We start from the raw sequence: 122,457 nt of genomic DNA on the forward strand, positions 1-122,457 counted from the left end.
CACGTTTGTAGTTTTGTCTGTGTTGGTGTTTTTCTTGTCTTTGGGTTTTATTGTGTAAAGTGTTCACCCCCGTTTCCTGCCTGTCTGCTTTCTGTCTGTTTCCCTCCCTGATTACCTGATTGTGTTCACCTGTTGTCCTTGTGTTTCTCCTCCCCTGCCCAGCTGTGTCTTGTTCTGTGATTACCCTTCTGTGTATTTAGTCTAGTCTTCCCCTGTGTTCCATGTCGGTTCATTGTTTCCCCTCCATGTCATTCCACGGTCGGTATTCCTTGTGCTGCTCGTTGGTGTTGGATATTTTGAATTCTGCCTTGTTTTGCCACAGCTTTAATTTATTTAATAAAGCTCGCTTTTCGTTACTCTGCATTTGAGTCCTACCTGCTTCACCCATTCCTAACAAGCTCATTGTTTTGTCATAATACATTCCCTCGAAGAGACCAATGCCAGGACTTATTTTATCATACCAAAGCCTCTGTCACGTAGATCCCCCCCACGTTTTCCCCGCTTTTCAACTGCCTAGAGAATTGACTACACTTGTCGTGTTTGTCGCTTTATCAAAATGAGCAAAGCCATAAAAACATGTCATATCAATGAAAACAAAGAACACTCCCAAAGTCAGTTCAAGTGACCTTTTTCAAAAATGAGGGTGATTTACAGACAAGCTGTACAGACACACTCGGTTAAAATCAGCTGTTTATGGCCCTTATGTGGTTTGTGATTACATGAAAGCATCTGATCTGCTACTCTTCAGAGGCCTTGTGAGACAACAAGTTTTATAATCTTATTTTTGATGAATTACACTCATGGCCACTTACAACTGCATTCTGCACTCACAGCCCAGCGGATATCTCCTCGTACCAGCTTTCAGCCTTTTGTTCAAGTGTGTGTGAGAATATGTGTGTGTCAGCTCAGTCAGCAATACCCTTGTCAGCCCTCACATCAATCTTAATTAACCCCCCGTTGCCTAAGTGTACCAGTGGGATAGGTGACACTGACATCTCTGTGGGCGGTGAAGAACACGGGGACATCGACATCTGGGGTAACAAACAAAATATCTGAGTGTCATAGTCTGTGCAGTTTTTTTTAAATCTCTGGCCCCAGGTAGCCTTTTAAGCTTAAGACCAGAAAAATGTTCACATTTTCTCATTCCCTTCAAAGTCCACACAGCATGTCTAAGCCCATTGATGATGTTGCAGTCAGTGTCCAACTGTGACATTCTCTGCCTGAAGTTTATTCAGTCTCTTCACCGACACTGTAAGTATTACTGTGTCAGAAAAATATGAAAATCTCTATTTTCCCATGTGTTATTTCTGTTATTCTCATTTCAGGTTCTCACTTTATAAGCATAATAGACACTATCAATGTTTAGCACTGTAGAGTGTTTTCATACTGTAGTATTCCACACTTAGGAGTCACAATATCGAGACCTGCAGACTACCATTAACTCTCCATAGATTCATTAATCTCGTCACCAATCTACATTATAAACCAAGCACTCTAACAGAATATGATTTGCCTGAAACCACATAATAATGAACCAAATTACAGTATATATTTGAGTGTGTGTCTTTTGACACATATACATATAATCTGTAAGAAAATGTCTGTCCTGCCCATACCATTTGAATGTTCTTTGTCATGTGTCTTGTGATGAACATGAAGGCTTCAATCTGAAATGCATTGGCCTCACAATAAATGTTTCCTTTGTGCTGCAAGTGTTGCTGTTTTGGGTTTTCACCTTTGCGTTATGCAAGAGACCTGTGTGTGGGATTCTGAAAAGAGAAGAAACACACTTCGTATTTCATGACCCTTCAAGTGCTCTCCTCAAGCAGACACCCAGGTGTAATACAGGGATGCTCTTTGTTGAAGGCTGACTTCTGATTTTTATTTAGCTACAAATCAATTTACACTGACATTGATTTAACAAAGAAGGACTATTGGATCTATATCCTGTCCGTCTGTCGGCAAATTAAGTCAAAGAGAAGAGAAGCATATAGCAAATCATTGGATCCTTACTAAATAGAGTAATGTGTGTACAGTATGAGAGGGGATAAAGCATCCCTTAATCACTTAAACTCGATTAAATTGTCGATCATGTGCAAAGTTGCCTTCCACTGCCTGATGAATACCTGAGCAGCAAACACTTCTGTGTCACCTCCCCTGCGTTTTAGGCTTGTATAATTCAAAGCACTGCAGGCACCTGAGTTTCTATTCTCTGAATGTATTGAATGGTAATGCATGTGTGTGCGTTTGCTTGTTTTATGTCTAAACACACATCGCACAAGTTCCTTTCGCTCACGTGTTTACTATGATTGATTTCCACAGGGCTCGGTCGAATAAGCAGGAGATGAAAGACGTGTCCGCTGTGAAAGCAAAATTATTCTTTTTTAGCTCTAAAGAGCCAGTGAGTGGATGCAATGCAGTGTTAATGCAACGCTTCTGACCAGCCTCAATTACAGAGACTGTTTCCACATGAGTGCTAACTATATAACTATATTATCTGTTCAAACCCTGTGGGTTATTTTGTCTCTTTAGAAACTTTTAAAAACCTTTTCCCCGGAGATTAACTTTACCTTTCATGTCTTGCCTCACAAAGAGGAGAGTGTATACATGTGTAGAGACTGTCATATCCAGTGTGTCAATTTGATTATGTAGACACTACATCTAAAAGCAATCTTATTATATCCAGTAAATGCTTCCTGCTGCTGTAAATACTGCTGATAATCCTCTGCAGGATGAGAAAACTACAACCTCAGAGGAAATGGTTCAGGTGTAATCAGCAGGATTTTGAGAAGCAATTTGTTTGTGATACCTTGAAGTCTTTACACTGCAAGATGGCAGGCAAAAGTATAAAATATGAATGTCGTATCGACGTTAAACTCTTTCCACTCTCAGCATTACTGTCTGCTGATGTTGCCGATCATCTGTGTTTGGAGCTTCTTCTCTTCTACAGTTATTGTTGTCAGATTTGAACTATGGAGCACCTTGGTATTCTGTATGGCTCTGCATTAATAAAGGAACAAACTGATTTCCAACCATCTGTTCATGAGATACAATTATGTTTTGCCTTGTTGTATGTTCTAACTTTGAAAACAAAATAACAAGCACGGCATTCTATATACTGCAAGACATTTGAATTGGAGAGTCTTTGGAAATAATGTATTCTTAAATTGTTAAATCTTCAAAGCTTAGAATTTAAATTCTAATTAAAATAAAGTGTTTGTAAGAAAGCACTTTGTGAGCACCTTTTGGTCCCATGGGAACTGTAAAATGGTTCACTACAACAGTGTGTGCATTTTTCTGTGACATTAGGATAGATTGCTATGGTAATAGAGTACATTAGCACAACAATGTCACCGATAATAAGATTACTGTCATGTTACAAAAGCCATGTGTTCCTGCGGCAGGTGACGTCCTGTTCGAGAGACACAGTCGAGGCGTGAGTCTATACCTCATGAGGAGACTAATAACGAGATGAAAAAATACACAAATGGGTTCGTTAAACCAGAAACACTACATTAAACTCTACCTGAGCATGTAACTGCTTCACATAAAGTTGAGGACACATCCAAATGGATACAAATAAAAGTTTAGTCTGACTCAGGCTCATTACTTCAGAGTCACATTGAGCCATTTATTCTTGCACATCTACCTTTTATAGATAAGATGCTTTCAAAGTCAATGGAAACTCAGGTAATTTAACTTATAACTGTATTCAAATGCTTCATTGTGTGTGGATTCACTGCACAGTTTGATAACAGATATCAAACAAACATGAGCGAGCAGGCAATTTAGAGATACGCCTCACGTCTCATTATATGAGGCGTGGATGGCTTGGCTGTAATGGCTTCTTTAATACAAGTAGAGGCTTTTAGATTGATTTTGTTCCTCTTTTGACCTGATAAGAAACATAATCATGCTGTCAGACTGCAAATTACACCAACGCTAGGAAATAATTAAAAGCAAGAAGAAACATAAAAGGCTGAGACGGAATGGTTATGAATTTCCAGCATCTTTATCATGAGGTCAAGATAGTGTCACTTAATATTCAGAGGCTAAGAGTGGGAAAATCAGATATGAGTGTTTCAAAGAAGCAGACAAAAGACAGCCCTAAAGCAAAGCAGCTAGATGTTTACAGCTAGAAGTGTTGTTGTTCTGCTGGTAAAACATGTCAGCATTATCATTGAAAGACATTGTTAGGTATGTTTCAGCCGCAGAGAACGTTTTAAATGAAATGCATGTTTCCACTTTGCCTGAGTGCTCATAAATCTTCTCTGGCTGACCTGACCTCTGAGCTCTCCTGAAGACATACATCAAAAAGAGAATCTAACCAATCACGGCGATTAATAGTAGCATATATGCAGTGGTGAAAAGTACATTTACACAAGTATCGTACTCAATTATAAAGATTTACCTACTTGTACTGTGCCTGAATGTTTCCATTTTATGATAATGTGTACTTCTGCTACATCTCTGAGGCAAATACAGTTGCAAGAAAATGTGAACCCTTTGGAATTACCTGGATTTCTGCATAAGTTGGTCATAAAATGTGTTCTGCTCTTCATCTAAGTCACAACAACAGACACACACAGTCTGCTTAAACTAATACCACACAAACAATTATATGTGTTCATGTTTTTATTGAACACACCATGTAAACATTCACAGTGCAGGGTGGAAAAAGTATGTGAACCCCTAGGCTAAAGACTTCTTCAAGAGCTAACTGGAGTCAGGAGTCAGCCAACCTGGAGTCCAATCAATGAGACGAGATTGGAGGTGTTGGTTAAAGCTGCCCTGCCCTATAAAAAATACACACCAGTTTTGAATTTGCTATTCTTAAGAAGCATTGCCAGATGTGAACCATGCCTCGCACAGAAGAGCTCTCAGAAGACCTACGATTAAGAATTGCTGACTTGCATAAAGCTGGAAAGGGTTACAGAAGTATCTCTGAAAGCCTTGATGTTCATCAGTCCACGGTAAGACAAACTGTCTATACATGGAGAAAGTTCAGCACTGTTGCTACTCTCCCTAGGAGTGGCCGTCCTGTAAAGATGACTGCAAGAGCACAGCGCAGAATGCTCAATGAGGTGAAGAAGAATCCTAGAGTGTCAGCTAGAGACTTAAAGAAATCTCTGGCACATGCTAACATCTCTGTTGACGAATCTACGATACGTGAAACACTGAACAAGAATGGAGTTCACGGGAGGACACCACGGAGGAAGCCACTGCTGTCCAGAAAAAACATTGCTGCACGTTTGAAATTTGCAAAAGAGCACCTGGATGTTCCACAGCACTACTGGCAACATATTCTGTGGACAGATGAAACCAAAGTTGAGTTGTTTGGAAGGAACACACAACGCTATGTGTGGAGAATCCAAAGGGTTCACATACTTTTTCTTGCAACTGTATTAAACACTTTTCTCAACATTTATTAAAAAACGTTGTAGATTCAAATCAAAGATGCATCAAATAAATACGAAAACCAGACTTCTGATTACTGTTGGCAGAGAGAGAAAGGAAAACAAGGGGAGACTGAGGGATTTGCAAATGGTAAACAGAGAGAAAAGGATACGAAGAAAATAGACCCATTTAATGCACAAGCGAGTGAGTACATACAGATATTCTACAGAGAGCGCAGTGAGGATAATCTATAATATTATTTATGGGGGGAGGGGTTATAAACCACCCTTTAGATAAAGTATAAAGGCTGTTAAGACTAACCCCACGTTTACAAGATGCATTTACAATACATCATTTTACATATCTGTTCTGTCAAATTTGTGTTCGTACCTTAAGTGTTGCTACCAGTGATGGATCCACTCTTCTCTCACTCTCAGTCTGTAGTGAGAGAAGAGGCACCATAACTGCACACATAACAAACTGCCCTGTAAAGGTGATACACAGCTGCTCATTAATGCACAGTATCAGGGTGGGTTTACTGCAGTGTGGTTCCCTTTGTTATATCCTGCCTATTAAATGCTGCTGTTACAATTACAGAAGGAACGTAACCATAGCAACATAAGCAAAACCGGCAGATCTTCAAAAGTCTTCGGTTACTCGGAGGACAGTTAATATTGGACAAATTATCACTTGACTTCCCGAGTACACAGTGACATGACTGGGTGTCACAGAGGAGATTCAACAGCGTTATATTTCATAATTTCACTTTGTATTAATAATGTGGCTCTATAAAAAGAATATGAGAACAAGAAGTACTAATTTAACATTGTTTTATAAATACTGCATCAAAAATCCCCAGACGTTATTATATTTTAAGGAGCAGTATAATCGCTAGAATAATGGAGGGAACATTCATTTAATAGGCGGCAGCATCTAAGACGTGAAAGGATACATTGTATCTGCTATGTTTTATAGGGCAGATTGGATGCTTGACACTGAATCATTTGAAGTCAGAAAGAGACGAGCAGAAAAGGAAAGGAATGAAAGAAATAGAACAAAGTAGAAAACCATTTTGATTTATAATGGGACAAGCAGTTTGTTGAAATGCGGACACAATCTCCTGAAAGCCCTTCAGAAGGTGAAGCACAAGCACGTTGAATTGTTTTATGCTTTTATTGCTGCACACTGCACCTATACAATTTATTACTTCTATCTATTGCAGAAGAGGCATTCTTTCCTCAGCAAACTCAGCTACTGGAAAACTGAAATGTCAGCAGAATTGGGGATTTTTCTATCAATTATCTTGTGTGTGTGCGCGGGTGCGTGCGCGCGCGCGCGTGTGTGTGTGTGTGTGCACGCGCGTGTGTGTGTGTGTGTCAGAGCATCAAACAGCACAGTTGGGCATGTCTCTCAATTCAATTAGCAGCAGTAGCTCATGCAAATCAATATTGGTGGACACATCTGCGCAAACAAAGCTACTCTTGCACACTTCCTCGTCAGAAGAGAAAAACAAGCTGCAACTGACAATTCAATTACTCAAAAACATGTGCCCGCCTTGGTTTAGTGTCTCCGAGGATTGGTCTAACCTTCGTGCCATAAAGAAATATAAACCAAATCAGTGACATAAAACTCACTTCGCTCACTAACATTTGCCAATCAAAGCCAAGGGCAACTGGAGGTCTCCTTACAGTAGCTGCATGGCTGTTGTCTAAGTTTGCTGGGATGTCACGAGTTTAACTCACAGTCAAAGCAAGGAAAATGCTTCTTATTTCTCTCTTAAACTGGAGGAAAATGGCCTTGGAAAAGAGAGTGCATCATAAATGGATGCTTAGGTAACCTGCAGGTAATCATCTCCAAGGAAGTGATGACATGCAAATAGCAAATTGAACAATTTGGCTTTGTTATGCATAATGCAAGGGGAAAACACTCTCTTTTTGTTTGCAGCATCTGCCAGTGTGCTCTTGAGCCAGGCACTCTAAACCTAAATGGCTGCTCAGAGGCCACCAGGGGATAACAGTGGGCGGGCAGCTTCCATGATGGAACAAGAGTGGTCTTCCATGCACAATATATGTGAGACCAATCTATGCTGAGCTACAGCCCGGTCTTACACAATCTCAACTGTGAGCATCTTCAGTTTGTGCTCATGCATTGTTGGCTGAGATTCTGCAGCATGGGAAGCCTGTGAAGTGTTGGCCAGCACGCAGCTTCTCTCTCTGTTTTACAGTAGGAGCTGTCACACCGAGTGGGAGTGCAGCGTTTCCAATGTGTCACTCGGGTGAATAGCTTCCTAACCGGTACAATCCAAACCTCTGCGTCCTCACAGGGCAGCAATATCTCCCGATAACACCCGCATGGATTTCATGGAAGCGATTTGTTCCCCTTGCTCCTTTTACGCACCGTCCTAAACGCGTCTTTTGGTGAAAACGAAATGTCCTGGATGTATTTTCTCCGGAGATTGTAAAGTGAAGGGAAGCGCAGATCGCTGGAGAAGCCATGTGGAGATCGGCCACGTCCCTCGGTGGGAGCACCGGAGGCAAAAATCCCCACTAACAGGAGATCATTATTTACCCTCTCTTTGGGAAAAAAAAGATCCGTCGATGAGGAAACAAAGAGGGTAGAGATGGTAGAGAAGTAAGTGCGTAAAAACTAGTTGAAATTCAGCATTTTAAATATGAAAATGTTATAAATATGTTTTCATTACTGCCCCTTCATAGATTGAGGATAAAGAATGTGTCTGCGTTGTTTTATAGTGAGTTGCTTGCGGAATTTAGTGATTGTGGCAATTTTTAGCTTCACAATTTAATATGTGATGTTGTCTCTGCATGTGACACTTGCATTGTAGCTTTTATAATAATAATAACCTACTATATTTCTGCATCTTAAGACCCATTTCAACGATATAAATTAATAAGATAATGCATAGTAAAAACAAACACAAAAACAATGAATATCGTTATGGGTTTATTTTAACATTATATATTTCAGCTGTTGAAGAAGTAATCCTCCATAAATTGCGTACAGTGAAATACTGGCTATTAGGAACTCATGGGGTGGTTATGTAATTGCATCTACTTCTGCAAGCTGTTGGGGGAAATGGGATTGTGACAAAGCGAGCTACATTTTTAATGAGCTTTGTACTCATTTGTATTGTGGGACACAAAAGTAAAAAAAAAAGTTTACTATGACAGAAGTGAGTATATTTCACTATCCATTAATTATAACTGTCATCCCTTCCTAAAGTTTGCTAATCAATTAATTGATAAATAAAAGACATGTCAGCAGAAATTATTTAAACACTGTTGTTCCAGCTTCTTCTATGTAATGCAAAGCTGCTTTCTACACTCAAAACTTCACTCTATGCTCTTGAAAATGGCAATGGTTAATTTTCACTGTTTTATGACATTTATTGTGGTAAATGTTGAATTGATTTATCAAGAAATTAACCGCCAAAATGAAATGAAAATATTTGATGCACCCCTGCTCTAACATTGTATAAAACACATGAGAGAACTCCATGTTTTAGCATAGATAGATAGATAGAGTAGGTGGAGGATGGCGGGATGGATAGATGGATAGACGGGTAGATAGACTTAATCCCTTAGGGAAGATGTTCTGCTGTTAAGGCAGTGCAGTTGGTACTAAGATGAGTATGCAACAGACATAAATGGATCCACATTAATACATTCCTTCCTCACAGTGGCCACACCTGACCTTCTTGACCCTAAGTCTGCCGCCCATAACTGCAAGCCTCGCCTGTCCTTCTCCATCCAACCGGTAGTGCTCTACACCCCAGAGGATGAGTGTGAAACCCGGACTACAGTCATGAGGTGGAAAACGGTGTCAGCCATCTTCTTCATGGTGGTGCTTTACCTCATCATTGGAGCAACGGTGTTCAGAGCCCTGGAGCAGCCTCACGAGAGCTCCCAGAAGCTGGCCATTCTCGTGGAAAAACTCAACTTCCTGGCCATGCACGCATGCGTAAACTCTTCCGAGCTGGAGGATTTAGTCAAGGTAAGCGAAAACATCAACATCATATTCATAATGTTAACCTTTTCTCTCCTGCAGGACCTGGTGATGATGAGTGTTACCACACTCCACACTGTGACTACAGATTTTTCTCTTTCATTTAATTTTGAACACATTCTGAGGTTACTAGGTTTCAGCTCGACAGTATGTTGTTTGTTTGAGGATTATAGTGAGTGGCAGACACAAAGATTACGAGTAAACACAACGAGAGCTCTTAACCTCAGGATACTTCAGTGACAGTTGACTGACAGAAGTACTGTTTGTGTATTTATTCTGTGGCCACTGCAGGCTGTATTATCTCAACATATTTCAATGAGACATTTCTCTTCACATTTAAAGTAATAATATAGCAAGATTCTTATTTAGAAAAATCTCTTTTTGTCGATTTCTAAGTGAGGTAATACAATGTTTGAGTGTATTGCCTACTGATTTCACTTGCAGTATTACAAACCAAGTGTCTGTAGAATAACGAATCTCTTAATGCTACGAACCACTAAAGCCTTTGTTGCATGAACTTGGTATAAACAATCAAAGAGTAGTTTTAAACACTGCATAGAACAACCAAATGGCCCATCGTATTGGGGCGGTTACATGCAAACGGCTGATGCAGATGCACACAGATGGTTCACTCACTGATGATAATGTTCATAATGGGAACTATTTCAGAGCTTTCATCTTGCCACTAACAGGTTCAGTCGTTCTTTTCATCCTGCTGCTGAGCCGACCAAAAACAGCATGTTATCCTGTTAAATCCATGTTAAATGGTTGAGATTGGCCTTTCCAAATCCAGGAGATGTAAAGACCTTAGGGTTTGTAAGATACATTGTATTTAGAAATCCCGAAACACAGTCTGTCTACAACTGTGAGACTAAGATGTCTTTGACAACATTCCTGCAAAAAAATCCCAAATTCGCTGAGTTGGTAACTGAGATCCAAAAGCAAAGAGAAGAAACAAAGATGTTTCATCATCATACATTGGATTTAACAGACTAATTATGCCGGTGTGCTGATAGAGGCATCAGATCACAAAACTCTCCTGTGTTGTACTTAAGGGCACAAACAACTTATATATATATATATATCATATTTTTCCTCAGCAGACCTTCACTTATCTCTCTTACATATTTCCCTCCACAAATATTATATAAAATACTATAGGGTACTAGATGAAATAAACAATCAAAAGAAACCTGTAGCGCTACTTGGATGTTGTTGAATTGTTATACTGACTGTATGTATGTATGTATGTATGTAGTATGTATGTATGTATGTATGTATGTATGTATGTATGTATGTATGTATGTATGTATGTATGTATGTATGTATGTATGTATGTATGTATGTATGTATGTAGCAAAAGAAGAGAGTTGTATTAAAGAAAGAAAGTAAAAGATGACTAAATAGCAGATTACTATTTGTAGGCAACTAATAGCATTGAAAGACAATAAAGTAATTCATTCATTAATTTTTCAATTAGAGAAAAGGTCATATACAAATGCATTATAAATATCACTATTGCGTAAGCACTCTTCTTATAAAGGCATGCATTAACCGACAGTATGACCCATGCTTTATGGATTGGTGGATCTAGCCATCAACCAAATTGGTCAGGGTGATGATAAGACTTCCCTCTTGGGGAATCTCGCTGGTATATTTATTGTACTTGTAGAACCAATTTTCTCCTCTGATGTACCAGAGCTGAAAGGTCTTTATGTCCCGGGGGAAACCGATTTGTCCATCGCTTATAATTTTGACCTCTTCTATAGCTGAATACTTCCCACCAAAAATGCCTCCTAATATCAAAACGTCCTCTAATCTCATAAGGGATATATATGAAACACAAAAAAGGTTATTTTTCAGTATGTTAACACTTATTATATACAATATATTGAATTCCCTGTAATGTATATGGTTTAAAGGAGCAGTCAAACATAATTGAAAATGTATATTTTTTATAAAACTCTTTCTAATAGTATACAGATAGAAATAGTGTGTATCTGTATCATAAGAATGCCTCGTACTTCTCATAATAACGAGAAAACCTTTATATGAACTGTTATGAGTTTATGAGTATGAGCATTGCAATTTAACAGAGCAAACATGTCCCTGAAACATTTCCTATAGGACTAAAAACACAATTAAAAGAATGTATAAGTGAGTGAGTCTATACGTCGGATTTTTCTCAAAATTGATTCATGATGAAAAAGCCCTCACTGTAACGAGTAGACAATTCTGTTTAAACAAGGACATGTGCCTTTTGTTAAGTATAAGAAAAGTTTCCAGGTATACAAAGATACTGCAAGAATACATTTGTTATATGAATTACATACTTGAGAGCAGTTCAAATATAGTTCATGCAAATTTACCGTATCCAGAATAAAATGTTCTGTTACTAAATTATGTATTTTTTTTTACATTTTCTGGCTTGCCATGATAAATATGTTGATTAAATAATAATAATTGGCTATAAATTAAGTAGATTCATTGTGATCTCTAATGTCAAGAAGAAGTGTTGGCATTCAGTGACATTTACAGTTTAGGTGTAGACCATATCAAAACTTACCCAAGCTGACAGGATTTATTATTGAATGATGTTCACCACCTACTGTATGTAAATTAGATGTTTTAGATTAAGAGTTGCTAGTACCAGATTGCAGTTATGTGGCTCTAATATGCTGAGTCGTTTTACGAAGGCGATGTTGATGATTTCTGTCCTGAGATCATAATTTGTCAGAATGACCATTAGGCTGATTTTGTGTCAGGATTGAGCTTAATGACTGTTGCCCTGGAAGAGGATGGTCCCGATAATTGTTACTATTTGGAAAACATTTGTCTTGGCAGAGATCATTTAGGTTGGAGACAGTAGCAATAATTAAAGCAGCAAACAGTAGCAGCAGTTGATAGTTTAATTAAGGAAGTAAAGTGTTCTTTGTTTACTACACAACCTTTTGGCCATAGTATTGTAACTTCGGCCCTATTGAAATAACGTAATAATTATTGGATAGATTGGCATGGGAAAAGTCTCTATTTTATCTCTTTTATAGTCCTTAATTCACTTGTACAGGCAGCATCTAGGGAAAAATAGCAACCTCTACTTCTTGTTTAATGCTAATGAGCAAATGCTAATATGCTAATATGTTAAACAAAGACGCTGACCATGTTGAGCACAAGCTTATTAGCATGCTAGCATTTAGCTCAAAAGCACTGCTGTGCTAAGGTACACAGGTAGCTATGGCTAGCTAGAGATGGGAAAAAGATATGAACAACAAACTCTAACCTATAGTGTGGTATGTACTTTTACTATTAAGGATGTTGCTTGCCAACATTTGAGGGCAATTAATGGTTTTCTGGCAAAGTATTACTCCTTCTGTCACTGACCTTCCCACTGAAACAATCTGTGCTTGTGCTGTTTACAAAAACAAACTATTCAGTCCTGGACCTCAAGAGCAAACTACAAAATGAATAGAATTAATTATTAATGTTAAGAAAACTTGGCAATTTGCCTGTATGAGGAATTCAAGAGCATATGTATGTATAGCCTTTAAGGTTGTTTTAAAAACAGTCCAAGACAGAAGCCAAATGAGAACAGCCTTGCAAGCAACTCTTTCTCTTCTGATTATTTATTGATAAACGGCTTCAATACAGGTGCCTCAAAGTAATTTTACTTGATTATGTAGACTACACAAACACATACAAACCCATCACCCTTTGTGTTCTAGGTTCCCATTGATCAAAAGCCAGTCAGCAGAGGATTGAGGAGAGATGAGCTCTCAAAGGGAGTAATTAAAATAGTGAGTGATGTCAAAAAGCTCAGTCGATTCAATCTCTTCTGGCTGTTTGGCTCAGCTAGTGGGGTCTTCACATTATCCTGCTGGGATTATCTCCCCGCCTTCTTACAGTGCAGACACGTTTCTGCTTGCTCTTGCCTCTGCTTACTTTTTTATGCTGTTTTTCTATTTTAATTTTTCTGAAAATTTCGAACAGCTGCTCCTGGACATTAACTTATCACTGGGACAGTTATTCTTCGTAAATAGACAGAGGGTTTCAGCCATATTTCAATATTTTTACGACGACCTCAGTCTTACAGTGGCGTGGCCTAGCAACAGCTAAAGCCTGGTACAGCATGCTATTTAGCTTAAGCTAGTTAGCAGCAAAATGCCTCCGTTCTCCACAGATGACTTCCACAAACTTCTACAGAAGATGGCCGTGTTGGAAATGAAAATGTAACGGTTGGAAGTTAACGTGGAAGTGAATGGACTTGGTTGGAATGACACCACTTTACCAGTGTTGCAAAATAATGGACAAAGGCATGCTAACTCAAAGCTAGTTAGCAGCTACAAGGATTCCAATGAACAGGGAGGCTGTGTACCGGGTAATAAATCTACAGGTTATAAATCTACAAGTGGTAGTCCTCCATGGAACTCTCTGGGTGAAAGGCCGAAGAGTAAATCATTTCCATGGGATTTGGGAGGACGAACAACAGGCTATCTCCTATGCCGAGATAATCCATCCCTCCTCACAGGTGTGGTATATCAAGATGCTGATTAGACAGCATGATTATTGCACAGGTGTGCCTTAGGCTGGCCACAATAAAAGGCCACTCTAAAATGTTCAGTTTTATCACACAGCACGATGCCACAGATGTCGCAAGTTTTGAGGGAGCATGCAATTGGCATGCTGACAGCAGGAATGTCCACCAGAGCTGTTGCCCGTGAATTGAATGTTCATTTCTCTACCATAAGCCATCTCCAAAGGCGTTTCAGAGAATTTGGCAGTACATCCAACCGGCCTCACAACCGCAGACCACGTGTAACCACACCAGCCCAGGACCTCCACATCCAGCATGTTCACCTCCAAGATCGTCTGAGACCAGCCACTCGGACAGCTGCTGCAACAATCGGTTTGTATAACCAAATAATTTCTGCACAAACTGTCAGAAACCGTCTCAGGGAAGCTCATCTGCATGCTCGTCATCCTCATCGGGGTCTCGACCTGACTCCGGTTCGTCGTCGTAACCGACTTGAGTGGGCAAATGCTCACATTCGTGGCGTCTGGCACGTTGGAGAGGTGTTCTCTTCACGGATGAATCCCGGTTTTCACTGTTCAGGGCAGATGGCAGACAGTCTGTGTGGCGTCGTGTGGGTGAGCGGTTTTCTGATGTCAATGTTGTGAATCGAGTGGCCCATGGTGGTGGTGGGGTTATGGTATGGGCAGGCGTATGTTATGGACGACGAACACAGGTGCATTTTATTGATGGCATTGTGAATGCACAGAGATACCGTGACGAGATCCTGAGGCCCATTGTTGTGCCATTCATCCACGACCATCACCTCATGTTGCAGCATGATAATGCACAGCCCCATATTGCAAGGATCTGTACACAATTCCTGGAGGCTGAAAACATCCCAGTTCTTGCATGGCCAGCATACTCACCGGACATGTCACCCATTGAGCATGTTTGGGAAGCTCTGGATCGGCGTATACGACAGCGTGTTCCAGTTCCTGCCAATATCCAGCAACTTGGCACAGCCATTGAAGAGGAGTGGACCAACATTCCACAGGCCACAATCAACAACCTGATCAACTCTATGCGAAGGAGATGTGTTGCACTGCGTGAGGCAAATGGTGGTCACACCAGATACTGACTGGTTTTCGGACCCCCCCAGACCCCCCCAATAAAGCAAAACTGCACGTTTCAGAGTGGCCTTTTATTGTGGCCAGCCTAAGGCACACCTGTGCAATAATCATGCTGTCTCATCAGCATCTTGATATGCCACATATGTGAGGTGGGATGGATTATCCCGGCAAAGGACTATCACAGATTTTTTCAGATTTGTGAACAATATTTGAGAGAAATGGTTATTTTGTGTATATAGAAAATGTTTTAGATCTTTGAGTTCATCTCATGAAAAATGGGAGCAAAAACAAAAGTGTTGCATTTATATTTTTGTTCAGTGTATGTAAAAATCTCTCATACACACATGTGAAACGCTCTCTCACACACACACACACACACACACACACCACACACACACACACACACACACACACACACACACACACACACACACACACACACACACACACACACACACACACACACACACACACACACACACACACACACACACACACACACACACACACACACACACACACACACACACACACACACACACACACACACACACACACACACACACACACACACACACACACACACACACACACAACGTTGCAGTTGGGAAGAAAAGCAATGTGGAGCGGCATCTCACCACTAAGGAGTTTAACCGTGACACTTTTCGAAATCCCGTTTGTGTCCCCCCACTTTAAAAATAGGCCTATGTTTATTCTTGTTTTTTAACGCAAGCCTTCATCGCCACGGAGGAGCACACAGCCTCTGAGAGAGAGAGAGACAGAGAGAGAGAGAGAGAGAGAGACCTTTATCTATTTAATATAGATGTAAAAAATAAAGTAAGAAATCATTCCAATGTATAGGACAGTACAAAAAAGTTTAAAAGGGGAGTGATTAGTAAGAGATGCATAAGCAAAAAGAAAGAAAGCTAACTAGGTAAGATAAGAATAAACAAGTTTAAATGATTTGTTATTGGTTGTGATCATATTCTAAAGATGTTTGGATTATTTAAAAGTATACAGCTCCCTTTCATATGAGTGTTGAGTGCTGTACCCATACACCCATTTTCAACATTTAAAAACACTGTACTGGCAACTGTCAAATGTCTGCCACAAGTGTGAAGTACATCCGTTGTTTGTTTGTTTTATAGTTTTGTTTGGGTTTTTCTTAACCTCCCTATTTTTTTCTTCAGAGACAAGCTTTAAGACACTGTTGATGTATTATTGTGACCTAGCACCTTTTTTAATTGATATTGTGAACCAACTTCTGGAAATAGCATGCTTGTTAGAGGCTAAATGCTATACATGTTCATCAGCTAGTCGTAGGTTTTGACTGTGTGGTGCTGGGCAGGTTGTGTAGTGAATCAAAACTGTAATGTTTTACAGTGGAAAAAAAATCTACCTCTATATATTTGGTAAAGGTTAGGGAAAGATCATGGATATACGTAGTCAGGAATCAAAATTGGCACTTAAAATAGTAAGGTGAAAAATCTTTCCATATGAAAATGCTCCTTTGCAATATGAATTGCGTTGTTCCTTTGTGTATGTCAGCTTGTGTGGATAAGCAACACTAGTGGTAGTTCCTTATAAGACAAAACTAATTCACAGTACCTTTTCCTGCAATCATCTAAAAATCTTTCTTCTTTGACCCATAATGTCATGTTAACTCTCTTCTTATTACATCCATTATTCATTCATTTCAGCTCTTTCGCACTCCATCTTTAATGCCTTATCAAAATCAACATTCGAGGTTAAAGCTCTCTCAGTTTCACCAAGGATGATGGATCGCAACACACTGACATTGCGGTGACCCTACAGTTTGTGTGTGTGTGTGTGTGTGTGTGTGTGTGTGTGTGTGTGTGTGTGTGTGTGTGTGTGTGTGTGTGTGTGTGTGTGTGTGTGTGTGTGTGTGTGTGTGTGTGTGTGTGTGTGTGTGTGTGTGTGTGGAAAAAGCTGACAGTGCAAGCTCAGGTGGTCGGTGTGCTGCATGCGGCAAATTATATTGGAGCACTGGTTATTTGTTCTTGAAGGTTTATTGATCTTTAATACTTATTCTAGATAATCAAAAGCTTAGCCTTAACTGGCCTTACATTTATTGTGCACTACTCATTCCTAAATCAATTTAATAGCTCTTTAGTGGCAAACATCCCACATATATGTAGTGGAATAAACGCTGTAGTCCAGTAAAGTATTCTGCTATGATTGATTGGCATCAGTTCTGTAGCTGTGTCTGCGATTCCCCAAAGGACTTTCAGCTTTTCTCTTTCATTTATCTCAGTAATGATTCTTTATCTTGAGAACTGAGAAGCCACTTGGGTCGAGACATCTATCTGTTTCACTGCAGTGAACAGATAGAGTATGTTTGAAAAAAACTGCTGCGATCAGATTAATCTAACATTCAAAATTTAAAAATCGGTACAAGTCGAGGGCCAGACTGGTTCAATGTTTATTGCACAACTTATTGAAATTAACTTATTGCACATATTAAACCTGGAACTAACAAAGCTTAAATTATTGCCTATAAAAACAACATTAAACATTAAATAATCAGTTGCATTCATTTCTTATGGCCCTATCTGCAGCTTTTCCGGAGTCATTTCTTATGATTACATTTTCCCACAGGCCAACAACAGCTTCACAAAAACTATTCCCTTCAAAGAAAAAACCAAACATGCCCTGTTGTCGCAAAAAAAAAGTGCAAGAGGAAACATCCATTGAAACTCAGTGTGCTGCTCTGTGATGCTAGTTCAAGCCAGATACTTGGCATCTCATCTTGAGTGCAAGTTCATCAATGTTTGGGGTCAGGCTCTGAGCTGAGGAAATCCTCAGGGTTGAGTGAAGGTGTGCGTGCAATATACCAGCGGGACAGATCTAATAGTAATCGAAAATTATCCTGCGGGCTGAGTTTGACATGTGTGCCTTACTGCTTGTCCCTGACAGACCCCTTGGCTCAAGAAGTCATTCTCAGTTACTACTATAGGTAATGTAGTTAGCCAGACTATTTATATTATCGCAACAGACTGTTATAAAGTCTCTGTTAACACTCCAGTGTATCTGTATGGCAGCATATCTTTTTAGTGTGTGGCTCTTCTTCGCTGCTCCTCACTTCTATCTTTAGGTGATGGTGGGTGTGAAAAGTGGTGCAGTGGTGTGTTTCCCTTCCAGCTTTTGGCTTCACTTCCCTCTTGTCTCCTGTCATGTGAGTGCAGCACTGAGTGGGGAAACACTGACCTGCTTCCTGTACAGCTGGCTGGCTGGTGTCTATGGCTCGTCACACTCTGCTGTGACACTTTTAAAACCTTGTGTCTTCCACATACACACACTTAGTCAACCGATTACCTGGACAAGACTGATAAACCCAACACTGACCCAGATATCCCATCATAGCAACGGTCATAAAGCTTCTCAAAATCACACCATCAGTCATCTCATGGTTTTAAAATGCTCAATCTAGACCCTGCAGCCTGAGTGCTGGATTTCCATTTTCTGAACATTACATTGCATTTGACCAAGAAGATACAAACTTGAAGAATACAGAATCATAAAAGTACATCAGGTTTCATAGAGCCAAAAACATTTGCAACAAGTGCTACTCAACTGGCTTTAAATAAGCCAGTCCTGTATTAGTATATACAGTAAGTGCTTTGTTAGCAATTCTTTGTTAGTAATTCTATCGCTCGAAGTGGAGTCGAAAGAGATGAGTTTTCAGTCTGCGCCTGAAGATGTGCAGGCTATCTGCTGTCCTGATTTCAATGGGGAGCTCATTCCAACATTTTGGAGCCAGGATAGCAAACCGACGTGTTTTTGCTGATGGGAACTTGGGTCCCCCTCGCAGCGAGGGTGCAGCGAGTCGTTTGGCTGATGAGGAGCGGAGTGCATGCGCTGGGGTGTACGGTTTAACCATGTCCTGGATGTAGGAAGGGCCAGATCCATTCACAGCATGGTACGCAAGTACCAGTGTCTTGAACTGGATTCTAGCAGTTACTGAAAGCCAGTGAAGGGAGCGGAGGAGCGGAGTGGTGTGGGAACATTTTGGAAGGTTGAAGACCAGACGAGCCGCTGCACATGCAGGTACACCAGCCAGGAGGGCATGTTCCATGCAACCACGCTGGGTTAGATTATGAATTTAAATGAGGTTAAAATGTTAACATAGGTTCAGGAGCATGGCCACGCCTAAAACTCCGCCTCGAACCACGGCCACCACTATTTATATCCGGCAAAACTTCCGGCCACTGCTTGTCTCCATCCTTTCAACCCACCCTACCTCTCCCTTTCTACCCATACAGTTCCCCTTCCGACTCACACCGAGCGATACATCCACCCATCCCTTCTTCCCTCCCTCAACATCCCTACATCCCTCCATCCCTCATCCCTTCATCCCTCATCCCTTCATCCCAACATCCCAACATCCCTCATCCCAACATCCCTCATCCCAACATCCCTCATCCCTCATCCCTACATCCCTTCAACCCAACATCCCTCATCCCAACATCCCTCATCCCTACATCCCTTCAACCCAACATCCCTCAACCCAACATCCCTCATCCCAACATCCCTCATCCCTACATCCCTTCAACCCAACATCCCTCATCCCAACATCCCTCATCCCTCCCTCCCTCATCCCTTCATCCCAACATCCTCTGCCCGTCACCATCTATATTTAAACGGTGCACGTTCATATACTGCGTATACTAACACCTTAATCCCAGGTATCGTCTGGGGGGCCCGTAATCAGCCCACGCAGATCATGCCGGAGACGGAACCCCCACTCTGAGTCTCCCACTGCACGGACCACAGCTCGTCCTCCCAGATCATCTCTTCACCCCCCTCATATCATTCACATGTTACTTCAATAAACTTACAAACATCACCTTGTTGTGGCGTGGTTCCTGCTAGTGAAATGACAGAATGATGGTGACAAGATTTGTGAACTGATTAAATTACATTCAGTATTTTTTGTGAATGTGTTAAAAGGATAATTAAATGACTTTGTAGACAATAGACTGACTATGCACATGTGTGCTGCAGTAATTGTACATTTTTGGAAATCATTTTAAAGTAATGGTTGGAATAAAACATATGTTCAAAGCACCAAATCTTAAAGACCCTCATTGTAATCCATCCATAGCAATATAACTGTTGCTTGCTTCAAATGTGCAGCTATTTTGATCTTTATTATGCTTTTTTTTTTATTTGACAGATGATCTTATTGTTTCTCACAACTCTTAATTGGTTTTGGTTGGATGTTTATCTTGCCTGTCATCTCCATTCCCCGAGAAAATTGATGCACACCAGTTATTTTCTAATCAGCCTACTGTACCTCGCAGCACACTCCCACTGGGAGAAAGTGCATTACGTACTAACTTTTGTTTCCTTTTATCTTTCCACTCAGCAAGTGGTTTCAGCAGTCCGGGCAGGTGTGAACCCCACAGGAAATGCCTTTAATCAGACGAGCCTCTGGGACATCAGTTCTTCCTTTTTCTTTGCTGGGACTGTTATCACCACTATCGGTAAGATAAGTCGTTTTTTACTCTTTGACAACTAATTTCCTTTTTTTAAGGCTTTTGAAAATACATTACACTTTTTGCATACAATGCTTTGCCAATGCATATAAATGTTAATGTTTGCTTTTTAGGCATCGTCAATGTATCATTACCTCCTGCACAAAGCCTTCAGAGGCATAAAGAAATGTTGATGACCGTTTTAGCTTGAAATTACATACAAAACGCAAAATAACACTTGCTAACCAACAAACTGCATCAGCAGCTCCTTTTCCAGACGGTGGCCTGCGTGTAAGAAATCTGTTTATACACTTGGATTATTCTCAATAATAAATCAATTCAGGCCTCATTCACAACTCTCCAACTTTATTTCAGAACAAAATGTTAGTGCCTGTCTGTTGGAGAAAATGTGGGCTTTCAGTTGACTGGTCTTAGAAGGAGAACTTTAGCCTTAAGAGCTAAAGTTTATCAGAGACTACAGAGGAATATACTTTTGTAGTGCCTGTGCTCATTTGCAATTGGTTACTGTACTGTAGAAGCCTGTAGCACGTACTCTGTCACCTCCAGCTGTAAGAGCTTACTAATCAGGAACACACGCACACACACACACACACACGCACACGCACGCACGCACGCACGCACGCACACACACACACACACACACACACACGCACACGCACGCACGCACGCACGCACGCACGCACGCACGCACACACACACACACACACACACACACACACACACACACACACACACACACACACACACACACACACACACACACACACACACACACACACACTTAGCCTTGACAGCTCAGCTGGTTCTTCCGAGCAGACCTTGACAGATCAGTGCATCTGTTCAGTGGGGTGTTGAACTCCATTTCTGTTAGAGCTCATCCTTGAGTTGGAATACATGTTTTTGCTTGTTTTTTCAGATTATTGGCTTTCAAGTGCCTGCAAAGTGCAAACCTTAATGAATATTTTGGCATTAAATTGGAATTGTGCAATAACTTGATTCTGCCCGCTACTTGGAAAAGATAAGCGCTCAAGTGTCGGATTAAAGGTGTAAAGTTAAAGCTTCACTAAGTGTTCACCTTATTCTGAGAATGTCGACTTTCAGTTTGTTCACTGAGGCGCTGCAGTGATTTTAGTCGATTTTGCTCTAAAGACAGATGTACACATGTTTGAATTGAAGATTGTCTTCTCATGAAATGGGCATTTCACGGTAGTGTGATTGCTGCAGCAGAGACAAAGGAGAGCTTGGTAGCTTTATATTTGTTCTAAAAGCATAATTCGTTTTTGCTTTTTTTAATTCAAACATCTGGAAAAGGTTGCAAGATGAAGGTACATAAGAGACTACCTTTTTTTGCTGGTGTTTGGTGGGCATCTCCTATGATGTGTGTAGGTGTAAACAGCCATAACTGCTGTGCTGACTGTTCAGCATAATTTAGCTTGATTGGTACAAAATGTTCTGCGGTCGTAGCTGCACATAGAAGCTTTTTAATGGCTTTATTTCTTATTTTCCTATTCAGAAGAAATCTAATAAAGTGCAGAAAGGGAAAACATATTATAGTTTGCATCCCCTCTCAGCTTTCTTTTACTCTTCTGACTTTGGGTGGATGAGCAATAATTAATATCCACATATTGATCGGTGTATTCAAAGATCTTAAATTGGATGGCAGTTTTGAGGCAAACTCTCCTGAGAAAGTGTTCATCAATGTGCATTGTCCCTTCGAATAAACGATTAAATAAAATGAATGAAAGACGTGCAGCAACGATTGATCTCACAGCATTTCTTCCCCATGGCATGCCTTATCTTCGGCTATATAAGCACATTGAATTGCCTGGTGCTGAAAGGTGCTATATAAATAAACTTGCCTTGCCTACATTATTCTTTCTGAAATTCACATTTTCTATAGTGCATCGATCAACTAAATCTCAAATGAATTATCCTTTGTGACCTGCACATGAAGTAAAAATGCATTAATATTGTTTTTGAAAAACATTCCCCCGCTGTTATCAAGCCAGTGGAGCAGGTGTCCTTTTTATCTGAAAAAAGTACGTTATTTCTTATGATGAACAGCACCATGAAAAAATCGAATGTTCTTTACTGTTCACTGTGAGCTTTACTGTGAGTGGGGAATTGGAAATATGACAGTGATAACAACAAGACATTCACGTGAGTGCAGTCAGGTTTTACTACTTTAACCCTACCATGACAGGGTTTCATTACAATTACTTTTTTTGCAATTAAAGGATCCACAAAACAAAAAAAGCAACACAGTGTGTCTTTGAAAAAAAGCTGTAAAGTCACTAAATTCAATGCCAAGCTGCAGTTTTCTCTGCTAGCATCACTAAATGAATTTGAAAGGAAGTCCGTAAGCCTTGACTGTTCACTGCAAGTTCATTCATTCTTTTAAGAGGACGTGACATATCGCTGCATAGGTTTGTTACATATTCTAGTCAGAATTGTAACTGAGAAATGGGTTTGTCCATTTTAAAGCGTGTGCTCATTAAAGAGTTGAATATATTATTCATGCAGGCAGTGTTATTTATGTCAAGGGGTGATACTAATGAAATGACTTATTAATATTATCCTCCTATTAATTGGAATTCAAAACTTTGAAAATGTTTAAGTGCTGAAATTGTGCTATTTCAATCCTTTGACAAAAGAAAAAACTGGAGCAATCAATCAAGTTCGAAAACCCAAAAGTGAATTGTTGTTTGTTATACACTTTTTTTTAATGTCTTGTAATTGCACTGTTGAGGAACCTGCGATCTAAGTTGTTCATACATTACATAGATACACAGTAGTTGTGTATATTATGTTATGACAATAAAACCTTTGAATTATGAATCTTTACCTTAGCCGGACCGCTAACCGATTTACCGGCTAGGATCAGAAACAAACTTCTTCAGAGACCCGGAGTCTTCTGAGCCACCCCATCTGAACTGCTCTGTTGGCGTCCATCTCCTTTGTTGTGGAGATCAACTCCTGGTGCGTGGCTCTCCACACCTGCTCCCAATACTGCCAATTTGGGGAGGGGTGAAGCATATGATGCTGCTGACTACCCTGCCTCTCAGACCCTTCCACCTATTTAAAAAACAAGGATTGGCAATCTTCTCTGACTTGTACTATCTTTCATGATGTATGACACTTACTATTTGAGCTTACGATGCATAGCTTGCTTTTAAGCCTCTCCTATTGTGACAGCATTTAAAGATACATTGAGAATATAAAGAAGGATTGATCTGTTTACTTCAGAGTATCAAAAAAGGACAGGCGCGAGTGCAGCTCCACACTAAGTAAGACAAGTGCTTTGTCTCTTTTGTTCTGCAGGGGCATCCAGAGGTCTGGCATCCTGCCTCTCATTGAACTAATCATGAAATAAGTGAGACTTGATTGACATTGTTTTACAATTAATATCGCGCAATTCCAATGTGAGAGTGGAAAGAAATGAGAAGGCACCTTGCAGCTTGTATCCTGAGACCGATGATGACTACATTAACGGAGAAAGGCAGATGTAGTTCATTATGCAGACCCATTATGAATTGTTAAATAATGAAAGTCATATTGTTAAGTATGTGGAGTCATCTTTAAAGATGGTCTTGTCTTTGTACTGACTTCTATAAGACCTATCTGCTTTTGTGTGTGCATAAATATATTGTTATACTACTACTACGTACAGCGTACTGTATTTCCTTTCATATTTGGTGTTCATATCATTTTAAATTCACATCAGACTTGCTCGAGGACTGAGGGGGTGTTATAAACTTTTGCCTGACTCGGTTAGTAGTATAGTACAAATTAAATGTCTCACTGCTGAAATGTCTCAAAGCCCTCAGCTATTCTACTGTCTCTCTGCAGTGATGTTAAAGCACAGCCAGGCTTTGTGGAAAGCGTTCTTGTAGAGCCAGAAATATAACTTCTTCTGCCAACTTTAATGAAATAGGATGTAGACTAATTAGCCACAGAAGGTCCAACAAACAGGACACTTACCACACTTCCCAGGACTTTCTTTCAGAGCTTTATTGCGAGGCACCAGAGTGAGCTTGTTGTAGCCACAAAACATTTACAGTCTTTCTTGCAAAATTGCTTTCTGTTGCCTACCAGGCAAGTGTAGAAGACTGCATAATGTGCACACTGATATTACAAAAAGATAAATACAATTCTCACAGCATAAATAAACTGGAGGCCATATTGCAAAGGGATCACACCAGACGCAACGACCCTTCATTTTGATCTCAACTACACTGCGTCAACTCACAAAGTGCAGTGATGCAATCAAATGCAAAATGCTCCATGCAAGTTGACATGGTTTTTACACAGCACTGAAAGATTCCACATACTGTACGTTAACACGTGTAAGCAATAAAGGGAATAAAGCAAAACAAATATCCAGTCTTAGGCTGGTATAAAGGAACAGGGGAAAAGTTCAGTTTGAAAAGATAAAGTAAACCAAGTACAATTGCTAAACATACAGTTATGAAATAAAATAAGCACACAGAAGATGATCTATTTTTATATAAGTGTAAAAAAACATATTTACCATATTTACCTCCTGAAAAAAGTAGCAATACTTTTAGGAAACATGACATCCCCAGTAGTGTCAACCTGCAGACTAGAGTCCCAGTCTTGTCGCTTTTTACCATGACTTGTATAAGGAAACAACATACACACTACTTTGCTATGTTGCAGTTGATTTAAATCGACATTTTGAATTAAATGCTGCCTAATGAGCTAATGAACTATCTGTGTCTCTTCTCTGTTAGGATTTGGGAACATCTCTCCTCACACAGAAGGTGGGCGGATCTTCTGTATTATTTTCGCTCTGCTTGGGATTCCCCTGTTTGGATTCTTATTGGCTGGTGTCGGGGACCAGTTGGGGACCATTTTTGGGAAGGGCATCGCCAAAGTAGAGAAGATGATTGTGGTGAGCTCCTTCGTATATATATATACGAACTTGTTTTTGTCTCTGAATCACCTCGCTGTGTGTTTTCCTGGGTGCAGTTAGCTATTTAAATACAGACAACACCATCACATGTAATTATCCAAGTGATGCCAATGCAGCTGTAAAGTCATATTGCCTGCGCTGCTATAAAGAACAGCTAAATAATACAGCTGAAGATTCACATTCAATATTATACACTTTGCTACAGCAGTCAGTGATTAAAGTTGGATGCAGGTTTTGGGTTGCCATGTCAACGAACCTGGAAACCACTCATAAGTGCAGACGCTTTGTTGCTAAAAGCCTAGAGCAGTGAATAAACAGTTGTTTTCAAGCAATATAAGAACGGTAAAGATAAATGTTGCTTTGCTTTCACTTTGTGCTGAACTCACTGCCCTTTTCTTACCTTATTTATTTTTTGTGGCAGTGGAATAAACCAGCAGCACAAAGATGTATCACTTCTGTCCCGATACAACCAAAAACAGTATATACATTCACATGAGTTCTTCTCAGCCATAGAAGTTAGAAGGGACCATTTGTCATGGTAGACAGAATGGAAATAGACTCTGCCTGACAGTCGGGTTGATGCTTAGTCATTAAGGTTTTCATGGAAAATGTTCCAAGTGAAAGATGAAAGCAGTGGAACAGCTGCCCCATGTGCAAGCCAATTAGGATGGTATCTGACAACAGTGAGTGTATTTCATCTTCACAAATTAAATACTTTCCTATTTTGTTTGTTCTTGTACCAGAATTACTGTAGAGGTGCTTTTTATAATGCTTTTTTAAATTGACTGTGCAGTCAACAAAAAGACTGGAAGGGTAATAATAACAAAAATCTATATTACATTTAATCCCACAGATGCAATAAAAAGCGGTTAAGATAATAAGACACTTTATGCTACATGGGACATTTTGATTTTCCATTAGTGGTACACAAAGTTGCAATGATCTTCAAACAATATGTAGAAAAACAAGGCACTCAAGTGATAAAGACAAACAGATTTGAAAAAGTATATGCGTAATACAATGCACATGAAGTTAGATAAATAATAACATTCGCAGTATAAAAAGGAGACAATAAAAGCAGGCAAAGAAACATAGAGGTGCAGGAACAGATTTTAAACCAATGATAGTAAAATGGATTGGTTACTATGATAAAATATAAGACCCTAAGTACAAGTAAGTAAAGGATGCAGTGAAGCTGCTTTTTTTTGTAACATTATATTCATGTAAATCGTTAAAATGAAGGCGAGGATGTTGCCGTGTGTGGTGGCGTATGATAAATTGGATCATAAAGTGAGGCTTTTGTCCTGAAGTGAGCGACAGTTACATTAATGCACAAGTCGTCAGAACGCAGAGGAGTGGAAAGAATTCCAAATGCGTGTGTCATGAAGAAAAAACAGCACAGATGCTTGCCGTTACACATCAATGTATGTAGTGCGAAGAATATATTAGATGAGCAGATAACATCAGTGCGTCTGGGTGTCACAGCACTGTGAATGGAGACATGTTGGTTAAAGAGTCAAAACCGGCTAATATCAGGGACCAATTGGATCAATGCAGATGGAAATAGCTTTTCCGTTTTGCACCCTGAGTTCAGACTGCCGGCGGGTGGTGTTATTAACCCAATCAGCCGTCTTTACGTCCGGGATGACGGAGTTCCCCAATGACTGAAATCAGAGCCAGGGATACAGAGAGTTAGATTTATGTAACAGATCCACTTTGGTTATGGTAAGGAAAAGATTGAGGTTTTGTATTAATGTTAATAAAGTGCACACACCCTTTCTTGTGCCTCAAGGCAATGCCAGTTTAGTTATTTATTTAGCGCCATTTAGACATAAGGGAATTTAAAGTGGTTTATAGGGGCATAGAAATACATTACACATAAGACATTAAAAAAACATTGAAGTGATATCAAACAAGCAAATAAAAAGTGAATCAGTGTTGACATTTTCAATATTTATCCAAAAACAATCCGTCCCTATCCTTAACCAAGTGCTGTGAGTGCCTAAACAAAACCATAAAAGATTTGAGTAAGGCATTTATTGCTATTAAAGGACAATGTATCTGGAAAACAAAATCTAAAATTGAAATACTGTCATGTAACATTTAACTTGTGTAAACACTGTGTGACTTCCCCGATACTTTAATAAACATGGCCTCATAATTATGTTTAGAAATACATAACCTGAGTGGCATTTTTTATTTACTCTTGCAAATACATCATTACATAATTTAAAGGAAACACTGTTTTGCAAATAACCTATGCAATAGCAGTAGTAGAGAGTCCTTTATAATGTAGTTTTTCTACCAGAGCTCATTTAAATGTCACTTTGTACCTGCGTGCAGTCATCAAGCACCTGTAATGCTATGATAAAAGACAGACCAAAACAGTCTCTAATTTCAAGGTAAGAGCCTCGTTGGTCCATATAAAATCACTGACACTAGCAATATTAATTCAAGTATCAGGTTAATTAAGATCCTTTTGATTTATCCCTGGCTCTGTGGCTTCCCTCCCTGAAGAGGAGGAGGGATGAAGGCAGCTGGCTGGAAACAATGGGAATATATGGACTGTAGCAGCTGCTGTGCAACTGAAGATACTGGCTGGAAAACCAACTCGGCTTCACAAGTCCCTTTGGAATACATTAATGCTTTGTCTTCAGCTAATTGGGTTTTATAGGACTCACTGTTGGTCTTCAAACTGTATACTACTGTACTTTTCTGTGTGCAGCGGGTACATTAGACATCACAGACTCAGTGAAGTGAGGCCTGTCTGCTCTTTATGCTTCCCCTCAGAGACTCTGCTTTGGTCTTACATAACTGGAAGGGAAAAGGGCACGATGCATGGGGAACCAGCTAAAAGCAGTCACATCAAGTGGAAAAGAAGCACAGAGAAAGACTGGATTTAGAAACCACTCCTATGTTGAGTACCTGTGTTTCAAAAGAGGGTTTTCATGGATCCTGTCTTTCAAAAAATCTCTGACAGCACAGGCTGTAACTGCAATGCATCCATTTATGATCGCTCGGGTGGGCGTGCCATCTGACCGAGAAATGTCACATGAACTTGGCAGACTGACGTTTGAGATGTTACAAAATAGCAACTGTATTCCTGGAAAGATGGTGAAGGAAGTGATTCCTAATGAAAAAAGAAATCACTGCGAAATGATGTAGTGTTAAATATGCCACATGTTGATTTCCTTTAATGTCTTATGCAACAAATCTGCCTTAAACTATATAGTGTTAAATGTTTTTGTATCATCTATTCTTTGTATCAGCTATTCCTCTCTTTCCAACCAGAAGTGGAAGGTCAGCCAGACGAAGATCCGCGTTATCTCCACTCTGATCTTCATCCTGTTCGGGTGCCTCATCTTCGTGGCGCTGCCAGTCATCATCTTCAAGCACATTGAGGGCTGGAGCACTCTGGAGTCCATCTACTTTGTTGTCATCACCCTCACCACGATCGGCTTCGGGGACTTTGTCGCTGGGGAAAAAGGTTTTTAGATTTTCCTTCTGATTTATTGAGTTATTCCCTCAGATAGTGTGACTCGACAGATGTGAGCCACATGTGTTCTGACACTTTTTTATAATGCATCGAAATCCTTGCAATATGTTTAACTATCCCATCTGTCAAACAAGGAGTCTACACTCGTTACTACATCAATACAAAATAAAACAGTTTTCACATAACATGATGTAACTTCAAGTAATAGGAATCTTGCTATGAAATACGTCATATACAAACAATTAAACACAATATTTCTCTTTTGGAGCATTTATCAAAGCCATCCCAATACCTGCAACATCTAAAAGAATAGTTTGACAGGCGGTATCAGCTTGATTCCTCCTGCTTGACTACCAAACCGGTACAGGCAGATGGGAACGATCACAACCATTTAGCTGCTAGATTAAATCTCCCTCAATGGGCCTAATGATTATAGATTAGACCACTGTTACTGGAGCTGGCCCAGGTGGTGTAAAGTGAGCCTGGACCACTGTCACTGAAGCTGGAGCTGTAATGGCTGTTTATTGAACTGCACAGCGAGCGGGCTGTCTGTGCTGCATCATGCCAGTTGATTTATTGAAGGCTCTTCCATAAATACGGAAGAGGACTATGACTGATTTTATTATTGGAGGGCAGCGTCAGTTTATGCAACTGGCAAGATGCATCCAGTACTACATAAAGTGTCGTATCAGACATGTTTCATATATAGTATTCCTTTAATACCCAATTTACTCTTTTTTTTTTACAAGTCTTTTTATTTCATCATAGAGTACAGTAATCTATGCTATTTCATTTATATTGTAATATACACAGTATCACTCACTACACTCCCCCCTCCCTCCCTCCATCCGCACATGCCCACACGGGCGAAACCCAAAAAAAAAAAAAAAGGAATTAAAAAACAAATATATTTACTCTTTTTAAAGACCTTTTCTTATGTCACTGAACAAAATATCCCCACTTAAGAAGAAAATACTTTGACTTGGATTTTAATGAAGTGGCACATGGAGCAAATCCACCATATTGTATTTTTAACAATGCACTTTAACCTATTTTATAAATAACAATGTTACAAATGTGATTGTCAAATTAAATATTTACAATGTTGCTCTACGAATAATAGTGAGGATCATTTTAATTCTAGATCATCTCAATTTGACCCCCCTCTTTATATTATATTTTCCTACCATGTGGACTTGCTCAGGACTCAAGCCTGCTTGGTTTTTGGAAAATCTAACTTCTATAACCCACTTGTCGTGTCACAGCAGGTGGGTCAGATAATCCAGAGTTTCTGAACTATTACAAGCCTGTGGTGTGGTTCTGGATCCTGGTGGGCCTGGCGTACTTTGCTGCTGTGCTCAGTATGATTGGAGATTGGTTCCGGGTCATATCCAAGAAAACTAAAGAGGAGGTACGTACTGATGTGCTACACGTTATGTCACACACATCCAGAGTTAATTAATTGCTTAATAAAGCAAGATGCAGCTGTCCACACTACAACAACTCAAAATCTTGCCCAGTATATTGATCTAATATCTAGTCAGAATATGTCTTTACACTTGACATAATAACTTCAGAAGTAACAATGCTGTGAGATTTCGGGTCTTGTTTTTAGACAATGCTTCATCTTGTTAAATCAAATAATCTTATTTTGAGTTGTATCTCAGATGAAACACTGGAAAATCTGAAAACAGAACACTTTTGACCATTAGCGGTTTATTTTGTAATTTCCATGATTCTGGTCAGATATAGTTCAAAATAAGTTCTGCCAGCTAATTACAAGATCTGATTCATCTAAATATCCCTTCTTATTTCAAGGAATCATACCAAGCAAATGTTCACTTGTTCTATTGGCAGATGTTTGTACTTATTTCAAGTTAAAACACCGTGTTTTCATTATTGTTTAACTTGTTTTTGGAGCAGCATTTTTTCCAGTGCAGATAAAGCTTCATTACAGAAGATAAGATGTGTTTTCTTAGTTCTAAAAAAGAAAATGTACTTATTAGGGACTCATAACACAATTAAAATACATTTCATGCAAGTTGGCTATTAACCTGCATTACACCACTTAATGTTGCTGCTGTTTTATGTTAAGCCCTAACTAACTGGATAAATGATCAATTGTTGGTAGAGAGACATGTGCAGTAAGTTCAGGTGTGATTACATCCATCTTCCCTTACAATGATAGTCACACTGCTGTACAGATCACTCTCTGAAGTGATTAAACTCTTTTCCTGCGCTTTGTGAAGTAAATGCCATCTCTTGCATGTGGAGGATTAAATATCTGATGTGTTTCCAGATGCTGCTGAGTAATAACAAAAACCCCCGTTCTGGCAGATTAATTATTTACATGAGAAACAGATGGAGAGACACTCACTTCAAGATACTCACTCAATCTCCTAGATAAACAAGACACATTCAAATGCTATTTCTTTCATCTTTAGAACATAAGATCATACTGCGATCTGGAGTGTAAATCCTGCCCAGGCATTATTAGGAGTGTGATTTCTTAGGCTGTGAGCTGAGGATGAGGTTTCAGTGGGAGGTTATTAGGGAAGTAGGAGGGGGAGAAGGATTCGGCAGAGTAAGTGATAACAAGGAGGAGAAAGCACGTACTCAAGTTTTTGTGCTGTAGTGTTATTGTGTGTCTTGTGTGCACACACGGAAAAAACCCATACCTCATAAATGTTAATCTTAGTACTCAAAAGTGGCTTTACAAGCAGAACACCTCAGAGCCTCATATATAATTAAACAGCCTAAAGAAAGAGGCCTAATGCAATATGAAGGCAAGATCAATTATGTGGTTGTTGCTCTCTCCTGCATTACTACTTCAGGACTAGAAATAAATCAACTCACAGCCTCCACAAACCGCACACACAGGGCATTCAGTTTATTTATTGATGTCAGTTCAGAAATAACTTTAACTGTGAAGTGGTGGGCGGGTAATGTGCGAACATGTCTACACTTCTCACCAACTGCCTACAAATGTGTAGAAAAAGAGGAAATTACATCTTGACTACCCTACTTCGTAGACGTATTCACAAAGAAAATAAATCCTTTTCTTCTATATCATTACAATTATAGCTTCTTATGCCAATACCAAACATGTTGAGAAATGTGCCAAGGTGGCTGTGGTTTAGAGGGTAATTGGACATCTACCAATTATAGTGTCAGGGGTTCGATCCCCAGCCCCTGCAGTCAACATGTCAACGTGTTGTTGGGCAAGATAGCTCGCAAACTGCTCCCGTACGTCTATGGTGATTGAGCTGTATGCGAGTAGCTCTGGATTAAAGCGTCAGATAACTGACATGTAATATAATGCACAATTGGTTTCCTGCCTAGAGTTAGATTAGAAGATTGATACCACTTCAGTATCTGTTCGGTAAATTCATGGCTACAGCCAGCAGCCATTTAGCTAAGAGGATCCTCAAATCAAATCAAGTTTTATTAATATAGCACATTTATAAACGATTTTTGGTCGAGCCAAAGTGCTGTACATATAATAAAAATAGCCTACAGTAGAGACACTTTACAGCAAATACAACAGCACAGATTGTTCAGAATATCAGTATGAGAAAAATAACACCCTCTAATGTGTTCGTAAGCTTCACAGGTGATTATTGGTGGATCTTATATGGTCACCATAATAATGTATTGACAATCTACTTACCTTGCTGTTGGGAAAATACTGAATGTACTTTTCCAATATCAGAGCAGCACATGATAAGTTAACACAGGCCCAACTGTAACTGCGTACATGACAGGGTATGATTACCTAGAAGAGCGTCAGGACAGCAGTTGTAGGCATATGATAGCTATGTGACAACGATTAACATGATGATTCAGCCTTTATGGAGATATGCATATGACAAGCATGATCATTTCTGACCTGGGCTTTAGCTAATCTGAACTAAACATTGAATACTGCTTTGGACCGGTATTCCTGAATCTTGTGACTGTGATACACCCTCTCTTGTATATAAGCATCTGAAGGACACTGTTCTGCTACTAGTTGTACCATATGCTCTGTGTGTGATGACTACTTCCATTCTTGCAAGGATTAATAAATACATGTATCCTGTTATTGAAGCTCAAGCCGGCAACGAGTGATATTTTTCTAACACTTGCACTAACCTTGAGGTATATTTATTAAGCATGCATGCTAACAATGTAGCATGTATGTACATTGTAAGGCAAGGTAAGTTTATTTATATAGCACCTTTCAACACAAGGCAATTCAAAGTGCTTTACAAAAAACGAAAGACATTAAGAAAATGGCATTTAAAATCAGTCATTAAAAAGAAAAGATAATAAAATAAACATTAAAAGAAAAAATACATGGATAAAAGTTACAGTGCAGTTTATGTTATGAATAGTTCAATTAAAAGCAGCGGCAAAAAGAAAAGTCTTTAGTCTGGATTTAAAAGTAGTCAGAGTTGCAGTAGTCAGAGTTGCAGCGGACCTGCAGGTTTGTAGAGAGGAACATTTTGATAATCTACAGACAATAATCCTAATTCTCTTTCTGTAGGTTGGGGAGTTTCGGGCTCATGCAGCCGAGTGGACAGCAAACGTGTCGGCGGAGTTTAAAGAGACCCGGCGGCGACTCAGCGTTGACATCCACGACAAGTTCCAACGCGCTGCTTCCATCAAGCGCAGGCTGTCTTCCGAGCTAGGGATCAACCAGGAGATGACCCCTGGCAAGAGGTCGCTATCCACCACGCTGTGTGAGGACAGGGAGGCCTACCCCAACTTGACTCTCTCCCTCAGTCCCGTCACGGGGTCCTTGGCCAGGAACGGCAGCCTGTACCTGAACGGCCTCAGCCCGGACTACGCTGACAGGCGGGAGTTCGCCATCATCGAAAGTCTCAATTAAGGAGCGGCGTGAATATGAGATTCAGGGACAGCGGACAGGAGTTACAAACACAAAGGCCCTCTTGTGCTTATTGAATGAGATTCTGTGATACGGTGCCAGTGTGCATTCATTGATTGGATCGTGCTCCGATCATTGGCTGAAAACCTTGAAAGTGACTTCAACACAGATTAATCGCCCAGCTGCGCACTCTTATGTGCGTGTTTTGAAAAATCAAACTACACCTCATGATGTGCCAGCTACAGCCTCCATTGTTTCAATGCAGGACGCCGACTTGCTTTCATTGTGTCTGTGCCAACATGATCGACAGCTATGCTTGCGATCGAGCCAATTTAGAAGCGAGGTCCGGACTGGAACTAATGATTGTATCAGCGGCTTGAGTTCGCAAACTTATCTCACGAGCAGGAAGGAAATTAAAGCCCATATTGAGGTAGCAACATACTGGACATCTTTTTTTCATATACTCAGAAACAAGCCTGTGAAAATACAGTAATAAATACATCCATCAAACTTAGAAAGCAAGCATGTATCTGTGCTTGTCTCTTGTTACATTTCCTGAGGCCCTGAAATCTGCATCAGATAAAGAGGATCCTCACTGCTAAAAAACACTCCGTAATTAACAATTAACTATGTTCTCCACCAGGCAGCAGTCCTGTGCTTACACTAAGGAACTTGGCTTTTTTTCTTTATAGTTTACACTTCTTCCAGTATGACTTTATATGCCTTGCATCTGATCAGTCTGTCCTCGCTTAAGATATGAATGTTGACATTTGTGTCGCTCCATTACTAACATTCAGCTTCTCACCCTAAGGAATAATCCACTTGTGCCTTACGAAGAACGAAGCTGAACATGTGAAGATGATGCATGACAGACTGAGCTACACTTGTTTTTCCACTCATACTTGTTATTTATGAGCACAGTAGTAAAAAAGGCATATTCAGGAGGCTTCTTTGAATAAAGATAAATGCAACATTTTCATTTAGGAATTTAAAGTATGTAGTAAAGGAACTGTTTCTTAACAACTGGGGAAATGTCACCTCTCTGTCTGCCAGTGCCATTAGCCATTTCACAGCAGTCCTAATGTGTTAAAGGAGTTACATTTACCACACAGAGCCAGGCTCACTGATCACAACCCATCTCCCTTATACCAAAGTAATGATCCACACTGTAAAATGTTTGACTGTACAATTACAGTAAATTACTGGCTACTAGTTGCATGGATTTCACGGTAATTGACTGTGAATATTTCCCAGTAATTGACTGAATATTTTACAGTCAATTACTGTAGATATTTTATAGTAAATTAGAATAAAAGTACAACTAAATACTGTGACTTTACAGTTGCCATGCCCATGGAATTACTGTAATATAGCAGTACAGAGCTGTGATATTATGGTACCTTGCTGTACATACATTACAGTAATTACCTCTATTTTCACACTATACTATTCACTGTAGAAGTAATGCAATGCAACACAGTAGCCAGTAATTTACTGCAAATATAAAAATGTAAATAATACGATAATATATTGTAAATCACTGACTAGTTCACTGGGATTTTGCCATAACTACACAATTCAATCAGCTCAATCAACAAAGAAAAACAAAGAAAATGCCCATTTTAACTTTGTATTACTCCATTGAACTGCAAAGTACATTTCACAGTGTCTTGGACATGTTGTTACGGCCCCAACCTCTACTCCGCGTAGTGGCTTGTGCTGAGACCCGCAACATGAAAGAATACACGCAATAACTGGTACTTGGTAACAAGCATTTATTGATAATCAGCCGTTTGCTCACACAAGCGAAACGGGAAACAAAAAGAGGTCTGAAGGACTGGCCAAAAGGAACAAACAGAAGGAGGGAACCCGAGCCAGCCACACCACGGGCCGTAGGACCCAGAACTTCCCCCCAGAAATCAATTATAAACCCTATGGGAAACAAAATAAAGCCACGAAAACTGGACTACCAGGTCCTCCAGGCTAAACATAAAGACACCTGCAAAAATATGGCCTACAGCTCAAAATGGCAAAGAGGTATTCTAAGGAGAGTGTCTCCTGGCGTTAGGACAGGCGAGACATCCTTCTCCTTATATATACACGGCTGAGTGGAATTTGGAACACCTGGGCAGAGGCGGAGCCAGGGACAGACCAGGTGCACCTGGGCAGAGGCGGAGCCAGGGGCAGACCAGGTGCACCTGCAGCACGGAGACAGAAAGAAAACAAGGAGGGGAGCACGTAACACATGTCTACAGACATCCACTCGAAGTCAACAATTTTTCTGAAGAATGTGCTGACATGGGGGTTTAAATTGCCATGCCTCTTTTTGGCTTTCGAGCCCGTCTCAGGATTAATGCCCAGGAAGCACCTGAAAATAATAATCCAAGACAACCATTTAAATTTTACATGGATTTATATGTTGCATCGTTTATTTTAAGGCACATGCAGCGGTACCCCTTTCAATTTAAGTAAAACCTGCACCAAAGAAAGAAATTAGTATTTAAAGCCAAGCAAGAGCGATGAAAGCAAGAAAATCACTTAATTTGTTGTGTTATCACAGAGGATGGTCTGAATACAGTATTTTACTGTTAAATAATACAGTAACATGTTGTGAAATCCTGGTAATCATTGATCCTGTACATTCACAGTAATTAACTGTGCCTGTATTGATTTCACTGTGAAATTCAAAATTACAGTATTATATTGTGAACATTACAGGTAAAGACTGTAAAGTGGTAAAACAGTAATTTATTGTAAAATATTACAGCTAAATATTGTGAAATCATGGTAATATTTTACAGTGTATTTCTCTGAAAGAGAATCAGAGATGCTGCGTTCAAAGGATCGGGAGTGCTTCCAGTTATTTCTTGAAATTGAATCCTATGTTATGTTTTTTTTTTCATGAAACTGATACAGTTGGTGCATCATCACTGTCTGATTTTTCCCCAGGAGGAAACAAACCCTAGCATGTACAGTATGTAACTGTTGATTATTCACGCTTTTCACATATTCTTTATGCTTTGCAAAAATTGAATGTACATCATCAGTGAGCTGTTTGCTGTCTCACTGCGGTGACTAAATATCCAGGCTCTATTAGGTCAATCAGTCGCATCACGTTTAATTAGAAGCGTTGATTTAAATAAACTCCTCTCTGCGGCTGATTCATAGTGCGTTGATTATAGATGATGTAAATGGTAGGAATGTCATGGTGTAGTTCATTTAAATAACTTTTTTTGCCTGACATACCACTGTTCATATTGCCAAAGCTTATTTGCATTTAGAAAATTAATTATAATGCATTACAATTAATACAATATAATTAAATTGACAAAGTCATTCAAGGTACAGTTGGTGGAACACATCTTATTTTGATATTTAATACTGAAATTCAGGCAGAACTTGTTATTTTAAGATTTTATACAGGATTTTCTTTCAATTAGGATGGGAATTAACAGATCTTTATGACATTTAAGGCTCTGGTTTCTCCAAGTTGAAAGGTTTGAATTGTGTCTTATGGAATGTTTTTGTTTTTTTTAATCCAGTATGATATGCTGTCATATTCTCAATATATTTGCTAGTGCTATAGACATTTTTAGCATTACAGTAAACAGTAAATACAATATAGCGTGATTTACAAGACAGTATGCTGTATGTGGCAAACTAAGCTATCTGCTATACCAGATGTCTATAATGTACAGTATGGGTTATCTACGGAGCCCTGGAGGGTTCATTGAGAGAAAAATAAATAAAACGTGGCCACGTTTTACCTTCTCGTTCGCACGAGTTAATAAAGCGTGTGCACGAGTTAATAAAGCGTGGCCTCGTTTTATTTAAATTGAGGGATTCCTGTCCGTGACTCACAGAATCTGCTGCTGCCCACAGCTGTTTTATAGAAGGAAAACATTCTTCACTTTATGAAATCTCTGTGGCACCAGTGGCCTGTACTACGAAGCAGGATTTGCTATTTACACTATTCATTCATGAAGTATGACGCTGCGCTGTCAGCACCCGTCTCCATGTTTGTGATTGGTCAAATGTTGGTAACCCCGTCCCTTTCACGTGAACGCACTCTCAACCGGACAGAGAAACCCTGGTTGATTTGCTGAGTTGATAACCAGCTTCGTAGGACCGCTTAGCGACATCGCGTTTGTTAGGGTTAGTTAAGCCGGGTAAATCAAACATATCCAGGGTCTGTTGAACTGGCTTCGTCGTACAGGGCACTGGAGGCAGTAATGTGTAATTCAGCAGAATCTGAGAAGAGCAGCACCAGCTGCAAAGAGCGGTGCCTTTTACTGTTTATTTCACTGCGTTGCCCTTCATTAGAACCGCTGGATAGAGATCGAGGCTGCTACGTTCAACCACACACACCTCTACACACATCGAACTACCAGAGTATTCCCCTCGTTTTATGAAGGAGATGTCCTGTCACCTGGGCGTATGACGTGTGTGTGTGTGTGTGTGTGTGTGTGTGTGTGTGTGTGTGTGTGTGTGTGTGTGTGTGTGTGTGTGTGTGTGTGTGTGTGTGTGTGTGTGTGTGTGTGTGTGTGTGTGTGTGTGTGTGTGTGTGTGTGTGTGTGTGTGTGTTTGTGCTCAGCTCCGCTCTGTGTGTGCGTGTTCGGTGTGTTTGTGTGTGTCCGACACCACCGGCATTTGTTTTCAAATTACCACGAACAGTAATTTACACAAATCTGGTTCTCCATAGTTATATGTGTATTCCCAAGTGAAAGAAATTCGTTTAATCTTAATCTCGATGTGCTAATAGCCCTGCCGGAGTGCACCGGAACGAACGATACTATCATAAACAAATGCCCACACACACGCACGCACACACACACACACACACACACACACACACACACACACACACACACACACACACACACACACACACACACACACACAAAACGAGGCCACGCTTTAGTAACTCGCGCGCACGCTTTAGTAACTCGCGCGCACGCTTTAGTAACTCGCGCGCACGCTTTAGTAACTCGTGCGCACGAGTTACTTTCTCGTTCGCAGGAGAAGGTATCTCGTGCGAACGAGAAAAACGTGGCCACGTTTTATTTATTTTTCTCTCTATGAACCCTCCAGGGCTCCGTAGTTATCAGATGAAAAAGAGAGTATGTTTTGCATAAAAGTGTGGCAGGAGGACCAGTTGCAACAGCTCTTCATAGGTTCAAAAATGTAACCTAATTGTAACTTTAAGTGATTAAGTGGAGATTTTTTTTTTTAGTCTGTGACCAATTGCCCAAAAGAGACTAAGTCTTGCATGGAGATATATTTGTAGGTCAAATCACACTGTCCTAAGGCTGAGTACTGACTGTAAGTTCATGAGCTGTCATGTGCAATCAAGAGGATCCACGAAGACATTGTGAACAAAATAAGGAAGACATACTCTATCCAACATGGTTGGCTTTCTAAAAATACCATTATGCTATCTCCTTGTGTTTCTCAGACACAATCAATAGCATCAAAACACACACAATATGTTACAGTGAGTTGCAACAGACTACTAGTACATTTATGCCTGGGGGAAAGCACTCACAGCCTTAGTGCAGCTTCAAAGCGGAGCCCTCAGAAGTCGTCCCGTTGCTTTCTCCCAGCCGGCCGTGTGATTGACAGCCACTGAAAGGCGAGCTGTCAGTACTGTAGTGTAGAGAGTCAAAGAGTGCTGTCGATGGAGCGTTATGTAATATGTCAAGCCATTCTAGGCCATATATAAGGATACCCATGCATGATAGGGTTTATAGTAGAGTGTGTGTGCAAAAATGAACGTGTGAGTGCGCAAACCCATGGGGTTTATCAGAACTCATTTAATTTCCTCCCACAGTATTTTCACGGGCATCATCTCCTTCTCCCAGGGTGACAGTTTTTAATCAAGTCTTTGGCTGCATCAAAATCCCAGTTCAAGCATGCTGAATGTACCTATCCATTCATGACGGCACAAATGAGCATTCTTATTAATGTAAACACATTCATGATTTAACGCTGTGATTTATGCTGTGATATCAGCGGAAGGCTTTTTTAAGCCACTGCCCTCATTTTAATAAAAAGACCTGAGGTCATTACAATTATAATAACAGTGTTATTTCAGACAGTTGTAATTAAAATGTGCATCAGTGAGGTCCATTAAATCTTTGGTTTGGATTTGGTTAACTTTCTAAAATGTATGCTTAAAAATATTTTTTAAATGTGACACAATATGTCAAGGTAAACAAAATTAACAGTTTACTGCCAATCAATTTAGCAGTATTCAATTTAGTTTTAATTGCCAATCACCCATTTGTAGAAATGCGCAAATATACATGTAATGGGTTATGAACACACATGCACATTTTATAAATTAACATGATTTCAGTGTTGCATGCCACTCTACAGTAAATGTTAGTTCCAGTTATAGCTCAGGTGCGTCAATAATTGCTGGCTTTGCTTTTGATAACCATTTGGCAACCAATGTTTCAAGTATGTCCATATGTAAATGACAGTGTGTCAACTCAAATCATGACAAACTTTTCAGAAGGTTTAGAATAAAATATTTTATATGCAAAAAGGCTCTGAAGTCCTCTGTTTTATTTCAACTCTTTGACATGTATGGCATCATTTTATATTGTCATTATTGTCAGCAAATGTATGTCACATGCTATTCAAACATTTGTTGGGGACTATTTTCAGTGACAGATTAATACACATTTAGTAATAACTACAGTGCTCATGATAATGGTAGTGTTTAGTTTACTGTCATATTGCATTCCCAGGCTAGAAATGTGTCATAGTGAATTTCCACTTTCCATTTTTTCAAAACAATTATACTGCACTTGTCCTAGAACAACCTGCAGCAGGCTGTTCTGTGCCGCTCAATTATACAAAACACAAAGGTGTTGTAATCACATAAACACAACGGCAGGCACTGGCTGATAATGGATCAGGGCGACAAAATGTTCTGAGTCATAAGCTACAAAATGTTCTTCATGGCTCACAAGCGCGGTGTGGACTCAGGAAAGTGCCACGCAGTACCTCTGCATCGACACCTTCACTTAAATTGTCTTTACCTTATATGCTTTGTTTGAAATGTTGCCTTTGTACTCTCTGTATGGAGGGAAGAATTCACTACAGGCTTTTCCACCTTCTTCTACGAAATACCGTACCCATGGATATATAAAAATAACAACAATGGAGTGGTCCCTCGACTTCCGCTAGCCTAGATGGCTATCGTTGGGTATGGGAAGGGCCCAGTGCTCCAAACTCAACTTTTTTACCGTTAAGAGTGCTCATCATTCAAAGTACATTTTGCCATAGTGCCTACTTCACATTGGATGCACTTATGCACCCACAATAGGACATGTAACTTAGTATAGAAGTACCTTAAACAGCATCCGAGTCTTTCCTGTTATAGGGATTATAGAGATATCATTCCTCAATGTAGACAATAAGGTGGAAAAAAATATATATTTTTTAATTTATTAGATATGGAAGTTACCACTACATGATTCAGGAGTAAACTAATTAGAACATAATTGAAATGATTCTGAATGTCATTGTAGCAGCGTATTAGCATATGTTCAAAGGGACATAAAAGAGTGAAACGCATGAAATAAGGTTCCAGTTTTCTCTCAAAAGCCCTAAGAAATAAAAACTCAAAACTGTCTGCAGGTGTTAATATGCTGGTGAAGGCTCCAGATCCCCTCTAGTCTGAAGACTAAGCTAGATAAAGAAGATAGGAAGAGGAAAAAAAGATATCTCTAGAGGTAGAATATCTTTAAATGATAAATGACTCCTGGGTATCACTGCACCCGTCCACTTTTTAGAAGCATAGCTACAGAACATTTGTATATTTGAAAAATGGGCAAAGCCAGGCTAGCCAGTTCTCCCCACTTACATTTTTCTGAAAAAAGTATTTGTTAAAGGCATGTAACTCCTGTGCATTTGCCCTGTATAGAGGATGATTAAAAAAAAGCTATTGTATCCTTTCCCCCTTCACAGCACATTTAATTGTAAGCAATTTAGACATAGCAATTAACACCTCGTAAGCCCCCATATGTATAATGATTTTGTTTGTGCTGAAGAATAGAAATACGACATTGAAAGCACCCATAATTCCAGAGGGATTTAAAGGCATTCATGCACACGAGGAATCCAATCACTGAGGCCAAATGAGGAAGCAGCTTTAGATTCATGTTCCTTCACAGAGCACGAACAAACTCCTGTAACTTCTGGTGTGCAGAAAGGTTTGGCCTGTTGGGAAATGTGATATAGCTATTTGCCTCTTGGTTAACAGCAGCAAGCAGAACACTATCACACGCACAACAAAATCAATGGTTTAAATGTGCTTAGATTCAGCAAAGGTAAGAAGTCTTACATTTCATTTTCCATGAAATTGGAGATTGGAGGTGAATGTGAGGTTAATTTATACAACAATCAAGTAATAGTATTAAGACTGCAATCAAGCGTGATACTTCCTCAACAATGACTAATGGCAGGAAAGAAAAACATGTGGAGGGTTCATGCCCTCAATCAATCAATCAATGTTTATTTATATAGCCCAATATCACAAATGTTACATTTGTCTCAGTGGTCTTCACAGTGTGTACAGAATATCAGTATGACAATACGACACCCTCTGTCCTTAGACCCTCACATCGTACAAGGAAAAACTTCCAAAGAAAACCCAGTTTAAAGGGAAAAATGGGAGAAACCTCAGGGAGAGCAACAGAGGAGGGATCCCTCTCCCAGGACGGACAGACGTGCAATAGATGCCGTGTGTAAATTGAAAAGATAATACATTTGCAACATAGGTAGTCCAAATGTTTGGAAATGCATGTGTGTATATAATAGGAAGATGAATCCACGAGGATATCCATCCAGGACCTATGATCCAGGACCACAGCCACGACTCAAGATCCAGCGCTCGCGATCCAGGACACAGGACCGCAGGATCATCCATGACTCTGGATCCCAGCGTATATAGACACCAAAAAGAAAGACATTTGGGGAAGCTGGGTTAATCGGAACATGAGTGTACACGGGTATAGACAGAGAGAAGGAAGAAGTAAGATTGTCCCCCGACAAACTAAGCCTATATCAGCAAAACTAGGGGCTGAATCTAATCAGCCCTAACTATAAGCTTTATCAAAAAGGAAGGTCTTAAGCGCATTCTTAAAAACGGATACAAAACATTCATGCTGCAGGTACATTTTACTGTGCATACACAAACATCTTAAGGCAGGGCTGTAAATTATAAACTGCAACAAGCATCCGGTTCCCCCATTGTAACCCCTGATCGTGATATTTAACAACGGATATTTGGGAAAAGGCTTTTCTTATGGAGCAAAGAGGTTTGCAGGACATAAAATCTGACATCACAGGAAATCACACTATTTTAGGGCCATTGAAACCGGTGGAGGAAAAACCTTTTAAATATTATTTGCCAACGATTTGAGCAACATAAGCTCAGGGGAGGGAGACATGTGATAAGTCAGGGAAATCGGAGGGAAGGAAATCTCAAAGGAAATCTCACACATGAATTGACACAAGATGAGAGTCCTAACTGTAAACAGGAACAAGTGTTTGTCACAGTAAAACACAGGAGGGAAGTGAGCGGAGGAAAAGAGCTTCCACAGATGGCAACGCATTTTTACTTTCAAATAATGCTTTTTTAATGTTTCCCAGAGATAATATGTGCACTTGTAAAGACGAATGGCATTTAGAGAATTATTAGCCAAATGTCTATTTTCTCTCCTCTCAAATATGTTAGCTTCTATTAGCTATTTTCTTTGGTTTTACAGCCCATACGTTTAATGTTTGGGTTCTCTCTAATTAATCTTTGATATAACGATTTGCTGTGACATACAGTACTCTTTTTGCAACCTTTGTATTTTAATCTTTTCCTCCTTTATTAGTGAACATAGCATTATATTTGCCAACAAACACAACTCAATGGTTTTTGGTTTGATATAAAACATGAACAGTGTTCTCCAGGGCATTTGTTTTCCCATCCCTCTTTGTGCACTAACTTCAGCAGACTTTGAATGCAAACAACCGACAGTGCCGTTTTATTGCGCAGAGGGATGTAAAATGTGCCGAGTATTTGAAGTCTCGCTTCTTGAAAAAGGGTTGTTTCAAAAGTTGTCTAACATGGTGATTCTTCACTGCTCCTGTGGACTAACAGTCATTTTCCAGATAAGAAGGAAAAAAACATATTTAGTCATGCTTGAGTCAGTTTTGGATTCATAAATCCACAAAACAAATGTGCAATCTACCGTGCAGTCTCAGGTTATGAAATGCCAATGCAGAGATTTTAAAGATTGTAAGAAACATGAAGGGAGTTGGTGTGACACTGTGTTGACGCAGAAACAGAAACATGTGTGGTATCATGGTAATTCTGAGGGGAAGCTGAGCCAAAAAATAAGAAATATTTATGCTAAATCTTTGCAGATCAGTAGGCAAGCTAATCATTTATAAGGACTGCGCTGCACCAGACACCCACCTCTCCAACATTGAAGGCAAACAGAGCAGAGCAAACAGCAGAGCCTAAGTAGACTGCACACATCAATACAGGTGTAAACACTGAGTCTAATTACCTGGAGACTGCTCAGCAGATGGAGCTCAACCAGAAAAGAACACCACTTGTAACAAAACAAATAGGAAAACAACCCTAACCCTAACCCCCCCTGGTCACAATATTCTCTCACTGAGCTCAGCAGACACCTCCCGCACAGAGTGAGAAAGACCCAAAGATATTCACAGAGGAAGTCAATAGGAGACACCATTTAACTCCTGATGGTACCTTTCTGCAAAAAAAGTGTTATTTTAATCCAGCACCAACCCTAACCCTAACACATTCACTGTTAGGTTCGTTCCATGAGGCTTTTACACTGATGATATACTGTATAACAGTAGATAAAAGCTATTAGTGATAACAGCTAACATGATACATATTGTATACTCTATGTTGATGTACATAATGGCATCATAGGGCTATTTTAAATTCAGAAAATAATAATAATATGAGAGGGAGGTGAGGGGGATAACGAAGACAAAACATACTTGTTCAGAGTTTTCTTCCTTTACATTTTAAGTAAGTAAAATTCCTCATTCTTTGTTTGCAACGGCAAGCTACTGCACATGTGGGTCTGACTGTCTGCAAATGTAAAATATATGCTATACTGTTGCTTAACTGCGATCACTGACTGTAGATGAAACAATGGAAAAGATAAGCTAACATTTCTTTATCTTTGCCATCTTTTTCTTTTACTCCAACCACATTTTAAGAAAGCTAAAAATAGGATTGTACACATTTCAAACCATTTTGCGAGTCAATGTAATGCTGATCTGAAAACATTCGCCAGTGGAAACATTCACAAGGAATTTGGCAAGTCTAATTTGGCTATTCATTTTGCACAAGTCTGTACATCCTTTTTTGTGGCTTTACTGTATCAGATATTAATAGCCGTACCACTAGAACCTGTACAAATTAAATATGGTGAATTTAAATTTTTTTTTGAAGTTTCTGTATTTAAATCATCCAAATAGTTTGTTATTGCCATTGTTAGACTTTGAAGATGAGGCGTGTGGCGCAGTGGAAAGAGCCTTGGTTTTGGGAACAGGGGGTCACAGGTTCAAACCCCACTGCAGTTAGCATGTCGCTGTGTCCCTGGGCAAGACACTTCACCCCAACATTGCTCCTGTGGGGATTGTCCACAGTATGGAGTATGTAAGTCGCTTTGGATAAGAGCGTCTAACAATTAAAATGTAATGAAGATGCCCTTGTGTGTATTGAGAAGAACAACCCTCAGATTTAACTCGGTTAAATTATCCAAATCATACTGGGAGCTGTTGTAATCATTTATATTTTAATTTAGTTAGAAGCTAGCAACCAACTACCATTTGAGGCTGACTAATGTTATTATGAATATAATTTCAGATATCAAAATAGCCAGAGGTGTAGACCGACACAGAAACAGAGAAATGTGGTGGGCATCGCAGTCATTTCTGAGGCAAAGCGGAGCCAAATATGAGAAGTAGATTTCTAGTCTCATTCATCCAAATAGTTTGCACTTTGTTAGAATGGTTAGACTGTACGGATGGCCTTGTTGAAAAAAGCCAACTAACAATTTAGGCTGCATAACGACAAATAAATATAATTTCAGATATAAAACAGCATTTCTTCTAATAATATTTTCCTTTCATGATCACTATTATACACCGTTCTGGATACATTTGTGTTTCTCATAGCTAGCTCAGTGGTTCTGAAATTATATTCATAATAACATTAGTCAGCCTCAAATGGTAGTTGGTTGCTAGCTTCTAACTAAATTAAAATATAAATGATTACAACAGCTCCCAGTATGATTTGGATAATTTAACCGAGTTAAATCTGAGGGTTGTTCTTCTCAATACACACAAGGGCATCTTCATTACATTTTAATTGTTAGACGCTCTTATCAGAGGCATGACAGGGAGGGCGCGAGAGACCAGGAGGAAAAATGGTTATTATAAAAAAAGAAAAAAATCATATTTTGAAAACTTATTGATTCGAAAATAATATGATACAGTACAGTACTATTACGTCTGGGTCTCTGTGTTTCATTAAAGCTTGGCTCTGTGTGTGTGTGTGGAACGAGCCATTTTGTGTGCGTCCGCGAGTGAGAGAGAGAGAGAGAGAGAGCGCACCGGTACCGGAGTTCGTTGATGTTAGCTTCTGGTGCTAGCGAGCTACGCTAATAAGGAGTTTTTTCAACAACAAAGTGGAGGATAGTCCTCTCCTGTCAGACTGAGAGACTCAGTGAGCTAATGGATTCTCTCAGTGTTATCTCACTGGGTCTCAAACGTTTTGGTCACCATTAATGTAAACAATTATTTCCGAGGCACACGTTTATATGATCATTATAGTTATAAAAAAAAAAAGAGAATAAATTAAAAACAGGTATGAAATACTATATGACATTAAAAAATGAATAAAGTTTAAAAGGGGAGTGATTTGTAAAATATCCATAAAGAAATAGTAAATCTGTTTACAGTTCTGTTTCAAATGGGTGTTGAGAGAGATGTATCCATAGATCTCTTCATTTTGCTCTCAAAGTGCACCAGATTGATGCTTTTAACTTCAATATTTAAAAATATTCCCAGGGGAGCTTGCCCCCGGACCCCCCTATGTGAGGTCACACACCACCTAAAAAATAGCACTTTACCCCTGCTTACACCTATATGACGTGAGCTGATTATCGAGCCTTCATTGTAACAGTCGCGGGTACGTTGTGTATATGCGTGGGGGTTGTTGCAGTAGAAAATTCCACTGTAGCGCCCGGTACATTAATGGGAAACCCTAAATGTTTGAGAACCCTCTATGAAACGTCAAGCTACCCCACAGCACCCCCAAAATAAATTTCTGGCGCCGCCACTGAGCCTGACTATTTGTGTTGGGGGGGCCCAACTTTTTTTTTTCTCCAAAGGGGGTCCTGACAGAAAACTTAGCTTAACAGTAAATAAGTGTTTTTTCTTTCAATTTCAAGGTTTCTTCCCAAAACAAAACCTGGCCCCCATGCTTGCAGGTTGAAGTATAAGTTGGTGGGGCTGTCCACTTTGGCTGATTGTGAGCACCTTGGCCCAATTCTCCAAGTTATAAGTCCTCACAGAAAGACTGGCTCTGTTTTGTTTGACCCTGCTATCATTTCTCCCTGCAACACTTTTCACTGCACACTTTACTTCCACCACATCCATTGAAACAACCAACTCTGATATTATCATTGATGGACGGTGTATTTGCAGCTTCACACAAAACACTATCTTTAATATCTTATCTTAAATTGATGGCCATTTCTACTATCTTTGTGGAGTTTGTTAAATGTAAAACAAAAGAAAGATTTTTGTCCTGCAACATTATTTGTTTTTGTTCAGCCCTGAATTGTACTTTCAGCTTGAACAACTCCCACTAATCAGAAGGGAGGACAGCCAGTACAAAGCCTACGAGCTGCAAAGGCAAACCTTGAGGCATTTCAGTACACAAAGCTCATTTGCTAAAAAACATTTTGCTGTGAGTGCAAAGTAATACTTAAAGAGCTTACGAAATGCTTTTAGCACCTGTTAGTGGGCTTAGTATATGATAGAGGTTGCATTTGTATTGTGGAATGTGCCATATGACTTTTTTATTATTGATCTATTTTTAATAAATCACGATTATAACAGCATACAAAAGTTGTCAGTTAGTAACAATCGTTCGTTGCGCCGGAAACATCAACTTCGGCCATTTCCGGCGGTGACGTCATGAGTGGAACACAGCTGAGCTCAGTCCCGTTTGAATGCATTGAAGGGCCAAATATTACGACAAAGGATGCACAGCAATAAGACGCCAAGAATAATTGGCAAGCGATATGTTGTATGGGGATGTGGGGCCGTCTCAACATCTGGTTATGGGATGTTTTTGTGGCCCAAAAATTATCAAATGTTGCGTATATGGACAAAACAAGTGCGTCGTACGAGGCGGACGTTTGCTAGACCAGGTAACCCGGGGTCGATGAAACCGACGATGTGTGGGGCAGCACATCGAGAGATCGTGTTTCGCACAATCAACAATGCCCGCTAAGGAGAGAGAGTAAACGCTTTCTCGAAGGTTCGTTTTGCTTTCTTACAACGTTACGTTAACTCAACCTTACGTTTGCCATGAGGCTATGTTACTTCCCTTAAGAGCTAGCTGTCTTAGCTAAAAACAGTTAGCAGCTAACGTTTTCTGCAGTTTGTGTTTCCACTGAAAAACGTGATGTAGTTATTTAAGGGTAAGTTAACTAAACGTTATCTTACAAGTAGAGAAAGTTAAGTTGTGTTTAAAATCGTCAATGTAATGCACGTTAAAGGTTTTGTGTTGAGCATGAAGTTAGCTTTACTGTAGCTCACCAAAGGTTAGCATGTTAAGCTGCACTTTCTGTGGCAGCTCGCTTAATACAAAGAGGGATTTTGTGCTTCATTGTAAACTTTTCTTACAAATGTGTGTTAATCTACCTGAAATTGTAGGGACAGTTTTTTTCTACTCAACTATACAGACCATTGTTGAGGAGATGCAAAACATACTGTAAATGAGTTGGGTCTGACATATACTTTGAGTAATGTTACTATGCTGCTAAAAAATGAAACATTATCAGATGAGGACATCACCAAAGTGTGTGAGTCTGTCAGGGGATTTGATCTGTTCTTTGCATGTCGTACAGGGCCTGTACACACTGCTCTGGTATGAATTAAAAATATAATTGTAAAATGTATGTCTCTCGCTCTTGTCATCATTCAGGCTTTGCATTTTAACTCCTATGACTGGTTGCGGACTTGAAGGGAACGACTCCATGGCCTTCCTGACATCCAGGAAAAAGGTGAGATTCTAATCCATTTCAATGCCAACAGCCAGTCATTATTTTTAACTTTTGTAATATGATTTTTTGGGGAATTTCTGTTTTATTGGATAGTAGAAATCTACTGGAACCTAACACCAAAGATAGAGGGAGGAGATGATATGCAGCAAAAGGCCGAGCCGGATGGTTGCTGCTCCGTGTGGAGCGTGTTCTATCAGGTAAAGCACTTTGGTACCCAGTTATTTATGGTATTGAGTTTAAATTTAGCCTTTGGAAGGTCATTTCCGACAGTGCATTGTAAAGACTGAAAAAACATTTATTTGTCTCAACATTCCTGTAATAATTTGTTTTTTTTATTGTTGATATTGTTTTGTTCTTTATTTTTGTTGTGAGAATCACTTTGCAATTGTGTAAGTGCTATATACATAATTATACATAATTATACTAATATTATTGTTGTTACCATCATTACCATTATCAAAAAAAATGTCTTTGTTTTCTTTATTTATCGCTGCAGAAAGGATCATGCCAGCCCACATCAAACACCTGATCAAGAACTTGTGAATCTTCAGGCAGAAAAGATGAAAACACCTGTTCAAAGTTCCAGTTTCCTGTACATGGAACCATGCCTGTCCTCTGTTCCACATGTCTTCAGTCAGTCCTGAGGCCTGTACTACGAAGCAGGATGTTCTCTTCGTGGCTAACTTCAGGGAAAACTCCGGCTTTCCCGTCCTACGAAGCTGGTTCTCTTCTTAGCGGGCTAGATCTCCATGGTAACTTATGCTGAATGGCTAAACTGCCCCGGACCAGGTTAGGTTGCAGGCTAAGAGCTCAACTCAGTGAAAGCACTGCCTGCTGACCAATCAGAGCTCAGTGTGCAGAGTTTAAAGCGATCAAGTCATATTACAGGAGAAAGGAAACACAGAAAAGCTGCCGTTGCAGGAAAGACGGCCGGCAAAAATCACTGACTGTGTGAACGTGAACATGAACAGAATATCACATCCCATCTTCAGAGCAATCTGACTATTATAACATTAGCGTTAAGAAAGCTCACTTAAATATCGGCCACAACATAAGTAACCGGATCAGAGTAACATTAAGTACAGTCCGCGGCATATCACTTCATAATGTATCACATATCTCCTGATCTGAGTCAGCTGAGCCGTATCTGGCCGTGCAGCACTCACAGTGTCACATACTGTATGCAGAAGTATTATTTTAAGCAACACATTAAGTTGAGGAAACACTCGAGTCAAATGTAATGAAAGTCAGATCGTGTTTTAGACGGGGCAGTGATATCATAAACCTGTTAATGTACGCATTCAAACACTTTTTCTTTTGCCAGCTGTGTTCCCCTTGCAGGTGCAGCTATGTGGCTTTGATCCTGGATAAAGTGTTTAAGTCATGGATGTTTAAAGTTTAACTTCTTCATTTTTGACTAGTATTAAAGTGCACTTTTCATTCAGGAAGTATGACGCTGCACTGTCAGTACGCTTCTCCATGTTTGTGATTGGTCGAATGCTCCAGATACCACCCCTTTCATGTGAACGCGCACCTAACTAGATAGGACACGGCTGGCTTGAGCGATCCACTTGATAACCCGCGTCGTAGGACCGTTTAGCGAGAGCACGTATGTTTTGGATTAGGCCAACCGGCTAACTCAAACATATCCAGGTTAGGTTGAACCGGCTTCGTAGTACAGGCCTCTGGACCCTATGACTCGGACACTAGTTCTACCAAGGCTTATTAGAGGTAAGAGTGGTAGGAGAGGAGTGGAGTTATCTTTGTATTTAGGCTGCAAGTCGACAAAGGTGATCAGATGCTAATAATGATCCGATTCATTTGATATTGATTGTCTGCCAATACCGAATCCTGATCCGATTCTTCTATTTCCCAGATAATACAGCTGCACCGTGTACACTAGCTCTATTTGTTTTTGCCATTGTAATTCACCATAAGCAATTGTTGACTGTAACGTCTAGACTCTATGCCAACCAACTGTAATTTGTAATGTATTATACTTTAACGGTTCTGGCAACCACAGCAGCCCAAATGTTAACGTAAATATTAAGTTTTCTTTTTACAGTGTACTTATATCTGTACATTTCTTTTCTGTTTGCTTCAAGAAGTGGCTTCAGCAGACAGAAGTGCAGGCCAGATTGGGAAAGGCTGGACGCTACACAACGGGAAACATTATAGACATGAACAAGGAAAAACAACAAACACTTTCTTTGTTGCCTTGTTCTTATCATACATAGTGTTACGGTTTTTGTTACCATTTAAATATTGAATTCTATGTATTACTTTTATTTTAAATCAAATGCACCGGTTTTAGATAATATTTATTTTGATGTGTAGGTTGATTTGCAGGTTGGTTGTTATTTGTATAATTATTGTATTGTTACTGTGTATTTTATTATATTAACTAGCTATTTATTAAATTAAAATACTATTATGAACACTATACAATGTCTTTATTTTGTAGATACCAGAATACATGACACAATGAATCTTTGTAATATATTTATGTTCTCTTGTTTAAATAATCATACCAGTATTTAATGTATGCTGGTCACCTGGAATCCTGGTAAGCTCCCAGCAGGGTATATTTAATACTATTATTAAACATAAGCTGGTGATAGATGGATAAACCAGCCCTCCTGGTCAGCTGAAGTGTCCAAAACCCCTCTCCAGCCAACCATTCCAGCCTAATATCTACTGGCTGGTCAATTTACAACAGCCTGACCAGCTACATGTATCTAAACTGGTTATTTCAGCAGTCATTATTATTTATTTACTATTTTTTGAGAATCTCTATGAATTTTAGTCAAATGTATATACCAGTCTCTGTTCTGTTGCCTGAGCCAAGTTTGTCTGCTACATTACGATGTATTATTATTTATTTACTATTTTTTGAGAATCTCTATGAATTAAAGTCAAATGTATACCAGTCTGTGTTCTGTTGCCGCATCGGATCTCCGCCAAATGAGTCTTGTCTGTCACTCGATTCTGTCTCCAGAGTTCGACATCAGCCACAGAGGTAGTGTATTATTCAACAGGTGTTCTACTCGTGACGTGCGTGACGTCACTAACCGGCGAAAGCTGTTTTGTTCGGAGCGGTCGTGTAACATCGGAAGTGAGCATGGAAAGTTGTAATAAACCACGATTTATAAATACTGCGGGCATATTGTCATGAATGACATGATTTCCCATTAATAATAGTATATATATTATCGTAATAAGAACAGTATTGTCCTTCATTTCGTAAGCTCTTTAAAGGTGACTTACCTGGATGTATTAACATTAAACACCAATGGGATTTATAGATGAATACATAAAAATGTGTTCTGGGACCCCTAAATACTTGTGTTTATGTTGTCCTATTTATGGAGAGTTGATTTGTGATATCTGTTTACCTGAAAAAATGCATAATACAAACATATTTATTGTTTGTATTCAGCAAGGCAGATAACAAATGTTTTTCTTATTGCCCAAAATCCAATCAAAAAACAACAATGGATTGTCTCTAGCATTGTCTCTGTAGCATGTCTTATACTTGTGTGTCCACATATGAATGAAACGTTTCTGCATTATATTGAGCTGAATTTGTTTTCACCCACACCTGCTTGAGCCTGAATAACTCTATCCTACAATGTAAAAAACAGTGCAGGGGAGACATATGAGATAAGGAATGACACAGTGTTTAATGGGATTTGTTAACAGCGGGAAATCTATAGAATGACACAGGGTTCATCCTTTAATCCTATTTCCTTTTTCACTCATGTCACATTGCAGGTATAACAAGGTTGTCTGCTAACCAGTGGCGATTCTAGACCAATTTGACTGGTTACCATTAGCAGCTAACTTTTGCTCTGCGATTTTTACATAAAATTGAATTATGGATTATAAATGAAAATTATTATTTTTTATACAGAGACGTTAAAAACCTATGGATTAACCGATTCAGCCGCGTTTTTTCTCGTTTTAATGCCATTGAATACGTCTTTTGATCAGATTGACAGCTACGGTGAGACATATTAAGATATTAAGATTAATATTAAGATCCCCTGAGACACAGTGTCGTGAAAAAAAAAAACACAGGGTCCTTGGGGTTTAACAGGTTATACACTTTTCTTTTGGAGGGGGGCCACAGGGGGGTCCCAGGTCAGTGTTACGGGGACCCCCCTTTGCCCCCCCTAGAACCGCCCCTGTTTCTAACACATTTGAATCCTACATACAGCACAGCAGGAAACCAGGGTTTGCTTCTGTACAGAAATCACAGTTCATCCTCTGACTCTCTGCTGTCATCGCTGTCAATGCATCAAAACATTCGCCACATCAAGGTGCTTTCTTTTTTTCTGCAGGAGGGAAACATCTGATAGTGTATTCAGTGTATTCTTCCCCTTTGGAAAATATCATTGTTTTTATGTGAGGTTTTTTTCTGATGTGGGAAATAGTGTCAGTAGTTTAATTCACAGGCATTGGCAGGAAGGGAAAAGTAGACCTCTTCCTCCTGTCTTCAAATCTGCTGCCATGGCAGACAGCTGTATCTCTCCGGAGCCAAACAATCAGCTGCAACAACTGAGAATATAACCTTAAACATAGCAGTGTGCCCAGATAATTACTCTCTCTGATAACATCTTTATCAGCACTATGTTTTCCCTTATGTTCACTCCTTAATTGCTTACTGTATGCCATGTGGGAGTCGGCTACAACAGCAAAAACAAATGTGTACCGTTTTACACTTGGGATTTCATTACAGCACAATGGTGGAAAGTAGAGAAAAACCAAAGGCAGCTCAAGCATATAAGGGCACTTTTATTTACTAAATTCGAGTCAAGTAGAAAGTTTCATTAGGATGTTCAATTATCTTTTAAAAATACAATCAAGGTGCTTGAGAAATAATCTGCACATAAAAAGGCAACAGATTATTCAAAAGTAAGGAAATGCTCCTTAGGAAAGTGACAGTTCACATTAAAAAACAACGATATAGAAGCATTTACCAGCTTTGCAATTTAAGCATGTTTTATCTCTAAAACTAACATATCCAAAATATAAAAGTATGGATTTTATTGTCAGGTTTGGTAAGAGCTGGCCTTCAGTACAATATGACTCAAGCCTTTTTTCTCAGTTAGCCAGCACATGGATGGGTGTGTTATTCTCATCAGTGATGTGTGTTATACGATGATGTTGGTAACACTTCCTTAAAGGGCATCAAATCTCCCTGCACTGAATGTAGAAACACAATGTCCTAACATCTTGTCCTGACACATCTTATTTTTGGCACTTTGCCACCTAGACGGTGAAGCTTTTAAACAACTATTTTGGAATAGGTGATTCTCTGGAGTTGCACTTCAACTGAAAATCAAATGATTATGAAATGAAATCTGTATTTCAATTCCAAACGTGGTTCCCCTTAAACTGAGGTTATTCTGATTTGGCTCCACATTTGGGTGACAGAGGAAACTCTTGGAGCCTTTGACCCTTTAATCTCAGAATTCACGGTCCCATCCAGAAAACTCCTCTTCAGCCTTCGTCTGATCAACAGGGAAACGATCGAAGTTGATATAGCAGGGTCCCTGAAAGAGGAACAATGAATAGTTGATTTATTTAATATGCAGTACCGTCAAACATTGAGTTATTTTAAAACAGTCTGTTGCTCCCAGCCTGTTTCTTACTAGAATGTTAAAGTCTAAAGCCCTGAACACCTGTTTGGCTTCTTGCTATGAATAATTTAGTCCTACCGAAACACACTTTTCTGCCAAAGTCTGATCATTTTGGATTGTTTGACATGACATCATTATTTTAAGAGTATTGTTTCTGGTAAGGGCATTAGCAGGGATTGGAAGTGTTAAATAATATCCATATGTGTTTGCTTGGTTTTGCAAAATCTTGTTGAACCACATTTTAAGGCTTTAAAAGTCTTAATAATACTTCTTATTTTTAGAATTGAACCTGCTGTGTTCTTTGGTTCTGTTTTTTCTTAAATCAAACAAAGGTAGTTGTCATTGTTCACATACAAGCAACAAAAAATCTCAGATAGTGGTTAGTCTTGCCTTGCGTATGAGCCGGACTGTGGGGGCGTCGAGCTGACCGACACGCAGTTTGTGCCAGTTCATACTGCCAAACCACCTGAGGGAAAGATGAGGGGGATTGTTACGTTCCCTTGACACACACTACGGCACGTAACAGGGATAAACAGGTCAGACACACCATTAGTAAATATGGCTCTGCAAAACACAGCTATAAAGGTTTGCAGATGTTTGCAGTTTGTCCTTGTTTGTTTGAGAATTATTTACAATTTTTCCGTTCAGGTTTGGCAATCCTTGGAGAGTGAGAAATAACTGAAATTGCAAATGTTAGTCAGCAGTTGAGGAACTTCAAAAACAACAAGATAAGACAACACACTATTCTTTTAAAAAACGAATTTCCTGTATCTTTTTACCCAATAGCATGTTGCCATGGTTACCTGTGATTCCGGACATCTTTGATTCCATTCTTGGTGTTTCCTAACCTCTGACCCGGCCGAGGTCTGCAAACAAAAACATGAGACATCATTCAGACAGACCACTTTACAAACTAGTTTTAATCATAAATAACCATTACAAAATATATATTATTTTGCAGATATAATCTAATATTCATGCTCTTCACTGGGTGTTATTGTATAAATGCTCATTTAACAACATTAACATATGAAATAATCCAACACTGTCTTATGAACATTACTCATTTGGTTAATCTTCTATAAAATACCAGAGCGATATCAGTATGTGAAATCATTGAATCAACATATTATTCTCACCTGCACAGTTTGCTGATGATGGACTTGGCTGCCTCACTCATGTAAGGTGGATACTTGGGCACCCCGTCCAAAATCTTAGCGTAAATCTTCTGAGGCTCTGAACTTGAAAAGGGAGGGCTGACAAGTTGAAAAGAGAGAAGAGGGATTTTAATGTTTAGACGATCTGTCATAAAAACCCGGCAGAAAGTCAGCTGCTGTTACAAGTGCTGAAGAGAACCTGCAGATACTGAATTGTGAAAATGTATGTCATATTTCCCTGCTGCCATCTACTGGTTAATATCTGTGCGGCATACCAACAATTCTTTGCTTAAAAATGAATCGTCATCATCATCAGTTCAAATAATTGCACGTGTATTAGTATTACCTTCCCACCAATAGCTCATAGATCAGGACGCCAAGGGACCAAAAGTCAACTGCAAAGTCATGTCCCTGGTTCTTGATGATCTCTGGGGCCATGTACTCAGGAGTGCCCACAAATGAGTACGTTTTCTCACCGCGTACCAACTCCTTAGCAAAACCAAAGTCCACCTGAAGAGAGACACACACACATTATCATTTGCCTACTAGCGGCTAGGTACGTCATCCACACGAGAAAACAAAGGGATGTTTGTAGAGATGGAACATTTGATTTTTGATTTAGATATACTTTATTAATCCCTGTGGGGAAATTATTTCTCTGCATTTGACCCATGCTAGTATTAGGAGCAGTGTGCTGCCATTTTGAACAGCGCCCGGGGAGCAGTATGGGGAACGGTGCCTTGCTCAGGGACACCTCGGTAGCACTTGGTCTTGCCGGGACTTGAACTGGTGACCTTCCAGTTGCCAAGCCAAGTCCCTATGGACTTCGCCACCACCGCCCACATGACATCTTATATGCTTTCCATAATCAAATATACATTTGAAATGCAAGAGAGACATTAATATAGGAATAACAGCGTTAAAGCAACCAGTGTGCTTAAAGAGTACAGAAATGGACACATATACAGATGAGTACTCACCAGTTTGACATACCCCTTAACGTCCAGCATCAGGTTTTCAGGTTTCAGGTCTCTGTACATGATGTTCTTCTTATGCAGGTAGGCGTAGGCCTCCACCACACAGGAGGTGCAGAACACGGCAATGGGTTCATCAAAACGGCCTCTAAAAATCACAGAAACACAAAAGGTTCAACGAGTTCTCCAAAAACGTCCTCCTCTGCTCGTTTGCTTTCAAATAAATGTATTATATTCCATGACTTTCTAGCGCTGATATTCGTATGTATTTGGGTACCAACAGCTCTAAATAACTGAAGTTTCATTTCATTGTTGGAATGAAACTTCAGTGTTGATCTCAAGATGTAAAAATAGCAATGAATGCCATTTCCTACAAATGAAACCATCACAGATGTTGCAGAGATGCTCAAATAACACTGAGGAATTATTCAACATTTATCTAAGGAAATTAGCTGTGTGTTTTCTCACACTTCTTTGAGTTTGGTCCAGATTTCTCCTCCAACACAGAACTCCATGACCATGTAGATGTATCGCGAGTCTTTAAAAGATGCATGAAGCCTGCAGAGAGAGAATAGGAAAGCGGGATTAAAGAAAAACTAACACGTTGAAATTCTCTGTAAATTAAACCAAATGTGTGTCTGTGACTGCCGTTACCCAACGATGAAGTCACACTGCGTGGCTTTAAGGATCTTCTTCTCAAACAACATGTGCTCCTCCTGTCTCTTGGCCACAATGTGCTTCTTGCTGACTCGCTTCATGGCATAATATTTCCCATGATTCAATGTGGTCACCTAATAATGACAACAAAACAATGATCACCTCTGAACATGTAATGCTAACTCTCCTGGGTATATATATTTATACAATAGACATTCCAATAGTAACACAATTATGGGTTTGTGTGATAGACTGGTGTTTGGTTGGCAGTTTGAAGAAATACTCTGACTTTAAACATGATAAGGGAAGAGAGGGCCAATAATATCATTTTTCTTTTTTTTGGGAGGGTATATTGTTGTTTTTTTAATCAGGAGAGGGTGTTTTGCTCATCCTTAATTGTTTCTCAAATGTTATTCTTCTTATATGGAACTTTTATGTAAAAAGTATTTTTTCTGAAAGTTGCTTCTGACCTACATCTTTATGGCTGATTATCGCTAATAACGCCATTTAATCAGGCTGATAACATGAGAAGTAGGTGATTCAGCCCTTTTCCCATCTTGATACTTTTCGTACAGTCTCTTAATGTTCTAGTTACTGGGCTTTGGTGTAGTGTATTAAACCAGAAAGGAACTATATAAAAATACTTTCTTCTCACTGAAATGACAATAATCCCAACACGGATTTGTATTAGACGAGTAATGTATTGTACATTCAAGCAAAAAGTTGAAATAGTGCTTTATAATGACAAACAAACAAAAATAAACTAACCAGCTCAACACGGCCGAACCCTCCGACTCCAAGCGTGACAGGATCTCCTTGATAGCGTCCCTCCTGGTACTGCACAGGGACCAAGTCCTTAAACCTCAACGTGGAGCTGGGACTGACCAGGATAGACAAAGAATGTGATTTCAACTCAAAGAACTCATTTGATTTCAATGATTGTGTTATATCTCTTCCCCCCACTGCATCCACCAAATCTCATCATCCATCACTTCTACTCACTTCGTCTTCTCTGGAGCTTGTGCCTCCTGCAGGACTTTGGAGCTTGGATTAAAAAGAAAACAATACAAATGAATATGTTGGTATTTATCCATTTACATATCACATTATTCTGAATGATGATGGGAAAAGGAGTCAAACGAAAATCTTGTACATACTCGTCAAACAGCTCCAGGTGTTCGATGGGAATCGTCTCTTCAAATACCCTGAAGGAACGGCATTGTTAGACAGACAGCATCAGACAGAAAAGTCAACTACAGAAAGCTAACACAGTGCCAACAAGGGGACACTGACAGAGAGCAAACACTCTTTCATTCATCTTTCTCTCCGAGAGCATGGCTGAACAGGACCATCAATATAGACTCACTCCTTGTCGATGGAGAAGCAGGTAACAGGGCCGTCCGCACTGCAGGTGGCCGTTCTCAAGACTTCCCTGTAAGAGGAGAAACATTTCTCATGTGAACCACGTACGAAGAAAAAGCATTTTCATTACTGTGTTTGTCAATGCCTCAGTGTGAATTTGGATATAACTTTGAATTTGCACCTGAAATTGATGACATGACTTATATGGATGTGTGAGCTGCAGGACTGTCATCATAAATGAATAGACTATGGCATATAATGTGTTCATTATTCAAGATTTCAAGATTCAAGGCTTTATTGTCATGTGCACATTAGCTAGAGTGTAGATATGGCAATGAAAAGTCACAGGCTCCTCCAACAGTGCAACATGAACATATCGGACATAGAACAAATAAAACAGATAAAATAGTGCAAGAGAATGTTTTGAGATGTGCAAGTAAATACAAATAAAATAGAAATAGTGCAAGAAGAGTCTTTATACAAGTAAATGGAATACTAGTTAGACAAATAATTTGCAAGATGCAAACAGATGAATGTTTATGGATGTTCTTTAAAGAGTTCAAGTGTTTAATAGTCTTATTGCCTGTGGAACGCACATGGCAATTTCAAAAGAATCGAGGAAATGGTGCATATTTATCACTTTAATGGTCTTTATGATGCATAAATCGGCATCTGAACAACCTTCCAATTAATGAACACAGCAGCTCTCACACCCATAATGTATGTGCAGAGAACTTTGCTGAGATTTTACTCATTGATTCTCACGTTTACAAGACAGATGCCAGGTTGTACAACCACACTGTCAGAAATGTCAGCAGCTAAAACAAGGTGCACACACCGAGCAGTTGCGTAAGGCTTCAACGAATGCCCTGAGGCATGGGTTGTGTTGCCATGGTTACCGTATCAGGGCCTGTTCCCCGAAGTGCTCCCCTTTTCCCATCCGGCGAATGTGCTTCTGATGCCCGTTCACGTTCTTAGTTACCAGGACCTGAGGGGGAAACACACAAGGGGGGGAGGGGGAGATAATCAAACAAATGGATACCGAATACAAACCGGCTGAAACATTTATATATGAATGTACATGCACACAACATGACAACACATACCTCTCCTTTGAGGATGATGTAGAAGGTGTTGGCTTCTGCTCCTTCTCGAACTATAACAGCTTTGTCCTGGTACTTCACCTGAAGAACAGAAGAAAACACATTCAGACAATAAGGATTAATTCCGTTTACTAACACATATTTTTCAAACAATAAAATATGTGATTTACAGGACAACAAAACCACAAGTATTACACAAAGTGCCTTGAAAATGCTTCATCTCAGGATCTAAAATAGCATCCTCCAAATCACCATACATTTTTTACTTTATCTTCAAAAACAGATGATTCAAGAAATATATATATTAATTAGCTCACCAAAACACGATTTCTAATCTGAGTATTACAAGTGATGGTTACTCATGTGAAAACAAAGTTAGTACACACCTCCTCCATAGAGTCAAGGATTTTGGACAACTGGACATCATTCAGGTCTTTCAGAGTATGAGACCTGTGACAGAAAACAGGAAACAGCAGCAGAGTTAAAAATAGTTGTAAATGGTCAATCAAACCATGAAAAAGCACTGTTATGGCAGCGTGGTATTACAGGAAATCCCCAAATTGAACAGGATGTAGTGGCATCTAGTGGTGATGCTGCATATTGCAACCAACTAAATACCCCTCCTCACACCCACCCCATTCCAAGTGTGTGGAGAACCTTTGGGGGTGGCAGGTAAGATAAAGATGGCTTTATCTAGAATGTGTTTCTTTTGTTGGATCTTACTGTAGAAACATGGCAGTGCAACATGGCTGACTGTGGATGACAACCTACTCCCTATGTAGGTATGAAGTGCTCATTCTTACCTTATGAAAACACCACAATTCTTAGTTTGAAGTGATAATGCATTACGCAAACATGTAATGCATATTCAATTACATTTCTGCCAATAGATCCGCCCCCCGAATCCTACACACTGGTTCTTTAAAGGTATACTTGTTCCAGCGTTTATTAACTCACGTCTTCAGGAAGCCCATGAGCTGCTCTCGTTTCTTCTTGGACTTGTTGGTGATGATCGTCCTGTAGGTTTGTCGCTCCATGCTCCACAGACGCACTGCTGTCTTTGCTGCAACAAGTGAAAGTGATGAAAAGATGACTCTGTAAAGTTCTATGAGGAAGGGCCATTATGGTATCAAATAAATATAAAAACTCCCAATGCCATTATCATGTACTCTCAAGAGGCATCATTACAGGGGCTGACCTTTGACTGTTGCTGTTCGTTTGCAATTATACAAGATGGCCAGCTCCCCAAACACATCACCAGTGGTGAGGCTGCGGAGGTTACGGCCTGCCTGGGTGACAACAAGCTCACCAGCTAGAGGCGGAAAGAAAAGATAGTGGCATTATAGAGAATTGCATTGTATTTATAACATTTCATATTACATTTAGTTCATTTGTAATATAAGGTTATCATTCCAAAACCTTGAATCAAATCAAATGTATTATAGCTCCAAATCACAAGAAATGCCTCAAAGGGCTGTACAAATCCAACAAAAGCAAAGACAAAAACAAAATACCAACGTCATAGCAACACAATTTGAAACACTGTGTAGTCCCCACCTGCGACTATGTACATGCTGTCTCCTTCAGTTCCCTCTTTAATGACATCCTCCCCCGGCTTGAAGCTGGATACAGCCAAAAGATCCACCATCATGGCTGTTTGCTCATTGTCGAGGCGGCTCAGGAAGTCATTTTTCTGGATGGCTTTGACAATGAGATTTGTCTCGCTGATATTGGGAAGTGAGATAAATCATCTTTAGATAAGGAAATTGTTAAGATGTTGGAGGTGTGCAGAAGAGCTAACCAGATGTCATGTGTAATCTAACAGAATATTCTGCGGTCCAAAAGACTCATTACCAACCTGGCGTTTTTCTTGACCCTCATGCATTTAATCTCAAGGGTCTCTGGGATTGGTTCGGAGGCGATGACAGCCGCACGGCTCTTCCTGACCTCCGGATCGATGTCATGACCGCTCTGAGAGGGAAAGTCTATATGGACAAACAGAGGAAAAGTAAAGGGAGGGGTTAACTAGTGTAAATCACTGCAGCTGAATGTTGAATCAAAGGTCAACTGTGCCTTTGTGTGTGTGTGTGTGTGTGTGTGTGTGTGTGTGTGTGTGTGTGTGTGTGTGTGTGTGTGTGTGTGTGTGTGTGTGTGTGTGTGTGTGTGTGTGTGTGTGTGTGTGTGTGTGTGTGCGTGCGTGCGTGCGTGCGTGCGTGCGTGCGTGCATGCGTGTGTGTGTGTGTGTGTGTGTGTGTGTGTGTGTGTGTGTGTGTGTGTGTGTGTGTGTGCATGTGTCTTGGTGCCCATGTCGGCGTCTTACCCAGATCATGATATTGACTGTCGAGCTCTTGCAAAAGTTTTTCTTTTTCCTGTAGTCGTTGCTCTATAATGAAAAAAACAGAAACAATGAATGCACAAAGAATCCCAAGAGACAGAATGCCATTGTGGATTTATGTTCATTATCTTAACATACAATTTTTTTGCGTGACAATTTCTAAAAATCGTAGACCAAGATATTTCATAAACAGGTCATGTTTGCGATGAAAAATGCATTTGGCAGTCTTCTCTGGTGCCAAATTTACACCAAAACAATATAAATATAGAACATTATATGAGTGGAGATGTGTATGGCGTGAAAGGTGTCTTTAAAGTTGGCATTGTTTCAATTTCTTAAAAACATGCATAAAGGGTAACTGTGCCCTGTCAAACACACCTTCATCCTGCTTACTCTGCCAATTAGTGGTGACTTTATGCTCATTACGATGCATTATGGTAGTTTACATTACTATATCAAAGCTGAATTCGGCAGTGTTGATGTGGTCTGATGTAAAGTAACTTTTCAATGTGATATATTTATGATTTACTCACCCAGGTCTTTGTTTTGCCTCTGCAGCTCCTGGTTGATCATACATTGTTTCTCTAGCTGCTGCTTCAGCTCCTCTAGTTGCTTCTCCATGACTACAGGCGGAAAAACACAAAGAAATAGAGATATATGGGAGGATTTCGATAGAGTGAAGATTAAATGCGGCACAATCAATGGTGGGCTGGTACATTTAAATAATGCATCTGAGCACAGATATAAACTACAGTAGCAGACATGCTCGTATGTGCGGAGACTCACACACGCAGCTCCAGATATCATATTTCCACTGTATGTAACTATACTGATGCCTTTTTTCACACGGCACTGAACTCCTCTCCACCTCCTGCACACAGCAAGAGCCCCGCTGAATAATGCACACTAATGATGGACAGTCAACAGGGTGCTTTCACACCCTGCCAGCTTCTGCTACGGATATGTGACTGTTCCAGTTAGGCAGCACAGAATCTGTCCCAATATGGCAAAGAAACTGCTTATTAGCCCATTTATTACACGCTGTATGCTTATAATTTATATATGCTTATGTTTATGTATTCTCTCTGCTAGTGTGTGACATTCCGAGGTGGGAGAAGTACTCAGATCTTGTACTTGAGTAAAAGTAGAAGTACCAGAGTGAAGGAATAATCTGTTACAAGTAAAAGTCCTGCATTCAAAATGTAACTCAAGTAAAAGTACTAAAGTATAAGCATCAGAATATAATCAAAGGACCAAAAGTAACAGTACTCATTATGCAGATTGGCCAATTTCAGAATAATATATATTATATCTGTTGATCATTATTGTTAATGCATAATGATTAATGTGTTTATCAAGGCTGGTAAAGGAGCAGCTAGTTTTAATCACTTTGTATACTGCAGGGTAGCTTGTGAATTGTACTGCAGGTGTAACTAAAGTATTATTCAAGTGTTGATTATAGTTCACATCATTAATTCAAAATTGCAAAGTAACTAAAGGCACAAAATAAATGTAATGGAATAAAATGACATGATTTACCTCTGAATTGTATTGGACTAGAAGTACAAAGTAACATCACATGGAAATGTCAAGTAAAATACAACTATCTCAAAATTGTACATAAGTATAGAACTTGATTAAATGTGCTTAGTTACTTTACACCACTGGTGACATTACCAACCTGTTCTTTATGGTTCATTGTTTAAGTTTAAGAATGGAATTAACCATAACATATGTGTGCATGCAAATCAATATAATAATCTATCTCTGTGGATGAAATCTGTGCAGCAACGCGTATCTCAGACCATTTACCAGTTCTGTTTACAACCTCGATCCCTTCTGCGGGAGTCGAATCACGTGCCCCTGCGCGTTGTCTGCGTTCAATTAACCCCTTGACTGCCTCACAGTTTTCAGATGCTTTTTAATGCTTCTCCGATCTGTAAATTAGAGGTGAACTGTGCTCTTAGTGCTGATGAGCTTATCTCCATGTTTGACTCGATATGCGCACTAATACTGGATTCCGTTGCTCCTTTTACGCTTAGACGCACCAAAGTTCTCTCGAGCCGTGGCTTAAAGAGCCTGTGACAGCATCCCAACAACTGTTGTGCAATGAAATATTGGGCTACTAGTCATCTCGAACCGTCAGTTTAAAAACGAAAAAGCGATACCGTTCCGTTAAATATCAATAATTTCGAACATCGCGGGGAAATTCCTTCAACTCATTTTGAAGTTTTGGGGGAAGCCGGAAGTGACGTCAATGCGGGAACGCTTCACAGTGCGGCGAGAGAGCCAAACACGGACAAAGTGTGTTGTCATGCGTAGAAATGGTGAATTACTGAGTTTAGGCACGTTAATAACGTTTTAATGAAGTTGACTACAGTATGTTCATATGTGTCAGTGCTTTCATGTCAATTCGGCGACATAAACATAAATGATCGTGGTGAAGATGATGATTACATTAGGATTAAAAATCGGTAGTGAGAGCTACTGAATTTCCTCCCGTAGGATGTGATATAAAAACAAATCGATTATTTTTGTAGTTGTAAACTCAAGTGGATGAAACTACATTTATTAGTGCTTTCATGTCAATGCGGCGAACATATGATACATTAAATGATCGTGAGGATGATGATTAAAAATCGTTTGTTTGTGCCGGTGTTATGCCGTAGGTTGAAGCCTTGCCGTGGATTGAAGCCCTGTTCGCGGGGACGCGCAAAGGTGACGTCATCGCCTGTTTTGAGCGTTCGCCGTTTTCTAAGCTTTTTTCACCCTTTTCAAAGCTTTTATCTCTCTTTTGAATGATATATCAGATTAAACAGCAAACGGCTGAATAAATAATGTGCATACAATTGCGAGGAGGCTCGTTTTAAGGACACGTTTTTCAGATCTGTCACAATCTTCGTATTGGAATAAACTTACGTTTTTGAGTGTATCGTCCCACTCTGTTATATTCCTCCTTCCTACAGAACAGACAATGACAGGATAATATGTGATTTGTCAATAGTCCTATTTCTTAAAACCTTCTCTGTTGTTTAAGTGTCTGATAACCACGAATAGTAAGCAATGATATAACAGTAATGATATCACATGATCATGTCAGACACTGTGTTATTTTCAATCAAGCCTAAAAGATAATGTGTTCAAACTGGCTTCACTCACTTGAATTGCTCCTTTGAATATCATTTTTATATATTCCTACTCAACACATGTTTGTATTGTAATGCAACTATTTTTTTTTAATTGTATTTTAAAGTGACATTGAATGCTTTGAAAGGTGCCCTAAAATAAAGTGTATTATTGATCTTATATCTGTGCCTCTATTACATTACATATAATTTTCTATCACACTATTAATGTTCCTTATTTTAGACTAGGTTAATCCTGGTGTCAATAGGGAAGATCTGCACTGTTCTACATAACATGTTCAGAGCAGGTATTTCTCCTGCCGGATTTGGAACCCCCCCTATATCTTTGTCCAGGATAGTCAACTAGAGGGGAACAGCAAGCACCAGTGTGATTTTGGTGACATTGTGACTATCCTGGCCACAATTACAGGGGGCGCTTCAAAATCCGGCAGCTCTAGCAACTGCACTGCCGGATATGGAAGCCCCTCTTTATTTTTGTACCTGCTGGGCCCAGAGTGAAATGCTTTGGTGAGCACAAACTAGAGGGGAACAGCAAGCACCAGTGTGATTTTGGTGAAGTTGTGACTATCCTGGAGAAAGATATAGGGGGGGTTCCAAATCCGGCAGCACCAACACCTGATCTGCCGGATTTTGAAGCCCCTCTTTAGTTTTTCACCTGCAAGGCCCAGAGTAAAATGCTTTGGTGAGCATAAACTAGAGGGGAACAGCAAGCACCAGTGTGATTTTGGTGACATTGTGACTTTCCTGGCCAAAATTACAGGGGGTGCTTCAAAATCCGGCAGCTCTAGCAACTGCACTGCCGGATATGGAAGCCCCTCTTTAGTTTTTGACTTGCTGGGCCCAGAGTGAAATGCTTTTGTGAGCACAAACTAGAGGGGAACAGCAAGCACCAGTGTGATTTTGGTGAAGTTGTGACTGTCCTGGAGAAAGTTGTAGGGGGGGGGGGGTGCCATATCTGGCAGGAGAAATAACTGCTCTGCTGAACATGTTATAGAGAACAGTGCAGCTCTAAAATAAGGAACATTAATAGTGTGATATAGGCAGGGCCGGATTAACCATATGGGCAACCTGGGCAAGTGCCCAGGGGCCCTTGAGCAAAGAGGGCCCTCAGTGACATTGCCTTAAATGGTTTTAATGTGTATCGTACCGACCGGCCTAATAAAGGTGGTGGCGTTGCCATTTATGTTAAGAATAAGTTCAGTGTAACCACATTAGTTTCCAAATCGATCAGTAAGCAATTTGAATTTTTAGCCATAAATATAGAAGTGGCAAAGGGTCAACAGGTCATGGTGGTGAGTTGTTACAGACCCCCCTCAGCTGTCAAAGACTCCTTGTCTTCACTAGCAAATCTTTTATCACAACTAGACTACAAGGAAATAGTGCTACTTGGAGATTTTAACTGGGACTGGTTAACTGCAGTGTCAGAGGATTTTAAAAACCTTTGTATCTCATTGAATGTTACTCAGATTGTGGACAGTCCTACTCGCCCAAATATTAAGTCTCCTAATAAATCCTCCCTAATTGATCTCATTTTAACTAATGTTCCCCATAAATATTCATCTGTGGGAGTATTTGCAAATGATCTGAGCGATCACTGTGTTGTAGCCACAATTAGGGACACTAAGGTCCAAAAGGTTAAACCTCGCATTATCATCAAGAGAGACATACAACATTTTGTGGAGCAGGGTTTTGTGCATGATCTGTTTGATTTTGATTGGGGTAAAATCGATCTGTGTGCTGATGTGGAAACCGCATGGTCTTATTTTTATCTTGGTTTTATGGAGATCATTGATAGACATGCACCCCTGCGTACATTTAGAGTAAAGGGACGAGACAATCCTTGGTTTTCTGCTGAGCTGTCTAGTCTCCTTCATGAGAGAAACAAGGCCTGGGCAAAGGCTAGGCAATCAGGCTCAGAGATAGAGTGGCTGCGTTTTAGGCAGCTAAGGAATAGTTTCACTTCAAATGTCAAAAGTGCAAAGTCGAAGTACTATTTGTCAGTTACCACAGAAAACCTAAATAATCCTAGGAAATTTTGGAAAGCAATAAAATCGATATCAACCGGTGAGATCCGTAATGAGCTACCTCCGTGCCTTACCACAGCATCTGGCACTATATCGGACAGGGCTACTATGCTAAATTGCTTTAATGAGCATTTTGTGTCCTGCGGTTCTATGTTTGATTCTGTGACTAACTCTGCTTCTGTGAACACCCCAATCCGTGACTCTGAACAATGTGGTCTGGAAAACCCTTTCAGTTTTACTCATTTTACTGTCAATGTTGTTCATGAAGCCTTATCTAAGCTAGATCCTAGGAAACCGGCTGGCCCGGACAACTTAGAACCTTTCTTTTTAAAGATAGCTGCAGATTTTATTGCTCCACCTCTTACTTCTCTTTTTAACCTCTCCCTCAGCACAAATACAATTCCAAAAGTATGGAAGTCTGCTTATGTCTTGCCTTTACTGAAAGGAGGGGAGGCAACTATTTTAAATAACTATAGGCCAATCTCTAAATTGTCAGTTCTGGCTAAGGTGCTCGAACGCCTTGTGAGTGAACCAACCTGATCTCACCAGAATGCGTGACTCCACCACGACTCCTTTACACCACAATGCGTGGTGGAGTCACGAACTTTGTTACATTTACGTGTCGGCACCACGCAAACAACCCCAATGTAAAGTGAATGAGGCTCCTTTGTCGTGGTGCACACACGCATTTCTACAACGTCCCGCAGTGAGCTTTTATTCTATAAAACGTGTTTAAAATTTACGTTATAGCTTCTAGTAACTCACGGGAGGCTTCTTTTATTTTATTTGTATTCATAATTATTTTTTATTTTTCGTCAGAATGTAAAAATTACATTAGTTACGAATTTGTGTTCTCAAAAAACACTGCATTGTGTGTAATGCAACTGTGATTTTTATTAAATTAGTTAGTTTTTAAGGAAGGCCAGAGCTTCAGCTGTGTCAAATAGATTGTTCCCTTTAGTTAACGTTATTTAAAAGATAAAGATCATGTCCCCTGTATTGTATTACGAGCGTCCATTCCCATTGGATAACGGAGAATTTTACACCCGGAAATAAGTAGCCTATTCTCCTTACTGTCGATTGATTTTACAGTGATATCTGAACTACTCATCGACTAAAAAACACCAGATTATCCTTGTTAATTACACAACATTGATTGGTTTGAATTGTGTACAATGCTTTTGTATTTTCCCCCTTCGATTCGGAGAAACAAATATTTTTTCTGAGTTTTTGGACGGCAGAAGACACTACACTACCCAGAATCCTCAGCTATCGTTTGGGGCTACACCATGTGCTTAGCTTGACAAACCCCGTGATCAGTCCTCAAGCTCTTTGATTGGTTGACCTCCAACTGCATTCCATATGAAAAAAAAGGTTTCGTAAAAGAGAAAATCATACTTTATTCAGCAGTGCTTGCTTTACTCTTTGAAAGTCATCACATGAATGCATTGTAATAAATGGTTTGGCTGCATTAAATATTACACATCTGTCGTAGTTATTTATTTATCTACAGAGATCGGGCTTAGAATAGACCGGAAACTATTCTTTTACCGTTCTGTTTTAATTTCACAATAAAGTTAGTAGTAATATTTTGTTTTGATATTATTGTTTTTTATTAACTTCTAGACCGCTGGGTCATGTTAAGACCATCTTTTTTTTGTTGCTATGGGTTTTTTCCATCGCTTTTGTGTTACAAATATCAAAACAATAACAAAATAATATTCGTCGTAAACTAAACCGGATACAGCAGTATATTTTATTTTGTTACCACTGTAAACTTGACAGCCTTTTAACCTATGCTTTTAACCCAAACCACCTACTGGTTAAAGCACGTTATTACACGTGTAGAGTAATTGCAATGCAGGTCAACACACTCTCACTCCCTAAGCGTCCAATAGCGACGTTTGGTCAGTGTCCGTGGCGTCCAATTGTGACGCTCCTAGGCTCCTTCAGCATCATAAAGGGACGCAAATAGCTTTCAACTGATTGCAATGTATTCCCATCTGCGTCGGGATTTGACGCTCATGGAAGCACGGCATTCGTTTATGTCGGCTGCCCTTAAAGGTAATGTGAGCGTCCATTCCCAGGAGTAAAGGATGGCAGAAGACACTACACTACCCAGAATCCCCAGCTATCGTTTGGACTACACCATGTGCTCTGTTTGACAAACCCCGTGATATTCCTCAAGCTCTGTGATTGGAGAGTGTGCTCCGAGGGTTAAGCCGATTCTCGAACAGCACTTGAAATGGGATGGAACCACGGCAGACTGTCCAAAACTGGATTTGAACGGGTCCACCGCGTCCCCCCCTCCCCCACCCCGTCCCCAGAACTACACATGCTGGCTATTCTGTTTCGCAACATGTTCTCTATATGGCACGTCTCTACTGGGAGTTGTAGTTTTAAAAGACGTTTTCGTATTTCCCATAATAAGAAGTTGCCAGTATTAAACTGTGTACATCCCTGGAGGTTTAGGGGACAGGAAACACTCACATTTAAAACATATAATTAATAAATGGGTGAAAATTGCTTGTGCCCATTATGGGCAGTATTAATATATATACTCACATGCCAGATAAGGTCAGAAGAGCTTTATTTAACAGCTGGTCTTATGTGTGTGACCCCTGTGATAACATTACATTACATTAATTGATAAGCCTGAAACATGCACTTGTCAAGGTTCAGAGGCACATTTTGCAAATATGGCAGTAGCCATCTATCAGCTTAAGATAAGATATACTTTATTGATCCCAAGTTGGAACATTTGCATTACATCAGCATGTGTAACAGTTGTAATGCAGTGGTGTTTATTTGTAAATCATTTAGTATAATCACACAAATTCTGTGTTTTATATTCAACAATTCTGTGTTCTTTATTTATTGATTGTTCAATACCTGACAAGGCCGGAGATGAAATATCTACATACATCTTATAAGAGTATAATACATTATGTATAATATCAGTTAAAATAAGTGCTTCAACATAGTTAACATTGCTGGAGGTATGCACAAATATTGATAGATGTCTTGTAATGCACTACTGAGGAACCTGCAACCCAAGTTTTTCATTCAGTGCAGAATTACACTACAGTTGTGTAGGCCTATATGATATGTCAATAAACCTTAGAAAATCTTGAAATCTTGAAAGGGATGTGCAAAATAGTCATTACATACAGTCTTTAATTAACTATTAGTAGAGAATAACGAGTAATGAATATACTTTATAGGGATCGTATTAATATCTAATAATACAAATAATGAAATTCAATAACATGCTTTAACCACCAGGTGTCCCTTTATATCAGCTGTGCACCTTTATGGTGTAAATACAGCCTATCTAAAGTGTTTTCGGTCTGTTTCCGGTATTTGTTAATGACGATGTGCTGTGAGATGTGAGACTGGAATTGTACAGGGGAAAATAACGTTTCTGCACCATTTTAGATGCGGATTTTGTTAAACTAATACGTTTGCGCTGTGGACCAACACTATACTTTGATGGGGAAGGGGGTAGCAATAAAGATAACACCATTAAACAGTTACACAACATAACAGAAATAATATCGATAGCAGCGTCCCTAGCAACCACCTTGGTAACAGTGAAAACGTTGTATAGACACCATTTACTGAAGTAATCTTCGTAATAACTAGCAAACTAAAGATCATGTACATCCACTGCACACATAATCTGAAATAACAACTCATATTTCTCGCATCAAATGACATCAAAACGCATTTTAATGGCCAAAGTAACTTTGAATAGGCATTTTACACCGAGAATAAAACGAAGTCCATGTTCACGTCCACGGCCATGTTTTTTTTTTTCTGCAGGGAGAAATGTGAAGATCACGTGACATAGACGCCAGCCATTGGAATGAATTGTGAAAAAAAACGTAGGCATTTTACAATTTCAGAGGCGTTTTCGTAGAAATACTACGTCCTACGTTGTGGACCAACGTAGTTATTACACGTTTTTTTGTGAGACTGGGTTGGACAGACCGTAGCCTCTCAGTGCAGTTGGGTGCCTTCTCCTCTGCCAAAGCCCCTCTTACCTGTGGGGTTCCCCAAGGCTCGATTCTGGGCCCTATCCTTTTTCTACTGTACATACTGCCCCTAGGTTAAATTCTCACAAAACACAATATCCCCTTCCATTGTTATGCTGACGATGTACAGATATATCTGCCTCTCAATCAAAATGCCAACTCACTACAGCAGTTGATGGACTGCTTAACAGAGATTAAATCCTGGCTGAGCCAAAACTTCCTCACCCTCAACCAGAGCAAGACCGAGGTCATCTTTTTTGGACCCCGACCTCTCCGGTTGATATTCTGGGCTCCCTCAGTAAAAACATCCTCCCCTCTGTCATGAATCTTGAGTGACCTTCAACAGCGTCTTTAAATTTGATAAGCAGGTCAGCACCGTAGTCAAGACCTGCTTTTTTAAAATACGACTATTGGCTAAGACCAAGTCGTTTTTATCTTTTAAAGACCTAGAAAGGGTTATTAACGCCTTTGTTACCATCGAGAATTACTGCAATGCTCTGTATGTGGGTATGGACCAGGCCTCAATTAGACGCCTGCAGTTAGTGCAGAACGCAGCTGCACATCTTCTAACTGGCCATAAAAAAAGCGTGACCACATCACCCCAATTCTGGCCTCATTGCACTGGCTTCCAGTTCGGTTCAGAATAGATTTTAAAATCCTTTTATTTGTTTTCAAAGCCCTAAATGGGCTGGCTCCGGCCTATGTAGCCGAACTCCTCCATCGCTACACCCCAGGAAGAGCCTTAAGGTCGGCTGATCAGCTGCTGCTGATAGTGCCTAAGACCAGGCTCAAAACCAGAGGGTACCGAGCTTTCGCAGCAGCGGCCCCAGGCTCTGGAATATTTTGCCCCTCCATGTGAGGTCGGCTCAGACCCTGGGGGGTTTTAAATCAACACTTAAAACTCACTTTTTCTCTCTGGCCGTCTAGGCTTCTCTTATCAAAAATAACTTTTACCCAAGACCTTTTCCATCTCTAACCTCTCGAGTTTTATTAGAGGGAAACAGTTTGTAGAGTGGCTTAGACAGGCCGGGGAGTGTTACAATTTGTAGACACAGCGTACCTCCCTATCTCTCATCAATTTCCAACTAAGGCTCCAGTGGGGACCTTGTTCCCTGAGTGTGCCTCTCCACCTATGTTTCTTACTCTCTTAGTTTGCTATCCTTTGCCCTTAATCGATTTTAAGGGAGTGTTTGTTCTTCCGTCTGTCTGTCTGTGTCTGTGTATTCTCTTGTTCCGATTAACGCAGCCACATTTTTTCTTGTTTTGTGTCTATATCTACGCCGGGATCCGGAGTCGAGGCTGATCTTCTTGCTGTGGTCTTGGATCCTCTATCCTGAGTTCTGGATTAAGTCGTGGACTTCGGGTCGTGGCTAAACCTGTCCCTGCGGTCCTGCCTAGGTCTCGTCTTGCTGCCTCCCTGAAGGCTCCCACAGGATTGTAGTTGACATCTTCATAGATTCATCTTCTTATTACAGACACATGCATTTCCTAACATTTGTACTACCTATGCTGTAAAATGTATTATCTCTTCGATTTACACACGGCATCTATTGCACGTCTGTCCGTCCTGGGAGAGGGATCCCTCCTCTGTTGCTCTCCCTGAGGTTTCTCCCATTTTTTCCCCTTAAACTGTGGGTTTTCTCTGGAAGTTTTTCCTTGTACGATGTGAGGGTCTAAGGATAGAGGGTGTCGTTTCTCTCATACTGATATTCTGAACAATCTGTGCTGTTGTATTTGCTGTAAAGTGTCTCTACTGTAGTCTATTTTTATTATATGTACAGCACTTTGGCTCGACCAAAAATCGTTTATAAATGTGCTATATAAATAAAACTTGATTTGATTTGAATACACACTGATTTGTTAGCACTGCTGCTTGAGATAAGCTAACCATACACCAGATCTAACTTTATTTTTGTCATGCATGAGATCTGTATACAAAAGCCCTGATAAGTGTGCCACTTTATTTCCATATAGTGGAACAATGGAAACTATTTGCTGTCTATATTGACAGGCCAAACATTATAATCATGAGGTTACGGGACTAATATCCTGAACACACAAACATTGCTTTCAGTAAAGCTTCACCGTGCTCATCACGTGAACCCCCCCCGCTGCCTCACCCTGAACATTGGACAGTTCTGAGATTAGACATGATGTTAAAGCAAATCATAAAGTCACTGAGCAATAGCTCCTGGCTACTGTTCCACTTTTTGAGTTGTTTTATATGTTAAGCAAATTTGGACACCGTTTATAGTGACAAGGAGTTGGTTAAGGAACATTGGGCCCCTTGAAAAACACTTGTACATCACTCACCTTGGATTGGATATTTTCCATGACAACAATGATTCACTATCAACAACAATGTGCAAATCTAGTCCAGTAAACAACACAATGCAGCTGCAGGGCCACAAGCTAATAGTCCTGTGTTGATGGTCCTAAAGTGTTTACACGGAACACAATGGCAACAAAATAAACATCTGTCGCTACATACTTGTAAGTCAAATTTGCTCAAGGGAGTTTCATTAACCTGACACACACACACACACACACACACACACACACACACACACACACACACACACACACACACACACACACACACACACACACACACACACACACACACACACACACACACACACACACACACACACACACACACACACACACACACACACACACACACACACACACACACACAGCTGTGGGCAAACATCATAAGCTTTCTAGCTTTCTAGGAACTTGCCACTATAAGGGAAGGATGATAACCTTTGCTCAACATTAACTAAAGGAAAACCCCTCACTCTTAGTTTAACTAATTCAGTCCAGGGAGACTTAGAGCTGCTTGTAGCTGGTTCTCTGAATTGGCTGTGTAATTATTTAAGTATAAAAGCAGTGATTTGCCTTCTTAAATATTCTTAGAGACAATGGGAAATTAGAAGAGACACCAAAAATGAAAAGGCTATATTTCTGTCTGCTCGTCATCTGCACAGGAACATTACGCTGGACCCATTATATCTACAGCTCACTGTACACTTCCTACTGTCTCATTATTAATTCATGGCAAAGTGTAACTACAGCTGGATTCCCATAAGATGCTCAGTAATAGAAACCTGGAGAGAGCATGTGTCTAGTCTGGTGGTGTGTTTAAGGCTGGATATAAGTGCTCTCTGGGACATACAGATCATCACCTTTCCACTTAATGAAATGGTGATGCAAACAACTTTAGTGCATCTATGACAGAAGCCATGAAATAAAGGTGTATTTCACTGTTGTACTGTACAAACCTTTTCAACTTAATAAGACACTTAACAAATTCAACTCTCAAAGTCACATTTAGAAGGAGTCCCACTCACCTGCAGTCTGTCCAGCCTATAAAGGCTGCATGGACCATAGGAGCCAAGTGATCACAGTGAACTGCTGATAGGCTCCACTTTCAGCTGTAATGAAGTATTCACACACCTGAGAAGATTCAAACATGCAGTCTGCAAAACCCTGTAGCATAACTTCTTCTTCTACTATTGTTACTTCTTTCCGTGTCTCTCTTTCTCACTCTCAGACTTTCTCTATCTGTCGATCTCAGCAGCTCTGGTGTTGAATCATTAACAATAACCTGAGGCTCCTCCCACCGCAGCAGGTAGAGGTGTACAGGCAGGAGGAGGAGGAGGAGGAGGAGGAGGAGGAGGAGGAGGAGGAGGAGGAGGAGGAGGAGGAGGAGGAGGAGGAGGCTGGACTGGAAATACAAAGCAATAATGGGGTTAGAAAAATCACAGTCAGCTGCTATAATCACATTTAAACCAGATTCTATTACATGGCTTTATTGTTAATTGATCTGCATCTAGTCTTGTTTCTTCTTACTTTTACAGCATAAATGCAAACCGATTTGGGATTTGTGTGACATTGAGAAGTGATATATTATTTCCTTCTGAAGTAGAATACAAATACCTGCATGGAGGCACACAAATAAAAAATGTCAAAGCAATTGTGAAATATGACGTGAAAGGGGAAGTCAATTGAAACACTTAGGTTAACCTTCTTGATACTTTTGTAAATCGATAAAAATGTCCACAAAAGCCAAATCTTTTACAAGATGAGCCGCTTCCTTTGAGAGTCACATTCCTATAGCTTGATTTGAGGGAAACGATCAAAGCGGAGTGCAACCAGGACAACGCTGATTACATCTGCCCGAGTAAGAAGTGTGAACTCCATCAGGCTCCTTATTTTCCACAGGGGGAATGACACCGGATGTTTTCCAGGCTGATGCGTCATTAAATGAATCGAAATGAGGCTGAAGGGTTAGCATTGTGACAGAGGGCGTGGGCCTTTATTGTTCCGAGTTAATTATTGATACTCTGTCTGGTAAATCAACGACATTAACGACCCCACTGATCCCAGATAAAAGCTCCTCTGGTTTCAGCTGTGGGACCGAGGGACCTCTGATAGGCAGTGAGTTTGACATGTGTCCAATAGGACCAACATGGTGGTTGTGTTATTTAAAACAGACCATTGTGTGTTGCTGTTGACCACAACCACTAATGAGAATGAGTTCATTTAATCTTCATCACTCCTAAAACCAGGAAGATACAACACCAAAAGAGATCAACATGTGTACTATTATCATTGTTTAATTCAAATTGAATTCAATAAACAAAAATGTATTGTTCATAATGCCCACAGTTCCTTCAGGTGACAATCTTTATCAATATGCTTGTAGTTACAGCTCATAGAAAACAAAACACATTCGTCCATTAAAAATAAAATGCACAGAAATTAAAAGGCAAGTGAATGTGGTGAACATCGTATTGAGCAAATAACCACAAAATAACAGCAATAGGAACAAATTCTGCTATAATCTTTAGTCACATGTTGATCTAAAGAACTGATACAAATAACATGAATCATAAATAAATAATACCTTAATATTGGTATTATGAAATAGTGTTGGTATTACTGTACACACAGATAATAAATTAAAACCCTATACATGTTTCTACACACGCATACTTACTATCATGTACAAAATATTCAAATTAGTGATTCAATTCCGAACTAATTACCTCCTGTAAACTTCACATCAGATCATGTGGACTCAAAGTGTCCGACATGATAAGACATTCTTTGAACTATCGCCCAAACAACATTGTGCGTTTGTGAAAAAAAGGCAGATTACAGGACACACAACTTCAAAAGCACTCGCTAGTACATTTCTGATAACCGGTACATTTGTCTCAAGTACTATTTACACGGTGTCAGCCCCTTCACTTCTGGTATACTGCATCATTTACATTGCAACCAAGCACACTGCAGAAGTGTATACTAGCATACAACACTTCTACACTTTCACATTTCGTTTTAAAATCAAAAAGTCTTTCCATCATGGCAGATGTTAACTCCTGCTGTGTTTTCAGGTTGAGACAGTTCTTAAAACTAGGATGCTAGCAGAATTAACTAGCACGTTTGTTTGTATTAGGGATGGGAATTTGAAAGCCAATGTATATTCGAATATTCGACCCCCCAAAAAACGGTTAACCGGTTAACCGAAATGTACACATCCTATATAAAAAAAAATTGGGTAAACAGATGAGGTTTGAGGCTGCGGCCACACGAGGACGAATTTGGTCGTTTGCGTTACTGTTTAGTGTCATATAGACCGTTCGGCCACACGAGGACGACCGAATACGGCACTAAACGACTGAGGAAACGATAACGGGTCCCAAGGTGGATAGAAAGGCATACGCAACTCTCTGGGGGGTCAAACGGCTCCGTGTGTACGCCCTATCCGAACATTTTCAGATCACTGATAGTGATTGCGCAATAAGTATGTAATCAATTTAGGCATCCCTCCCAAAAAAAATAATTAATAAAAAATACAAAAATTAATACAAATATTCATAACTCATATTCGAATACCTGAATAATTATTCGAATACCTGAATCATTTCGAATATTCGAATATTCGATTAATCGTTCCCATCCCTAGTTTGTATGCACTGCAATGAAAAATAGTATGGAAAGTATGCATGGAGGTGTGGGGTAGTAAACATTTAAAGAATGTTTCACACTTCAAAAATAACAAGTCTTGCAAAACAAAAGTAGTAATTGCAGAAAAACAAATAGATAGTTTCACATTCATTTCATTTAAATAACATCTAGTTCCTAAAAAATGACTTTAAATGTCTAATTGTGCGATTAGTTTTTGACACTAACTACAGTGCGCCATGTGAAGTTGGGACGGCAAACTAATGTTTTAAGAGCTTACATTCTTATATTTTTTTCAACTAATATATATAGTTGTTTGTGTGTTATTATAAAAGTAGGCATTACCCAGCTCAGGACTTTTTTTTTACTTTCTTAGAATGCTAATTGAAAGAAAACCTGAGAGGGCGAGGAGGGTAGTTGAGCATGATTGTACAATACCGTTGGTCATTTTCTGTGCAAACATGGAGGAGACGCAACATTTACATGGTAACAGCATGCAAAGCTGAGCCATGATTTTCTGTGAATTGCAGTTGCAGGATGTTAGTGGCTTCATATTGTTCTCAGCCAGCAGGCATCCTGGGATTGAGTCGGGTTCAGAGCGTACAGAGAGACGGGGTGAACGTTGATCAGCTGCCCGGCTTCTCTTTGATGCCACAGGCTTTCTTAATATCTTTAGGGTGTTCAAAGGCGGCTTGGACAAACTGACCGAACAGGCGCTCCATGTAACTCTCGCCGCGGGGAAAGAAACCCTGCAGGAATGCAATGTGTCCGCCGTGGGCCGTCAGCAGCATGGCAACATTAGGCAGGCTCTGGATAGTGGTCAACGGGAAGGCTGTGTGAGCAGGAAATACAAAATTAGTGATTTTGTATTCCCTGATGATTCGTTAGCTTTGCTGAAACATTAGATGCTTGGCATTATTTGTAGTAGGAGGATTGAAAAATTAACTACGGCAGGGAAAAACTTAAAGTGCAACTAAACAACTTTTGTAGCAGGAAAAAGGCCCCCTTTATAAATTGAAAAATGCAACCTACACACTTTTTTAGATACTGTGCGTAATGCTTAGATATAACATCTGGCGGAATTCATAAAAACTTTAGTTACATAAGTTGATGAATACATCAATAATGATGTTACACATGTAATATTTAAAACTGACTTGTTAATTAGCTACGACTTATAACACTTACTGGATTACATTGTCATGCATCTCAACTTGTAAACATAATCTATGGACATTTTACATGTACACATATCTATACATTCTTGTATTAGTGCTTTGTATTGAAACTTGAAGAATCATACAATCTTGATTTTTAAGTATTTACGTGAAAAGTAAAAAAACACATAGTCCCTCTTCTCCTGTTTCACACTCACCGCCTTGGGGAGAGAAGGGGTCATCGGCAGCGTTGAGACACATGATGGGTACCGCTGTATTTGGGAGTTTATGGTCTGGGCTGGCATCGTGGTAATAGTCCGTACAAGATTTATAACCAAACAGCAAAGAGGTGAAGCGTTCGTCAAACTCACGGATAGTCTGCGCCTAGAAGAGAAGGAAGAAAAGACATGAATATGAGGAGGAACTGCCATCACACATTAGCAGCATTGAGAAACTGGCGCTGTGTTTGAAGCGGGTCTTACTTTCAACACATGGTCAATGTCCACCACTTTCTCCAGAACCTTCCTGTGCCTGTGAGAAACAGGTTTTTTTTGTTTTAACACAGAGTTATTTAAACTACACCGAGGAATGGATGAAACTGCACCGTATCTGACCTGGTGACAGCCTGACACAGACCGTTGGTGAGGTACTTATTGAAGAGCAGCCAGTTTAGTGGTTCCTCCATCGAGGCGGCGGACTTCAGTGCATTCCAGGGGACGGAGATGGTGAAACCCGCCACCATCCCTGACTCTGTGCGCTTTCGGGCCAGGTAGTTCAATAATAACATGCTGTGCAGGGTGAGGGAAGGGAAGTATACAATTAAAGGACAATAGCAATTAGACAAGGAAAGGTAGTAAAGGTAAGTGCAATTTGACCATAAAATAACATTTTGGACAAATATTACAGCATGCACCAACTCACCCTCCCAAAGACACACCAGCTCCAAGCACAGGGGCATGTGGGTAGAGTCCATTGACATGAAGCACCACGCGCTCAAGATCCGATGTATTGGCTGCACAGTAGGTGACAGGCGTCTGAAGAGAGCAAGAGGAGGAGAGTTACATGCTGTGTTCAAGTGCTAGATTTTGTGTTTGAACTGCGAAAACAGCTGGCATTATTTTATATTTGTCTAATTGTCAACAAGAATTCTGTGAGTCGGGTCTCTCAATCATTTCCAACTTCCATGTCTTGATGGAGCACTTGGAAGTTCCACTGTGTGTGAACTGATTTAAAGATATATATTTCAAATTTAAAACTAAAATAATAAAAATGAGTTTTCCTACTTTTTTGGGGACATTGCAGATCGTACTTTTAATGAAACAGAAGTTAATACTGCCTTTATTAGGGAGTGTTTGTACACACAAGTTGTGCTTGATTGAGAATGTACAGCAGCAGGATAGCATATGTTTGACAAACAAAATAAACATTAGTGCCCATGTTCAACAGGGTGGTTCATTGTATAGTTTAAAGACACAAACTATTAGACAACAATGGAGGTTTATGGCATAGAAGTACTGTCAAAGCTTGTTCAGGCTTTGCTTTGGGTACACTTCAATACTTTGTTGGTTTTACATTGGATCTGTTGATATGGATATTTTTTGAAATAGCAGCAGGATTAAATGAGTGTTCATTAAGTAGTCAGGTGCTTACCAACAACTCTTCCCCTCCCAGCCCTCTGTTGTTGAAGACCACAACTCTAAGAAAGAAAATGTCTTTAGGGTGTTTACATTTCACTTAGATTTTGGCCCACAGGTGTAATCAATAGGGCAGGAGACAGTAGAGGAGCTGACCTGTAGCCGCGCCGGGTGGCCTGGTTAATAGCATGGCGCACATAGGACACCTTGCTGTTTCCTGTCAGGCCCGGGAGGATCAGTACTGTGGGGCGGATGGAGGATTCTGGGTACTCCGCACTGTCCCGATTGTCCACCCAGTCCAGAGAAATCTGACCACCATCGACTGTGCGGATCAGCTCACTGAGGGAGGAAGGGAGGATTACTATTTCACATAGAAACACTGCATATAGATGTGGAAGAAAGATAACAAGACGACTACGTCAATCAGGTAAAAGTAACATATTAAACATAGGGGACCCGTGCAGGTGGTTTGTCCTACTTGCGATAGCAGACAGTTGGTTTGGACTTGAGGATGGCACAGACCAGGGTTTGAATGCGGCCCCCCCAGCACCAAGGAGTGGGGATGAAGGGCTCGGACACCACAGGACAGTGCTTGTGGAGGAAAGCACTGAAAGCCTTGCTAGACACCAAGGCAGGAGTCTGAGAGGAAAATGAGTGAAGGAGTAAAACACAGGAGTATTTCAATTAGTACTTGTGACAAACAAGAGTGCATGCAAAACAGGGTCGGGGGGCTCCTTCAAGAGCAGGATTGGTCTGTTGTGTGGTAAACAGTATATGTTATACAAAACCTGGAAAACACAAAAAACTATGTAGGTTAATGTTTGCAGGTTCCAGTTGCTAAAAAGTAAATATTTGGTGTTTTCTTCAATTCTGCATCATTGTAAATTAAATATATATTTGGGTTTGGGGAGTACCAAGGGATCACCTTGGGCTCAGAGTTTTTTTCAATCATGTAAAAGTTAATTATCAGATTAATCAAAAATGTATAGAACCGGCAAACAGATTTGTAATGATGTAGTTTTCAACTACTTACACTATTTATTTTTTAAATCCATAACTCGCATAATTAATTTGAACAAATATTATTAAATGGTTAATAGATATGTTGAAAGACATGTTTTATATATGTTACTACTATGTTAAATGTTGTTTCTCAATTTCGCATTTATTACCATGTTTTTCACCACTAACAAATGCTTCATATGACAGTTCTATGAAATGACAACTACAATATAGAGTTCCAGATGTTGTTACATCTACTTACCATTAATTTAAAGTGCTTTTTATATAATATATTCATTTTTGAATATGCTAGTTATAATGCCAAATAGGTTATATTTAGTTATAATCTGAAGTGATGGTAAATAATCATTAGTTGCAGACCGAAACATCGGGCTTCATAAGTTACATAACATTTAAGTGCCATCAATTTAAAAGAAAACACAGTTAGCTAATGTACTACTGTACTACTATGTAACATTATATTCATAGGAAGTCACATTAGGATGTGGCTGGGGTCTTTAAGGTGATTTTTTGTGGAAAGTTATGTCACCTTACACTCAGCTGTGTATTGCCTGATCAACAAAACCGTTTAAAAGAGAAGAAACTAGATAAATAAAATAACATTAAATAAGTAAAATAAGAATATTAATAAAAAATAAAAATAAAAACAGAATAATATAATACAAACATGTAATTATATAAGAAACAAAAAAAATAAAACCGAGTAAACTCAAAATTAAATATAGAAAATAAAGGAATATGCAATAAACTAAAATAAAGTATAAAAAGCATTTAATAAATAAATATAAATAATATATTGAAATAGGAAAAGGGATTAGGGAAAATCCAAAAGAAAAGGTGTATTTAGTGCAGTCATAACCGCTAACCTTTACCCCAGTGACTGACCTGACACTTTCGGCCCCACAGATAGTATAGTGCGGCCGTAATGGAGCAGATGAGGACCGTGTGAGGTCTGGAAAGACAATCCCAATATGATCTCCATAGGTCGAAATGAGATAAAAACATGGCTATTGTCTTAAGTAGTTAGCTTTAGAAGAGAGCTAACTTGCTAGCTAACGGTATGGACCGGTAAATGACTCTTAAGCCGACACAGCGGAAAGACAGAGATACGTGTAACGTTGGTTACACTAATGCCCGACAACATGCCTTCATCACCATCAGCTAACGGTATAGATGTGTTACAGCCGAGGACGTCCCATCACCTCTGACGCTAATGGGTGGGAAATAGCGGGTATCCACCTGCAGCGGTGTTTCTTACAGCAACTGCCGCTTCCTGGTTCTCAGACCATAACAGGAGATCGTATGTTACGCTAAAGGGACTCCTCCAATGTCAGCGACCGCACAACCCTAAGGTCCGCCTTCACCAGACGGACAACAAACCCCACAATGCAGTTCTGCTGCCAATTCTTCTTCTTCTTCTCTTTAGGATTTTCGGCGTCTGCTCTATGACAATTTGGTGAACTACTTCCACCTACTGGACTGCTGGTGTTTTGCAGGAAAATAACTGGAAAAATAATGATACTCCAACATATTTATAGAAATGCAACTAAAATGTATCTCAGAAGAAGGTTAACTAAATGATAAGGTTAATTTAACACGTGTGCCCTTGTTTTACTTCCTGTCTGTCTACTCTGTAGAATGTTAAAAAGTCAAAAAACAATCCTTATCATAATAGGTTGTGTAGCTGCTACTTTGTAGCAGTTTGACTGACAATTAATTTTTTCAAGATAATGTTCATAGGTATCATCGATATGTTTGGCTATCTGACACTCAGTACTTATAACATTCAGTAGGTCAGGGGCCGTTGTTGATGAGCATTTCCCCATTTTTCATTTTTAATGAGGCTACTTATTGTTCTTAAATCATCATTATCACACTGGTGGTATAAACTAAGTTAATTATTTTGGCAGAATTGAAATGTTTAAAATATTGTTACCGTTCTGTTTCTTATAAATGAAAGCAGAGTAAGAGTTATTTTCTATGCTACAGGCCTCAGACTCTTTACACCCACGGCAGGAAACAAATCCTTTAATCCTCTTTGTTTCAGTCCACATGGGCTATGTTGAAACAAAGGCAATAACAAATAATAACATCTCAATATGTCATGCATACTCTTAACTGCTTAATTGCTGAAAAAGTACTGTATAGTTCGTTGAGAAAAAAACTTGGAGATAATCATAATCATTTATTCATGACAATAACAAAGCAAGCACAACAGTTATTATTTATATTTTTATTTTTATTTGATCACATAAATCTCCAAATATTTGGCTTTAAATGCAATACACCAGTCTCTTACAAAACAAGGTCTTTATTTTAATCTTTCTTGAATGACTTAATTTGATAATTGTTTTTACAACCAGCACATAACATCTAGTTGAGTGGGATTCCTGCAACCACCTCTGACTCAATTCCACACTCATCATTTCCACGCTTGATCTTGAAGAAACCTGAAACAAGAAGACATAAAACATGATTAACACTTCTTAACCATTCACTCTCAACATTGCATGATTATATGACAATGAAAGAATGTGTCCTTAAACCCTGGTTCTGTGGTACCTTTATCTCCCCAGTCACTGTTCCAGGAGTTTGCAGCGAGCCAATAGGGCGTCCCATTCTCCTCCCCCCAGCCGAGGATCTTAATGGCATGACCGCCGAGCATCTCTCCTGTCACATGCTGGTACACACCTACAGTAGAGGAACATTCATTGCAATAACACAGCACGTATAAGACAATAGTGATTGTCTTTCTCCTTTTTAACATATACTTCAGATTTTATAGAGAATAAACTATGCTTTTAATCACGTGTATATGTTGTAGGACAGTTACATACACTAACCTTAATCTGTTTTGTTTTTTTGTGAAATACTGAATATTTGTTCTCAACACATAATGTGAAAATACTTCAAATATAACAATCTGAGAAGGAAAAAACATTCTTTATTTCGATTTCCCACCACACATGTCCACATTATGGCCTTAAATGATGATGAGGTCACATAATGCTTCGTTTTAAGGGGTCATGAGACAAAAAGGTAGGGAAATCCTATAGTATGATTATAATATGGAACTCGAAAAGCAAAGATAGATTGCAGGACAATTATGTGTCTGACTAAATATGAAATATGCAAAATAAACCAGGTTTAAAGTTGATTTTCATTCTGAGATTTAGTCAAACTGCTTTAAATATAAATACTGAGGTTACTTGTCCTGCTTGTTAGCTGCTATGTGTAGAGGAGAGGTTTGTGTGCATGCAGTTTGTTGTAGCTAATGTAGCAACAAAGTCAAATCAGTCTCACTCACCAGTCTTGTACAGCAGAAAATCTGCATACACAGCGAAAGCTGCCTCCACAGGCCCGTTCTTGTACAGCTCGGTCATGATCTGCTCCTGTTTGGACGGGACGCTGTATGCGTGCTTACCTGAAGAGGGAGACACAGTTAACAAAACCATGTAGAAAGAGAAAATACTGTGAGTGGGAAAATTGATTGTTTGGGGGTCTGTACCAAAGTTTTTGTCCTTCTGATAGGATGGAGAGTATCCATCAGCGCACTGCTCCACACACTTAGGAGTCTCCTGTTCTCCCTGACACGGAGGACGGGTCCCGTTCACATGATGCTCACAGGCAGGGATGCTGTAGGGTCGGCAGCCTGTCAAACACACCGTCAATTTAATTATGATTTTTCTTTAAACCCATTTGCAGCTGAATCTTTTTAATTTCTCATTTGTTCTCTGGGATATAAAGTTCAAAATCAGTCAAACTGGTCTTAATTACTTAGTCAGGGCACATGAGTATATTCACCATATTTTGGGAACAATTATCCCATGGGCCCATAAATAATTGAGTATTTGATTTTTCAAATGATTTTCAAAAGATTTGTCCTGAATTTGCCACAATAATCAAAGTGTGATTTGTCATGTGATCAAAACATTTCAAAGTTCTTCCATTAGATGCTTGCTAAACGTTTTTTCATAGCAGATTTCAAGACGTAAGACCAATCAGAACTAATGCTGTGGGATATTTTCTAATAATACTTAATATCCATTTCAGTTCACAGCTTACCAACGTTGGAGTTATACAGGCCTCCTGTCACAAGCCCTTTTTTCGCCCAGAACTGCCACGCAACAGCTGGATAACCACCGAAACAACTGCATCCAAAGGAGGACAAAAACTCCATGAGCGTTGTTGTTTAATATCCTCTAAAAAGACCTGGAATTAACTCGTTTTGCTACTCATATACTCACCCCATGCCACATTCATCACAGCAGGAGAGCAGATCTTCAGCGGAGATCTCCAAAGAAACCTGACCACTGCTGTGGATACACAACCTGTCGGATATCGCCTCAACTGCCCCGAAGGCCTGTGGGGAAAGAACATTTGATTACTGGTTTAAGAATATGCTAGTTGGCTCTTAAATGCATTTGAACTGTTGTGTCCTTTTGTTGGCCTGTCTTACCCAGCAGGACCCGCAGGATCCCTGGTCCCTGATCTGTTTGATTGTGGGACAGTTAGGCCACTGCTGGCGCGGGTCGAAGCTGTTGGGAAGCCTTATGCCTTCAGTATTGTGAACCCTGAAGAAGAGAGGACAATCACTGACCTCTGCAGATAAAATGAACCTGCTGACTGTCACCTGTTTGAGCATGTGAGAGATTGCAAACACACATAAATCTGTGCCCTCTCACACTCATTAAACTTACACCTCTGGCAGCCTGGGTCCATTCAGTATTGTCCCACACAGTCCCTTCACATTGCTGATATCAATGTTGTAGAAGTTCTGCCCAGCCTGGACATAAAGAGATTAAGTTAAATGAGAGATTAAAGAAATCACAGCAATCTTGGACAGCAGGTTTTTTTGTGCTGAAAAGACAGTTATCAGAAAAAATAACCCGAATTGACTTACTGTCCAGGTGGTGTTGGCTTTGTTAATAAGGTCCACCATCTCTGAGGAGGCATGAGGGCGGTGAGGACGTGCCAAGGTGACAGAGACCGTCACAACGACACAAAGGAGAGACAGAGGATGCATCCTGCAAACCAGATGACAGTCTGAAAAATCACCTAGAAGGAAAAATGTTGTATTACTTAAACATATTTCTTCCTTAAAAGGGAGCAGTTGCTGTTCATTAAACATTTCAGCATGAACATCACAAGGAAAGCCAGTTTCATTTAGATCAGGATTTTCCTGTAATACCCCTGGAACCTCATGTTGTTTCTTCTCAAAATATGAATTCAACAACTTAACAAATATTGAGTAGAAGAATTTGAAGATGATGAAGCGGTACCTGTACAAGTCCAGCGCAACTACAGAATGCAAGATAGTAGCACATAATGTTTTTATATTATTATTATTAGCATCCATCTCTGTTCTTTTCAGAAGCATTAATGAATTGCCACATATTGCAGTGCTGATATTTGAAACCAAATTGTTGTTTTTGATCAATTAAAAAATAAATTACAAGGATGGAAATGGAGTCACAGAAGCAAGTGAATCTACATATAAATATCAGAGATAAAATATAAGCTACATAATATAAGCTTCTTCAACATTCACTCAAAAGTGAAGATGGTATGAAAGTCTAGCAGCTTTAAAGAGAACAATTAAACACAATATAACACAAGAAAGACGATCTCTCAAATATACTGTAGGTCTTGAACATTTACCTGCAGTTGTTTTTGATCAACGTCCTCCTGCAAATCCTTTCTGAAACTGAACTGAAGTTCTCTCACTTTTTACCAGCAGTAAGTCATTCAATCACATGTCTGTGATAAATGCATCGTCAGTAAACATGTGGTTGAAATAAAAGTCTTTCCAAAGGTTGACAGGTGATCTTAAAATGATGACCTGGCAACCATAGAGAACATTTATAACTTAACATTATTGTTGACTCATATCAACCTTTGAACAATGCTGTACAATTGTAGAGTCTAGGCTCTATTAAAATATTCACCCACTTCAACAGGTTATCGTGTTGTTTGCACAATAACAATTCAGGCTGGTTAGATTATTTAACTTATTTATTTGTCTCATATATGTACAAATCAAAATGTCACATTACATAGCAATGTTTGTAGCTCTCCTTTGGTTCTGTACAAGGTAACTCTGTGCAAGCCTTACTCACCAAAGCTGCGTTAAGGACACTTTAGCTAGCAGTCTCGATATGGTTTTTTTTTCAGATATGAAATGTATCAGAAATTACATTTGTTCTCCCCCATTCATTTAAAAAGTTCATGTAAAAACTACATAGAAATAGCTTATTTTTCCTCCTATTTCAAAAGCCATAGAAATGAAACACAAAGACATATAAGTGGTGAAATAAAGTTATAGTGTTGGAGGATGCAGATGCAACAGATTAACTGTAAAGTGCAGGATTGTAACTTATATTTACTTTGAGTGTTTCTCCTGAAGAAACATAGTGAGATGGATATTAAACTAGCTTTAAATTTGACCTGAAAAATATAAGAGTTGACACAGAATCAAACAAAAAACTTAATGGAATTCGTGACTTCTCTTAGATCCTTGAAAAGGGCAGTGTCATGTAATTTGCATTTACCAATTAATGGGAAAAATGACTACCTTCTGTCTTTAAATGTTGAATATGCTCTATAATTTTATTCAAGGGGTCAACATTTTACAAATGAAACAAAAAAAGACCAGAATCAACATAAACAAACAAGAAAACACCCTGAATTGTTTTAATGTGTGATTTATGCTGGTGAATATAAACACACAACATGTTGTGTAATTAATGTATCCAGATGCAGGATGGACTTCTATAAATCACTGTCAAACAACCTAAAGAGACCAGCCTGCTACCAGAAACCCTCCATAGTTTAAATATGTCCATGTTCCTCTGAAGGCTGTAGTAAGGAGGGCAGTGTTTCAGATTCCAGATAGAAAGGAACTGGACATCCAGAGTGGGAAAAAAGGGGCTTTCTGAGTCTGTGGGCCCCGGTGAGGTTAGGGTCAATGGGTTCACTGTCCCTTCATGTCCCCGGTGCCCTGTGCCTGTGCTGCGGTGGTGGTGCTGAGGTACTGCCAGCTGAGAGCGGCCAGCAGCATGGCAGCAGACAGGTACATGGGCGACAGGTGGGCGGTCCTGGAGGGCAGGTTGCTCTGTGACACGGCCGACTTCTCCCGGATTAGAGCCAGGATGTGCAGGGTCTTGTCCCGGGTCGGGTCCGTGTGGGAGACCTTCTGTAGAATCTGCAGAGAGGGAGAACGGGATGTTAAAGTGTCACTCAGTACAATCATGTGAAATACTTTAGATGGGAGGCTGGATTAAGAAAAACATACACTGGAGTAGAAAGACATACAAAATAAAACAATAACATATATCTTACTTACAAAACATAAGAAGAAATAATAAAATAATATCCATACAAAATTGCACTCAGTGTGGGTATGTTATGTCTGTGTCAGAAAACACTTTTAAACTTTAACCACAGGGTGTCACCAAAGCACAGTTTGCATTAAAACGCCCTCTCGCGGGTTATCAAGTGGGTCGCTCAAACCAGCCATATCCTATCTAGTTAGGTGCACGTTCAAAGGAAAAAAGGGGGCGGGGTTAGCAACATTTGACAAATCACAAACATGGAGAAGCGCACTGACAGCGCAGCGTCATACTTCCTGAATGAAAAGTAAACTATAATATTAGACAATGAAGACGTTAAACTTTAAACATCCATGACTCAAACACTTTATCCAGGATAAAAGCCACATAGCTGCACCTGCAAGGTGAACACAGCTGGTAAAAGATAAAGTGTTTGAATGCGTACATTAACAGGTTTATGATATCACTGCCCCGTCTAAGACACGAGTGGATCCGACTTTAATTACATTTGACTCGAGTGTTTCGTTAACTTAATGTGTTGCTTAAAATAATACTTCTGCATACAGTATGTGACACTGTGACGGCCCGTCCACACAGCGGCGTGCGTTGACGCTTCACCATTCACTTTGAATGGGGTGATGTCACTTTTCGCCGAACTGCATTGTGGGAAGCGACGCGGAGCGTTGCTGGCGTGGCTCGCTGCAAAAGTTGAGCAATGTTCAACTTTTGACGCCTCGGCAGAAGCGTCAGCCAATCGAATCATATGCCAGTACAAGCTCTAGCCAATCAAACCGCTGCTTGTGTGTCAGGGGCGGGAGATTCATGTGATTGGTTGTTGGTCGAGTTTCAGACACGCCCACAGGCAAGCATCAACGCACGCCGCTGTGTGGACGGGCCGTGAGTGTTGCACGGCCAGATACGGCTCAAGAAGCTGACTCAGATAAGGAAATATATGATACATTATGATGTGATATGTATGATAATGGGACACATCGGTGTCTGCACTCACAGTGCCGCGGACTGTACGTAATGTTACTTTGATCCGGTTACTTATGTTGTAGCAGATATTTAAGTAAGCTTTCTTAACGCTACTGTTATAATAGTCAGATTGCTCTGAAGATGGGAGGTGATATTCTATTAATTTTCACGTTCACACAGTCAGTTGATTTTTGCCGGCCGTCTTTCCTGCAACGGCAGTTTTTCTCCTATAATATGACTTGATAGCTTTAAACTACGCACACTGAGCTCTGATTGGCCAGCAGGCAGTGCTTTCACTGAGTTGATCTCTTAGCCTGCAACCTAGCCTGCTCCGGAGCAGGCTAGCCGTTCAGCATAAGTTACCGTGGAGATCTAGCCCGATAAGAAGTGAACCAGCGTCGTAGGACCGGAAATCCAGAGTTTTCTCTGAAGTTAGCTCGCTAAGCGAAAATCCTGTTTCGTAGTACAGGCCTCAGAACTAACTGACTGGGTTTAACGTTTGACTGAAACTGTGTTTCCTGTAAAAATGGAAGAAGTAGAAAGAACAGAACGAAATGGAAATGTAAGTGGGATAAACATTTTTTACTGAATTAAAATCTTGGGAGAAAAGCAGAAGCTAGATATTATCATGGCTGGAGCTGTATGATGTATGAATATGGGTGTATTCGTAAAACATTTGTGTTTAGTCTTTTTGGGGTTATTTGTGTTGTTTTGTTTTGTTTCCCCTCTCTTTTCTGGTTGAGTAATATGTATCGACATTTATGAGTCATGTGGTTGTTAAATTGCTGTTTGAAAAGATAACAAATAAAGACAAATACTTTTTTTTAAAGGGCACCAATATGGTGAAAGCAGGGCAGCAAACACGACGACACACCCACCTCCTGGTTGTACTGGGCCATGATGGTCTGCACGGCTCTCATGTTGGTGGCCTCCATCATGAGCGTGACCGCCTGCCCCTTCCTGATCTTCACCACTCCCTGGAACAACATGGAGTTGTTGTAGCAAGTCGACAGAGTAGCTATTGCCATCACCTGATCAGGAGAGGATAAACATGTAGTTGAAGGAAAGGACTTAAAGAAATAATGACATTTATCTTGTTGGTAAAGTTTCCTATCTTTTATACTATATTGTTGACTCCTTTTTTCTCATCAACAATATTGCATGTTGGTCAAGTAGCAGTTAGCATTTAATGATGCGATGCCGTTGTATCTCGTCTTAGTCATGGAAAAGGAAGTACACTGAAAGGTAGTAAATGTAAAATGGACAGTATTTATATAGCATTTTCATAAGCATTTATCCATTCTTTGCAACTTCTCAAAGTCACTATTCACGAATCCAAACTTTGACATGCAAAGTGCAATCACCTCAGGCAAGCTAACATTCAACCACTTCTATAGGAAACAACTTTGGGATAAGTATCTTGCCCAAGGATTCATCGAAATGTTGTTTGCAGGAGCTGGGATCGAACCCATAACCTACCTCACAGCCACAGTAATAAGTCATAAGTCAGTGTGTACCTGTGGAATTGCGCAGAAGTTGAAGACGCTCTGGTTTTGCAGGCGGGACAGGTAGGCGATAACATCGGGGACGTGTCGCAGAGCGTCAGTGACCAGAAAGTTGAGACAGGAGAGAGCCGAGTCCAGCTTCTCAGGCTGAGCAAAGTCCTCCAGGCGACCTGCAAACTGACCCCAAGCCTGCACGGGGACACGAGATATTAACACATCAGATATGGTACTGTTTTTTTTTTTTTTAAATCAATATTCAGTAAACCTCTAAGCAACATCAGCAAGAAGTCAAAATGAATCGTGTCAGTTTTTATATTTAGTAAGAGACACAATATACATAAAATATGTTTGAGACACTAGCTGACTTAAAAATGTTGGTCTTTGTTTGTAAAATCTGTATATTTCTGTTACTATCAAATTGCAAAACTGTGGTGATCAGGCAAACAAACACTCAAACCAGGACAGAGGACAGGTTCTTACCTCTTGAGGCCAGAAGGCACGTCCCACCTGAATGTCCTCCAGATAATCTCGGATGATGTTCGTCTTCTGGAGGAACAGGCCCATGGAGTTAGCCATCTCGGTGTCACGCCCCACCTCTGGGTCCTCCAGCTGGGACGCAGAGAACAGCTGAGACAGGCCGATACCAACCAGCCCCGCCACGTAATGGCAATACTGAGGATAACAGAAGACCACATGGAATCAGATTTCATTGTCCAAGCATGATATGTATTCTGGTTTATGATTAAGCAAACACAGTTATTCTAACATCCAAAGATTTCAAAACATTTATTCAATATTGTCAAAGTCAAAGACAAACTGTTGGTTTTATAGAAGGTTTTACGTGGTGTATTGTAAGACTGCATCAAAATCAAGTTACCATAATGACTTAAACACATCGGTAAGACGGAATGAAGCTGCAGAGATACAAGTCAATATTGCATATAGAAAAATAAAATAGCATATATTTTTTCATATCTTATGTTACGGAAAGTGCAGGGTATTATAAACTGTGTTAGATATCTGTTTGTGTTGTAAGGATATGTACTTTTGCCATTTAGTACAAGTCATTGTTATACTCCTGTCATTTATCTAACATTTTTGTTGTTATTTTAAGATAAGGTTGATATTTACCAGGTCCCACTCCTTCATGGATCCCACTTTCTTTTCCAGGAACTCAGCCATTCCTACTCCCATACGGTGGCAGATATCTGAGATGACGTCTCGGTATTCCTTAGCGAGGTTTCTGAACTCCACTGATATCTGGAATGCAAGTACATATAAAGATTGTAGTAACAGATACAAGTGACAAAGATTTCACTTCAGATTTTTCTATCGAATACCAGCCTAGACATTTATAAAGGAACTACATCGGTAAATGACACTCTTGAGAGCCTAGTATATTTCTGGCCGTTCCAAGTAAAACCATGCCGAGCTACTGACCGTGGGGAAATCTGCCAGAACCTGTCGGTCTTTCTCATGGCTCTCTGTGAAGCGCCACTCATCCTGGTACAGGAAGGTGTGGAAATCATTCAGCATGGGGACCTTCTTGTCCATAGGAATCGTCATGTCGTCCTCCACCGTGTCCAGCGCTCGAAGCACCAGGTAGAAAATACAAACTGCATGCCTGGATCAGAAAGATAGGAGAAGGCTTTTAGTGTATTTTCACATGCTGACTGAAAAGATGCATGTCCTTGAATCAAAAGACAAAAATAGCAGGCATGTCAAAGAGGTCGTCACAGGTCAGGGCAGTCTATATGTAGAGGATTCTTTCCGACTGAGGATATATAAAGTGGACACCCACACACTTAGGATGTGTATTTTATGTTTAATAACTTACTCATTAAATGTCCATCTGTGTTTGTTTGATTAAGTGTGACATTGAGACATGAGCAGATAAGCTGATCAATCATTCTGTTGATCTGTTGAGGTATTTTCCAATCTTTATTCCAGACTCAAGGTCCATATCACATACAAAAAGACAAAACACACATCAATAAATAAGATAATAGCTAAACACAAAACAGATAAAAACAAACAGATAAAAACATAAGGCTACATAGGTAGATCAACAGAAAAAATAAATGTACTGTATAAAGTGCTTTGTCATACAGAATCTAAATACATCCTCACATATATGTAGCCTTATTTCCTTGGTAAATGACAGCAAACTATTGCCAACTGTGCGTTTGTATTGGTACAAGAAATTACTTAAATCAATAAGTCCTGCAGTGGACTTTGGTTTGTTGAGGCTGATACCTGTTGTTGAATTGATAAGCTATCATGTGCAAAATGTCTTCAAAATGATGACTTATACATTCTGAGTGCCTGACACAAACAGTCTGCATGGAGCTGTGTCTTGTGTTCAACTCCACAGGTGATACCGTCATTTGTGGGTACTTTTGGTACATATATGAATATCAAAGACAAATGCAGCACATAACATAATGGGTGCAATCTGAGTATTATGTTTAAACTGCTGATAGTGGTGTTGACGATGTTAATCACTTGAATGTGTCTTTTGTACATTATGCACATGTGTTACTCAGAGAACTACTAGTGCAGAAAAGAGAAGTACCCCAGCCAACGCCCATCTGCCCTTCACGAAGAAAACATGCCCGCAGACACACCCCTCCACCTGGAGCCAAGGCTGCAGTTAAAGTCAGCTACTATCGTCTATTCCTATAGTCTATTACTTAACTTCTGTGCGAAAGGTCACGGGTTTAAGGATTAGTGGATAGGAGAATTCAAAAGGATTTAGGAAAATAGACTGCGGTGCCTTGAGAATCGACTGCAATTTCATTATCTGACGTATTTATGATGCTCCAGCGGACGTCATGAATACGCGTCTGCTGTGGGGAAACTACCGTTTTCTATACAGCGGGCTACATGGATGTTTCATAAGAACTAGAGACTCTGCACTGTGCTCTGATGGTGTTGTTGTTTTATGCTTTATGAACGTGGACAACAGAGAAACATATTCTGCATGACTCACCTCAACTCCCCGTCCAGCGCTTGAATGACAGCTGCAAAACTGCGACTGGTTTGGTTCAGATACAGATAGCAGGTCCGCAGACTCTCACTCATGGATTCCTGGCAAGAGAGACAGGAGAAGGTCGAGTGTCGGTAAAAACATGCGGGTCTGAGGGCGATGGAGGGTCGGGCGGCCTCCTGCAGGGCCCGCTCCCCCAGTCTCCAGCACGAGAGGAGGGACCGAGGAGCGGACCCGCAGCCACGCGGCGCCACCGACAGAGAGCGCTTGAACACGGACAGAGAGAAGTTACACTTGCAGCAAGCTCCGGCCATACGGACACCCTGCACGACCGACCCTGCAACTATGAAACGACTCTGTGCATGTCGACGCTACGGCTGGTGGGGAAGCTTGAAACATGTATCCTAGAGGACAAGTGAGCGGAGGGTCGGGTGAGGCGAGGAACGCCACTGACTTCCAAGCAGTCCCCCTCACTGCGTAGCATGCTGCGTATAGGAGCGGGTCTGCGCAGAGCGTTTGTAGATCTGCTGTTATGATTTTACTGCTCCTCCCACCTTTACCCAACAACAACACCAGCTGCGTGTTTCACAACTTGCTGCAGTTTACAGCTAGGAAATAAGGCTAAAACTCAACATGCACTTCTGTTTAAAACCCTTCTGAATCACAGCGGACGGTTACATTAAAGAATAGAGGGTTTTGTGAGTGGAAAACGCATCATATTAAAAATAGCACTCAGTCGACTGCAGTTGCTTCTGCTTATGTTGACCATTTTTTTCTCAACTTTATTTATAAGAGATGCGCTGACAAACTATGCTCTACAAGTAAAGTAACGACTCGTTTAAGATGTTTCACATTGAAATACATTATAAATCAATTACCTATTACCTTACGTACTATTAATAATCAACCACATTTATTTTTGAAATATTGAACAAAATGTTAAAGATATAAGTGTTAATCCTACTGAGGCAAATTTGCTTGGTGAGAATAAACTATTTTATTAGTGTCTGATAACGACAAGTTTGCTGCGAAAAATACAGCAGTGTATGGTGTGGACACCTGGTGGCAGACAGTGGGAAGTACAGTAGGATGTATGAGTGGAGTCAGGTGTTGAAGTCAAATCTGTGACCTGTCAGATCCTGTGAAGCTGGAGGGTTAACAGTGGTCAAATATTGATGCTTTTTTCGAAATATAAACAGCTGAAATGACTGACTATTACTATAACTCAAATGAATGACAATCTTATAGGGTCACAACTTTTGCAACAGCCTCATTCACCCAAAATGAATTGCTGGTGGTCAGAGGTTAGTAAACGTTTGCATGAAAATGTTAGCATATTATCAAGTCATAAATCTGGCAGATCACACAAAATTGGACAAACAGCTGGTACTAATACATCTATGGCTGATGGAAACGAAATGCCCATCGAGATGTCTGGGTTGGATTTGGCACTGTAGTAGCATCTATAATAAGTATTACTTACTGAACAAAGACACAATTTGTACAGGAAAGTGAGGGCTTGTGTTGCTACTGTCAACGCGCTTGTTTACAGCACTATCTTTGTATTCCTATTATTAGGTTAACTTCACTTTGCAGGGATATGCTTTTGTTAACCTTTTGTCTGGGTCATTTAATAATACTCCCAACCAGGCTAAACTAACTGTTAACTTAAAACCATGTATACAGTATTTGCAGACTCGCTCTCTCTCTCTCTCTCTCTGGGTCACATTGGTGTTAAAACATTGGGATTAGCCGGTAATCATGCGCACATCATCTCTCCCCGCTGTTGAACCCTCCAAGCTCCTTATGTAACGTAAATCCCAAGTCAATGGTCATATCAATCTGTGCACACCTGAGCCAACACAGAGTGAGAGATCTCATTAGTGCATCTAGCAGAGTCTGTTTCCATCAACTCATGCAGAAGCAAAACCAAGCATGCCTCTGTGGGTTTCTGTTTCACTACCTACAACCTGTTTGTGGTGATGCTCTTAAATGAGGAACATCATGTGCTATAGGCTATGATCCGAAAGGCACATTTGAAAATGAAATCCTGTAGGCAATACAACCTGCACACTGTCTTCATATGACTGTAGTGTTATGTAGAAATTAAAGTTATTCTCAGTTTGTTCAATAAGAGGGTTTACTCACATAATCCAACTTTCGCATCACAGTGCTGCATCCCCCCATTTTAAATTTAAATAGGTTGAATATCTCTTCCGGGTGCCCCAGTGACTTCAGGATGTCCATGTTGCTTCAGGTTTTCTGCTGTTACTCTAACAAACTGATGTGTAAGCCTGCAGAGATGTTTACCCATCAAAGCGAAGCGTCCCGAGATGCAGCTGCACCAAGGAAAAAATGCGGCTCTCACTACCAAACGTCGTCTGATCGACCGACGCCTCTGATTGGCTGGCGAGTCATGGGCATAGCGGCCAGTGCCCAATGAGCGAGCAGAGTGGCTGGTGTGATGCCCCGCCTCAGCGGAGTGACAGTGGAGCACGGCTTCTGATTGGTCCATATTCTTCCGAATGGGAAACCATACCTGCTCATTTAAATTATGTAATACTAGACTGATGCCTGTTGGTTGTGATCTAACTCTTTGACACAGCGTGTTAGCCATCATCTGATATAACTCTAAGCTTTGTCTATTTGAAAACGTTTGTTCTATTGATTTGAATAGTAAACCTTTTATTTGTATATTGTCTGGTAGGCTTTTATGCCTTTTGGTCTGATTGTGATGCGATGTTTTTTTAGTTTTTTTTTTACAGATACATATAATAATAATAATAATAAAGCTTTATTTATAACACATGCAGCTCAAAGTGTTTTACAAAATGACACATCACAAGTTAAAAACAAACAACAAGAAATTCCCCTCAGATTATTTGTTAAGAACTTTAAAAGGTAGGCTACATGCAGCAAAATATACCATGGTATCCCCTGATACAATTAATCAACACAAGGAGGTAAAATGTATGATAATATAAATATAAAGTTTATTGTTTTTTTTAGTCAGGTAAAAAGGAGCTGAGGATTGTTCTAAGGGAGCTGAGGTGGAATATTAAGGAGGCTCAAGGCTCCTCAAATCTGTGTGGGATTGTAAAGTTCCTCTTTAACCTGAGCCTGAAGCAAGGAAGGGTACCACTGCTGTGGAAAACATGTATGGTACCCGTGCCGACAGTTTGTCTATCAATCTGGCATGGGTGTGGATGACACTGTCCTACTTAATGCAGAGATCCCTTCACCTGGAAAAAACAGGAGGATAAGAATCGTGTTTTTTGTTGTTGTATTTCTCCAGTGCCTTTAATTCATACTTCTGGGGGACAAGCTGGAGCACTGGGGGGAAATCACCACTGCACCTACTTGATTCATTTATCTTTCAATTCAATGTTTCATGATTAACATTGTCCCTTTTTAAGATATTCAACTGTTTTGATCACACAATAAATGTAAGTTCCACAGCAGCAGAAAACTACAAGAACCTAGCAACATATAAATAAGTAACTCAATCAAAGTTGATTATTATTATGTATTATGATGACCCTCTTAATAAAACAAAAAGTTAAATATGAATATACATTGCTTGGTAAATAGTCAGTGAAGAGACGAGGAAATTGTGATTTAAAAACAGTAACACATCTATGCATGAATTTGCCTGCTGAGTTATAGTTAAGCTGAGCTGCTTCATTACAATGCTGCTTCATCATTGAGTGACCAGAGGACATTACGGTTTATCCAACGTGGAAAACATACCATAACCTGACAGCTTACTAGCAATTTCACATTATATGCAGAAAAAACAAACAAGGAAGAGAGAGATAACTGCCAAAATAGGTTGAAAGTATGAGGTCAACTTAAAATAATTAAATGGGACTAAGAGCTTTTCTAGGTAACAAAGATTCTTTCATAAATAAATAAAATCCCATAGGATAAATAGGCTACTAATACAGCTTGTTAGAGATGTTTAACTTTGTATAGTAGCCTATAGTAAAAACAAAAGGTGCAACAAATTACACTGCTTCTGTATTTATTTTATTTTATAACATTGATGTGGGAAAAGAAAAAAGCAATTTGTGCAACTAATTTACTTGGGACACAACTGCGTTATATTTACACGCTTGTGAAAATAATGTTGTGTAACAAATATGATATAATTTGTATTTAAAGCACCCTTCATTTGCAACATTGTAACAGAGGGGATCTAGGTCTATGTTATGTTTGTGAGTTTCATTAGGCTAAAGGCGAAGCATTGTTTGCTCTATTAGGTTGTGTGTTGCCTACAGTTATATAATAGCATGTTTAGCACACACACATATTGGAACACTTGGTTAACAAACAGACAAGCAAGTGTGGCGTTTAAAAACTTTTATTTGATGGGTTTATATCTGCAAGCAAACGTAACTCATGTTAATTTCTTATAGCCCAACCTATAAGAAATATGATATATAACGTAAGGTAGCCTATCTTACCTGAGCGCTCTAACACTAATGGTCCGTTGTTAAAACGGTCCCAGTGGAAAGAACACCTTTTTGTAAAGTAAAAACAGTTTCACAGACTAGGGGGTGATATAGTTGTTGGTAGCTTTTGCTGTATTGTTTTTAATGTATTAATTATAAATAGCTTCATAAATGCGTGTTTAGTATTGTGGATTTCATGTTTGATATAGTTTGACTTGTGTTTCACTATTATATGTGTAACAGGTGTGACTGTAAGTAACAGGCCTGTTTTTTGGTAGCACCTAATGGTAGGGGGCTATATAAGACTGCTCATACAAATTCAGATTGTTAATGTGGGCAATGCAGGAGGCCTTACTGTTGCAGAGCATGATGCTAGCCATGTACAGACTTGTGAATAGTTTTCAAGAAATGCCCACATTTTGAGTTTGCTTTATTTTCTTCCTCCTTACTTCTGGACTGGTCCGCTCTCAGGTCAGTCAAACATATATTCCTTAAAGTAGAGAGGAGGGAAAGCTGCAGTATGCTAGCTATTTTTGTGAAGGCCTGCAGGTAAGTTCATTGACTGGATAAAGAAAGAGGATTTGTCAATATCTCTCCTCTGACTCCGGCAACCTGAACATCCTCCTCGACCTCACCGCAGCATTCGACACCATCAACCACACCATCCTGCTGTCCCTCCTCGAATCATCACTCAACATCACCGACACTGCACTCTCCTGGCTGAAATCCTACCTCACCGACAGACATCAGTTTATCAACATCAATAACTGCACCTCCTCCACTGCTCCTCTGTCCCAAGGCGTCCCCCAGGGTTCGGTGCTTGGCCCCCTCCTCTTCATCCTCTACATGCTCCCCCTTGGCAAAATCATTCATCGCCACAACCTTCAATTTCACTGCTACGCCGATGACATCCAACTTTATATCTCAACAAAAACCATCACCCCCACAACTCAGAAATAAAAGGATGGATGCAAACAAACTATCTCCAACTGAACAGTGCCAAATCAGACGTCATTATCATGGCCCCCATCCCATACCATCCAGAATTTCAACTTCACCATTGACAGCAACACTCTACCCCCCCCCCCCCCCCCCCCTCACATCCGAAACCTCGGAGTCATCTTTGACAGGCAGCTCAAATTCAATCACCACATCAATAACATCACCAGGACTGCCTTTTTCCACCTGAAAAACATTACCCGTCTCCGCTCATCACTCTCCTCCTCTGCTGCTGAAACCCTGATTCATGCATTCATCACTTCACGACTCGATAACCCATCAGAGACTGCACTGACCTCACCACCTTCAAAAAACTCACCTCTTCTATCTGGCTTTTAATGTGTGATTGTTTTTGTATTGCTTGATTTTAATTTGACTTTAACTGTATTTATTTGTTGTTCTTTTCTTTTCTTTTCACTATCTGTGTAAAGCGACTTTGAGCACCTGTAAAAGCGCTAATTAATCTATTATTATTATTATTATTATTATTATTATTATTATCTCCACTGTGTTGCAAGAGAGAAAAAGTCACAGGATCACCACAGAAGTCAGTAGGATTCATCCTATGGGCCATGATGTATAATATAGCCATGATTATTTTAATTAGTTTTAATTGATAAAATATCCTATATTGAAACACACACAGATGTGGTATAACGTGTTACTATGCATGACTCACACCTACACAAAACGGTCTGTGCATGTTTATATTTCCTAGAAACCACAAGGAGAGATATTACAATTCTTTACTGCACACATGCAGTAAAGATTATGATCAAGAGCCTGGTTATTGCACGCATACTTTATTCATCACAGTCAAAGAAGAGAGTTCTTGAGATAGAAAACACAACTCTTTTAAACACAAAGAATAAAGGGAAAAAGTAAAAGTTCTAAATAAAGTTTCATTTATTTTACAGACTATTATATGAATGAATAAGCTGTAAAATGATGCAATACTTAAAAAATGCTTCATAAGAGATGCTCTTCTACTGTGTCAGATGTTCATAATATACACAACCGTTAAGGTTCATGGACTTTTTCAACCATGTGAACCAAGGACTCATTCTGCCTCCAGCCAGTATGTGTGTCACTTGTGGCAGCTTCCAGGAATTAACTATACAAAATAAATGATCAAGAAGCATCTCATACAATCCAGTTCGGCTTCTACTCTTTTTATTTGCTGAGAAGTTCTCTGATGCTTTAGAGAGTGGGTGAGTGCGAACCCAGACCAGGTCTCTCAGCAGGAGTTGTGCACCTCTCCTGTGGGTATTATAATACCTGGCTTGTCTGGCTTGGCATACTCCAACTCTCTTTTTTACTTGTTCCACCATCTTTTGTTGTCTTTCCAGTAGTCTATATGTAGGTTGATGAGGTGGAGGGCTGATCAACCTCTCCAGTGGGCCTTTCAGGGATCCTCCGAGTGCCAGGACTGCAGGTGTTTGCCCCGTTGTCTCATGATAGGCAGCATTGATGGCAAAACGAAATTCCCTGATCCACTGATCCCAGTTCTTATGTTGTGTCCCTACATAAGAAGCAATCATCGTTTTGATGGTCCGGTTGGACCGTTCCGTGAGATTGGCTTGAGGATGATAGCTGGTGGTGAACTTTTGTGTGACTCCCCAGGATTTGCATAGGTTGGCCAGTGAACTGCGCTCCCCGATCAGAAACCAACTCACGTAGGACACCGAAACGGGTGAAGATCTCATCTTTCAAGACGGCGACAATTTTGTGAGTTTTGCTGTCTTTTAGGGGAAACATCTCAACCCACTTTGTGAAATAATCCACAACCATGAGGAGAAAGCAATTGCCTTTTTTACTGCGGGGAAAAGGTCCCATAAGATCAATCCCCAGCTTTTCCCAGGGCTCCTCCACCGGGGTAGGCTGCATGAACCCCGCTGGTTTTTGATTATCCGCTTTGTAGGCCTGGCAGGTGTTGCAACACTTTACATGGGCCCACACATCCTTCCGAACAGACTGCCACCAAGCCACCTCAAGGATCTTAAGAAGAATCTTAAGTCTGCCTAGATGTCCACTCAGGGGATGGTTGTGGAAGTATTCCAGAAAAGATATTACTAGACTATTGGGAACCACTAGCTGATATTTGTCTCCCCCTACTCTCACAGACGACCTCCGATACAGAATACCCTGTAACACAGTGTACACTCTTAAAACTACTGGGTTAAAAAATAACCCAATCATAACCCAGCTGCTGAGTCACTATAGGACAGAACACGCGCTGGGTTGTCTTAACCCATACGCTGGGCTGGATCATTTTAACCCATGTGCGGGGTTGTTTATTTGACCCAAGCTAGTGATTGAAATTAACTACATCACTGGGTTAAATAAATATAAACCATACATTGGGTTGTTTATTTGACCCAAGCTAGCGATTGATATTAACTATATTGTTGGGCTAAATAGAATATAATAATAATGTATAATAGTGTAATGAATTATCTCCAAACACACCGTATATATATAAAAATGCATTTATTGATAATTTGAACAGCTTTGGCAAATCGCCAACATTCCATTTCCACTATAAAAGAACAATGCATTTTAGCACAATACAAATTCAATATATTTAACTCTTAAATAAATTAAAAAACACCTTAAAAACAGTGCTAGGGCCTTGAGAAATATCTGTGTGTATTTTAACCATCACTTATGAGTGAACACAATTTTCAGGAACAGTTCTACGTATTAATTGAACACAAGGACCATAAAGACCCAATACATATAAAAGTATAAAACAACATCTACGAACAGTCCTTCAACTTGAAGCTGAACAGTAACAAATCTGTCAATGAACACAACAGAACACAGATGTAAAGCAGCAGGATGTAAACAGAGGAGAACAGTGTGTGTGTGTGTGTGTGTGTGTATGTGTGTGTGTGTGTGTGTGTGTGTGTGTGTGTGTGTGTGTGTGTGTGTGTGTGTGTGTGTGTTCTGAGTGTGTGTGTGTGTGTGTGTGTGTGTGTGTGTGTGTGTGTGTGTGTGTGTGTGTGTGTGTGTGTGTGTGTGTGTGTGTGTGTGTGTGTGTGTGTGTGTGTGTGTGTGTGTGTGTGTGTGTGTGTGTGTGTGTGTGTGTGTGTGTGTGTGTGGTGTGTGTGAGATTGTTAAAGTGCAACTTTGTTGGTAGGATTAAACTGCCAAAAGCTTTTTCAGGCTCAACACCCTGGGCTTCAAGTTCCCCTCATCCAGGCCCATCAACACTTTCTGGGTGAAGTCGAAAGTGTTGACCAAGTCTTTTGGGTAGCTCAGATGCAGGGCATAGGTCAGTGCAAAAAGCAGGATGAATGCGGCAGCCAGTGTGGGGAGTTGGATAACTCCGTTACCCTCAATGACAACAGCGATGCTCTCTGGGCAGAAGAGTGTGGTGTCTGTTGACCTGGCACTGATCATGAGAAGTCCGACCGCGATGCCCTCTGTGTCTGGATCATCAGACTGCTCCACCTGATGACAAGAACAGATAAACGTTACCGAAATTGCCTATCTCAGAAATGTGTTTTCTGAAAAATACATCAGTGACATATCACATCAAATAACCGTATGTTTTGTGCATAATGTGGGTTTAAGGAAACGCCTATTAGCATTGCACAACATAATGTTACAGCACCAGAAACGTCAGCCTCCAAAATAACCAACAGGGTTCATACACTTTTTCACCAATGATTTTCAATGACTTTTCCATGACTTCTCAATGACCTTTACCTCATTTTCCATGACCAAAAAAAAAATCCCACTGAAAATGGTTTATTTGAACATGGAACAGGAAAATAAGGTCTGCATATGAAACATGTTGTGCCTATCTAAAACAAATCAAATAGTAGGCTTACTAGCTTTTACACGCTAAAGCAACTGTAGTCAAGGAGGCAAAGTCATCAGGTATGAAAAAGGTGGCAAGGACCCGACCCCTGACCCCCTGAAAGCAGCAGTGTCAATAATAACAGAAACACCAAAGAATCACATCTAATAGAAATATATTTTTTCATTTCATTTCAAACCTTTATTTATCCAGATTGGTCCCATTGAGATCATAGATCTCTTTTTCAAGGGAGACCTGCAGCATATAGGTTCCACATGAAACATAAAACAATAGGACATTATACATTATATTTACAGGATACATATTTATAGACATTTACAAGTGCCCATTGTATCAGCAAGCATTTCATTTACCCTAGCTTTAAAAACATGCAGAGGAATGAGATTGCTCAGTTTCAATTCTTGCTGAAGATTGTTCAAAGCAAGTGGAGCTGCGCACATAAAAGCTGTCTTACCTAAGACAGTCCTTGCTCTTGGCACATCTAACAAGACTACATCATGTGACCTCAGACAATAGCTGCTTGCAACTCTCTGTGTTATCAGAGAGCAGATATAATACGGGAGTTTACCCAACATAGCTTTATAGATAAACGTGTACCAATGACTGAGCCTCCGTACAGAGAGTGATGGTAAACCTGCCTTGGTATACAGTGTACAGTGATGTGTAAGCGCTTTACAATTTGTGACAAATCTCAGAGCACTGTGATACGCAGCATCCAATTTGCTCAGGTATTTGGCAGGTGCATTCATATACAACAAATCACCATAGTCCAGCACAGGTAAAAAGGTCACAGTGACTAGCCTTTTCCTGGCCTCAAGCGAGAAACAGGACTTGTTTCTGAAAAAGAAACCTAGCCTAACCCTCAGTTTTTTAAGCAGGTTATTGACATGAAGTTTAAAAGAGAGACAATCATCAAGCCAGATACCTAGGTATTTGTAACAGGCAACAACTTCAAGTTTTGTTCCTTGCGTAGTTACAATATCTAAAACAGGCTCTGGTGTCTTTTTAGCTTTTGAGAAGAGCATTACCTTGGTTTTATCCACATTTAAAAGAAGCTTTAATTCAGAGAGCTGAGTCTGAATAGTGTTAAAAACAGCTTGTAATTTAACAACAGCCTCCTGAATGGAGGGACCTGCACAATACATCACAGTATCATCCGCATAAAAATGTAAAGTAGCTTCATCCACATCATCACCTACACTGTTAATATATATGGAGAATAAAAGTGGTCCTAAAACAGAACCTTGTGGTACACCATTAGAAATGTTTAACCATTCAGAAGACAGTCCATCAAAATGAACACATTGGGACCTTTCAGAGAGGTAGTTTACAAACCACCCCACTGCATTGCTGGATATGCCAATACTGAGTAGCCTCTGCTTTAAAATGCGATGATCAACGGTGTCAAATGCTTTGGAAAGGTCAATAAACAGAGCTGCACAACTCTGCTTATTATCTAAAATAGTAGTAATGTCATTTACCACTTTCATTGTCGCAGTGATGGTGCTGTGTTTCTTTCTGAATCCTGACTGATGTTTAGACAGGATATCATTTATACATAAAAACTCCTTTACTTGTTCACTCACTAAGCGTTCGAGCACCTTAGCCAGAACTGACAATTTAGAGATTGGCCTATAGTTATTTAAAATAGTTGCCTCCCCTCCTTTCAGTAAAGGCAAGACATAAGCAGACTTCCATACTTTTGGAATTGTGTTCGTGCTGAGGGAGAGGTTAAAAAGAGAAGTAAGAGGTGGAGCAATAAAATCTGCAGCTATCTTTAAAAAGAAAGGTTCTACGTTGTATGGGCCAGCCGGTTTCCTAGGATCTAACTTGGATAATGCTTCATGAACAATACCAATAGTTAAAGGAGTAAAACTGAAAGGGTTTTCCAGACCACATTGTTTAGAGTCAAGGATTGGAGCGTTCACAGGAGCCACACAGCCAAACAGAGAGCCACAAGACACAAAATGCTCATTGAAGCAATTTAGCATAGTAGCCCTGTCCGATATAGTGCCAGATGCTGTGGTAAGGCACGGAGGTAGCTCATTTGGGATATCACCAGTGGAAATCGATGTTATGGCTTTCCAACATTTCCTAGGATTATTCAGGTTTTCTGTGGTAACCGACAAATAGTACTTTGATTTAGCACTTTTTATTTGAGCTGTGAAGCTATTTCTTAGCTGCCTAAAACGTAGCCATTCTACCTCTGAGCCTGATTTCCTAGCCTTAGCCCAAGCATTATTTCTCTCATGAAGGAGACTGGACAGCTCAGCAGAAAACCAGGGATTGTTTCGTCCCTTCACTCTAAATTTACGCAGAGGTGCATGTCTATCTATAATTTTCATAAAACCAAGATAAAAATAAGACCATGCAGTTTCTACATCAGCACACAAATTGATTCTACCCCAATCAAAATCAAACAGATCATGTAAAAAACCCTGCTCCACAAAGTGTTTTTTGTCTCTCTTTGTGATGACACGTGGTTTAACCTTTTGGACCTTAGTGTCCCTAATTGTGGCTACAACACAGTGGTCACTCACATCATTAGCAAATACTCCCACAGATGAGTATTTATGTGGAACATTTGTTAAAATTAGATCAATTAAGGAGGATTTATTTGGGGACTTGGGGAATATTTGGGCGAGTAGGACTGTCTATAATCTGGGTAAAATTCAATGAGGTACACAGGTTTTTAAAATCCTCTGACACAGAAGTTAACCAGTCCCAATTAAAATCACCAAGCAGCACTATTTCCTTGTAGGAAAGTTGCGATAACAGTTTTGCCAAAGACGATAAAGAGTCCTTGACAGCCGAAGGGGCCCTGTAGCAGCCCACCACCATGAGCTGTTGACCCTTTGTTACCTCAATATTCACAGCTAAAAATTCTAGCTGTTTACTAACAGATTTGGAAACCATATTAGTTACACAAAACTTATTTTTCACATAAATGGCAACGCCACCACCTTTTTTAGGCCGGTCAGTACGATATACACTGTAACCATTTATGTAAATATCAGAGGCCAAAATGGATTTATCTAGCCACGTTTCTGATAAGACAATGACATCAGCATCAGTCGAACTCGCCCAAATACGGACAAAATATAAAAGCATTTATTTTAATTGTGTAGCAGTCAGTTTATAATTCTGGCAGCACTGTTGAACATTTTGAAAATGTATTGTCATGCCTCTGTGCAAGGCTTAGTCTTTCTATCTTTATAGCCACTGGTGTAACTAAGTTCATAAACTCAACAAGTACTATACGGGGGTACAGTTTTGAGATACTTGTACTTTATTAAGTATTTCAATGTTTTGCTACTTTGTACTTCTACTCCTCTACAATTCAGAGGTACATGGTGTACTTTTACTCCACTACAGTTCAGAGGTACATGGTGTACTTCTACTCCTCTACAGTTCAGAGGTACATGGTGTACTTCTACTCCTCTACAGTTCAGAGGTACATGGTGTACTTCTACTCCTCTACAGTTCAGAGGTACATGGTGTACTTCTACTCCTCTACAGTTCAGAGGTACATGGTGTACTTCTACTCCACTACAGTTCAGAGGTACATGGTGTACTTCTACTCCTCTACAGTTCAGAGGTACATGGTGTACTTCTACTCACTACAGTTCAGAGGTACATGGTGTACTTCTACTCACTACAGTTCAGAGGTACATGGTGTACTTCTACTCACTACAGTTCAGAAGTACATGGTGTACTTCTACTCCACTACAGTTCAGAGGTACATGGTGTACTTCTACTCACTACAGTTCAGAGGTACATGGTGTACTTCTACTCACTACAGTTCAGAGGTACATGGTGTACTTTTCCTCCACTACATGTATTTAATACCTTTAGTTACTTTACAGATGTGGATGAATGATGTGAAATATAATCAAGTGTTAAATCAGACTTTAGTTCCACCTGGAGTGAATCCACCAGCTACCCTGCAGTATACAAAGTCATTCAAACTAGCTGCACCTTTACCAGCTTTGAGAACACTTTCATGATCAATCATTATAAAACATATCATATATATTATTCTGAAATGGACCAATCTGCACAACGACTACTTTTACTGTCGCTACTTTCACTATATTTTGATGATAATACTTTTGTACTTTTACTTGAGGAACATTTTGAATGCAGGACTTTTACTGTAACAGAGTATTCCTACACTCTGGTACTTCTACTTTTACTCAAGTACAAGATCTGAGTACTTCTACTTTTACTACAAGATCAGAGTACTTCTACTTTTACTCAAGTACAAGATCTGAGTACTTCTACTTTTACTCAAGTACAAGACCTGAGTACTTCTACTTTTACTCAAGTACAAGACCTGAGTACTTCTACTTGTACTCAAGTACAAGATCTGAGTACTTCTACTTTTACTCAAGTACAACATCTGAGTACTATACTTTTATTAAGTACAAGATCTGAGTACTTCCACTTCTACTAAAGTACAAGATCTAAGTACTTCTACTAAAGTACAATATCTGAGTACTTCTACTCGAGTACAAGATCTGAGTACTTCTACTTTCACTTATCTGAGTACTTCTACTTTAACTCAAGTACAAGATCTGAGTACTTCTACTTTTACTCAAGTACAAGACCTGAGTACTTCTACTTTTACTCAAGTACAAGACCTGAGTACTTCTACTTTTACTCAAGTACAAGACCTGAGTACTTCTACTTTTACTCTAGCACAATATCTATAGCCTACTTATACCACCTCCGTTTATAGCCTATGAAAAAAACTATTAGAAAACGAAGGATAAAGCTAACATTAGCAGATAGTGACAATGTATGCTAGCTAGCAAGCTCAACGATTCTTTAATGATATTGTGACAGAAAAACATTTCAGTTCACATCACGCTCTGCCGCTCTGCTCTGAACACCTGAACGTGAACGGCCCGTTCTAGCTGTTCACCAGCGGTGCCACAGTGACTCCGCACAGATACCGAACGCACCGTAGCTAATCTAGCTGACCCTGCCCCTACCCCTGACCCAGAGCAGCAGAGTTCAACCGACAGGCAGGAAGACTCGAGCACACAGCTCGCGCTTCATATATTAAAAAATAACACCATGCGCGTCATGATGGCACATAACAGCTCGCGACCGCAGATTATTTTGGCGATTAGATGAAATGTAAATTATATTTGACGCAATTTTAGTTACATTTCCATGACTTTTCCAAAACTTTGGGAAAAACATCGTTTTCCATAACTTTTCCAGGGCCTGGAATTTGCGTTTTGAATTTCCATGACTTTTCCAGGTTTTCAATGACCGTACGAACCCTGAACCAATCAGTTGACATAAATGCTTTTAACAAAAAACATTTATAACCTTCATAAGGGTAGGATTCATTTTTATCACTGTATTAGACTGTTACTATTAGCTAGTTGTACCTAATAAATTGGCAACTGAATATATATTTACAGTATAATCTCTCCCTACTACACAAACAATATGGGGAACACTAGACATTATTTTGTATTGAACACTGGTGCTGCAGGAAAGAAAGCCCTCTCATGATTGTGTATTTTATTAAATCACGTGAGCCCATTTTTTACACTGAAACCTAAATAGCTTAATTTCAAATAAATCCTAAAGTAGAAATCATATTCAACACCTCTGAAGTGTTGAAGTAAAGGGAGATTATATTCAACATGTCCATTGTGTACCTTACAATAATTACAATTCGTATGGCAATATTCAAATCTTGGAACTAGAACCCGAATGGGATGTGAGCAACACACGATATAATGTTTGATTAACAACACCTCAGTGACAGAATCAAGCTTTGATGACACCAGGACAGTTCATACTTTTTCAAACTCAATCTATCATTTATTATAATTTTTTCACTATAACAATTCAAATAATTGTCTACCTGCGATAGAGCTCCTGAAACAATGTAACAAGATAAACTATATTTTTGGATGATCTGTCACATACATTGAATACAGTTATTATGCTGACTTACATGCCACAGCCTCAGAAACGTGGAGTCATCTTCATGCAGATATGCAGGCAGAGCACGGAGGACAGCAGCACGGAGGACAGCAGCACGTCGGACATGGACGTCACCTTGCTCCTTGAGTGTGAGAACATATCTTTGTTTTACTTTGGATGCTAAACAGTATAACCACACAACAATTGATATCACAAGAAAGTGCTCTTCCATGACTGAAGAGATTAACATTTTGACAAAGATAATCCACTCTAGTATGAGAATAAAACACCAAGAGGCATAACCGACTCACCTGGAGGTCATAGGAGGCAAATAGCTGATCCAGAACTTCAGTTTCCTTTCCTTGCTTGCGGTCTTCTTCCTGAACAGGCTCTGAAGATGGAGGACATGTCTATCCAACTCCGCATAGAAGTGGTTCTTCAGGTTGAGGTTTGTTATTACAATGTGGACTGAAGGCAGCGTCTGAAGATAGACCAACAACCAATCACATGAAAGCTATGCTTTGCTCCCACAATGCAGTTCGGCTAAGCGTGACGTCACCCCATTCAAAGTGAATGGGCAGAAGCGTCAACGCACGCCGCTGTGTGTATGGGCCGTAACATCACTCCATTCACTTTGAATGGAGTGACGTTACGCTATGCCAAACTGCATTGTGACAATCAAATCATATGCCAGTACAAGCTCTAGCCAATCAAACCGCGTGCTTGTGTGTCCTGGGTGGGATATTCATGTGAGTGGTTGTTGGTCGAGCTTCAGACAAGCCCGCCGCCGTGTGTGTAGTAAAGCAAACAGATATTGTTCTAAACTGTATTAAAGTAAACAGGTATTATGTTGAACTGTATTGAAGTGAACATGTATTATTTGGGACTGTTTTTAAGTAATCCTATATATATATAAATCTTCTTACATACACATTCCCAGACACCCTGACACACACACACAATACACTCCCTGACCAAGATACCAACACACACACACACACACACACACACACACACACACACACACACACACACACACACACACACACACACACACACACACACACACACACACACACACACACACACACACACACACACACACACACACACACACACACACACACACACACACACACACACACACACACACACACACACACACACACACACACACACACACACACACACACACACACACACACACACACACACACACACACACACACACACACACACACTTTAAGCCACCACAACTGTGTCTGCTCCTACAATTTGGTGACCTGCGACGTGATGAGTGCTGGTCTATAGGAGGACCACCGACAGCTAGCGGACGAATTCAGTCCAGGGGAGGACACCTGGACACCACTGACAACTACACCAGGGCGTCCTACATGATACAAAGGTAAAACAGATACCTGTTGATTACCAAAATCTGTGATTGGCTTTGCTACACACAAATTAGAGTTGTCAGCGGCGTTCTCAGTGTTCTTAGTCACGGTAAAGAAATACAGTACTGTAGATAATGTGTCTATAAGAGTCAGGTGGAGCATTCCTGACCTATAGTGCACTAAGTGTGTGTAAGAGTCTGGTATTGCAGTCCAGTACCTTAGCTCACTAAAAAGAGAGTAAAGTGAACCAGCGAGGTCTCCGTGAGGTAGTCTATGATGCAATGATTTTACAGCATAATTGTGCAAGAGTTTCCCAGGGGGTGGTGTAGAAACCTTAATGCTTAGTGTTTAGATAAGAGGCTGCTTGTTTAAATGATGGTCTGGAATACTGAAAAGATTAAAGTTTCATATTCTTGGTTAGCAAACAAGACATCTGATTATTATGTCACACATAATAATCTTGTTATAGAAACTAGCTATGGGTAAAACGTGTGGTTGTTATACCATTGTTATCATGAACAAAAGATAAATAAGGAAATAGTATCTGCTTAAAGATGAACAGATTTCATATCCTAGAGAGGATTAATTATTGTGAATACTCCACAAGGTATCTACTAATGTATTGTAAAGAACTTGAATTGACTTGATAAATAAGTGAAGATAAGAAGATGTATTAACCATAAATTAATCAATTGGTAAATTAAAAATAGCGGTAAAGAGAAAACTATTAAAGTGAAGTGAAAAATCATCATGGGGGCATGATGGAAGTATGCACTAGACTTTAATTAGTGGGTGTTTGGGAATTAGGAGTACAGAGTAGAAACATATTCTTCAATCTTTTCATCATGTTTACAAATTATTCTTTTAGAGTTTTTATTCTAGTGTGAATTTGGTAGTGTTTTAATTTGTTACAGTATTGATCAGTTCAAAGGGAGAGTTTTAGTAACAGCTCTATAAGATCAGACAAATATTTCTTTATATAGGTCATGTTGAAGGGAAAGCTAGTTCTAACTAGAACCCGAATGGGATGTGAGCAACACAAGATATAATGTTTGATTAACAACACCTCAGTGACAGAATCAAGCTTTGATGACACCAGGACAGTTCATACTTTTTCAAACTCAATCTATCATTTATTATAATTTTTTCACTATAAAAATTCAAATAATTGTCTACCTGCGATAGAGCTCCTGAAACAATGTAACAAGATAAACTATATTTTTGGATGATCTGTCACATACATTGAATACAGTTATTATGCTGACTTACATGCCACAGCCTCAGAAACGTGGAGTCATCTTCATGCAGATATGCAGGCAGAGCACGGAGGACAGCAGCACGGAGGACAGCAGCACGTCGGACATGGACGTCACCTTGCTCCTTGAGTGTGAGAACATATCTTTGTTTTACTTTGGATGCTAAACAGTATAACCACACAACAATTGATATCACAAGAAAGTGCTCTTCCATGACTGAAGAGATTAACATTTTGACAAAGATAATCCACTCTAGTATGAGAATAAAACACCAAGAGGCATAACCGACTCACCTGGAGGTCATAGGAGGCAAATAGCTGATCCAGAACTTCAGTTTCCTTTCCTTGCTTGCGGTCTTCTTCCTGAATAGGCTCTGAAGATGGAGGACATGTCTATCCAACTCCGCATAGAAGTGGTTCTTCAGGTTGAGGTTTGTTATTACAATGTGGACTGAAGGCAGCGGAGATAAACAGAAACATAACATGCTAAATCTGAGTAAACATGTCAAAGTTATCAGTGACAAAGGCACACAAAATAATTATATAGTTGTAATAAATAAAATATTTTCACCTGTGACTCCATTTTCAAGGCAGGTCAGTGTTCCAGGATCTCTCCAACAGGTAGCTCATCATTGATGATCTCATTGCGCCGCAGGGCAAAGGTAGTCTGCATTAACTTTTAAATCAAGGGAATAATAATGTTATAATGTTCAAGTAACTCTGCCCTTGTATCAAAGACAGCAGCACAAAGTTTGCATGTTCAAGCCATTGGAAAACGTAACAATATTCACAGGCCAACACAAATATAATTTCAGTGTTGAGCACTAAATATTCATTCACATTTTAGTAACCATGTGGAATAAACATGGCCGCGGGAAGGAGCTGCAGCACCCCCAAACGCGGCGCACCTACAGTGTAACAGCCCCTACAAACGGCGGCACGTCTGAAGATAGACCAACAACCAATCACATGAAAGCTATGCTTTGCTCCCACAATGCAGTTCGGCTAAGCGTGACGTCACCCCATTCAAAGTGAATGGGCAGAAGCGTCAACGCACGCCGCTGTGTGTATGGGCCGTAACATCACTCCATTCACTTTGAATGGAGTGACGTTACGCTATGCCAAACTGCATTGTGACAATCAAATCATATGCCAGTACAAGCTCTAGCCAATCAAACCGCGTGCTTGTGTGTCCTGGGTGGGATATTCATGTGAGTGGTTGTTGGTCGAGCTTCAGACAAGCCCGCCGCCGTGTGTGTAGTAAAGCAAACAGATATTGTTCTAAACTGTATTAAAGTAAACAGGTATTATGTTGAACTGTATTGAAGTGAACATGTATTATTTGGGACTGTTTTTAAGTAATCCTATATATATATAAATCTTCTTACATACACATTCCCAGACACCCTGACACACACACACAATACACTCCCTGACCAAGATACCAACACACACACACACACACACACACACACACACACACACACACACACACACACACACACACACACACACACACACACACACACACACACACACACACACACACACACACACACACACACACACACACACACACACACACACACACACACACACACACACACACACACACACACACACACACACACACACACACACACACACACACACACACACACACACACACACACACACACACACACACACACACACACACACACACACTTTAAGCCACCACAACTGTGTCTGCTCCTACAATTTGGTGACCTGCGACGTGATGAGTGCTGGTCTATAGGAGGACCACCGACAGCTAGCGGACGAATTCAGTCCAGGGGAGGACACCTGGACACCACTGACAACTACACCAGGGCGTCCTACATGATACAAAGGTAAAACAGATACCTGTTGATTACCAAAATCTGTGATTGGCTTTGCTACACACAAATTAGAGTTGTCAGCGGCGTTCTCAGTGTTCTTAGTCACGGTAAAGAAATACAGTACTGTAGATAATGTGTCTATAAGAGTCAGGTGGAGCATTCCTGACCTATAGTGCACTAAGTGTGTGTAAGAGTCTGGTATTGCAGTCCAGTACCTTAGCTCACTAAAAAGAGAGTAAAGTGAACCAGCGAGGTCTCCGTGAGGTAGTCTATGATGCAATGATTTTACAGCATAATTGTGCAAGAGTTTCCCAGGGGGTGGTGTAGAAACCTTAATGCTTAGTGTTTAGATAAGAGGCTGCTTGTTTAAATGATGGTCTGGAATACTGAAAAGATTAAAGTTTCATATTCTTGGTTAGCAAACAAGACATCTGATTATTATGTCACACATAATAATCTTGTTATAGAAACTAGCTATGGGTAAAACGTGTGGTTGTTATACCATTGTTATCATGAACAAAAGATAAATAAGGAAATAGTATCTGCTTAAAGATGAACAGATTTCATATCCTAGAGAGGATTAATTATTGTGAATACTCCACAAGGTATCTACTAATGTATTGTAAAGAACTTGAATTGACTTGATAAATAAGTGAAGATAAGAAGATGTATTAACCATAAATTAATCAATTGGTAAATTAAAAATAGCGGTAAAGAGAAAACTATTAAAGTGAAGTGAAAAATCATCATGGGGGCATGATGGAAGTATGCACTAGACTTTAATTAGTGGGTGTTTGGGAATTAGGAGTACAGAGTAGAAACATATTCTTCAATCTTTTCATCATGTTTACAAATTATTCTTTTAGAGTTTTTATTCTAGTGTGAATTTGGTAGTGTTTTAATTTGTTACAGTATTGATCAGTTCAAAGGGAGAGTTTTAGTAACAGCTCTATAAGATCAGACAAATATTTCTTTATATAGGTCATGTTGAAGGGAAAGCTAGTTCTAAACTAAATATAGTATTTCAATTTGAGGTATTGGTTTCACCATTGTGGCATAGTTATTACCATAGAAGGGCTTTCGGATGGACATACGAAATGACTTCTGTTTTTAAATCCTTGATAAAGTAGGGAGTAATTGTTGCATGTTCGGACACCCAAGGTTCCACGCACTGTTAAAGAGGGTAACATTGTTCTTTAAGTGCACCAGAATTGAAGATAAATTAATATAATGAGTTAGGAAATACATAGCAGAGCTTTACAGATCCTGATAATGTTTTGACTCAAGAAAACAATTATATGCACAAGTTTCTGAAATAGATCTATTAGACATTTTAATATGGATTAGGTGTTGATAAACTGCAGTAGTAGTACAATAAGGAAGTGACATTTTTTGTCTAACACTTTTCAGGGAATGTGGGAAACAGCTGTTCCAATGAAAAGTTAGAGATATCTTGAAAATTATAGTTGTAATCGTGAATTAATTAATGATGGCGCTCCATATATGACAGATTTTTGTAGACAAAGGATACCGGCCTATGCTGACATGTCAAAGTCTCTGCAGAGCACGACACATGGCCAAAAAGACTGAGACCATCTGACCTTTCACCCTGACCGACAGTGTGACTTGAGAAAAGCACTGTCAATGACTGTCTCTGGGGTGAACCTGACCAAACCTGACTTTACAACCTGACAGTGTGAGTGTTGTAAAGAAATATTTGTATGTATTCAGGTTAGTAAACTATCAAGATGCTTAAAAAGGGAAAATGATTTGTGTAGAAAATTGGGCTGGTTTTGGGCCTGCTAACATGTGGTTTTGTGAGGACAAAGGAAGAGGGGGAAGGTGTGGAGTTGACATAGTCATCTCAGATCCCTGTGATAAGGAAGCTGAGCCACTGGGATTGGGGACTTAAGATGTGGGGTGTTGATGATAATTTGGGCAGCCAATCACTGGTCTGGAAGGGAGGTGCAGATAACTCCTCCTTGGGTCAGCGAGGGATATAGACAGAAACCCCGCTGTGTTCGGTCTCTTTCTTCTCTGGCTGGCTGGCTGGCTCACGTGAGTATCAGGTAAATGTGGGATCCCACAGAACTGTATGTAATTTGTACTGTATTGATTGTACTTGATTGTATTGCATTGTATATTACCATTAAAGTGGATTATTGTTAAACGGTTACTTGTAGGTTCTGGGTTTCCTTCCTGTAAGATAACGGCTTGTAGGAACGCGAGGAGATTTAAGAAAGTGGACAAGTTGTCTACCAAATCTCCTAACAGTGTGAGTGTGTGTCTGCATGTGATCAGTGCAACTGCATGATTTAAAACAATGACTAATCAAGCATACTTTTGGACTAACACATTATTTCTGGGGTTCTGTGGGAAATGAGAGGTTTCCTACAATTCCACAGATTTGGAAAACCGCATTGGTGACCCGTTTCTAATCTACTTGATGATATTTCACTCCCACAGGAGGTGGCAGTTTGCAGAATGTGAAACTCAAACTAAAACATGAAGATTCTGTTTCTTTTAGGACTGAAGGATAGAGAGAAACACTTAATTTCACTGGAGTGTTTACTGTGGGAAATGATGGATGTACATTTGTGAATAATGTTTGGTATTTTCTTATAATCCATTATTACCTGAGGGTTTTCTTCCCATACAGGATTTTGTTACACATGAGTTCATGTGTAAAAAGGGGGAGTGTAAACTTCACAATCTACATTTTTCAATCTGACCATTGATTGACAGTTTTAGAATGAACCTGCTCCAAATCCGGGGATAAGATACTGTTTGATGGATGTTGACATGTTTCTAATATTGATTGAGTTATAACAGGTAACACAGATGCAGAATCAGTGGACAAGGGGCTACTGGGAGAGATGTAATTCCAGAATGGAATACTGAAGAAGTTGACCTGTGATAATGAAACCATTTTGTAATATGTCAACAGGTATTAAAGTAACTGAGGTTTGAAATGTAGAAAGAACATATTACAGTTAAGCTAAAACATAGTAATGTAATGACACAGCATTTAATTTAAACAACATCATGTAACTAGCCTGGTAAAGAAGTAAAAGCCATAGACTTTATTGTTTAGGTCATCATGGGGATATACATTTCATCCAAGTTCATAATAGAAAGACATTTGATGACAGTTTGTTGGAATTCTGTATTCATAGGCAGTGGGGGATCAAAAAGCTGAGGGCCCAGGAGCCCTGAGCGTAGGCTTGAGGGATTTGTATCAGATTTCTCCACACAGGTTGCTGGTGCCAAAAGGGGGACCCAGGAGGCCGACACAGCGGAGTTCGTCTGGCTGAAGGTCATCAGGACAAAGTGGCTCAACCCCAGGCTCTCCGGCCCCGACCGAGTGACCCAGCGGATCTCTCATGCCGTCCGCATAGGAGGAAAGGGGGAGAGCTGGTGCCAGGACGGACGTGGCCCTCGCAGAGGAGGTCGACTCGGAAGCAGCCATCAGTGGACCGAAGGAGGAGGATCGTGAGGACATCTCTCCAGCAGTCGACTCGGGAGGCGCCATCAACGGGCCGGAGAAAGAGGATCGTGAAGACATCTCTCCAGCAATGACCTGGAAGCCGCCATCAGCGGGCCGGAGGACGAGGATCCGAAAGACATCTCTCTAGCAGGCAGCCCAGAAGCCGCCGTCAGCGGATCGGGGGGACAAAGACACGGCAAGCCAGGACGGCCCAGGGGACTCCACTCTCCACTGAAACAGGTGGATATAGCCGGTGTGGAGCTTGTTCAATACCCCATTTTTTGAGGAACTTTGCTCCAATACCCCATTTTTTGAGGAACTTTGCTCCAATACCCCATTTTTTGAGGAACTTTGCTCCAATACTCAATTTTTTGAGGAACTTTGTTTAATAACCCATTTTTTGAGGGAGAAGCTGCCCCTTCCCCTTCGTACCAAATGCCCTTTTTGGCTTACCCGTCGGAGGAGGACGAGCACCATGACTCAGCCGACAAGGACAATTTTTTAACATATTTTGGTCTCCCTCCACTGTCATAAGAAGTTGTTATGGTGGACTGTTCCTAAAGGTTTAAAGTGCCCTAAATCCCAGCGACTGATGGATTTATATAAAGGTTGGGGAACAGACAGTAGAAAAGAATGACAGTGGTTATGTTCCAAATGCTGTGTATAAGTTGATCTCTGAAGGTGAGATCAAAAAAGGGATTAAAGCAAACAGATATTGTTCTAAACTGTATTAAAGTAAACAGGTATTATCTTGAACTGTATTGAAGTGAACAAGTATTATTTGGGACTGTTTTTAAGTAATCCTATATATATAAACCTTCTTACATACACTTTCCCAGACACCCTGACACACACAATACACTCCCTGACCAAGATACCCACCCACCCACCCACCCACCCACCCACCCACCCACACACACACACACACACACACACACACACACACACACACACACACACACACACACCACACACACACACACACACACACACACACACACACACACACACACACACACACACACACACACACACACCACACACACACCCACACACACACACACACCACACACACACCACACACACACACACACACACACACACACACACACACACACACACACACACACACACACACACACACACACACACACACACACACACACACACACACACACACACACACATTCCCAGATACCCTGACACACATACACTCCCTGACCAAGATATCAACACACATACACTTCCTCTTTTCAAGGTTCTTTTTGGGGCCAATGTTTGATACTAATATATCTGTGTACAATGTTTGAAGAATAGTTTGTGGGAAACCTTCCCTGAGAAATTAATAATTTGTGTGAAACCTTCCCTGGGAAATTAAAGCAGTAGAATCCAGTGGAAGATAAGAAGTGACTCTTGTTAGAAATTAAAATCAATGTTTTATGGCATAATGTACCTTAAACATACCGTCAGTTTAAATGCTATTTTATTCTGGAAAAACCCGGAAGTTCTCAATACCAAGCTTTTATTCTGAAAATCCGTCATGACGACATCCGGGACTACTGCCCATTAGTATCATTAAAGTGGCTATTGACGCCGTTAACATGTATTACATATAAAGTTATGAAAGAGATAAGGAGGAGAAAAGGCATGTGGAAGTAAGCAATGAATACAAAATGTCGAAATCCTCTGTTTAACGCGATATCGGACACGAACGAGGGGGGAAGTCCCCTACGTCACTACAGCTCCCAGAGAGGAGGAGCGAACAGCCAGAAGCGGGAAAGACGAATGCTTGGAAGCTCTCTTCTGCACGGCCACCAAGGGAGAGGAAGCTGCAGCCTTTCTCTCCTGACTGAACAATATCCTGCTTGTAACATTACCGCGCTTTTTATTAATTAAAGTACCAATTTTGAACCTTCTCAGAGACTCCATTTAGTCTCCTTTTTAAGCTTCTTACCTGGACGCGAGAATAACGAACACAGCATAACATTTGGTGTAAACCCCGACGTGATTTCGTTCGCCAGGGAGAGCAGTTGCAGTTTTCAAAGGAGTTTGAACAATGCTAGCAGATATACACTCGGGCCCAATAAAGAAAGGTAAAAGAAGTACCTGTTTATTCAAAATCTTCAATAGATTACATAGTGAACAATAGGAGTGTGTGTCTGTCTGGTAAGTTGGACTCCTGAGAGACTGCCTAAATTAATGTTAAAACAACCACATTTATAACAATAACAATTATATACCTTGGGGCGTTGCTTTGTCACAAGCAGGGTGAGTTCATATTTCTTCTTTTTCTTACATTTAACCTTGCATGTTACTAATTTGTGTGTGTTAGTATTTTAACTATAAATGTGTGTGGTCATTGTACTTTGGATAGGTGTCTTGTTGCGTTTTCATGTAGGTGTTTCTTGTTACGTTAGTAGTTAGTTAGCCTATGACGTAAGGATATATATGTCCATTTAACGATTATTGTTAAGATCTATGAGACATAGCGAGTTGGTTACGGGCCAAGTAATTGAAAACCAACAAGGCATAGCGAGTCAACTTCGGGTTGAGTAACTGAAGACAGTGCTAGTCGAAAACAGTTGAGAACTGTTTTAAAAAAGTCCTTTTTGAGGAAAAGGCTTGATTTAAGGTGTAAGCCTTTATCAGTGGTCATAACTGTTCTATTTTCAACCAAGATATTGCGGGTGGAATACAGTATTTTGGGGTTACGACAGCATTACGTTAAATTGACGACGGTCATTTAATAGTCGCTGATTGGTTTCCATAATACATCCACCTAGCGTGTCTAAATGGCAGCAGTTGACTGTAGTGGACTATAAAGTCAAATATTACGCAGATAAGTTTATGGCTTAAGCGTAAAGGGTTCCTAACTTTAAGTGATGATATCAATAAGATAAAGCCCATTTGTTCATAGTAAACTAGATAGAAATGTTATTTTAAACTGCAGTGTTGTTTTGTGTTGAATTTTCTTGACAAGATTGCCCCGCCATTATTTAAACCACCCCTGTGAGAGACACGAGGTGTGTTATCAAATCCCTTTGTTCTTCAGGTTAAAGGTTGGAAAATCAGTTGCCATCTTGTTTTGCCCTCATGCTGAAAATAAGACACACGGAAGTCGCCATTTCGTGAAATGCTAATTGGAAGTACTCTGTTTGTTTTTACACACTCAGTCACACTCACATGATGCTAGGCACTCCATATTGAGAAGGACAAATCATATCTCTTGGCAGAGTTGGAACTATAAAATAGACAGGTTATCTTACCGTGGGAAGTTTGGTATTTGTAGGAGTCTGGTTTTGGAAGTATTTCTGCTTCGGTTTATTTGAGATATTCTTGTTTACAAGTGTGTATTGGCGTTTTTCATTTGAATATTCTTGTTTGCAAATGTGTTTTGGCGGTTGTGGGCTGTGTTGTTTAACCATATTCTAATTTTCTTCCCATTTTTAAGGAAATAAGCTACTTGTTAAAAAGATGTCAGTTTTGCAACAGCTATCCCTAGTGGATTGAGCTGCAAATTACAACCGCGCACTCTGTTGGTAATACAGAATTATTCTTGATTTTAAGTGTTATGAATGAACACATGCGCCAATCGCCAGGATATAATTACAAAGTGGTTTCTAATTATAAGAAACTTTACATAATAGACTTTCAAACTACACTGTAGAATATTCAAACACCAATTGATTGACTGTACACAGGATTTAGATTAGCATATCTCAAAGTCAAAACGATACACTGTACAATTTGTTTAACATTTCAGATTTCAAAATTTGCATAATTTGTATTTTTTTATTTACTTTATTAATATTTTATAAAAAACGTTCTCAAAAAAAAAGAAAATTGTTAACAACTAAAAAAAACACTCAGATTTAAAGTTAAGTTCGGATGACATAGGATATTATTTATCAAGAACGAAGGTGCTAGTCGGGGAATTAGTGTTTCAATCTTTGATAACTTAATAATATTCATTCGAATAGGAAGAGAGTATGTCACCGAAAGAAACTAAGTTGAGACCAGAAGCAGAGTCAGGCTCAACTGCAGATATTAAGGAAAGGGTAAAAATCAGATCAGATGCTTTAACCTTTTCAATTAAAAGACAGAAGACATGGAACCAAATAGAGAAACTGTTGGAACGGTGGCAAACAAGAGGACTAATTCCAGCAGATGATCAACCTGGACCAACCAAAGCCCATTGAAGAGCAGTGCTCGACTATGAGCATGAACAATGCCTACAAAAGCTAACTATATGGAGGGAAGCTGAAGAAAGATTTATAAGAGTTACAAGTCTGATACTCCATCTGGAATATGCCAGCCTATTGGCACACAGCATAAATGAGGTCCGAGTAGCAGACCTGCCAGTGAGGGAAGACATCAGAAAAAACAAAAGACACCGTAGCTTGTAGGAACAAGACAAGGAGAAGCGAGGGGAAACTTCCAGAGATTCAGGTGCAGAATAAAAAATTCCGAGGAAGACAAAGTGGCAGAGGAGGAGAGCCACGATCAAGACGAAGAACAGATGAAGGCTGCTACAAATGTGGTCAGCTGACACATTGGTCCAGAGAGTGTCTGCAGAACATTGCACCAAACAACGGCCCTCCATGCAGATACCCCGGGGAGGTTTCCATGATGACGACGGAGGCAGGGGGTCCCAGAGATGTCAAAGACGAACAGGGGTGCCAACCATGACCCAAATGCCACTGACACCCTGGCATCAACCACATCAATGAGGAAGCTCAGAGGACCAGACCACCAGGTGATGCATCTTCAGCACAAGGGTATTTTGAAATCCAGCTACATTGAGCCATATCTGTCACCACAGAAGGGAGAGGTTTAATGTAAAACAAGATAGTGAGTAGCATATTGCATTTACACATAAAGCATAAAACATAGTAGAACATTTAGCAGACTATTTTTGTAACTATGAGAAGGAAAGAGATTACGAGTGATGTTGTTCCCCT

The 122,457-nt window shown here is 39.9% G+C and overlaps 2 protein-coding genes and 1 pseudogene across 4 annotated transcripts; 1 reads left to right on the forward strand and 2 right to left on the reverse strand.

Annotated features, from left to right (window-relative positions):
* The first annotated feature begins 7,525 nt into the window (after nucleotides 1-7,525).
* LOC117439492 (potassium channel subfamily K member 2-like) lies at nucleotides 7,526-35,220 on the forward strand. 2 transcript variants are annotated; one of them, XM_034075386.2, is made up of 7 exons: nucleotides 7,526-8,028; nucleotides 9,095-9,408; nucleotides 20,450-20,567; nucleotides 25,334-25,494; nucleotides 28,807-29,002; nucleotides 30,277-30,422; nucleotides 33,540-35,220. In XM_034075386.2, coding segments are annotated over exons 1-7 (1,281 nt in total). In that variant the 5' UTR covers nucleotides 7,526-8,027; the 3' UTR covers nucleotides 33,885-35,220. The 2 variants fall into 2 exon arrangements, with proteins under 2 accessions (XP_033931277.1, XP_033931278.1); XM_034075387.2 differs by having other exon boundaries at nucleotides 28,810-29,002.
* Nucleotides 35,221-54,011: 18,791 nt separating this feature from the next.
* LOC117439546 (uncharacterized) lies at nucleotides 54,012-86,525 on the reverse strand (annotated as a pseudogene).
* A 939-nt stretch (nucleotides 86,526-87,464) lies between these two features.
* On the reverse strand, nucleotides 87,465-96,985 carry fdft1 (farnesyl-diphosphate farnesyltransferase 1). 2 transcript variants are annotated; one of them, XM_034076082.2, is made up of 8 exons: nucleotides 96,419-96,985; nucleotides 94,274-94,371; nucleotides 92,722-92,905; nucleotides 92,413-92,541; nucleotides 91,762-91,953; nucleotides 91,294-91,470; nucleotides 90,655-90,807; nucleotides 87,465-88,671 (listed from the first exon to the last, which is right to left on the reverse strand). In XM_034076082.2, the coding sequence occupies exons 1-8, from the start codon at nucleotides 96,515-96,517 to the stop codon at nucleotides 88,441-88,443; spliced, it is 1,263 nt and encodes a 420-aa protein (XP_033931973.1). In that variant the 5' UTR covers nucleotides 96,518-96,985; the 3' UTR covers nucleotides 87,465-88,440. The 2 variants fall into 2 exon arrangements, with proteins under 2 accessions (XP_033931973.1, XP_033931972.1); XM_034076081.2 differs by lacking the exon at nucleotides 96,419-96,985 and having other exon boundaries at nucleotides 94,274-96,384.
* Nucleotides 96,986-122,457: the final 25,472 nt, after the last annotated feature.

The sequence above is a fragment of the Pseudochaenichthys georgianus genome, chromosome 24 (genome assembly GCF_902827115.2).
Source record: "Pseudochaenichthys georgianus chromosome 24, fPseGeo1.2, whole genome shotgun sequence".
In the NCBI taxonomy this organism is placed as follows: domain Eukaryota; kingdom Metazoa; phylum Chordata; class Actinopteri; order Perciformes; family Channichthyidae; genus Pseudochaenichthys; species Pseudochaenichthys georgianus.

Bases quoted from the DNA above. Each gene is read 5' to 3' on its own strand.
- LOC117439492 (XM_034075386.2), top strand. The intron at 20,568-25,333 runs GTAAGATAAGTC...CTTCTCTGTTAG, and splicing joins GACTGTTATCACCACTATCG to GATTTGGGAACATCTCTCCT. The intron at 30,423-33,539 runs GTACGTACTGAT...CTCTTTCTGTAG, and splicing joins CCAAGAAAACTAAAGAGGAG to GTTGGGGAGTTTCGGGCTCA.
- fdft1 (XM_034076081.2), bottom strand. From the start codon at position 94,584: ATGGCCGGAGCTTGCTGCAAGTGTAACTTCTCTCTGTCCGTGTTCAAG. The intron at 91,954-92,412 runs GTAAATATCAAC...TGTTATCCTCAG, and splicing joins CCATGAAGGAGTGGGACCTG to TATTGCCATTACGTGGCGGG. The intron at 88,672-90,654 runs GTGGGTGTGTCG...CCCTCTCTGCAG, and splicing joins TGGCCCAGTACAACCAGGAG to ATTCTACAGAAGGTCTCCCA.